The sequence below is a fragment of the Pseudophryne corroboree genome, chromosome 3 (genome assembly GCF_028390025.1).
Source record: "Pseudophryne corroboree isolate aPseCor3 chromosome 3, aPseCor3.hap2, whole genome shotgun sequence".
In the NCBI taxonomy this organism is placed as follows: domain Eukaryota; kingdom Metazoa; phylum Chordata; class Amphibia; order Anura; family Myobatrachidae; genus Pseudophryne; species Pseudophryne corroboree.
Window position 1 is genome coordinate 697,189,470 of NC_086446.1, and position 144,179 is coordinate 697,333,648.

The 144,179-nt window shown below is 46.4% G+C and overlaps 1 protein-coding gene and 1 non-coding gene across 2 annotated transcripts; both read left to right on the forward strand.

The window, feature by feature from the left end:
* The first annotated feature begins 20,967 nt into the window (after positions 1-20,967).
* Positions 20,968-118,487, forward strand: LOC135056627 (uncharacterized). The gene is made up of 10 exons (XM_063962033.1): positions 20,968-21,318; positions 74,149-74,224; positions 83,014-83,145; positions 83,246-83,369; positions 93,345-93,405; positions 94,276-94,322; positions 94,411-94,486; positions 95,056-95,142; positions 106,986-108,743; positions 117,100-118,487. The coding sequence occupies exons 1-10, from the start codon at positions 21,290-21,292 to the stop codon at positions 117,299-117,301; spliced, it is 2,592 nt and encodes an 863-aa protein (XP_063818103.1). The 5' UTR covers positions 20,968-21,289; the 3' UTR covers positions 117,302-118,487.
* Positions 102,991-103,176, forward strand: LOC134899787 (U2 spliceosomal RNA). The gene has a single exon (XR_010173389.1). It is a non-coding gene; the product is annotated as a U2 spliceosomal RNA (small nuclear RNA).
* Positions 118,488-144,179: the final 25,692 nt, after the last annotated feature.

The window sequence follows — 144,179 nt, forward strand, 5'->3', positions numbered from 1 at the left end:
AAATGTCCACAGTTCCTGGCTAGGACACTAATCCACATTTGCCCACAAGTTTAGTTGGTATAAGAGCATTTTACCAGACTTGCTTCCGGATATAAGTCCCCTAGGAGTCCCATGCAGATAGGGTCCAGATGGCAGATGGGGATAAGTCCGGGTCTGTGAAAAACTTGTGCCGGAATTTGATCCAGTGGATGCCAGTAAGTCCAAATAAAGCAAGGAGGTGGATATGGGTGCTGGTACTTGTGGTCCTACAGAGAAAAGCCCAACGTGTGTCGCTGGTCTAATGGGTGCCAGCTTCCTCAGGAGCATAAGTCCAGTGTCCAACTTATGGACTATATATACCCTTAGTGATTAGGGATTGATTAGAAACATCTGCTAGACTTGCTAACACTTAATAAAATCTGTTTCACAAATTTCATATTTCGTTACAACAGAAGGCAATCCTTAATGTAAAACATATTATACATATCTTTATTCAAAAAAACGAGTGTTATAAGTGTCATAAAAGCATAAAAATAAGATATAGAGTTTGTGTCATGTGATCGCAGCCGGTCACATGGCTTGTACTGGCCAATAGAACCAGTGCTGCTGAGTTCATATGATCCCGCCCTGGACCACATGACCCGCGACGGTCACGTGATCGCGCCGGCGCGTCATGCGGTTCACAAACCCGGAAGTGATCAGGCCGCTCCGTGGAGCGCAAGCATAGGAATCAGGAAGAGAGAGCTGCGTTCCAGAATCTATGGGACGCAGCGCTCGTTGCTGATTGGGAATGATATACAGCGCAATATCAATGGGAACATGATGTATAGAATGGGAGAATAAACCCCAGGATCATTAACTAGGAAATAGTCAATATTAAAACAGCATATATATATGGAAAGAGACTTCAGCCATATTAATACAGAGGTACTGGGAGACCACAGTCAGTAAAATGAAGCATCTGAGACTTCTAATCAGTCAGACCAAATACAGCATATATTATTATTGTCAACCATGCTTATAAAAGGATGGCATATACATTAGATTTGAAGCACATTTTATATTTCATTACATATCCAGCTATTCATCAAATATGCTCCAAAGAGCCACACATGTAGCATGATTACAGGTTGAGTATCCCTTATCCAAAATGCTTGGGACCAGAGGTATTTTGGATATCGGATTTTTCCGTATTTTGGAATAATTGCATACCATAATGAGATATCATGGTGATGGGACCCAGGTCTAAGCACAGAATGCATTATGTATCATATACACCTTATACACACAGCTTGCAGGTAATTTTAGCCAATATTTTTAATAACTTTGTGCATTAAACAAAGTGTGTGTACATTCACACAGTTCATTTATGTTTCATGTACACCTTATACACACAGCCTAAAGGTCATTTAATACAATATTTTTAATAACTTTGTGTATTAAACAAACTTTGTGTACATTGAACCATCAGAAAACAAAAGTTTCACTATCTCTGTTCTACTCCAAACATTCCGTATTTCGGAATATTCCGTATTTCGGAATATTTGGATATGGGATACTCAACCTGTATCTAGAAGTTATAGATAGTTGGGATAAGGATAGGTAGATTGTTATTATATTATACTGTGTTGGAATTATTATAATTGTTATATTATATTCCAGAGATCTACTATTTTGTTTCTGGCCTACTTAGATTTATGCGTCAAAGTTAGAGAGATAGGAGCTGATTGTTAAGTTCCTAAATTCTTAAAAGGGACAACCAAAGAAGATAAAAACCCGAAAGGGAAAGAAGAAGAGAAGGAGGGGAGTGGAAGAATAAAGGTGAGGATGAGATCTAGATGTTACACAGAGCCCCCAATCCATATTATCGTATTGTGTTTAATTCAATTGTCTCGTTTAACCCATCTGGGTGCAGGGAACCGAATTTGAGTATCCAGTAAACTTCTCTACAGCAAAGCTTATTAAACCTGTCGCCCCCCCCCTCCCCCCCCTAGCTGTGGGGGCGACATGTTCCAGGCAGATTAGAGACAGGCTTTTCGGATCTCCCATGTGTACCTGCGAAAAATGTCTTGATACACTATGTTTTTCATATCTCCTAATAATATTCCTGCAGTGCTCCATTAATCTTACATGTATGGGTCTTGTGGTTCTCCCCACATAGTTAAGACCGCACCCGCAGGTTAGGAGATAGATTACATAGTTGGTATCACAGTTCAAAAATGTTTTCAATTGGTATTGTTCATTATTCCCAGGTATGGATAAAGAGCTAGTTTTTTTCGGCATATATGTGCACGTAGTGCATCTGGTTTTCCTACAATTAAAACATCCATTGGGTTTCGTTGACAGCCACTTACAGCCTGTAGATACCTCCTTTTTTTGCCCTATGGGATCCAGATAGGTGGGGGCCAGTATGGTTTTTAATGACCGATTCTTCTTAAAGACCACTGAGGGTTTGGAAGGAAGAATTTGGTTAAGAGTACGGTCCTGTCTTAGGACTCTATAGTTTTTAAGGATAATAGACCTAATCTCTTGGGCTGAGTTGTTATATTTACAGACTAATTTACTAACATCTAATTTATCCAGAGAGGAAAGAAGGGCACTTAAGAACCTTACACAGGATAGCACTCTTGTTATAAAGGAAGCTGATAAGGGTGGGGGCCTTGTGGTCATGAATAAAACTGATTATATCAGCGAGGCCAACCGACAACTGAGCGATAATATATTTTATCGCACTTTGGAGAAGAATCCCACCGAGACCTTCCTTAAAGAACTTAAAATCCTGTTGGATTCAGCCCTTCTATCGAGGGTCATATCCAGGGAGGAATATGGCTTCCTACTACCCTGTTTTCCTGTTTCTCCCACCTTTTATTTTTTACCCAAGATTCACAAGTCCCTCACCTCACCACCTGGGAGACCTATCATTTCGGGTATAGACTCTATCACTTCTAATCTTTCTTTTGATGTGGATTCTTTTCTTCAGTCACGAGTTTCAGCACTGAGGTCCCATCTTAGGGACACCACTGATTTTCTCAATAAAATTATTAACATACAATGGAAAGAAACGTATCACTTTCTAACACTTGATGTGCAAGCACTATACACACATATTCCTCACTCAGCAGGACTTGATGTCATCTGCAGGAAACTGTCCTCGGATGGGGTCCTCAGTGCTGAACACCAAATTTTTCTACTTCAGTCTATTTCCTTCATACTATCTCACAATTATTTTTTATTTTTGTCCACTTATTATCTACAGGTGATGGGAAAGGCCATGGGGACCAGGTTCGCCCCCAGTTACGCTAACCTCTACATGGGTGACCTTGAGGATTCACTTGTGTGGGGGAGCGGCTGGGAGGAGAACCTGGTCTTCTATGGCCGCTATATTGATGATCTTTTTATTATTTGGGAGGGGGATCTATCCAGCATTTCTTCTTTTGTTTCACATCTCAATAATAACACCTATAATTTATCTTTCACTTCCGCACACAGTAGGGAGAGCATAAACTTCCTGGATGTGACCCTTGAGATTGTAGACAATCAAATTGTCACTTCAAACTATACTAAATCAGTCAACACATTTTCATATCTACACTATGAGAGTGCTCATTTTGCTCCATGGAAACGCAATATTCCTAAGGGGCAGATGATGCGACTTAGACGTAATTGCTCCAATATTGATATTTTTCGAAGCAGGCTAAAGAACTCATGGACTCTTTAAGACAGAGGAAATACCCGGAAAAGCTCCTTCAACAGGCTTTTAGTGAAGTATATTCCATGGATAGGAACAAACTCCTTACCTCCAAAATTAAAGATAAAACTATTGGGGAATGCAAATATAAATAAAAATGAAAATAGCATGAAGGACGAAAGACAACTAGCCTTTGTCTGTAAATATAACAACTCAGCCCAAGAGATTAGGTCTATTATCCTTAAAAACTATAGAGTCCTAAGACAGGACCGTACTCTTACGGGGGGGGGGGGGGGGGGGGGACAGGTTTAATAAGCTTTGCTGTAGAGAAGTTTACTGGATACTCAAATTCGGTTCCCTGCACCCAGATGGGTTAAACGAGACAATTGAATTAAACACAATACAATAATATGGATTGGGGGCTCTGTGTAACATCTAGCTCTCATCCTCACCTTTATTCTTCCACTCCCCTCCTTCTCTTCTTCTTTCCCTTTCGGGTTTTTATCTTCTTTGGTTGTCCCTTTTAAGAATTTAGGAACTTAACAATCAGCTCCTATCTCTCTAACTTTGACGCATAAATCTAAGTAGGCTAGAAACAAAATAGTAGATCTCTGGAATATAATATAACAATTATAATAATTCCAACACAGTATAATATAATAACAATCTACCTATCCTTATCCCAACTATCTATAACTTCTAGATAATCATGCTACATGTGTGGCTCTTTGGAGCATATTTGATGAATAGCTGGATATGTAATGAAATATAAAATGTGCTTTATAAGCATGGTTGACAATAATAATATATGCTGTATTTGGTCTGACTGATTAGAAGTCTCAGATGCTTCAGTTTATTGACTGTGGTCTCCCAGTACCTCTGTATTAATATGGCTGAAGTCTCTTTCCATATATATATGCTGTTTTAATATTGACTATTTCCTAGTTAATGATCCTGGGGTTTATTCTCCCATTCTATACATCATGTTCCCATTGATATTGCGCTGTATATCATTCCCAATCAGCAACGAGCGCTGCGTCCCATAGATTCTGGAACGCAGCTCTCTCTTCCTGATTCCTATGCTTGCGCTCCACGGAGCGGCCTGATCACTTCCGGGTTTGTGAACCGCATGACGCGCCGACGCGATCACGTGACCGTCGCGGTTCATGTGGTCCAGGGCGGGATCATATGAACTCAGCAGCACTGGTTCTATTGGCCAGTACAAGCCATGTGACCGGCTGCGATCACATGACACAAACTCTATATCTTATTTTTATGCTTTTATGACACTTATAACACTCGTTTTTTTGAATAAAGATATGTATAATATGTTTTACATTAAGGATTGCCTTCTGTTGTAACGAAATATGAAATTTGTGAAACAGATTTTATTAAGTGTTAGCAAGTCTAGCAGATGTTTCTAATCAATCCCTAATCACTAAGGGTATATATAGTCCATAAGTTGGACACTGGACTTATGCTCCTGAGGAAGCTGGCACCCATTAGACCAGCGAAACGCGTTGGGCTTTTCTCTGTAGGACCACAAGTACCAGCACCCATATCCACCTCCTGGCTTTATTTGGACTTACTGGCATCCACTGGATCAAATTCCGGCACAAGTTTTTCACAGACCCAGACTTATCCCCATCTGCCATCTGGACCCTATCTGCATGGGACTCCTAGGGGACTTATATCCGGAAGCAAGTCTGGTAAAATGCTCTTATACCAACTAAACTTGTGGGCAACTGTGGATTAGTGTCCTAGCCAGGAACTGTGGACATTTTGTTCAAAAGGGTTTATCCTTGTGGTATTCTACAGAATTCATTTAATACATTCCATCAGTGTTGTTTTACCCTTGAGGGATAGATTATTTTCTTAGATGAATGTCTAATAAAATATATATTTTATATTTTTATTTATTGTGTTTTGAATCACAGCCGGCGCCAGTACTTCTTTTCTCCTTGCTTGTATCTATCATTGTGGGAACTGACCTTCCCTGTACAGCCTGCCGTTGACAGCGCACTCTATTTATTTAATTTTAATGCTCTTGTGAGACAAGGCCGCCAACTCTGACACCCGCCGTGCAGATGCCAAGGCTAATAACATAACCACCTTCCAGGTGAGAAATTTTAATTCCACCGTTTGAAGAGGTTCAAACCAGTGTGATTTAAGGAACTGTAACACCACGTTAAGGTCCCATGGTGCCACTGGTGGCACAAAAGGAGGATGGATGTGCAGCACTCCCTTTACGAAAGTTTGGACTTCTGGGAGAGAAACCAATTCCTTTTGAAAAAATATAGATAGGGCCGAAATCTGTACCTTAATGGAGCCTAATTTTAGGCCCATATCCACTCCCGTCTGTAGGAAGGGGAGAAAACGTCCCAGATGGAAATCTTCCGTAGAAGCATTCTTGGTTTCACACCAAGATACATACTTCCTCCAGATACGGTGATAATGCTTCGCCGTTACTTCCTTCCTAGCCTTTATCAGAGTAGGGATAACTTCCTCCGGAATACCCCTCTCTGCTAGGATTCGGTGTTCAACCGCCATGCCGTCAAACGCAACCGCGGTAAGTCTTGGAACATGCAAGGTCCCTGCTGTAACAGCTCTTCCCTGAGAGGAAGAGGCCACGGATCTTCTGTGAGCATTTCCTGAAGATCCGAATACCAGGCCCTTCGAGGCCAATCTGGAACCACGAGTATTGTTTGTATTCTGTTTCGTTTTATGATTCTCAACACTTTTGAGATGAGACGTAGGGGAGGAACACATAGACCGACTGAAACACCCATGGTGTCACTAGGGCGTCTACCGCTACTGCCTGAAGGTCCCTTGACCTGGCACAATACCTCCGAAGATTTTTGTTGAGGCGTGACGCCATCATGTCTATTTGAGGAAGTCCCCAAAGACTTGTTATCTCTGCAAAGACCTCTTGATGAAGCCCCACTCTCCTGGATGGAGATCGTGTCTGCTGAGGAAGTCTGCTTCCCAGTTGTCCACTCCCGGTATGAAGACTGCTGACAGAACACTTGCGTAATTTTCTGCCCAGCGCAGAATTCTGGTGGCTTCCGCCATTGCCACTCTGCTCCTTGTCCCGCCTTGGCGGTTTACATGAGCCACTGCTGTGACGTTGTCTGATTGAATCAGAACCGATAGGTCGCAAAGAAGATACTCCGCTTGTCGTAGGCCGTTGTATATGGCCCTCAATTGCAGTACGTTGATGTGTAGACAAGCCTCCTGGCTTGACCATATCCCCTGGAAATTTCTTCCTTTTGTGACTGCTCCCCATCCTTGGAGGCTCGCGTCCGTGGTCACCAGAACCCAGTCTTGAATGCCGAACCTGCGACCCTCTAGAAGGTGAGCACTCTGCAGCCACCACAGGAGAGACACCCTGGCCCTGGGGGACAGGGTTATCTTTTGATGAAGGTGTAGATGGGACCCCGACCATTTGTCGAGAAGGTCCCACTGAAACGTCCTCGTATGGAACCTGCCGAAGGGGATGGCCTCGTAGGCTGCCACCATTTTTCCCAGAACTCGAGTGCATTGATGAACAGACACTCTTTTTGGTTTTAGCAGGTCCCTGACCGTGTTCTGGATGTCCTGGGCTTTTTCTATTGGTAGAAAAACCCTCTTCAGTTCCGTGTCCAGAATCATGCCTAGGAATGATAGTCGAGTCGTTGGAAGCAACTGAGACTTTGGCAGATTGAGAATCCAACCGTGTTGATGTAACACTCTCAGGGAGAGTGACACGCTTTTCAGCAATTGATCCCTTGATCTCGCCTTTATCAGGAGATCGTCCAAGTACGGGATAATTGTGACACCCTGCTTGCGCAGGAGCACCATCATTTCCGCCATTACCTTGGTGAAAATCCTTGGAAAGCCCAAACGGCAACGTCTGAAACTGGTAATGACAGGATGAAGAGGAAATATGGGTAGGCATCCTTCACGTCCAGCGACACCATAAAATCCCCTGCTTCCAGACTGGATATCACAGTCCGGAGTGATTCCATCTTGAACTTGAACTTTTTCAAGTATAGGTTTAGGGATTTTAGATTCAAAATTGGTCTGACCGAACCATCCGGCTTCGGGACCACAAACAGTGTTGAATAGTACCCTTTTCCCCGTTGGCCTAGGGGAACCTTGACAATCACTTGCTGTTGACACAGCTTTTGAATTGCATCTAATACCACTACCCTCTCCGGGGAAGAGGTTGGCAAGGCCGACTTGAGAAATCGGCGAGGGGGCACCTCTTCGAACTCCAGTTTGTAACCTTGGGATACAATTTCCAACGCCCAAGGATCCACGCCTGATAGGACCCAGACCTGGCTGAAGAGTCGAAGACGTGCCCCCACCGGTGCGGACTCCCTCCGTGGAGCCCCAGAGTCATGCGGTGGATTTAGCAGAAGCTGGGGAGGACTTCTGCTCCTGGGAACTAGCCGAAGCAGGTGTTCTCTTACCTCTACCCTTACCTCTGGCGAGGAAAGAGAAGCCCCGACCTCTTCTGGACTTATGCAACCGAAAGGACTGCATCTGATATTGTGGGGTTTTCTTTTGCTGTGGGGGAACAAAAGGCAAAAATGTAGATTTACCCTCGGTAGCTGTGGAAACCAGGTCCGCAAGACCATCCCCAAACAAAACTTCACCCTTGTAAGGTAAAACCTCTATATGCTTTTTTGAGTCGGCATCACCCGACCATTGGCGGGTCCACAGAGCTCGTCTTGCCGAAACTGCCATGGCATTGGATCTGGAACCAAGCAGCCCCACGTCTCTTTTAGCGTCTCTCATATACAAGACTGCGTCCTTAATGTGACCTAAAGTCAGGACAATGGTATCCTTGTCCAGGGTATCCATGTCAGCCAACAAGATATCTGTCCATGCTGCAACAGCGCTACAAACCCATGCCGATGCTATTGCCGGTCTGAGTAAAGCCCCCGTATATGCATAAATAGACTTTAAGGTAGTCTCCTGTCTACGATCCGCAGGATCCTTAAGGGCCGCGGTGTCTGGAGACGGTAGCGCCACCTTCTTGGACAGACGCGTTAATGCCTTCTCCACCCTGGGCGAGGATTCCCAACGTACCCTGTCCTTTGCTGGGAAAGGATACGCCATTAGGATCCTCTTGGGAATCTGCAGTTTTTTGTCTGGAGTTTTCCAAGCTTTTTCAAATAATTCGTTCAGTTCATGAGATGGAGGAAACGTTACTTCAGGTTTCTTCCCCTTAAACATGTGTACCCTCGTGTCAGGAACAGAGGGGTCATCTGTGATATGCAAAACATCTTTTATTGCCATAATCATATAATGAATACTTTTGGCCACCTTAGGGTGCAACCTTGCCTCATCATAGTCGACACTGGAGTCAGAATCCGTGTCGGTATCAGTGTCTACTATTTGTGATAAGGGACGCTTTTGAGACCCTCACGGGCCCTGTGACCCAGTCAAAATCCGCGGATGGACTCCCTGCTGTTTCCTTGGACTCAGCTTTGTCCATTCTCTTATGTAATAAGGTCACATTAGCATTTAAAATATTCCACATATCATACCAATCATGAGTCGGCGTTGCTGACGGAGACACCACAATCATCTGCTCCACCTCCTCCTTGGATGATCCTTCCGCTTCAGACATGTCGACACACGCGTACCGACACCCGTACACACACACAAGGATATATCTATAAGGGGACAGTTCCCCAACAAGGCCCTTTGGAGAGACAGAGAGAGAGTATGCCAGCACACACCCAGCGCCAACTGACACTGGAAACAAGTCCCAGATATAGCGCTTTTATATATATGTCAATCGTGTAATACACTCACTGCGCCAAAATGTGCCCCCCCCCCCCTCTTTTTTAGCCCTGTATCACCGTTCTGCAGGGGAGAGTCCGGGGAGCCAGCTTCTCTTCAGCACACTGTGGAGAAAATGGTGCTGGTTAGTGCTGTGCGACCAAGCTCCGCCCCCTCTAGTGGCGGGCTTCGGTCCCGCTCAAATTCACAATTAATGGCAGGGGATGAACATATCCACTGACTTCACAGCCCATATGTGTAATAACATGCCAAAACCGAAGTATATATTGCTGCCTAGGGCGCCCCCCCTGCGCCCTGCACCCATCAGTGCCTGTCCGTGTGTGTAACGTGTGGGAGCAATGGCGCGCTTACCTCAGGGAAGATCTGAAGTCTTCTGCCGCCTTAGAAATCTTCTTTCTTCTTATACTCACCCGGCTTCTATCTTCCGGCTCTGCGAGGAGGACGGCGGCGCGGCTCTGAGACGAACGGCAGGGGGAGACCTGCGTTACGATCCCTCTGGAGCTAATGGTGCCCAGTAGCCTAAGAAGCAGAGCCTATCATCTAAGTAGGTCTGCTTCTCTCTCCTCAGTCCCACGATGCAGGGAGCCTGTTGTCAGCAGTGCTCCCTGAAAATAAAAAAACTAACAAAATTCTTTTATCAGAGAAACTCAGTAGAGCTCCCCTGTAGTGCACCCATTCTCCTCTGGGCACAGAATCTAACTGAGGTCTGGAGGAGGGGCATAGAGGGAGGAGCCAGTGCACACCCATACTAAAAGTTCTTGTGAGTGCCCATATCTCCTGTGGAGGCCGTCTATACGCCATGGACCTTACGGAGTCCCCAGGATCCTCTAGGACATAAGAGAAAATAAATTAAGAGGGAAGTCCAGAAACAGAGCATTTTGTACCTAGTGGTGCGGGTCATGTTGGAGGGTATGATCATACTTACCTACTCTCCCGCATCCTGCGGGAGGCTCCCTGATCATGGTACATTACCCCGCTGCCCCGGAAAGCTAATTTAAAACCCCGGATTCCCCTGCCCCGCCGCAATGCTGTCTCACCTTATTGCGCAGTGCACGGTAGCCTGGATCTTGCTTTAGTCTCTAGATGCAGCTACTGCCGCCGGCCACCAGGGGGAGAGCAAGTTATAGAGAGGCGTTTATTATAGTACTCCTGTAATGTGATCGGGACCCCCCTGCAGTGAGGACTGCTATTACCATCTCCTCCATATGTCCCTGATCTCTGTTGCTCCTCAGGGGCTGTGGCAGATGCTTTGAATTTGCATCAGGTAGAGCTGATTATTTTTCTTATCAGTTATGTGTGTACTATGTCCGGCACTATATGGGTATAGTGGAGGGGGGGCGGGGGGGGGAGGTATGCTGGCCTTGCTGGTTTGTGCTGGAAAACTGTGGGTTTGGGAGTGGGGGTTGGGGGTTATGCTGGGCACTTATGAGTATGAGGGAGTGTATGCTGGACACTGTGGGATATGGGGGGTGTAGATACTGTATGTGTGTGGGAGGTATGCTGGACACTGTGTGGGCATTGGGGGCGAATGCTGGGCACTGTAGGTATGGGGTGATGTATGTTGGGCACTGTGTCGGTATTGAGTGGTATATGATTCGGCACTGTGGTTTTGAGGGGTGCATGCCGGGCACTGTGTGGGTATGGGGGATACTGTGTGGGTATGGGGAATGCAAGCTGGGTACTGTGTGGGTATGAGGGGTGCATTTTGTGCACTGTATGGCTAAGGGGCATATTTCCTTACCCTCCCGCATTCTGCGGGAGACTCCCGTTTCAGTGTTAATTAAAACCCCCAGATTCCCCTGCCCTTTTGGGAATCCAAACTGCCCATGCATGAATTTGGATGCGACAGGGGGTGAGGCCTGGACGAAATGATGTCACGACACGTGATGTTGCTATACTTAATAATACAGGGTTGTGGGTAGTGGTGTCTGCCTTGCCTAGCAAACTCCGGAGTCTGAGCTTGTGAGCGCCTTTCATCTTACGTTAGATTCAGCAACAGCATCTTCTCCCCCAAACACAAGGTGGCCAATACCTTAATAAACGTACTGTAAGTAGTAGGTTCTGGTACTTGGGAGCATTTACTTGTTTTGTATATGTGTTTCACACACTCTACTAGAACATGCAGCTAATAGTGGAAATATATGCACCTATTTCATATCCCCCTACCACCTTCTGACTCTCAGAGCACTCTCCCTGTGTTATATTTCTCCCCTACTCTCTGCTACATCTTATACCAAATTCCTCACCTCACTTCACATTCCTCAAATCCAGTACAAACCTGGTAAATCCAGGAGGTGAGTATCTCTACCCTAATCCTCACCATAGTACCCTAACCTAAACCTCACCCTAAACATTCATCTTAATACTAGTGATGAGCGGGTTCGGTTTCCGAGAAACCGAACCCCCCCGAACTTCACCCTTTTTAGACGGGTCCGAGCCATACTCGGATTCTCCCGTATGGCTCGGTTAACCCGAGCGCGCCAAAACGTCATCATTCCGCTGTCAGATTCTCGCGAGATTCGGATTCTATATAAGCAGCCGCGCGTCGCCGCCATTTTCACACGTGCATTGAGATTGATAGGGAGAGGACGTGGCTGGCGTCCTCTCCGTTTATATAGTTACACAGTTGATCTGATTGCTTAGCTTATTGTGGGGAGGATTGGGGAGCAGCTGTTAGGAGGAGTACAGTGCAGAGTTTTGCTAATAGTGACCACCAGTTTTTTATCCGTTCTCTGCCTGAAAAAAACGCTCCATACCATATCTGTGCTCAGTGTGCTGCATGATATATCTGTGCTGAGTGCTCACACTGCTTAATTGTGGGGACTGGGGAGCAGCTATAGCAGGAGTACAGTGCACAGTTTTGCTGACAGTGACCACCAGTATACGTTTGTCTGCCTGAAAAACACTCCTGTGGTGTCTTTTTTTTTTATACTATAAACGCAGTCTGCTGACAGTGTCCACCAGGTCCATTATACTGTATATAGCAGTACGGTAGGCCACTGCTGTACCTACCTCTGTGTCGTCACTCGTCGTCCATAAGTATACTAAGTATCCATCCATCTACATTGTATACCTGTGGTGTCTTTTTTTTTATACTATAAACGCAGTCTGCTGACAGTGTCCACCAGGTCCATTATACTGTATATAGCAGTACGGTAGGCCACTGCTGTACCTACCTCTGTGTCTTCACTCGTCGTCCATAAGTATACTAAGTATCCATCCATCTACATTGTATACCTGTGGTGTCTTTTTTTTTATACTATAAACGCAGTCTGCTGACAGTGTCCACCAGGTCCATTATACTGTATATAGCAGTACGGTAGGCCACTGCTGTACCTACCTCGGTGTCGTCACTCGTCGTCCATAAGTATACTATTCCTCCATCTACATTGTATACCTGTGGTGTCTTTTTTTCTTTATACTATAAACGCAGTCTGCTGACAGTGTCCACCAGGTCCATTATACTGTATATAGCAGTACGGTAGGCCACTGCTGTACCTACCTCTGTGTCGTCACTCGTCGTCCATAAGTATACTAAGTATCCATCCATCTACATTGTATACCTGTGGTGTCTTTTTTTTATACTATAAACGCAGTCTGCTGACAGTGTCCACCAGGTCCATTATACTGTATATAGCAGTACGGTAGGCCACTGCTGTACCTACCTCTGTGTCGTCACTCGTCGTCCATAAGTATACTAAGTATCCATCCATCTACATTGTATACCTGTGGTGTCTTTTTTTCTTTATACTATAAATGCAGTCTGCTGACAGTGTCCACCAGGTCCATTATACTGTATATAGCAGTACGGTAGGCCACTGCTGTACCTACCTCTGTGTCGTCACTCGTCGTCCATAAGTATACTAAGTATCCATCCATCTACATTGTATACCTGTGGTGTCTTTTTTTCTTTATACTATAAACGCAGTCTGCTGACAGTGTCCACCAGGTCCATTATACTGTATATAGCAGTACGGTAGGCCACTGCTGTACCTACCTACCTCTGTGTTGTGACTCGTCGTCCATAAGTATATTAAGTATCCATCCATCTACATTGTATACCTGTGGTGTCTTTTTTTTTTATACTATAAACGCAGTCTGCTGACAGTGTCCACCAGGTCCATTATACTGTATATAGCAGTACGGTAGGCCACTGCTGTACCTACCTCTGTGTCGTCACTCGTCGTCCATAAGTATACTAAGTATCCATCCATCTACATTGTATACCTGTGGTGTCTTTTTTTTTAATACTATAAACGCAGTCTGCTGACATGTCCACCAGGTCCATTATACTGTATATAGCAGTACGGTAGGCCACTGCTGTACCTACCTCTGTGTCGTCACTCGTCGTCCATAAGTATACTAAGTATCCATCCATCTACATTGTATACCTGTGGTGTCTTTTTTTTTATACTATAAACGCAGTCTGCTGACAGTGTCCACCAGGTCCATTATACTGTATATAGCAGTACGGTAGGCCACTGCTGTACCTACCTCTGTGTCGTCACTTGTCGTCCATAAGTATACTATCCATCCATCTACATTGTATACCTGTGGTGTCTTTTTTTCTTTATACTATAAATGCAGTCTGCTGACAGTGTCCACCAGATCCATTATACTGTATATAGCAGTACGGTAGGCCACTGCTGTACCTACCTCTGTGTCGTCACTTGTCGTCCATAAGTATACTAAGTATCCATCCATCTACATTGTATACCTGTGGTGTCTTTTTTTTTATACTATAAACGCAGTCTGCTGACAGTGTTCACCAGGTCCATTATACTGTATATAGCAGTACGGTAGGCCACTGCTGTACCTACCTTTGTGTCGTCACTCGTCGTCCATAAGTATACTATCCATCCATCTACATTGTATACCTGTGGTGTCTTTTTTTCTTTATACTATAAACGCAGTCTGCTGACAGTGTCCACCAGGTCCATTATACTGTATATAGCAGTACGGTAGACCACTGCTGTACCTACGTCTGTGTCGTCACTCGTCGTCCATAAGTATACTATCCATCCATCTACATTGTATACCTGTGGTGCCTTTTTTTCTTTATACTAGTAGTACTAGTTTAGCAGTCTGCTGACAGTGTCCACCAGGTCCATTATACTGTATATAGCAGTACGGTAGGCCACTGCTGTACCTACCTCTGTGTCGTCACTCGTCGTCCATAAGTATACTATCCATCCATCTACATTGTATACCTGTGGTGGCTTTTTATCTTTATACTAGTTTAGCAGTTTGCTGACAGTGTCCACCAGGTCCATTTATTATACTGTATATAGCAGTACGGTAGGCCACTGCTGTACCTACCTCTGTGTCGTCACTCGTCGTCCATAAGTATACTATCCATCCATCTACATTGTATACCTGTGGTGGCTTTTTTTCTTTATACTAGTAGTACTAGTTTAGCAGTCTGCTGACAGTGTCCACCAGGTCCATTATACTGTATATAGCAGTACGGTAGGCCACTGCTGTACCTACCTCTGTGTCGTCACTCGTCGTCCATAAGTATACTATCCATCCATCTACATTGTATACCTGTGGTGCCTTTTAGTTGTGCGCATTAAAATATGGAGAACAAAAATGTGGAGGTTAAAAAAATAGGGAAAGATCAAGATCCACTTCCACCTCGTGCTGAAGCTGCTGCCACTAGTCATGGCCGAGACGATGAAATGCCATCAACGTCGTCTGCCAAGGCCGATGCCCAATGTCATAGTACAGAGCATGTAAAATCCAAAACACAAAAGATCAGTAAAATGACCCAAAAATCAAAATTAAAAGCGTCTGAGGAGATGCGTAAACTTGCCAATATGCCATTTACGACACGGAGTGGCAAGGAACGGCTGAGGCCCTGGCCTATGTTCATGGCTAGTGGTTTAGCTTCACATGAGGATGGAAGCACTCATCCTCTCGCTAGAAAAAAGAAAAGACTTAAGCTGGCAAAAGCACAGCAAAGAACTGTGCGTTCTTCGAAATCACAAATCCCCAAGGAGAGTCCAATTGTGTCGGTTGCGATGCCTGACCTTCCCAACACCGGACGGGAAGAGCTTGCGCCTTCCACCATTTGCACGCCCCCTGCAAGTGCTGGAAGGAGCACCCGCAGTCCAGTTCCTGATAGTCAAATTGAAGATGTCAGTGTTGAAGTACACCAGGATGAGGATATGGGTGTTGCTGGCGCTGGGGAGGAAATTGACAAGGAGGATTCTGATGGTGAGGTGGTTTGTTTAAGTCAGGCACCCGGGGAGACGCCTGTTGTCCGTGGGAGGAATATGGCCATTGACATGCCTGGTCAAAATACAAAAAAAATCAGCTCTTCGGTGTGGAAGTATTTCAACACAAATGCGGACAACAGGTGCCAAGCCATGTGTTGCCTTTGTCAAGCTGTAATAAGTAGGGGTAAGGACGTTAACCACCTCGGAACATCCTCACTTATACGTCACCTGCAGCGCATTCATCATAAGTCAGTGACAAGTTCAAAAACTTTGGGTGACAGCGGAAGCAGTCCACTGACCAGTAAATCCCTTCCTCTTGTAACCAAGCTCCTGCAAACCACACCACCAACTCCCTCAGTGTCAATTTCCTCCTTACCCAGGAAAGCCAATAGTCCTGCAGGCCATGTCACTGGCAAGTCTGACGAGTCCTCTCCTGCCTGGGATTCCTCCGATGCATCCTTGAGTGTAACGCCTACTGCTGCTGGCGCTGCTGTTGTTGCTGCTGGGAGTCGATCGTCATCCCAGAGGGGAAGTCGGAAGACCACTTGTACTACTTCCAGTAAGCAATTGACTGTACAACAGTCCTTTGCGAGGAAGATGAAATATCACAGCAGTCATCCTGCTGCAAAGTGGATAACTGAGGCCTTGGCAGCCTGGGCGGTGAGAAACGTGGTTCCGGTATCCATCGTTAATTCAGAGCCAACTATAGACTTGATTGAGGTACTGTGTCCCCGGTACCAAATACCATCTAGGTTCCATTTCTCTAGGCAGGCGATACCGAAAATGTACACAGACCTCAGAAAAAGACTCACCAGTGTCCTAAAAAATGCAGTTGTACCCAATGTCCACTTAACCACGGACATGTGGACAAGTGGAGCAGGGCAGACTCAGGACTATATGACTGTGACAGCCCACTGGGTAGATGTATTGCCTCCCGCTGCAAGAACAGCAGCGGCGGCACCAGTAGCAGCATCTCGCAAACGCCAACTCGTTCCTAGGCAGGCTACGCTTTGTATCACCGCTTTCCAGAATACGCACACAGCTGAAAACCTCTTACGGCAACTGAGGAAGATCATCGCAGAATGGCTTACCCCAATTGGACTCTCCTGGGGATTTGTGGCATCGGACAACGCCAGCAATATTGTGCGTGCATTACATCTGGGCAAATTCCAGCACGTCCCATGTTTTGCACATACCTTGAATTTGGTTGTGCAGAATTATTTAAAAAACGACAGGGGCGTGCAAGAGATGCTGTCGGTGGCCCGAAGAATTGCGGGCCACTTTCGGCATTCAGGCACCGCGTACAGAAGACTGGAGCACCACCAAAAATACCTGAACCTGCCCTGCCATCATCTGAAGCAAGAGGTGGTAACGAGGTGGAATTCAACCCTCTATATGCTTCAGAGGATGGAGGAGCAGCAAAAGGCCATTCAAGCCTATACATCTGGCCACGATATAGGCAAAGGAGGTGGAATGCACCTGTCTCAAGCGCAGTGGAGAATGATTTCAACGTTGTGCAATGTTCTGCAACCCTTTGAACTTGCCACACGTGAAGTCAGTTCAGACACTGCCAGCCTGAGTCAGGTCATTCCCCTCATCAGGCTTTTGCAGAAGAAGCTGGAGACATTGAAGGAGGAGCTAAAACAGAGCGATTCCGCTAGGCATGTGGGACTTGTGGATGGAGCCCTTCATTCGCTTAACCAGGATTCACGGGTGGTCAATCTGTTGAAATTAGAGCACTACATTTTGGCCACGTGCTCGATCCTAGATTTAAAACCTACGTTGTATCTCTCTTTCCGGCAGACACAAGTCTACAGGGGTTCAAAGACCTGCTGGTGAGAAAATTGTCAAGTCAAGCGGAACGTGACCCGTCAACAGCTCCTCCTTCACATTCTCCTGCAACTGGGGGTGCGAGGAAAAGGCTAAGAATTCCGAGCCCACCCGCTGGCGGTGATGCAGGGCAGTCTGGAGCGAGTGCTGACATCTGGTCCGGACTGAAGGACCTGCCTACGATTACTGACATGTCGTCTACTGTCACTGCATATGATTCTCTCACCATTGAAAGAATGGTGGAGGATTATATGAGTGACCGCATCCAAGTAGGCACGTCAGAAGATCCGTACGTATACTGGCAGGAAAAAGAGGCAATTTGGAGGCCCTTGCAGAAACTGGCTTTATTCTACCTAATTTGCCCTCCCTCCAGGGTGTACTGCGAAAGAGTGTTTAGTGCCGCCGCTCACCTTGTCAGCAATCGGCGTACGAGGTTACTTCCAGAAAATGTGGAGAAGATGATGTTCATTAAAATGAATTATAATCAATTCCTCCGTGGAGACATTCACCAGCAGCAATTGCCTCCAGAAAGTACACGGGGACCTGAGATGGTGGATTCCAGTGGGGACGAATTAATAATCTGTGAGGAGGGGGATGTACACAGTGAAAGGGGTGATGAATCGGACGATGAGGAGGAGGTGGACATCTTGCCTCTGTAGAGCCAGTTTGTGCAAGGAGAGATTGATTGCTTCTTTTTTGGTGGGGGCCCAAACCAACCAGTCATTTCAGTCACAGTCGTGTGGCAGACCCTGTCACTGAAATGATGGGTTCGTTAAAGTGTGCATGTCCTGTTTATACAACATAAGGGTGGGTGGGAGGGCCCAAGGACAATTCCATCTTGCACCTCTTTTTTCTTTCATTTTTCTTTGCATAATGTGCTGTTTGGGGAGTATTTCTTTGAAGGGCCATCCTGCGTGACACTGCAGTGCCACTCCTAGATGGGCCAGGTGTTTGTGTCGGCCACTAGGGTCGCTTAGCTTAGTCACACAGCTACCTCATTGCGCCTCTTTTTTTCTTTGCGTCATGTGCTGTTTGGGGAGTATTTTTTTGAAGGGCCATCCTGCGTGACACTGCAGTGCCACTCCTAGATGGGCCAGATGTTTGTGTCGGCCACTTGGGTCGCTTATCTTAGTCACACAGCTACCTCATTGCGCCTCTTTTTTTCTTTGCATCATGTGCTTTTTGGGGACTAGTTTTTTGAAGTACCATCCTGCGTGACACTGCAGTGCCACTCCTAGATGGGCCAGGTGTTTGTGTCGGCCACTAGGGTCGCTTAGCTTAGTCACACAGCTACCTCATTGCGCCTCTTTTTTTCTTTGCGTCATGTGCTGTTTGGGGAGTATTTTTTTGAAGGGCCATCCTGCGTGACACTGCAGTGCCACTCCTAGATGGGCCAGATGTTTGTGTCGGCCACTTCGGTCGCTTATCTTAGTCACACAGCTACCTCATTGCGCCTCTTTTTTTCTTTGCATCATGTGCTGTTTGGGGACAATTTTTTTGAAGGGCCATCCTGTCTGACACTGCAGTGCCACTCCTAGATGGGCCAGGTGTTTGTGTCGGTCACTTGGGTCGCTTAGCTTAGCCATCCAACGACCTCGGTGCAAATTTTAGGACTAAAAATAATATTGTGAGATGTGAGGTGTTCAGAATAGACTGAAAATGAGTGGAAATTATGGTTATTGAGGTTAATAATACTATGGGATCAAAATGACCCCCAAATTCTATGATTTAAGCTGTTTTTTAGGGTTTTTTGAAAAAAACACCCGAATCCAAAAAACACCCGAATCCGACAAAAAAATTTCGGTGAGGTTTTGCCAAAACGCGTCCGAACCCAAAACACGGCCGCGGAACCGAACCCAAAACCAAAACACAAAACCCGAAAAATTTCCGGTGCACATCACTACTTAATACCCACAAAGTCCTAACCCGCAAACCTCTCTCTAACCATAATGCCTACACGTAATATTTAACCCAAACCGCTAGACCAACCTTAAAATCCTATCCCTAATATCCTAACCCAATCCCCTAAACTAACCTTAATACTTTAGACCCCTAACCCTAATACCCTAACGCTAAAGGGCAGACTAGATGGACTATATGGTTCTTATATTTATGGAATGTATGAAGATTTGAATGGATATACAGTATGGAGGTATGTATGGCTTCCTAGAGATCTAATTGCTCTCTGGGGCCCTATGGAGGGACAGTTGAGCGTGATGTGCACAGTGTTTCTTTTCCCTTAGTGTGGGTACACACTAGGCGTTGTGATCGGTGAGCGACATCGCCTAGTGTTTCCCCTCCCGGGCCTCCTCACGACGGGCATACACACTGTGCGATATCACTAATGATATCGCACAGTGATAATATGCCACAACCAGCTGGAGCATGCAGCTTTGGACGATGAGTCCAAATTGAGCTGCATGCACGGATCGCTCATCTTCGGCTGCATACCCTTTACTGTGCACATTAAATATTTACTAATTTGCTAATATTACATGGAAAAAAAAAAATTGCATGTAACTAAATCACACCTGCTAAGGACATATATGCAGCAAAAATATAAAAATAATCTTAACCTACATGTTGGACATCTACACCAATGTGTAATTTATTCTATCATGGCATACTAACTAATTGAGCAATGGCATTACGAAATTATAAAAACCACGTATTAAAATATCCGATCCAATCTGTCTCTATAATTATGCGGTTGCTAATGTAATTTATTGCCAATAGATCTATCAAGTGGCAGCAGCCATGTCTACATCTTAGTACTATAGTTTTCACCTGCCACTGCAGTACAACCTTGAGTGGCAATAGATACGCCCTTGGGTGGAGTTAGACTCATCCCTTTGGGCAGAGCATGAACCCCCCTCCCCCCCACCTTCCTCAATGGAGCGCCGCGCAACTCTTCTAACTTCCTATATTCTCCCTGAAACTAATTTTCAAAAGTAGTTAAGTATGGGTATGATACCTGCCCACATGACCTCTCCAAAGGGAGAGAATCCTCTGCTCCTGGATTTCCCTCTTAATTTATGCTTGCCATCACCTGTGGTGAAACACCTTTCTTATCCAATAACCTGTTCAACACAGGTGCCAGCAATCATAAATTAAAAGTCCAGCAGAGCATTGTGTCCCTCCTGGAGAGAGTCATGTTGGGAAGTATGTGCAAACCATACTCAAAACAGAGGCGATTTGAAAACCGTGAACAAAGCTGCTAAACCCACTGTCACAACTCACATTATTGATCAATAACAACAACCTCTTACGGGTGTCGGGATTCCGGCGCCGGTATACTGTGCGCCGGGATCCCGACATTCGGCATACTGAAGACCACCCCCTCCTCTTAAAACCCAACAGCTAAGGTAAGTTACATACTTTACGTTGCGGTTTACGCCAAGTGCGTAAGAGTTTACGTACGAAAACAGCCCCTACATCCGGGCATGCGCAACAGACGCTGCTCTGCGGCTATCACGTGATCGGAAGGCCTAGAATTCTCCCCCTTCCATCTTTGAGCAGCTGCATTAGGCCGCGTCTCCTCGCTGCTCCGGTGGCTGTACGTCGTGTCCTGCGGTCCCCGTCAGGTCTCCCGTAGCCCACACCCGTCACCCGAGTCTGTTTCTTGCCCTTAGAAGTTCAGGCCGCCATTTGTCATTCGGCATCCAGTACCTACGCAGCCGTTCTCCGCTGCCTTTGCCAGGACTTTACACCCGTCGCCGAATTTCGCATCTGATTTCAGCTCGCGTTGAGGTGGAAGCCCCCTCGGCCCTTTACCATGGTGAAGAAGAACAGCATCCCCGAGAGGTGAGTATGGCCAGACCGCCGTGTTACACATTGATCTGCCCAGCTGTCCCGGCATTGTGGCACCCTGCTCCATGTTGCGAGCAGGCGCAATGAGACCCTCTTGCTTTACACTGACTCCCAATTGTTGTGGAACTACAAGTTCCAGCATGACCTGAAGGCTGTCTTAGCACGCAGCTGCTTGTGGCTCCACAAAACTGGTGTAGGGTGCAATGTGGGGTGGCTGGTAGAACCAGGCCACCCCCAGGTAGGTATCTCACTCACTGTATAGCCAGGTAAGTATGGCCATATGCTGTGTGCACACCACAAATCACCGGAAATCTAATATATAATTCATATATGATCTCCACACGATGGCTTTCCTTTCAAAAAGCATATCCAATAAGCCCCATCGCTCGGCCTGATTGCTTTGGAACTGCGGCAGATCCATGTGTAACCAATGTGGATGGCGTCATATGTAAGGATTAGAATCTGCTACAGTGCTTCCCTTGTGAGGTGAGCTAGGTGTAAGTGTATTCAGACCCTTGCATCCTAGTGATACCTCAGTTGGAACCAGGCGTGAAACCCGCTGTATGTTGTTGACTGTTGATAAGTCTGATGAAGGTATGTAATTCGTTTATGGAAAATGGCCTGCAAGGTAAGTTCTATGTGACGGGTATCTCCACCAAGCATCGTAGTTTTCCAGCCCTCGTGTTACTGTGGCCTATAGATGGAATTTTTGTACGCATGCTAGATCCCATTACGCCGTGACAGTGTTTTAGTTAAATTATTCGAAACCAGCTCAGTGATTGCTTTGGCAGTAGGTATACTGTAGTAAGGCTTGTCATTTTAAACATTACATTTCATGGAAGCATGCTGGCAGTCCAGTTGGTTTATTTCCGGACCAGTGTTTTGGCATCTGGTTCGGTTGCCGTGATTCCTTTAGAAGTGGCCGGTTAATATGGACATTTATTGTCCATAAAGTGTTGCTGTTCATTTTCTGCCTTGCCGTGTTGTATTTTCTGGAATGGCTGGAAATCGCCTGATGAATATTCCCGTGAATCTGAATAATAGTTTTTCTTTAAGCAGCTAATTCTTGATGAATTACAAAGCTGTTCTGTGTTTCAACCTCATATTTCTAGTCTTTTCCAGAGAACAATGGTCCCACCAAGCTCTCCAAACAATTGTAGCTTATCTCATGGTAGGCTACATACTGTAGATTTAGTTGTACTATATAAACCATTCCAAGTGAAGCTGGAAAGCTTTGGGACTATTTATTTACGCTGTAATTTGTAGGTCAGGTACTGTATGCCACTTTCACATATGTGACCTGGGAATTTGCTGGGTCTAGCACGCTCACAAATTCCCAGGTCTCTTTTCTGTGATCCTGGTCGGGAGCAGGGTTGCAGACCTGGAACTTAGTCCCGGGTCGTTTGCATTCAGGTCTACCCAAATCCCGCGTTGATGCGCAGAAACGCAGGATTTTGAAGGTAGTGTGAAAGGGGTAAAGGTGAGTGTCACTATAACCAGCAATGACTTTCGGGCAGCACCCTTAGGTGTTTAAGGTGAATTATACCCCTTTTACACTCGCAGGCTTTGGTCATTCCCGGGAATGTGTCCCGGTATATTTCTCGGGAATGACCCTTTCACGTATTGCCGGGTCAGTGATGTCACCGCTAACTCTTCCGGAGGCGGTGCTTGGAGATAATCTTCTCCAAGCACCGCCGCCTCCTATGCAGAGAACAGGTGCCGGGTCGCCTTGACCTAGTATACCCATTCACACTGCACAGCTTCCCGGGACGGTCCCGAATTCAACCCAGGTCGAGACCTGGGTTGAAATCCCAGGATGCTCGTCCCGGGAAATTGTCCCTGCACCCTTTTACACTGACAAAAATCCCGGGATGATGCGCGTTCACGTGCAAAATCCCGGGATAAAATTGTCAGTGTAAAAGGGGTATTAGAGTCCTCTTTGGTTTCTTACCCTTGTGATTCTGAATATCCTGGCCCTATATAGTGCATGGTTGTTAACAGAAAATTGCAATATTTCCTATTAGTAGTGCTCATGCTGTTCATGGGGAAAGGTCTGGAAATGTTTTACTTGTCAGCCATGCACTGCAATAATTGGCCTGCTTTTTTAAGTTTATGTAGGAGCTGCTGATTAAAGAGAGAAGTGTAGTTACTGAAGCAACATTATATACATTACTACAATTTGATTCTAATCAAAGGAAGTTTGTGTGTACAGAGGTTGCAATAGAAGCTTGGTGAATTGAGATGAAACGTGTGCATGTTAAATAACATTGTTGCACTTTGAATTTGCTGTAGAACACATGAATGATTCCTCCATAACAGTTTTTGTACAGTATTGCTCTACTGGGAAATGCCTGATAGCGCTCATAAGTCTGCTGTGGGGATGCAGTGAAAATGTTGACGGTCGGGAACTCTGCGTTCAGGATACCGTTGCCGAAATCCCGCCAGCTAGGATACCGGTGCACCAGGGCTAGTCCCACTCATGGGTGTCCACGACACCCATAGAGTGGGAATAGATCCTGTGGCAAGCCCATAAGGGGATCCTTAGTGCTCACCCCCGCTGTCAGCATTCTGGCGGGCCGGATGCTGCTGCAGGGATATTGACAGCTGGCATCCCGTCCCCCCGGTATTGCATATGTAATTCCTGCTATGACTGCCATTAAAATCGCCAGTTGTAGTCTTGGCTTTCCCCTTGTGAGCTAATGGCCACCAAGCTGGGTATATAATTGCAACAGTTGATGCCTTTGTTACTGCGCCGTTACAGTTTGCCGATGCAAGAACTACCGTCTTGAATATCTGTAATAAAGCAATGTGATTACTCGCTATGGTGGTACGTACTTGCACACGTTATAGCAGATTTGTATGTTGGTTAAAAGTTGTGTTATGAGTTGTACTCGTGTTGGGATGTTTTGTGTTCATTGGCTTCTGTGCTTTCAGCCACAGAACACTTTTTTTTTCTTTTTTCTTTTTTTTAAATGACTGAAGTGACAAATAGTGTCACTTTTTACATGTGTGCGTTGAGAATAACAAAGAGGGGAATTTAATTGTTTCGGGTGCCCAATCTCTCTTGTAAAGTGACTGGAGAAAGCAGGGTGCAATTCAATTGTTTTTGGGGTTTTTTTTGGCGCTGAACGCACCCAGAAAGGTTGGGTTTAGCCACGTAACGTGACTAAACCCAACCAAACTAATGGGCACAACGCCAAAAGTCCTGTTTTCTGCTCAAACGGGTTACTTTTCGTGCATTTCAGTTTGCACTCCCCGGATGTCTGTGCTGAAATTCCGGCGCAGGCAGCCATTGCGCCAAATGGGGCGACAAGTGAATAGCTAAGTAGGGTGCCATCTGCTGCCTGCCGGCGGAAGAAACATTTGATTTCTGCCCAAAGTGCTCAATGTTTGGGCAAACATTTATTTCCTATGGAAATAGATGTTTAATTGTGAAGATGGAAAACTGCCTTGAAATAGTTATCCCTGGCATCACATGCTTGCCATGTTATAGCTGTTTCTATGTTTATCAGCTAGTAAAAGTTTGTCATACGATAGCAAACAGGTCATTAAAATATTGACCATGATAGAGGCTAGAGTGGACTCAGTGGGTGTAATTCAATTGTTTTCGGCGCAGGCAGCCAGTAGATGTTGCCCAACCGAGCTATGCAATTGTTTCTCCGTTTGGGTGCAATCAGCTGCCGGCAGTTGCATTTCAGCGATCTACCCCCCGTTTGTGGCAAGCTGAAATGAGTGAAAAGTTCTGTGCGCCCAAACAAGACTATGCATTTATGCAGTTTAGTCGGATTTAACTGCTTTACACAGCTAAACCCGGCGCTTATGGGTGCAATAAGAAATATTAGGGCTTGTGTTTAATTGGCTGCAATGTGACGGGCTTCTCCACTGGTGTGCGCACATCACTATATCATACACTATCCAAACATCGATACATTTTCTGCACACAGCTGTGTGGTACGTGAGAAAAAATAGGATTTTAATACCTACCGGTAAATCCTTTTCTCCTAGTCCGTAGAGGATGCTGGGGACTCCAAAAGGACCATGGGGTATAGACGGATCCGCAGGAGACATGGGCACACTAAAAAGACTTTTACTGGGTGTGAACTGGCTCCTCCCTCTATGCCCCTCCCCCAGACCTCAGTTATAGGAACTGTGCCCAGGAGAGACGGACATTTCGAAGAAAGGATTTTTGTTAAACTAAGGGCGAGAAACATACCAGCCCACACCACAAATCACCGTACAACTGGAGCAGCAGGAAACCAGATAACAGTATGAACTAACAGCAACAAGCTGAAACAACTGATACACAGATCCTTGTGTAACCGAAAATAACCAGTATCAATACAACTGCAAGGAACAGTCCGCACTGGGATGGGCGCCCAGCATCCTCTACGGACTAGGAGAAAAGGATTTACTGGTAGGTATTAAAATCCTATTTTCTCTTACGTCCTAGAGGATGCTGGGGACTCCAAAAGGACCATGGGGTCTATACCAAAGCTCCAGACCAGGTGGGAGAGTGCGGACGACTCTGCAGCACAGATTGAGCAAACATAAGGTCCTCATCAGCCAGGGTATCAAACTTGTAGAATCTAGCAAAAGTGTTTGAACCCGACCATGTAGCTGCTCGGCAAAGTTGAAGCGCTGAGATCCCTTGGGCAGCCGCCCAAGATGAGCCCACCTTCCTGGTAGAATGGGCCTTTACTGACTTCGGCAACGGTAGCCCAGCCGAAGAATGAGCGTGCTGAATCGTATTACAAATCCAGCGTGCAATAGTCTGCCTAGAAGCAGGATTTCCAATCCTGTTGGAAGCATACGGGACAAACAGAGCCTCTGTTTCTCTATCGTCCTAAGTGGATGCTGGGGTTCCTGAAAGGACCATGGGGAATAGCGGCTCCGCAGGAGACAGGGCACAAAAAAGTAAAGCTTTACTAGGTCAGGTGGTGTGCACTGGCTCCTCCCCCTATGACCCTCCTCCAGACTCCAGTTAGATTTTGTGCCCGAACGAGAAGGGTGCAATCTAGGTGGCTCTCCTAAAGAGCTGCTTAGAGAAAGTTTAGTTTAGGTTTTTTTTTTTTTCTTTACAGTGAGTCCTGCTGGCAACAGGATCACTGCAACGTGGGACTTAGGGGGAAAGTAGTAAACTCACCTGCATGCAGAGTGGATTTGCTGCTTGGCTACTGGACACCATTAGCTCCAGAGGGATCGAACACAGGCCCAGCCGTGGAGTCCGGTCCCGGAGCCGCGCCGCCGACCCCCTTGCAGATGCTGAAGCGTGAAGAGGTCCGGAAACCGGCGGCTGAAGACTCCTCAGTCTTCATAAGGTAGCGCACAGCACTGCAGCTGTGCGCCATTTTCCTCTCAGCACACTTCACTGGGCAGTCACTGAGGGTGCAGAGCGCTGGGGGGGGGCGCTCTGAGAGGCAAATATAAACCTTATACAAGGCTAAAAATACCTCACATATAGCCCATAGGGGCTATATGGAGATATTTAACCCCTGCCTGACTGGAAAAATAGCGGGAGAAGAACCCGCCGAAAAAGGGGCGGGGCCTATCTCCTCAGCACACGGCGCCATTTTCTGTCACAGCTCCGCTGGTCAGAACGGCTCCCAGGTCTCTCCCCTGCACTGCACTACAGAAACAGGGTAAAACAGAGAGGGGGGGCACATTAATGGCTATATATATATATATTAAAGCAGCTATAAGGGAGCACTTAATATAAGGATATCCCTTGTATATATAGCGCTTTGTGGTGTGTGCTGGCAGACTCTCCCTCTGTCTCCCCAAAAGGGCTAGTGGGTCCTGTCTTCATTAGAGCATTCCCTGTGAGTTTGCGGTGTGTGTCGGTACGTGGTGTCGACATGTATGAGGACGATATTGGTGTGGAGGCGGAGCAATTGCCAAATATGCAGATGTCACCCCCCAGGGGGTCGACACCAGAATGGATGCCTTTATTTGTGGAATTACGTGATGGTTTATCTTCCCTTAAACAGTCAGTTGAGGACATGAGGCGGCCGGACAATCAATTAATGCCTGTCCAGGCGCCTCAAACACCGTCAGGGGCTGTAAAACGCCCTTTGCCTCAGTCGGTCGACACAGACCCAGACACGGGCACTGATTCCAGTGACGACGGTAGAAATTCAAACGTATTTTCCAGTAGGGCCACACGTTATATGATTTTGGCAATGAAGGAGACGTTACATTTAGCTGATACTACAGATACCGTAAAACAGGGTATTATGTATGGTGTGAAAAAACTACAAACAGTTTTTCCTGAATCAGAAGAATTAAATGACGTGTGTGATGAAGCGTGGGTTGCTCCCGATAAAAAGTTGATAATTTCAAAAAAGTTATTGGCATTATACCCTTTCCCGCCAGAGGTTAGGGCGCGCTGGGAAACACCCCCTAAGGTGGACAAGGCGCTCACACGCTTATCCAAACAAGTGGCGTTACCCTCTCCTGAGACGGCCGCACTTAAGGATCCATCAGATAGAAAGATGGAAGTTATTCAAAAGAATATATACACACATGCAGGTGTTATACTACGACCAGCTATAGCAACTGCCTGGATGTGCAGTGCTGGAGTAGTTTGGTCAGAATCCCTGATTGAAAATATTGATACCCTAGATAGGGACAATGTTTTACTGTCGTTAGAACAAATAAAGGATGCATTTATCTATATGCGCGATGCACAGAGGGATATTTGCACACTGGCATCTCGGGTGAGTGCTATGTCCATTTCAGCCAGAAGAGCCTTATGGACACGACAGTGGACAGGCGATGCGGATTCAAAACGTCACATGGAGGTTTTGCCGTATAAAGGGGAGGAGTTATTTGGAGTTGGTCTATCAGACTTGGTGGCCACGGCTACTGCCGGGAAATCCACTTTTTTACCTCAAGTCACTCCCCAACAGAGAAAGGCACCGACCTTTCAACCGCAGCCTTTTCGCTCCTACAAAAATAAGAGAGCAAAGGGCTTGTCGTACCTGCCACGAGGCAGAGGAAGAGGGAAGAGACACCAACAGGCAGCTCCTTCCCAGGAACAGAAGCCCTCCCCGGCTCCTGCAAAAACCTCAGCATGACGCTGGGGCCTCTCAAGCGGACTCGGGGACAGTGGGGGGCCGTCTCAAAAATTACAGCGCGCAGTGGGCTCACTCGCAGGTAGACCCCTGGATCCTGCAGATAATATCTCAGGGGTACAGGTTGGAATTAGAGACGGATCCTCCTCATCGTTTCCTGAAGTCTGCCTTACCAACCGTCTCTTCCGAAAGGGAGAGGGTGTTGGAAGCCATTCACAAGCTGTACGCTCAGCAGGTGATAGTCAAAGTACCCCTATTACAACAAGGAAAGGGGTATTATTCCACTCTATTTGTGGTACCGAAGCCGGATGGCTCGGTAAGGCCTATTCTAAATCTGAAGTCCTTGAACCTCTACATAAAAAAGTTCAAGTTCAAGATGGAGTCACTCAGAGCAGTGATAGCGAACCTGGAAGAAGGGGACTTTATGGTATCCTTGGACATCAAGGATGCGTATCTACACGTTCCGATTTACCCCGCACACCAGGGGTACCTCAGGTTCATTGTTCAAAACTGTCACTATCAGTTTCAGACGCTGCCGTTCGGATTGTCCACGGCGCCTCGGGTCTTTACCAAGGTAATGGCCGAGATGATGATTCTTCTTCGAAGAAAAGGCGTATTAGTTATCCCATACTTGGACGATCTCCTAATAAGGGCAAGGTCCAGAGAACAGCTGGAGACAGCTTTAGCACTATCTCAAGAGGTGCTAAGACAACACGGGTGGATTCTGAATATTCCAAAATCCCATTTAATCCCGACAACTCGTCTGCTGTTCCTAGGAATGATTCTGGACACGGTTCAGAAAAAGGTTTTCCTTCCAGAGGAAAAAGCCAAGGAGTTATCCGATCTGGTCAGGAACCTCCTAAAACCAGGAAAAGTGTCAGTACATCAATGCACAAGAGTCCTGGGAAAAATGGTGGCTTCTTACGAAGCAATTCCATTCGGCAGATTCCATGCAAGAATATTCCAAAGGGATCTGTTGGACAAATGGTCAGGGTCGCATCTGCAGATGCACCTGCGAATAACCCTGTCACCAAAGACAAGGGTGTCACTTCTGTGGTGGTTGCAGAAGGCTCACCTATTAGAAGGCCGCAGATTCGGCATTCAGGATTGGATCCTGGTGACCACGGACGCCAGCCTGAGAGGCTGGGGAGCAGTCACACAAGGAAGAAACTTCCAGGGAGTATGGACGAGTCTGGAAAAGTCTCTTCACATAAACATTCTGGAACTAAGAGCAATCTACAATGCTCTAAGCCAGGCGGAACTTCTCCTGCAAGGAAAGCCGGTGTTGATTCAGTCGGACAACATCACGGCGGTCGCCCATGTAAACAGGCAGGGCGGCACAAGAAGCAGGAGTGCAATGGCAGAAGCTGCCAAGATTCTTCGCTGGGCGGAGAATCACGTGATAGCACTGTCAGCAGTGTTCATCCCGGGCGTGGACAACTGGGAAGCAGACTTCCTCAGCAGACACGATCTTCATCCGGGAGAGTGGGGTCTACATCCAGAAGTCTTCAACATGTTAATAGACCGTTGGGAAAGACCAATTGTAGACATGATGGCGTCTCGCCTCAACAAGAAACTGGACAAATATTGCGCCAGGTCAAGAGATCCACAGGCAATAGCTGTGGACGCACTGGTAACTCCTTGGGTGTACCAGTCAGTGTATGTGTTTCCTCCTCTGCCGCTCATACCAAAGGTATTGAAGATCATACGGCAAAGAAGAGTAAGAACAATACTAGTGGTTCCGGATTGGCCGAGAAGGACTTGGTATCCGGAACTTCAAGAGATGCTCACGGACGAACCGTGGCCTCTACCTCTGAGAAGGGACCTGCTACAGCAGGGTCCCTGTCTTTTTCAAGACTTACCGCGGCTGCGTTTGACGGCATGGCGGTTGAACGCCAGATCCTAAAAGGGAAAGGCATTCCAGAAGAAGTCATTCCTACCTTGATTAAGGCACGGAAGGAAGTCACCGTGAAACATTATCACCGCATTTGGCGAAAATATGTAGCGTGGTGCGAGGATCGGAGGGTTCCGACGGAGGAATTCCAACTGGGTCGTTTCCTACATTTCCTGCAATCGGGATTATCTATGGGTCTCAAATTGGGATCCATTAAGGTTCAAATTTCGGCCCTGTCAATATTCTTCCAAAAAGAATTGGCCTCTGTCCCTGAGGTCCAGACTTTTGTCAAGGGAGTACTGCATATACAGCCTCCTGTGGTGCCTCCGGTGGCACCGTGGGATCTAAATGTAGTTTTAGATTTCCTCAAATCCCATTGGTTTGAACCATTGAAAAAGGTGGATTTGAAATATCTCACATTGAAAGTGACTATGTTACTAGCCCTGGCCTCTGCCAGGAGAGTATCTGAATTGGCGGCTTTATCTTATAAAAGTCCTTATCTAATCTTCCATTCGGATAGGGCAGAACTGCGGACTCGTCCGCATTTTCTCCCTAAAGTGGTATCAGCATTTCATCTGAACCAACCTATTGTGGTGCCTGCGGCCACTAGCGACTTGGAGGACTCCAAGTTGTTGGACGTTGTCAGAGCCTTAAAAATATACATTGCAAGGACGGCTGGAGTCAGAAAATCTGACTCGCTGTTTATATTGTATGCACCCAACAAGTTGGGCGCACCTGCTTCTAAGCAGTCGATTGCTCGTTGGATTTGTAACACAATTCAACTTGCACATTCTGTGGCAGGCCTGCCACAGCCTAAAACTGTAAAAGCCCACTCCACAAGGAAGGTGGGCTCATCTTGGGCGGCTGCCCGAGGGGTCTCGGCATTACAACTCTGCCGAGCAGCTACGTGGTCGGGGGAGAACACGTTTGTAAAATTTTACAAATTTGATACCCTGGCAAAGGAGGACCTGGAGTTCTCTCATTCGGTGCTGCAGAGTCATCCGCACTCTCCCGCCCGTTTGGGAGCTTTGGTATAATCCCCATGGTCCTTTCAGGAACCCCAGCATCCACTTAGGACGATAGAGAAAATAAGAATTTACTTACCGATAATTCTATTTCTCGGAGTCCGTAGTGGATGCTGGGCGCCCATCCCAAGTGCGGATTATCTGCAATACTTGTACATAGTTATTGTTAACTAATTCGGGTTATTGTTAAGGAGCCATCTTTAAGAGGCCCTTTCTGTTGTCATACTGTTAACTGGGTTTAGATCACAAGTTGTACGGTGTGATTGGTGTGGCTGGTATGAGTCTTACCCGGGATTCAAAATGCCTCCCTTATTGTGTATGCTCGTCCGGGCACAGTACCTAACTGGAGTCTGGAGGAGGGTCATAGGGGGAGGAGCCAGTGCACACCACCTGACCTAGTAAAGCTTTACTTTTTTGTGCCCTGTCTCCTGCGGAGCCGCTATTCCCCATGGTCCTTTCAGGAACCCCAGCATCCACTACGGACTCCGAGAAATAGAATTATCGGTAAGTAAATTCTTATTTTTTCTAGTAAGAGCGGTTCTGGCGACATAAATTTTCAAAGCTCTTACAACATCAAGAGATTTTGGGACTGCCACAGCATCCGTAGCCACAGGTACCACAATAGGTTGATTTATGTGAAACGAAGAAACCACCTTCGGCAGAAATTGTTGACAAGTCCTCAATTCCGCTCTATCCACATGAAAAATCAAATATGGACTCTTGTGAGACAAAGCCGCCAACTCGGACACTCGTCTGGCAGACGCCAAAGCCAAAAGCATGACCACTTTCCAAGTGAGAAACTTCAACTTAACCTTACGCAAAGGTTCAAACCAGTGAGACATAAGAAACTACAAAACCACTTCAAGATCCCACGGATGGCACAAATGGAGGATGGATATGCAGCACTCCCTTCACGAAAGTCTGAACCTCAGGAAGGACGGCCAATTCTTTTTGAAAGAAGATAGATAAAGCCGAAATCTGCACTTTGATGGAACCCAATTTCAGGCCTGCATCCACGCCTGCCTGTAAAAAATGGAGGAAACGACCCAAGTGAAACTCCTCAGCAGAGCTGCTTTGGTTTCACACCATGACACATACCTTCTCCAAATACGGTGATAATGTTTCGCCATGACCTCCTTCCTAGCCTTAAGGAGAGTAGGGATGACCTCCCCGGGAATACCCTTCCGAGCTAGGATCTGGCGTTCAACTTCCACGCCGTCAAACGCAGCCGCGGTAAGTCCAGGAACACGCAGGGCCCCTGCAGTAACAGGTCCTCTCTTAGAGGAAGCGGCCAGGGATCTTCCACTAGTAATTCCTGAAGATCCGGATACCAGGCTCTCCGAGGCCAATCTGGAGCGACGAGTATAGCTTGAACCCTTGTTCGTCTTATGATCCCCAACACCCTTGGAATGAGAGAAAGCGGAGGGAACACATACACCGACTGAAACACCCACGGAGTCACCAGGGAGTCCACCGCACAGGCTTGGGGGTCCCTCGACCTGGAACAATACTTTGGAAGCTTCTTGTTGAAGCGAGACGCCATCATGTCTATCAGAGGAATTCCCCAATGGGTCTGGGACTCAGGATCGACAGCAAAAAGGTCGACGCCAATTGGTCGACACACCTTAGGTCGACATGGACAAAAGGTCGACAGGAACAGGGTCGACATGAGTTTTTGTTTTTTGGTGTCGTTTTCTTCGTAGAGTGACCAGTAACCTCAATTAGAGCACAGTGTTCGCTCGCCATGCTTCGGGCATGGTGCCTTCGCTCCGCTACCGCTTCGCTCGGCACAGATTACCGTTCCAATCGTAGTCCACGTGGATCGTAAAGTATGAAAAGGTTCCAAAAAAGAAAAAAATCGTGAAACTCATGTCGACCTTGTTCCTGTCGACCTTTTGTCCATGTCGACCCAAGGTTTGTCGACCTTTTTGCTGTCGATCTGGAGTCCGGATACCTCCCCAACGCCTTGTCACTTCTGCAAATACCTCTTGATGAAGAGCCCACTCTCCTAGATGGAGATCGTGTCTGCTGAGGAAGTCTGCTTCCCAGTTGTCCACGCCCGGGAGGAAGACTGCTGACAGAGCGCTCACGTGCTGTTCCGCCCGGCGGAGAATTCTTGTGGCTTCCGCCATTGCCGCCCTGCTCCTTGTTCCGCCTTGGCGATTTACGTACGCCACCGCTGTTTTCCGACTGGATCAGGACAGGGAAACCCTGAAGAAGGTTTTTCGCTTGCAGGAGGCCGTTGTAAATGGCTCTTAACTCGAGAACATTTAAGTGGAGACAAGATTCCTGGCTTGACCATTTTCCCTGGAAACTTCTTCCTTGCGTGACTGCGCCCCAGCCTCGGAGACTTGCATCTGTGGTCAGCAGGACCCAGTCCTGGATTCCGTATCAGCGTCCCTCTAGAAGGTGAGAGCCTTGCAGCCACCACAGGGGAGAAATCCTGGCCCTGGAAGATAAACTTATTTTCCGGTGCAGGTGAGACCCGGACCGTTTGTTCAGCAAATCCCACTGAAACACCCGAGCATGAAACCTGCCAAACGGAATGGCTTCCTAAGCCGCAACCATCTTCCCTAGCACTCTAGTGCATTGATGAATCGACACTCTTGCTGGTCTCAGAAGCTCCTTGACCATGGTCTGTATTTCCAGAGCCTTTTCTCCGGAAGAAACACTCTGTAGCTCCGTGTCTAGGGAAGGGCAGCCGAGTTGTCGGGATCAACTGAGACTTTGGCAAATTTAGAATCCAACTGTGATGTCGCAGCACCGACAGGGAGAGTTCCACGTTTCTTAGCAACCGTTCTCTTGATCTCGCCTTTATCGGGAGATCATCCAAGTACGGGATAATTGTGACCCCTTGCTTGCGTAGTAGTACCATAATTTCCGCCATAACCTTGGTGAAAACCCTCGGGGCCGTAGAAAGCCCAAACGGCAACGTCTGACATTGGTAATGACAATCCTGTACCGCAAATCTCAGGAAGGCCTGATGAGGAGGATATATCGGGACGTATAAGTAGGCATCCTCTATGTCGACTGACGCCCTTAAATCCCTCCCCCCCCCCCCCCTCCCTTCTAAGCTGGAGATCGCAGCTCGAAGAGATTCCATCTTGAACTTGAAAGTTTTCAAGTATGGATTGAAGGATTTTAGGTTCAGAATCGGTCTGACCGAGCCGTCCGGCTTCGGCACAACAAAGAGGCTCTAATAGAACCCTTCCCCCCCCCCCCCTGTTGGGACGGGGGAACTGGCACAACGACCCTCTGTTGACACAGCTTTTGTATCGCAGCATTCACTACTACTCTTTCTGGAAGAGAAACTGGAAGGGCCGACTTGAAAAAGCGGCGCGGGAGGGGGGGGCATCTCCTGAAACTCCAGTTTGTACCCTTGGGACACTGTCTAAAACCCAAGGATCCAGGGCCGATTGAAACCAGACCTGACTGAAGAATCGGAGACAGCCCCCCACCGGCACGGACTACCGCAGGGGAGCCCCAGCGTCATGCGGGGGAGGACTTTTGGTCCTGGGCGCCTGACACCGCAGGGGACCTCTTTTCCCTTCCTCTACCCTTTGAAGCGAGGAAGGATGAACCCCTACCTCTTTTGTATTTATTAGGCCGAAAGGACTGCATCTGCTGATGGGGCACCTTTTTCTGTTGTGGACTGCATCTGCTGATGGGGCACCTTTTTCTGTTGTGTGGGAACATAAGGAAGAAAAGATGACTTACCCGCAGTAGCGGTAGACACCAGGTCAGCAAGGCCGTCACCAAACAAGACACTACCTTTAAAGGGGAGAGCTTCCATATTTTTCTTGGAGTCGGCATCAGCATTCCATTGAGTCCACAGCGCCCTCCTGGCCGAGACCGCCATGGCATTGGCTCTTGATCCCAAGTGGCCAACATCCCTCGCCGCATCCTTTAGGTAATCTGCAGCGTCCTTGATATAACCAGGAGTCAAAAGAATGTTTTTCTTATCAAGGGTATCCATATCAGAAGCCAAATTATCAGCCCATTTAGCAATAGCACTACTCGCCAATACCGACGCCACAGCAGGTCTGAGCAATGCACCAGTATTAACGAAAAGTGCCTTCAATGTCGTCTCCAGCTTGCGATCTGCTGGATCCTTGAGAGCAGCTGTGTCAGGAGACTGCAGCGCCACCTTCTTGGACAAACTGGATAGAGCCTTGTCGACATTGGGAGACAACTCCCATTTCTCCCTGTCATCAGAGGGGAAAGGATATGCCATAAATATTCTCTTGGGAATCTGCCACCTCTTGTCCGGCGACTCCCAAGCCATTTCATGAGAGGGGGGAAACTGCACCTCAGGCTTTTTCCCTTTAAATAAGCAAAACCTTGTGTCTGGAACAGCAGGTTCGTCAGAAATATGTAAAACATCTTTAATTATCCACAATCATGTACTGAATACTCCTAACTACCCTTGGGTGTAAAGTAGCCTCATTGAAATCGACATCGGAATCAGAGTCCGTGTCGGCATAAAATATCTGGGTAAATTTATCTGGGTAAATTAACGTTTCTGTGACCCCGAGGGGGTCTGTACCTGAGACAAAGCGTCCTCCATGGATTTCCTCCATGTTTGCGTCTGAGAATCAGATTTATCCAGCCTCTTAGACAACAAAGCCACATTTGCATTCAGTGTACTTAACATATTCATCCAATCAGCAGTCGGCAGTGCCGACAGTCATTCCCAAATCCTTTTTCTGCGCCCCCAGTAACTTCCTCCGGGGAGGAACCCTCAGACATGTCGACACGTAGTACCGACACACCCACACTGGGCAAAACAAGGGGACAGACCCACAGGGAAGCCTGCAGAGAGAAACACGGAGTATGCCAGCTCACACCCCAGCGCCCATATACTACAAAGCAATAATATATGAGATTAGCGCTGCCATATAACCATAAAAAGCACCAAATTACATGTGCCCCCACCGTTTTGCTCCCTTGTTACTTGGAAGGAGCTTGGAGGTCCGGGCCAGCATCTCTGCAGCGGCTGTGGAGAGAGAAAATGGCGCTGGTGAGCTGTGCGGCTAAGCCCCGCCCCTTCCCGGTGCGCTGTAGTCCTGCTCAAATTTAAGATTTATATACTGGCGGGGGTATTGTGTACGGGGCCCGGGCACCGAATATGCCTTCTGCCAGGTAATATGACCCTCAGTAACTGCTGCCCTGCGCTTAACAGTTACTGAAGTCTTCTGCCGTCTGATGTCTTCTGTTCTAATACTCACCCGGCTTCTTTCTTCTGGCTTCTGTGAGGGGGGTGACGGCGCGGCTCCGGGAACAAGCAGATAGGCGAACCAAGTGATCGAACCCTATGGAGCTAATGGTGTCCAGTAGCTTAAGAAGCAGAGCCCTTAACTAAGAAGAAGTAGGTCTGACTTCTCTCTCCTCAGTCCCACGATGCAGGGAGCCTGTAGCCAGCAGGTCTCCCTGAAAATAAAAAAAAAGCCTAACATAAGTCTTTTCCAGAGAAACTCAGGAGAGCTCCCCTAGTGTGTGTCCAGTCACTCCTGGGCACAGAGTCTAACTGGGGTCTGGGGGAGGGGCATAGAGGGAGAAGCCAGTTCACACCCAGTAAAAGTCTTTTTAGTGTGCCCATGTCTCCTGCGGATCTGTCTATACCCCACGGTCCTTTTGGAGTCCCCAGCATCCTCTAGGACGTAAGAGAAATGGTTGATGTTTGCAGAGTGCTGTCATTAAACAGTGCATTGTTGCTATCGCCGCTATTTGAATTGGCCCTCGAGGTGCTGATATTCCAAGCCCACATTAGGACGTTACTGCAGAATTTAGAGGTGAAGATTTTCTTTATAGCAACCTGGCGATCTCTGTGCCACATTGATTATAGTCTGCAATTATGCAGAAGCTGGTGCTTATAACCTATATACAAACCATTACTGCTTGAGTATGAGTAACTTTGGAAAAGTAATTTTCCTACTGTCACGATTTGCTACTCATGTTTCCGTTTATCCATAATATTGCTGGGATAAGCCTAGTTGCCCAATGCTTTCTCAACAAAGACTAGAAGACTAGTACAAAGTTAAAAGTTGGGACAGTTAACTCGTGAACTGTTATAGCCATGCATTGGTTTCCACATGCAGGGCATATGAGATGACTAAGTGTTACCAAATCTTTGTTCTGATGCACCACTACTGCTGTGTAGCATGTTGTGAATTATGGGCACTAATATGTGGAACAGTATTATATGTAATTTCTCTAAACGTCCTAGTGGATGCTGGGGACTCCGTCAGGACCATGGGGATTAGCGGCTCCGCAGGAGACAGGGCACAAAAATAAAGCTTTAGGATCAGGTGGTGTGCACTAGCTCCTCCCCCTATGACCCTCCTCCAAGCCTCAGTTAGGTTTTTGTGCCCGTCCGAGCAGGGTGCAATCTAGGTGGCTCTCTTAAGGAGCTGCTTAGAAAAAGTTTTAGGTTTTTTTATTTTTCAGTGAGTCCTGCTGGCAACAGGCTCACTGCATCGAGGGACTTAGGGGAGAGAAGTTCAACTCACCTGCGTGCAGGATGGATTGGCTTCTTAGGCTACTGGACACCATTAGCTCCAGAGGGAGTCGGAACACAGGTCTCACCCTGGGGTTCGACCCCCCTTGCAGATGCTGAAGATTGAAGGTCCAGAAACCGGCGGCAGAAGGCTCTTCAGTCTTCATGAAGGTAGCGCACAGCACTGCAGCTGTGCGCCATTGTTGTCACACACTTCACACCATTAGGTCACGGAGGGTGCAGGGCGCTGCTGGGGGCGCCCTGGGCAGCAATGTATAATACTTTTTATGGCTAAAAAATACATCACATATAGCCCTTGAGGCTATATGGATGTATTTAACCCCTGCCAGATATCTCAAACTCCGGGAGAAAAGCCCGCCGGAATAGGGGGCGGGGCTTATTCTCCTCAGCACACAGCGCCATTTTCCTGCTCAGCTCCGCTGTGAGGAAGGCTCCCAGGACTCTCCCCTGCACTGCACTACAGAAACAGGGTAAAACAGAGAGGGGGTGCACTTTTTTTGGCGATATTTTATATATTTAAGCTGCTATAAGGATACAACACTTATATAAGGTTGTTCCCATATATATTATAGCGCTTGGGTGTGTGCTGGCAAACTCTCCCTCTGTCTCCCCAAAGGGCTAGTGGGGTCCTGTCTTCAATAGAGCATTCCCTGTGTGTCTGCTGTGTGTCGGTACGTGTGTGTCGACATGTATGAGGACGATGTTGGTGTGGAGGCAGAGCAATTGCCGATAATGGTGATGTCACCCCCCAGGGAGTCGACACCGGAATGGATGGCTTTGTTTATGGAATTACGTGATAATGTCAGCACATTACAAAAATCAGTTGACGACATGAGACGGCCGGAAAACCAGTTGGTACCTGCCCAGGCGTCTCAGACACCGTCAGGGGCTGTAAAACGCCCTTTACCTCAGTCGGTCGACACAGACCCAGACACGGAATCTAGTGTCGACGGTGAAGAAACAAACGTATTTTCAAGTAGGGCCACACGTTATATGATCACGGCAATGAAGGAGGCTTTGCATATCTCTGATACTGCAAGTACCACAAAAAGGGGTATTATGTGGGGGGTGAAAAAACTACCTGTAGTTTTTCCTGAATCAGAGGAATTGAATGATGTATGTGATGAAGCGTGGGTTAACCCAGATAGAAAAGTGCTAATTTCAAAAAAGTTATTGGCATTATACCCTTTCCCGCCAGAGGTTAGGGCGCGCTGGGAAACACCCCCTAAGGTGGATAAGGCGCTCACACGCTTATCAAAACAAGTGGCGTTACCGTCTCCTGATACGGCCGCCCTCAAGGATCCAGCTGATAGGAGGCTGGAAACTACCCTAAAAAGTATATACACACATACTGGTGTTATACTGCGACCAGCCATCGCCTCAGCCTGGATGTGCAGTGCTGGGGTGATCTGGTCGGATTCCCTGACTGAAAATATTGATACCCTGGATAGGGACAGTATTTTACAGACTTTAGAGCAATTAAAGGATGCTTTTCTTTATATGCGAGATGCTCAGAGGGATATTTGCACTCTGGCATCGAGAGTAAGTGCGATGTCCATATCTGCCAGAAGAAGTTTATGGACACGACAGTGGTCAGGTGATGCGGATTCCAAACGGCATATGGAAGTATTGCCGTATAAAGGGGAGGAATTATTTGGCGTCGGTCTATCGGATCTGGTGGCCACGGCAACGGCCGGGAAATCCACCTTTTTACCTCAGACCCCCTCCCAACAGAAAAAGACACCGTCTTTTCAGCCGCAGTCCTTTCGGTCCTATAAGAACAAGCGGGCAAAAGGACAGTCATATCTGCCCCGAGGCAGAGGAAAGGGTAAGAGAGGGCAGCAAGCAGCTCCTTCCCAGGAACAGAAGCCCTCCGCGGGTTCTGCAAAGCCCTCAGCATGACGCTGGGGCTTTACAAGCGGACTCAGAAACGGTGGGGGGTCGACTCAAGAATTTCAGCGCGCAGTGGGCTTGCTCACAGGTGGACCCCTGGATCCTGCAGATAATATCTCAGGGTTACAGGTTGGAATTCGAGAAGTCTCCCCCTCGCCGGTTCCTAAAGTCTGCTCTGCCAACGTCTCCCTCAGACAGGGCGACGGTATTGGAAGCCATTCACAAGCTGTATTCTCAGCAGGTGATAGTCAAGGTACCCCTCCTACAACAGGGAAAGGGGTATTATTCCACACTATTTGTGGTACCGAAGCCGGACGGCTCGGTAAGACCTATTCTAAATCTGAAATCTTTGAACCTGTACATACAAAAATTCAAGTTCAAGATGGAGTCACTCAGAGCAGTGATAGCGAATCTGGAAGAAGGGGACTTTATGGTGTCCCTGGACATCAAGGATGCTTACCTGCATGTCCCAATTTTCCCTTCACATCAAGGGTACCTCAGGTTCGTGGTGCAAAACTGTCATTATCAGTTTCAGACGCTGCCGTTTGGATTGTCCACGGCACCTCGGGTCTTTACCAAGGTAATGGCCGAAATGATGTTTCTTCTACGAAGAAAAGGCGTATTAATTATCCCTTACTTGGACGATCTCCTGATAAGGGCAAGGTCCAGAGAACAGCTGGAGGACGGAGTAGCACTAACCCAAGTAGTGCTGCAACAACACGGGTGGATTCTGAATTTCCCAAAATCTCAGTTGACCCCGACAACACGTCTGCTGTTCCTGGGAATGATTCTGGGCACGGTTCAGAAAAAGGTGTTTCTTCCGGAGGAGAAAGCCAGGGAGTTATCCGAACTTGTCAGGAACCTCCTAAAACCAGGAAAAGTGTCTGTGCATCAATGCACAAGAGTCCTGGGAAAGATGGTGGCTTCTTACGAAGCAATCCCATTCGGCAGATTCCACGCAAGAACTTTTCAGTGGGATCTGCTGGACAAATGGTCCGGATCGCATCTGCAGATGCATCAGCGGATAACCTTATCGCCACGGACAAGGGTGTCTCTTCTGTGGTGGTTACAGAGTGCTCATCTGTTACAAGGCCGCAGATTCGGCATACAGGACTGGGTCCTGGTGACCACGGATGCCAGTCTGAGAGGCTGGGGAGCGGTCACACAGGGAAGAAACTTCCAGGGAGTATGGTCAAGCCTGGAGATGTCTCTTCACATAAATATACTGGAGCTAAGAGCGATTTACAATGCTCTAAGCCTGGCAAAACCCCTGCTTCAGGGTCGGCCGGTGTTGATCCAGTCGGCCAACATCACGGCAGTCGCCCACGTAAACAGACAGGGCGGCACAAGAAGCAGGAGAGCAATGGCAGAAGCTGCAAGGATTCTTCGCTGGGCGGAAGATCATGTGATAGCACTGTCAGCAGTGTTCATTCCGGGAGTGGACAACTGGGAAGCAGACTTCCTCAGCAGACACGATCTACACCCGGGAGAGTGGGGACTTCATCCAGAAGTCTTCCACATGATTGTGAACCGTTGGGAAAAACCAAAGGTGGATATGATGGCGTCTCGCCTCAACAAAAAACTGGACAGGTATTGCGCCAGGTCAAGAGACCCTCAGGCAATAGCTGTGGACGCTCTGGTAACACCGTGGGTGTTCCAGTCAGTGTATGTGTTTCCTCCTCTGCCTCTCATACCCAAAGTACTGAGAATTATACGGCAAAGGGGAGTAAGAACGATACTCGTGGCTCCGGATTGGCCAAGAAGAACTTGGTACCCGGAACTTCAGGAGATGCTCACGGAAAATCCGTGGCCTCTACCTCTAAGACGGGACCTGATTCAGCAGGGACCGTGTCTATTCCAAGACTTACCGCGGCTGCGTTTGACGGCGTGGCGGTTGAACGCCGAATTCTAAAGGAAAAAGGCATTCCGGAAGAGGTCATCCCTACACTGGTTAAAGCCAGGAAGGAGGTGACTGCACAACATTATCACCGCATTTGGAGAAAATATGTTGCGTGGTGCGAGGCCAGGAAGGCCCCCACGGAGGAATTTCAATTGGGTCGATTCCTACATTTCCTGCAAACAGGATTGTCTATGGGCCTCAAGTTGGGGTCCATTAAGGTTCAAATTTCGGCCCTGTCGATTTTCTTCCAGAAAGAATTGGCTTCAGTTCCTGAAGTCCAGACTTTTGTAAAAGGAGTACTACATATACAGCCCCCGATTGTGCCCCCAGTGGCTCCGTGGGACCTTAATGTAGTTTTGGATTTTCTCAAATCCCATTGGTTTGAGCCACTCAAATCGGCGGATTTGAAATATCTTACATGGAAAGTAACCATGCTACTGGCCCTGGCTTCAGCCAGGAGAGTGTCAGAATTGGCGGCTTTATCGTATAAAAGCCCATATCTGATTTTCCATTCGGACAGGGCAGAACTGCGGACGCGTCCTCATTTTCTGCCTAAGGTGGTGTCAGCGTTTCACCTGAACCAGCCTATTGTGGTGCCTGCGGCTACTAGCGATTTGGAGGATTCCAAGTTGCTGGACGTTGTCAGGGCATTGAAAATATATATTTCAAGGACGGCTGGAGTCAGAAAATCTGACTCGCTGTTTATACTGTATGCACCCAACAAGCTGGGTGCTCCTGCTTCTAAGCAGACGATTGCTCGTTGGATTTGTAGCACAATTCAACTTGCACATTCTGTGGCAGGCCTGCCACAGCCTAAATCTGTCAAGGCCCATTCCACAAGGAAGGTGGGCTCATCCTGGGCGGCTGCCCGAGGGGTCTCGGCATTACAACTCTGCCGAGCAGCTACGTGGTCGGGGGAGAACACGTTTGTAAAATTCTACAAATTTGATACCCTGGCTAAAGAGGACCTGGAGTTCTCTCATTCGGTGCTGCAGAGTCATCCGCACTCTCCCGCCCGTTTGGGAGCTTTGGTATAATCCCCATGGTCCTGACGGAGTCCCCAGCATCCACTAGGACGTCAGAGAAAATAAGATTTTACTTACCGATAAATCTATTTCTCGTAGTCCGTAGTGGATGCTGGGCGCCCATCCCAAGTGCGGATTGTCTGCAATACTTGTACATAGTTATTGTTACAAAAAAATCGGGTTGTTCTTGTTGTGAGCCGTCTGTTCAGAGGCTCCTACGTTGTCATACTGTTAACTGGGTTCAGATCACAAGTTGTACGGTGTGATTGGTGTGGCTGGTATGAGTCTTACCCGGGATTCAAAATCCTTCCTTATTGTGTACGCTCGTCCGGGCACAGTATCCTAACTGAGGCTTGGAGGAGGGTCATAGGGGGAGGAGCCAGTGCACACCACCTGATCCTAAAGCTTTATTTTTGTGCCCTGTCTCCTGCGGAGCCGCTAATCCCCATGGTCCTGACGGAGTCCCCAGCATCCACTACGGACTACGAGAAATAGATTTATCGGTAAGTAAAATCTTATTATTTTCATTTGACACCACAAATGCCCCTATGCCATCAGACCGCCCCACATGCCCCTACAGGTCCTCCCAATGTGCAATTAGAACACAACTTGTGCTCCAGTATTGCCCATGAGACAACACATGTCCCTTTAGTGCCCCACAAAATAACTGGACATACCTGTTTGTAGCCCAGAAGCAGAGAGAGAGAACTGCTGGCCAAAAGGGAGGAGACATGCAGACTGCAGGGACAGAGGGGTGTGGTATTGAAAGTCGACAGTAACTAGGTCGACAATGTCTAGGTCGACAGGGTCTTTAGGTCGACATGTTCTAGATCGACAGGTCAAAAGGTCGACATGAGTTTTTAATGTTTTTTTTTGGTGTAGTTTTCTTCGTAGAGTAACCGGGAACCCCAATTAGTGCACCGCGTCCCCTCACATGGCTCGCTTCGCTCGCCATGCTTCGGGCATGGTGCCTTCGCTCCGCTCGGCACAGATTACCGTTCCAATCGTAGTCCACGTGGACCGTTACGTATGAAAAGGTTCAAAAAAAAGAAAAATATTGTGAAAAACTCATGTCGACCTAAAGACCCTGTCGACCTAGACACCCTGTCGACCTAGTTACTGTCGACCAATAGTGGTCGACCTAGACATTGTCGACCTAGTTACTGTCGACTTTCAGTCCGGATCCCGGGACAGAGGGGCAGCAATGAGATCAGCAGGGTTATGCTGAGGCATCTGGGTTTTTGCTGCAGTCAGGTGTTTACAGAGTACCTGCTCAACTCAGACTTCGGGGCTCTTTGTCCAGTCCCCTGTGCGTTGTGTTATTGGTTTGGTGTCGAGGCATGGAGGAGGCGGGTGATGGCCGCACTCTGCTTAGGGGGAGTGTTCATACTGATGATCCAATCAACATGGAGCTCCCAAAAAAGGCAGGATGCATTTTCCAACTGCTAAATGGGTACGCTGTGGCACCTTGCTTACCTTTTTCAGGCGGTGAGTAGGACTTTCCAGCTTAGCAGGGGTGAGATTCCCCTGTTAATGTAGAGAGTGTATGCAGAGACTACCATTCAACTGCTGCCACTTAAATGTAGGGTCTTCTGTGGGTCAAATCACAAATTTGAAGCTGCTCTCTTCCCACATTGCAGTTCATAAAACTGCTTGGCCTGCAGGTTTGCCGATAGAACAGTACAGATCTAGCATGTGAGACAATCTGTCCTTCTGGCGCTGCGGAGAGACTAGGTAGTAGGGATGCAGCACAGAAACCCCTGATCATACATAGGTTATATGGTGAAGTATTTTTTTGCCTCCACTGATTTGGAGTATTTCAATGTCTCAATCTACAGAAACCAAGTTGCCTGAGGAAAAAGTAACATGAAAGTAAAATGTAAATAATGGACATTCCAAAGTGGTTTCTGGGACAGGAGTCAATCCCTAATGTCTCGTGCTACTTGCTGTTTGTTGCCCATCACACACATTTATTCACTGCGCTTTCTTATTATTAGTAATAAAAAAAAAAAACATTTCCTCAAGCATAAAGCACTTGAATATTTAGAAACACCCACAGTTTTGTGCAATTTGCTTAACTTTTGCCTAAAGCTTATGACTTCTCAGGCTTTCTCTTATGGTACACTAAACGTGCAAGAATAACACGTGTAAAACACTCCGGACCATTCCACGCCCTGTGTGTTCATCAAGTTTGCAGCTTAATTTAAAGGGACTGTTAAGTTATTAGGCTGGTTTTACCTGTAAAATAATTGTCGTTTTAATTTAACAGCGAACTCGCCAAAAATATGTCTGTTCCTTAAACTCTGAAGCTGTTGCATAACCTCCCAGCTCTGCTGCTCTTGTGTAAAAATGCTTGCCCTCTTTGGGATAAAGTAAAAAGGCCAGAAATGTTCACACTTGTTATTATTCTACTGCCCATATGTCCTTTAAGCCGCATTGATTACAATTAGTGCATCATTGTTCTGACTAAGTCTGAATCCGCCCCTGCAATATTCTCAGTCAAATATCAATGTATGTATTACCTCCTGCAGTGACCAGCATATTATGCATCTCAAGACGTTAAGGTTTTAAGAATAAGAACATAATTCTAATTTCATTCATTGTTTTGTTAAGTCTACTTAAACTTTCTTTGGTAGTCCCAAAAAGTCAGCAAATGGACCTGTACAAACAGTTTCTAATGAACATTCATTTTATTTTGACCAAAGATCTGTGGCATTCATTAGTTTTAATACTTTGTAAAATAGAATAGGGTCTGTCAAGGCTCTCATCTGTGCGTTAAGGACTTTTGAAAACAATATTTCAGTGCATTGTTAAAGCTTCAATCCTATGCAGTTTGTTTTAATTTAAACATAAATCACTGTAGCATTTTATGAAGGAGAATTGAACTTACCGGGTCTTCCTTGGTAAATTTTGTTTAGTCTATGACTTGTTCTTCAGTGTCACTGGTTACCATGGGTACGATTCAATTCAGTGGTCGTTGAATAGGGCCGGGAATTAGCTTCTGACACTATTTAATGCAGCACCATGTGACACTTAACGGCGGGACTTCTTCTCGCACCCGCGGTGGGTGCGAGTACAAATCCGACAAAAGTGCCGGCGCTATGGTGATTTCTGCCCTTAGCATGGCAAAAACAGCGCTGCGCTGGGCACTTAAGTCGGAGAATGCCCCCTGTTCTCCGATTTATCACTGTGCTGTATTGAATAGCATCGGGAGTGAATTCCCGACGCTATTCAACTATCACTGAAATGACAATCACATTCATATGGCTTAAGTTGTGAACTGAGGGGCTTTAGAATGCACCTCTGAGCTCTTTGTGGTAAAATTATTTCAGTGTTCACCTCTGCTCTCACATGACATGGTGGGAAATTCAATTCTGTATGAGATCAGTGCCCAGAGCTATTCAATTGCCTATGTTGTTAACCTGTGACTATCGAGTTTCTGCTCGTTAATCCTGAATTATGGCAGAAATCTGGGCTAGTCGTGGCCTTACTTGCGGTAACCGTATCGCACCTGACATTTGATTCGGAAAATGCAGTAAATGTTCCTGCTGATTCAAGTGCCGTCTGTGATGTGAGCAATTGAATAGCTCTGAATTGAATTCCTCCCATTGTGAGAGCTTGGAGGCTGTATAACGTGCAGCCATAATTTGCAACCAACCAAGAGATTTGAAAAATGAGTCCTGTTTCACAACTATCTTACAAGTCCTTATTAGATACATGTGGCGGGAATTCAATTGAATGCAAGACTATTAAGCTCTGGGGTGTGTCCGAAGCTATCGTATTCCATTGCCCATGCTGTAGATCTGCAACTAGTGGATTTTTCCTGACCCCACTCCTGAAGTGCAAGCTGAAATCCAACTTAACTAGTGACTTTGGGTTAGTTACTGTGCTACCGCATAAGCGGATATCATAACACCCAGGACTTAAGTTGGAATATGCAGTTTACTGCCACTAAGAGCCTAATTCAAGGTTGATTGCAATGCTAGAAGATTCTCAAACGACCCGGCGTTCCCAGAGGGGCCGCAAAGATGTATGAAGACCGATATGTAAATTTACTTTTTGAAGTTAATACCCCTTTCACACCGCACAAATAACCCGGTATCGACACGGCATATTGCCGTGTCGACACGGGTCAGTGTGCGATGTGAAAGCACTTTCCAAGAATTAGCGGGTCGTCTGACCCGATAATTCAACCCGGTATAAAAGAAGGATTATATCCTGGTTGAATACCGGGTCAGGTGCAGTGTGAATGGGAGCCGCGTCGATGCGACACGGTTCCCATTCACAGCATAGGGAGAGGCGGCGCAGGAGATGAGCTCATCTCCCAGCGCCGCCTCCGCCCCTGCTGCTGCTGTGCCCCCCTGCTGCTATGGCAACCGACCCGGTATATTGCCGGGTCGGAAAGCCAGCAAAGGAGCGCAAATGCCGGATCCCACCCGGTAAGGACACGTTTCTTTTACCGGGTGGGATCCGGCATTTGCGATCTGAATGCGGTTTAAGACACCCTATGGAATTGCTGCTTTAAAGGTCTATACTTTTAACCCTCATTATTTAACACCCATGTGTTTGTTTCCTAAAATATAATGGCCTTGTTGGTGCTACAATGTTAGTGATGGAAACCTCTTGCCAGGATGGAACCACCAACATAGGAAATTACCCTGGAAAAGGGATGTGATAACTATGTAGCATGCTGCACAATAAATATCAGTATAAACGGCAAAAAATGGAATGCCACAAACTTGTAATATAAATTATTTCTTTTTTTTCCCCTATCCTTTGACTAGAACGTGAATTGCACTCCTAACAGAAAACAAGTCATTAGTTGGTGTTTTTTGTTCCAGTTATGTTTATGAAGAATCAATCCACAAATACATTCAGTAGGGTTGTACTAAGAAGATATTCACACCTAAACAACCTGTCTGGTGATTTCACATTTGCTTGATACATAGGGGCAAATGTATTAAGCCTGGAGAAGACATAAAGAAGTGATAAGTGCAAGGTGATAACCCACCAGCCAATCAGCTCCAATATGTAAATTGACAGTTAGGAGCTGATTGGCTGGTGGGTTATCATCTTGCGCTGATCACCACTTAAGCATGGAGAAGGCATAAAGAACTGATAAGTGCAAGGTGATAACTCACCAGCCAATCAGCTCCTAACTGTCATCACCTTGCACTTATCACCGCTTTGTCGCTTCTTTATGCCTTCTCCATGCTTAATACACCTGCCCCGCAGTGCAGTATCTAACCCATTCACCAGGGAGGCAGCTCCTAATATAGGGCCTAATTCAGTTTCGATCGCAAAACGTGATCCAACTGCAAAAATTACAAAAAAGATGCGGGCGCATGCGCAGCCTTGCGCATGCGCACGCATTTTGTGCAGGAGTGGGTGCAGAAAATGCGATCGCCTCTGCCTGTCAATTAGGCAGAGTTGGGGGGACGGCAACGCTCCATTTCCTAGATGGAGCGTTGTGGGGGTGCAGTCATAGAAACGGGTGTGATCGCGGTGGCTGTGACGTCACGCAGCCGTTGCGATCAGAAACATGGCGGCGGGCCTCCAGCGGTCGTAGCTAAGCTGCGCCGACAGGAGGCAACCTTAATTTCTGCTGTCATTTTTTTCTTTTTTAAACTTTATGAAGCAATTTTCTCTGACGTCCTAGTGGATGCTGGGAACTCCGTAAGGACCATGGGGAATAGCGGGCTCCGCAGGAGACTGGGCACTCTAAAGAAAGATTAGGTACTATATGGTGTGCACTGGCTCCTCCCTCTATGCCCCTCCTCCAGACCTCAGTTAGAATCTGTGCCCGGCCAGAGCTGGGTGCTCCTAGTGGGCTCTCCTGAGCTTACTAGAAAAAGTATTTATTAGGTTTTTTATTTTCAGTGAGCTTCTGCTGGCAACAGATTCACTGCTACGTGGGACTAAGGGGAGAGAAGCAAACCTACCTGCTTGCAGCTAGCTTGTGCTTCTTAGGCTACTGGACACCATTAGCTCCAGAGGGTTCGAACACAGGCACCTGTCCTCGATCGTCCGTTCCCGGAGCTGCGCCGCCGTCCCACTTGCAGAGCCAGAAGAACAGAAGCTGGAAGACGACGAAATCGGCGGCTGAAGACTCCTGTCTTCATTAAGGTAGCGCACAGCACCGCAGCTGTGCGCCATTGCTCCCAGCACACTTACACACTCCGGTCACTGTAGGGTGCAGGGCGCTGGGGGGGCTCCCTGGGCTGCAATTGAGGTACCTTTGGCACAAAAACATACATATATACAGTCTAGCACTGTATATATGTAAAAAACCCCGCCATTTTTTTACATGAAATGCGGGACAGAAGCCCGCCACTGAGGGGGTGGGGCCTTCTTCCTCAGCACACCAGCGCCATTTTCCCTTCACAGCACCGCTGGAAGCAGCTCCCCAGGCTCTCCCCTGCAGTATCCAGGTACAAGATGGGTTAAAAAGAGAGGGGGGGGGGCACATAAATTTAGGCGCAAATCAATACAAAAAAAGCAGCTATTGGGTAAATCGCTTATTAGCAGTGAAAATCCCTGTGTTATAGCGCTGTGGTGTGTGCTGGCATACTCTCTCTCTGTCTCCCCAAAGGACTTTTGTGGGGTCCTGTCCTCAGTCTGAGCATTCCCTGTGTGTGTGCGGTGTGTCGGTACGGCTGTGTCGACATGTTTGATGAGGAAGGTTACGTGGAGGTGGAGCAAGGGCAGATAAGTGTGGTATCGCCCCCGTCGGGGCCGACACCTGATTGGATGGATATGTGGAAGGTCTTAAATGACAATGTAAACTCCTTACATAAAATGTTTGATGACGCTGCAGCCTTGGGACAGCCGGGGTCTCAGCCCGCGCGTCTCAGAAGCCGCCAGGGGCTCATAAACGCCCTCTATCTCAGATGGTTGACACAGATGCCGACACGGAGTCCGACTCCAGTATCGACGATGATGAGGCACATTTACAGTCTAAAATGACTAAGGCCACCCGATACATGATTATTGCAATGAAAGATGTATTACACATTTCTGAGAGTAACTCGGTTAATACCAAGAGGGTTTATATGTTTGGGGAGAAAAAGCAGCCAGTGACGTTTCCCCCATCTGATGAATTAAATGAATTGTGTGAAGCGTGGAGTTCCCTTGATAAGAAATTAGTGATTTCTAAGAGGTTACTGATGGCGTTCCCTTTCCCGCCAACGGACAGGTTACGTTGGGAAACATCCCCTAGGGTGGACAAGGCGCTGACACGCTTATCTAAAAAGGTGGCCCTGCCGTCTCAGGATACGGCCGCCTTAAAGGAGCCTGCGGATAGAAAGCAGGAAGCTATTCTGAAGTCAGTGTATACACTGGTACTCTACTGAGACCTATTGCTTCAGCCTGGATGTGTAGTGCTGTAGCAGCGTGGACAGATACTCTGTTAGACGACATAGATTCCCTCGACAGAGATACGGTTTTGCTAACCCTGGGCCGTATCAAAGACGTCGTCTTATATATGCGAGATGCTCAGAGGGACATTTGCCTGCTGGGCTCTAGGATTAATGCTATGTCCATTTCTGCCAGGAGGGTCTTATGGACTCTGCAATGGACAGGAGATGCTGATTCTAAAAAACACATGGAAGTTTTGCCTTATAAGGGTGAGGAATTGTTTGGGGACGGTCTGTCGGACCTCGTGTCTACAGCGACAGCTGGAAAGTCCACTTTCTTGCCTCAGGTTTCCTCACAGCCTAAGAAAGCACCGTATTATCAAATGCAGTCCTTTCGTTCCCAAAAAGGCAAGAGGGTCAGGGGTGCATCCTTTCTTGCCAGAGGCAGGGGTAGAGGTAAGAAGCTGCACCATGCAGCAAGTTCCCAGGAACAAAAGTCCTCCCCTGCTTCCACTAAGTCCACCGCATGACGTTGGGGCTCCACAGGCGGAGCCAGGTGCGGTGGGGGCGCGTCTCCGAAACTTCAGCAGCCAGTGGATTCGTTCACAGGTGGATCTCTGGGCTATACAAATTGTATCTCAGGGATACAAGCTGGAATACAAAGCGACTCCCCCCCCGCCGTTACCTCAAATCAGCCTTGCCAGCTTCCCCCATGGAAAGGGAGGTAGTGCTGGCGGCAATTCTCAAGCTTTACCTCCAGCAAGTGATTGTCAGGGTCCCCCTCCTTCAACAGGGAAGGGGTTACTATTCCACAATGTTTGTGGTACCGAAACCGGACGGTTCGGTGAGACCCATTCCGAATCTAAAGTCCTTGAACATGTATATAAAGAAATTCAAGTTCAAAATGGAATCGCTCAGAGCGGTTATTGCAAGCCTGGAAGAGGGGGATTTTATGGTGTCGCTGGACATCAATGATGCTTACTTGCATGTCCCCATTTACCCACCTCACCAGGAGTACCTCAGATTTGTGGTACAGGACTGTCATTACCAGTTCCAGACGTTGCCGTTTGGCCTGTCCACGGCACCGAGAATATTTACCAAGGTAATGGCCAAAATGATGATACTCCTTCGGCAGAAGGGAGTTATAATTATCCCGTACTTGGACGATCTCCTCATAAAGGCGAGGTCCAGGGAGCAGTTGTTGATCAGCGTAACTCTCTCTCAGGAAGTGTTACTTCAGCACGGCTGGATTCTGAATGTTCCAAAGTCGCAGCTGATTCCTACGACGCGTCTGCTTTTCCTGGGCATGATTCTGGACACAGAACAGAAGAAGGTGTTTCTCCCGGTGGAGAAGGCCCAGGAATTGGCATCTCTGGTCAGGGACCTCCTGAAACCAAAACAGGTATCTGTGCATCACTGCACGCGAGTCCTGGGAAAGATGGTGGCTTCATACGAAGCCATTCCCTTCGGCAGGTTCCATGCAAGGATCTTTCAGTGGGATCTGTTGGACAAGTGGTCCGGATCGCATCTTCAGATGCATCGGCTGAACACCCTGTCCCCAAGGGCCAGGGTGTCTCTTCTGTGGTGGCTGCAGAGTGCTCACCTTCTCGAGGGCCGCAGGTTCGGCATACAGGACTGGGTCCTGGTGACCACGGATGCAAGCCTCCGAGGGTGGGGGGCAGTCACTCAGGGAAGAAACTTCCAAGGGCTGTGGTCAAGTCTGGAGACTTCTCTACACATAAATATACTGGAATTAAGGGCCATTTACAACGCCCTGAGTCAAGCAGAGCCCCTGCTTCAAAACCGGCCAGTGCTGACTCAGTCAGACAACATCACGGCAGTCGCCCATGTAAACCGCCAGGGCGGCACAAGAAGCAGGATGGCAATGGCGGAAGCCACATAGATTCTGCGATGGGCGGAGAATCACGTGCAAGCACTGTCCGCAGTGTTCATTCCGGGAGTGGACAACTGGGAAGCAGACTTCCTCAGCAGACACGACCTCCACCCGGGAGAGTGGGGACTTCATCCAGAAGTCTTCCAACTGATTGCAAACCGATGGGAACTACCACATGTGGACATGATGGCGTCCCGCCTCAACAAAAAGCTAAAAAGATATTGCGCCAGGTCAAGGGACCCTCAGGCGATGGCTGTGGACGCCCTAGTGACACCGTGGGCGTACCAGTCGGTATATGTGTTTCCTCCTCTTCCTCTCATACCAAAAGTACTGAGAATAGTAAGAAAGAGAGGAATAAGAACAATACTCATTGTTCCGGACTGGCCAAGAAGGCCTTGGTACCCGGAACTGCAAGAAATGCGCACAGAGGACCCATGGCCTCTGCCTCTCAGACAGGACCTGCTGCAACAAGGGCCCTGTCTGTTCCAAGACTTGCTGCGTTTGACGGCATGGCGGTTGAACGCCGGATCCTAGCGGAAAAAGGGATTCCGGATGAAGTTATTCCTACGCTGATAAAGGCTAGGAAAGACGTGACAGCAAAGCATTATCACCGTATATGGCGGAAGTATGTTGCTTGGTGTGAGGCCAGGAAGGCCCCTACAGAGGAATTCCAACTGGGTCGTTTCCTGCACTTCCTACGGTCAGGGGTGACTATGGGCCTAAAATTGGGGTCCATAAGGGTCCAGATTTCGGCCCTATCCATTTTCTTTCAAAAAGAACTGGCTTCACTGCCTGAGGTTGACATTTGTTAAGGGAGTGCTGCATATTCAGCCCCCTTTTGTGCCACCAGTGGCACCCTGGGATCTTAACGTTGTGTTGGATTTCCTGAAATCCCACTGGTTTGAGCCACTTAGGACCGTGGAACTAAAGTATCTCACGTGGAAAGTGGTCATGCTGTTGGCCTTGGCATCGGCTAGGCGTGTGTCAGAATTGGCGGCTTTGTCATGTAAAAGCCCATATCTGATCTTCCATATGGACAGGGCGGAATTGAGGACTCGTCCCCAATTTCTCCCAAAGGTGGTGTCATCGTTTCATTTGAACCAACCTATTGTGGTGCCTGCGGCTACTCGGGACTTGGAGGACTCCAAGTTGCTTGACGTAGTCAGGGCTTTGAAAATATATGTTTCCAGAACGGCTGGAGTCAGGAAGACTGACTCGCTGTTTATCTTGCATGCACCCAACAAGCTGGGTGCTCCTGCTTTAAAGCAAACTATTGCTCGCTGGATCTGTAGCACGATTCAGCAGGCTCATTCTGCGGCTGGATTGCCGCATTCAAAATCGGTGAAGGCCCATTCCACAAGGAAGGTGGGCTCTTCTTGGGCGGCTGCCCGAGGGGTCTCGGCTTTACAGCTTTGCCGAGCGGCTACTTGGTCGGGTTCAAACACATTTGCAAAGTTCTACAAGTTTGATACCCTGGCTGAGGAGGACCTTGTGTTTGCTCATTCGGTGCTGCAGAGTTATCCGCACTCTCCTGCCCGTTTGGGAGCTTTGGTATAATCCCCATGGTCCTTACGGAGTTCCCAGCATCCACTAGGACGTCAGAGAAAATAAGAATTTACTCACCGGTAATTCTATTTCTCGTAGTCCGTAGTGGATGCTGGGCGCCTGTCCCAAGTGCGGACTTTCTGCAATATGCGTATATAGTTATTGCTTAACTAAGGGTTATTGTTATGAGCCATCCGTTGAGTGAGGCTCAGTTGTTGTTCATACTGTTAACTGGGTAAGGTTATCACAAGTTGTACGGTGTGATTGGTGTGGCTGGTATGAGTCTTACCCTGGATTCAAAATTTCCTTTCCTTGTAATGTCAGCTCTTCCGGGCACAATTTCCCTAACTGAGGTCTGGAGGAGGGGCATAGAGGGAGGAGCTAGTGCACACCAGATAGTACCTAATCTTTCTTTAGAGTTCCCAGTCTCCTGCGGAGCCCGCTATTCCCCATGGTCCATACGGAGTTCCCAGCATCCACTACGGACTACGAGAAATAGAATTACCGGTGAGTAAATTCTTATTTTTTTTTTCCAGCAAAATAAGTGCTTAAATTAAATTTGGGGTAGATAAAAAAAAAATATATATATATTTTTTTTAAAGTGGAAACAGACCGATTTACTACCATCTGTAAGTCCAAAAACACTTGTCCCACTCACAAAGCACCCCAATATACCTGTGCCATTCTTTGTACCCCAATTTCCATCATCTCGCATCTTTTCACCCCAAAAATGAAATGTCATTATTGGCCAACTAAAAACTTCTAAGTGCCTAATTAGTCATTCAGGGGTTCAGAGCCAAATCCCAGTTTTATTTATTTTTACATGAAATAGGGATTTTCAAGTTTATCATCTGCTCAGAGTTGGTGAATTGAAATTTGTGGTAAAATTACTGCCTGTCCATTTTCACGGATAATTAAGTAGGTGCTTTTGCAAATTTGCGGTAATTTCATGGTGTTATCACCAATTACTATATCGCCAATCCCCAAACAAGCTACCCTATTTATATTATAGCCGCTAAAAACAGGAGGTGGTGAGAACCGATTTGCGGTTTTCCCACGGATACACCTCTTTACTAGCATTTAAAGATGGTGAGCTCTGACTTAATTTTGTAGTACAGGGCACTCGCCATTGGGAGGGGGCAAATCGAATAACATGTGTTCATAGGTGATACTGCACCTTTAAGTGCTTGGGTGGGAAGACTGCAAGCTTCAGAACTACACAAAAATCAATATTGAAATACAAAAGTCGTTGTACAATACACTATATTGCAAAAACACTTTAACAGGAGTGTATAACAAATTTTTGAGTCTTGGAACTTGTTGCTGGGACAACCTTTTAAGTACCACACCCACCATATTTTACTATATTTCAAATGTAGAGTTATCTAGAGCAGAGGTTTTCAACTCCACTTCTCCGGTATCCCAGTAGGTCATGTTCTGTGGATTCCTTTAGTCATGCATAATAATAAGTTTGTTTTATATAGTGCACTTTCTGCAATAGGACTCAAGGCACTTAACATAATACATTACATAGGTGAGTTCATCTGTTTTGCTGGGTCAGAAATGATCCCGGGTTGGTTTCGGGATACCAACGGTCGGGATCTCTGCAGTAAGCATGCCGACGCCGGGATCCCGTCCGTCAGAATACCGGCAAGGGGGCAAGCGCAATGCAGACCCACGCGGGCTCGCTGTGCTCGCCACTCTATGGGTGTCATGGATACCCACGAGTGTGAATAGCCCTCTGCGGCATTCTGGTGGCCGGGATCGTGACTACATCCCATTATCCCACCTGCTTCCACAGACAGAAATCCTAAAACCATGACCATAATAATAAATAAAGCTTATGCAGACCTAACCTTGCCACACGTTTGAAATAAAAATGTTTGGAGGTGTGAGTATATATTTGTAAACTGGACATTTGCTTCCACTGGTGTTGAACGCGCCTGTAAGTGATGAGGCTATTCTAGTAAGTCTATGATCATAGTTATTAGAAGAGAACATCTGGTGTTTCTAGTGCGAGCAGCTTGCTTTTCCGTGAAGGTGAGCTCTATCCTTATTGCGTGTGTAAAATGCTTACTTCCTATGGGTGATTTTCTGCTAGTAATGTAACATGGTCCCACACTCTGAGGGCCTAATTCAGACCTGAGCGCTAGGGTGCGTTTTTTTGCAACCCTGCAATCAGGTAGTCGCCACCTACAGGGGGAGGGGAAAATCACTGCAGGTGTGCGATCGCATGTGCAGGAGGGCTGCATAAACACAAGTTTGTACAGTCTGTGCACAGACCAGGACTTACTCTTCCAGTGTGACGATCGGGGCCGGAGCTGATGTTTAAACGCCTGGTCCCTCCTGCGTTTTTCCGGACACTCCTCTAAAACGGTCAGTTGTCACCTTGCGATCTCCCGTGTGATCGCTTTTCTCGCATCATCCCGTTGCATACACATGCGCAGCTCAGACCTGATCGCAGGCTGTATGAAAACGCAGCTTGGCAATCAGGTCTGAATTAGGCAGAGTCTTTAGGAGTTGTATTACATAAAGAGCTAATGTGTTTGGCTAGCTCCGTCCGTCCGTCCGTTCGTTCATTCATGTGCAATTTGTAGCTGAGGGAGAAAATGACAAGACTGCAGAGGACTTCTAAAGTTTCAACCCCACATAGAAGAAATATTTTTTTATTTTACTTGATTTGCCGCTTAACGCACATGTCACTTGGTTAACCTAAAGATCAGATCACCATCTCCTTTTAAAAATACCTGTCTGAAATGGCTGCAACAAATGAATACTGCTACACAGGCATCACATCTCTGTTAGCACAGGGGTAGACGAGCGGCAGCGCTCCAACTGTGAATTATATACGCCAGCCAGACCTGTCACAGATTTGCTGCGAGAGGTAGTTGGGCTTTTTCACACTGGCTGGCAAAATCCCGGACGGCTTTTTGCCGCTGCCGAGTTCATAGAAATTTTATTTATTACGTTTCTTATATAGCGCAGCATATTCTGTTGTGCTTTACAATTAGAACAACAATAATAGAACTAACTGGGCAAAGACAGACATACTGTAGAGGTAGGATGAAAACTCGTGTTCTTTCACTCGGCCCGGTCACCGTGTTCCAGCCAGGGATATCCATGACGGCTGCTGTGACTGCTGCAGTGACTGTGCCCAGATCCTTGAACTCTGCACAAAACCGTTTCATGTGAAAGGATCTGAATCGCCAGCAAAAAGCTGCCTGTGTGAAATAGCCCGTAGAGGTGGTCAGTCTGTGGCATTCCAGGTGCTCTGGAATGCCCTGTCTCTTAGCATTCATTTGCATCAAGAAGAAAAAAAAATACAAGAAATTCATATAGCTTCCCACAGTGTTTATGTAACATAATTAAAACAAATTCATGAAATTGTGTTAAGGTTTAATAGCTTATAAATATAACTTTTCTATTGTCTATATAAATCTATAAACCTCTTCCTTGATTTCTTATGTAAACAGTATAATCAAGTGGTTTAATTGAAAACTACATCCTTTGCCTTTTTAGAATGATCTAATAATGAAGTACAAAGTTCAATTATGCTTTATGGAAATCAACTGTTTAAAATTATGCAAATAAAATGATACTGTAATTGAGGATTTTGGTTTTGTGTTTTTTAACCTGCACGCTGTGATACTCATTGAATGGTAAGCCAAACTTATCATCCTTTTTTAAATTTTCTATTGTAAGCTACCTGTCTGGCCCAGGGCTTTGCTGAGAAGCCTTGCAGGGGAAACGGTGAAGCAGCAATGGACTGGGGCAATTTGCAGGTGATTGTGCAAATAAACCTGCAGTGTATGGGGTTCACAGATCGCAGATTCAGACCAAATGCCCCAGTTGATTGACCAACTGATTTTTCCTGTAGAGCTTTTTGGTGATGCCTCCACCTGCATAGTGGTGAGTGGGGCAAGGTTATGATAGGCGCTTTGAAGTAAACTTAAAAAATGTGCAGGAGGCTAAAGACACACAGGTAGATGTGGTGGTAGTAGGCAGTAGCAAAGAAGGTCATGTTTGTGAGATCATAGAAGCTGAGGATGGGAGAAGTAAACACGGAGTAAGAATGTGGAGTAGAGTGACTGGAGAAGATGTTAGGTTTTTATGGAGGTTTTGGGGCTTTTTAGGCTGATGGTGAGTCTAAAGGGGGGTACACATGGAGAGATCCGTGCTTAAAATCTAAGCAATCTGACTAGAAGAGCAGAGGGTTTGTGGCGTGAGCAGAAGGAAGAGAGTCTGGAGGCTTTGCAGATGAGGTGGAACTGTTTGAATTGGATTTTGTAGGGTAGTCGGTGTAGGGATTGTTGGAGGCAAAAGCATTACAGTGAAAGCGGAGTATTAGTCTAGTTGTGACACTGACAATGCTTTTTAGTTACGTTCAGGAAAGTGATATGCAGGCCTGCGAGGAGATTGCAGTAGTTGAGATGGGATAATTGAGAAGAGTTTTGGTAGAACAAGGTTATGGGTGAGGAAGGGTCTAAATAGATTACATGAAATGACTAGTGCTATATAACTTTATTTTCAATTTCATCTATATATCGGAGTGTACTCTGTATGTTCCCATATATTTAGTCTATCTACATATATTCAAAGGTATAGTCAAACAACAAAACAGAAAGGAGGACTCTGGTTTTGGCATATTCAGATGTAATGGGAATGATAAGCAGAAAAATTGTTTGTTTTTTTTTGAAAGATGTAAAATTAATCAAATAATATCAAAGCCTAATAACTTGGATTGTTAATGTTTGGAAGCATTAAAACATGTTTCAAAGTATTTCTATAATAAGCATGATTTATTTATTTATTTTTTCTTTCATTAAAACGTTCAAGCAAAATACCCTCAAGATTTAAACAAAAATTATTTTTTTGTACTGGTTTTTTTTTCCAACCTTGGCTATGTGCAACTTCACTCTTTTTAGAAAGTTTGATACATTTTACTCCTACATTTACCGTATATACTCTAGTATAAATCGACCCAAATATAAGCCGAGGCACCTAATTCTACCCCAAAAACCTGGGAAAACTTATTGACTCGAGTATAAGCCTAGGGTGGGAAATGCAGCTCTAGCCGTACACAGCCCTCAGTGCCTGATATGCCCTCATACTGCCAGATATGCCCCACAGTGCCTGATGTGCCACATATGCCCCTCATGCTGCCACATATGCCCCTCATGCTGCCACATATGTCCCCCCAGTGCCTGTTACTTACCCCTCCGTCGATCCCGCGCTGTCTTCTGAAGGAGGGACACGGAGCGCACAGCGCGCGCCTCTCCTGTATCCCTCCTGCATCTCCGGCGGCCGCGGCGGGTCTATTAAAGGAAGTGCCGGTTCGTGATCAGAGGTCACGAACGGGTACTTCCTTTAATAGACCCGCCACTGCTGCCGCCGGAGATGCAGGAGGGACACAGGAGAGGTGCGCTCTGTGTCCCTCCTTCACACTGCTCTGCCTGTCACACTGCACTGCCACTGACTCGAATATAAGCCGAGGTGGCTTTTTCAGCACAAAAAAAAATGCTGAAAAAGTCGGCTTATACTCGAGTATATACGGTACTTTTAATCAATTACAATTTCATTAGTACAGGGGTGCTTAACATGCATCCCTCCAGCTGTTGTGGAACCACATATCCCAGCATGCCCTGTCAGTTTTATAGCACTCCCTAATGGTAAAACTGTCAGGGCATGCTGAGATGTATAGTTCCACAACAGCTCACATTCTGTGTCCCATCCCTATCCGATTGTTGATAACACATCCATTTGTAATCCCATAAATGGAAACCTCAGTCCTGCCTGTTCATACAAGTAGAGGTTTGTCCATGTGTAAAATAAATAAATATATATATATATATATATATATATATAATATCCCAATAAAGATGACAGCGGCACTCAGGGTTTTGTAAATGTGCAAAAAGTTGTATTCAAAACATGAATAAATAAGCCTATTTTTTGAATACAACTTTTTGCACATTTACAAAACCCTGAGTGCCGCTGTCATCTTTATTGGGATATTGCACATTGTTACCAGGAGGCACCAGGGTCACGAGTGTCCATCAGGAGGAGTGCCGGTCCACATCTGCTATATATCTATATATATCTATATATATATATATATATATATATATATATATATATATATATATATTCTAAAAAAAAAAAAAAAAAATATTACTATGACCCCACCAGGGCCTTAATGATAATGGAGGACCAGCACACCAGAATAATGCAATGAAGTAGTCAACCTATTTAATAAATAGCAATGGCACTCGTAGTTATATAAGCAGCCTTCACATAGCATTTACAATCCATGAATACTTATCAGCTGTGAACAACGGGGCATCAGGATCAACCACCCATTTTCAATGTGAGTCCAGTGATCGTTTCTGTTTGCTTCCACCTTGCAATATGCGACCACTTTGGGTGACTGTATTAACACGCACCCGAAGAGATATGGAGCCCGTCCCTGTAATGTGCTGTGAGGTCTGCCGGGGCTTCTGCGCATGCGAGGTCCTGCTGACCGCAAATGCACAGGAGCCTTTCTGTGGGAACCCTCTGCCAGCTAAAATTGTGGTGTATAGCCCATAGGCTACAGCGAGCTGCAGGGGCAATCGCAGGAATTTGGTAAAATCGGCAGTATGGCATTCCCCATAGAAACTTATTGGGGCTGCGGAAATGGATGTATCGCAGCAGGTATTGGAGATATCTGCTGCAGTCTCTCTCTCGTATTCAGGGAATACAGTACTTAATATTTTCGGTTGACCGCTGAAAATGCGTGTTTTCGGGGATTAAGCTTCAAATATGCAATGATTAATGGGCCCCTTTATTTCTCTAACGTCCTAGTGGATGCTGGGGACTCCGAAAGGACCATGGGGAATAGCGGCTCCGCAGGAGACTGGGCACAAAAGTAAAAAGCTTTAGGACTACCTGGTGTGCACTGGCTCCTCCCCCTATGACCCTCCTCCAAGCCTCAGTTAGATTTTTGTGCCCGAACGAGACGGGTGCAGGCTAAGGGGCTCTCCTGAGCTGCTTAGTGTAAAAGTTTAAAGTAGGTTTTTTATTTTCAGTGAGACCTGCTGGCAACAGGCTCACTGCACCGAGGGACTAAGGGGAGAAGAAGCGAACTCACCTGCGTGCAGAGTGGATTGGGCTTCTTAGGCTACTGGACATTAGCGCCAGAGGGACGATCACAGGCCCAGCCATGGATGGGTCCCAGAGCCGCGCCGCCGGCCCCCTTACAGAGCCAGAAGACTGAAGAGGTCCGGAAAATCGGCGGCAGAAGACGTCCTGTCTTCAATAAGGTAGTGCACAGCACCGCAGCTGTGCGCCATTGCTCTCAGCACACTTCACACTCCGGTCACTGAGGGTGCAGGGCGCTGGGGGGGCGCCCTGAGACGCAATAAAACACCTTTTTTGGCAAAAAATACATCACATATAGCTCCTGGGCTATATGGATGCATTTAACCCCTGCCAATTTTTCCATAAAAAAGCGGGAGAAAGGCCGCCGAGAAGGGGGCGGAGCCTATCTCCTCAGCACACTGGCGCCATTTTTTCCTCACAGCTCCGTTGGAGGAAGGCTCCCTGACTCTCCCCTGCAGTCCTGCACTACAGAAACAGGGTAAAACAAGAGAGGGGGGGCACTAAATTGGCATATAAATATATACAGCAGCTATATTAGGGAAAAAAACTTATATAAGGTTATCCCTGTATATATATATATATATAGCGCTCTGGTGTGTGCTGGCAAACTCTCCCTCTGTCTCCCCAAAGGGCTAGTGGGGTCCTGTCCTCTATCAGAGCATTCCCTGTGTGTGTGCTGTGTGTCGGTACGTTGTGTCGACATGTATGAGGAGGAAAATGGTGTGGAGGCGGAGCAATTGCCTGTGTTAGTGATGTCACCCCCTAGGGAGTCGACACCTGACTGGATGGTCTTATGGAAAGAATTACGTGATAGTGTCGGCACTTTACAAAAGACTGTTGACGACATGAGACAGCCGGCAAATCGGTTAATACCTGTACAGGCGTCTCAAACACCGTCAGGGGCTATAAAACGCCCGTTACCTCAGGTCGATACAGACACTGACACTGACTCCAGTGTCGACGGTGAGGAAACAAACGTATTTTCCAGTAGGGCCACACGTTACATGATCACGGCAATGAAGGAGGTTTTGAACATTTCTGATACTACAAGTACCACAAAAAAGGGTATTATGTGGGGTGTGAAAAAACTACCCGTAGTTTTTCCTGAATCAGATGAATTAAATGAGGTGTGTGATGAAGCGTGGGTTTCCCCCGATAAAAAACTGCTAATTTCTAAAAAATTATTGGCATTATACCCTTTCCCGCCAGAGGTTAGGGCGCGTTGGGAAACACCCCCTAGAGTGGATAAGGCGCTCACACGCTTATCAAAACAAGTGGCGTTACCGTCTCCTGATACGGCCGCCCTCAAGGAACCAGCTGATAGGAAGCTGGAAAATATCCTAAAAAGTATATACACACATACTGGTATTATACTGCGACCAGCAATCGCCTCAGCCTGGATGTGCAGTGCTGGGGTGGCTTGGTCGGATTCCCTGACTGAAAATATTGATACCCTGGACAGGGACAATATATTATTGACTATAGAGCATTTAAAGGATGCATTTCTATATATGCGTGATGCACAGAGGGATATTTGCACTCTGGCATCAAGAGTAAGTGCGATGTCCATTTCTGCCAGAAGAGGGTTATGGACGCGACAGTGGTCAGGTGATGCGGATTCCAAACGGCATATGGAAGTATTGCCGTATAAAGGGGAGGGGTTATTTGGGGTCGGTCTATCGGACCTGGTGGCCACGGCAACGGCTTGGAAATCCACCTTTTTACCCCAAGTCACCTCACAGCAGAAAAAGATACCGTCTTTTCAGGCTCAGTCCTTTCGTCCCCATAAGGGCAAGCGGGCAAAAGGCCACTCATATCTGCCCCGGGGCAGAGGAAGGGGAAAAAGACTGCAGCAGACAGCCTCTTCCCACGAACAGAAGCCCTCCCCCGCTTCTGCCAAGTCCTCAGCATGACGCTGGGGCCTTACAAGCGGACTCAGGCACGGTGGGGGCCCGTCTCAAGAATTTCAGCGCGCAGTGGGCTCACTCGCAAGTGGACCCCTGGATCCTGCAGGTAGTATCTCAGGGGTACAAATTGGAATTCGAGACGTCTCCCCCTCGCCGGTTCCTGAAGTCTGCTTTACCAACGTCTCCCCCCGACAGGGAGGCGGTATTGGAAGCCATTCACAAGCTGTATTCCCAGCAAGTGATAATCAAGGTACCCCTCCTACAACAGGGAAAGGGGTATTATTCCACGCTGTTTGTGGTACCGAAGCCGGACGGCTCGGTGAGACCCATTTTAAATCTGAAATCCTTGAACACTTACATAAAAAGGTTCAAGTTCAAGATGGAGTCACTCAGAGCAGTGATAGCGAACCTGGAAGAAGGGGACTATATGGTGTCTCTGGACATCAAGGATGCTTACCTCCATGTCCCAATATGCCCTTCTCACCAAGGGTACCTCAGGTTTGTGGTACAGAACTGTCACTATCAGTTTCAGACGCTGCCGTTTGGATTGTCCACGGCACCCCGGGTCTTTACCAAGGTAATGGCCGAAATGATGATTCTTCTTCGAAGAAAAGGCGTCTTAATTATCCCTTACTTGGACGATCTCCTGATAAGGGCAAGGTCCAGAGAACAGTTAGAGGTGGGAGTAGCACTATCTCAAGTAGTACTACGACAGCACGGATGGATTCTAAATATTCCAAAATCGCAGCTGATTCCGACGACACGTCTGCTGTTCCTAGGAATGATTCTGGACACAGTACAGAAAAAGGTGTTTCTCCCGGAAGAGAAAGCCAGGGAGTTATCCGACCTAGTCAGGAACCTCCTAAGACCAGGCCAAGTGTCAGTACATCAATGCACAAGGGTCCTGGGAAAGATGGTGGCTTCTTACGAAGCGATTCCAGTCGGCAGATTCCACGCAAGAACTTTTCAGTGGGATCTGCTGGACAAATGGTCCGGATCGCATCTTCAAATGCATCAGCGGATAACCCTGTCTCCAAGGACAAGGGTGTCTCTCCTGTGGTGGTTACAGAGTGCTCATCTCCTAGAGGGCCGCAGAGTCGGCATTCAGGATTGGGTCCTGGTGACCACGGATGCCAGCCTGAGAGGCTGGGGAGCAGTCACACAGGGAAGAAATTTCCAGGGCTTGTGGTCAAGCATGGAAACGTCACTTCACATAAATATCCTGGAACTAAGGGCCATTTACAATGCCCTAAGTCAGGCAAGACCTCTGCTTCAGGGTCAGCCAGTGTTGATCCAGTCGGACAACATCACGGCAGTCGCCCACGTAAACAGACAGGGCGTCACAAGAAGCAGGAGGGCAATGACGGAAGTGGCAAGGATTCTTCGCTGGGCGGAAAATCATGTGATAGCACTGTCAGCAGTGTTCATTCCGGGAGTGGACAACTGGGAAGCAGACTTCCTCAGCAGACACGATCTTCACCCGGGGGAGTGGGGACTTCACCCAGAAGTCTTCCTGTGACATGGATTTATTTTGTATGCCATTTAGCAACATGCTTTTGTCAGTAAAATTTAATTATCCAACACTGCCCTCCAGTGGTTTAAAGTGTTTTTCACTTTGCTGTCAGCACATTTACTCTTATTACTAAAATAGTCAGGCTCCCTTTTGTCAGGTTAATGTTTCATACACCTAAACCTTCCTTGACAAATGCTGTCTAGAGTTGTGAAAACCGCATCAAAATCTGTCCAGTGGTTCTCGAGATTAGCCCAAACAGACTTTATTTTATACTATATAGTGGTTTGACCGGCACCTGCACATTGGGTTTTAAGATTGTGCGATTTTATTATATACTGTATGGGGTTGATTCAATTGACAGTTGAATAGCGCCGGGAGTTAGCTCCTGGCGCTATTCAATACAGCGTCAAGTGTCACTCAATTGTCCGGAATTCTTCTCTCACCCCCGGAGGATGAGTGAAGAAATCCTACAAGAATGCTGCCGCGAGGCTGATTCTGTTGGGAATCAGCATTGCAGCGGGGAGTTAAGTTGGAGATTGCCCGTTCTCCCGACAATTTAACCTGTTAAATCCAGGAGAACGGGCCTTCGCCGACTCAATTTGAGCTGAATTGAATAGAGCCGGGAGCTAATTCCCAGCGCTATTCAACTGTCTGTGAATTGAATTGACCCCTATGTGTATATTTATTTATATTTATTTTTTTATTTTGTGTACACCTTTTCCCTGCAATCTGCCAGGATGGAGGTAACAACTACACCAGTAGCATGATGACTACCTAATTCCATATTCTACACATGTATGTGAAGTTAGTTCAGATTGTGCAGTGTTCTATATGAATTTCTTTTAGAATTTTTATTGGCCTTTATCTAATGTATAGCAAGTGAAGACCTGACCGGAGTAACTACACATACACAATGTGGGTCATTTTAGTGATTTTTGTGCTTAATTTAAAACACCTGTATTTTATATTTATGTCACAGTAGATCTAGAAAGTCTTATGTGCAGCGATTACCTTCAGTGACTTGGAGCACCAGATTCACGGCAACTTCTTACCGCTGGGATCAGAAGAAGAGTTGTTGTGTTTTTTTTTTTTTTTTGTTTCTGTTTATATAATGTGAATGTAACCATTATATTTTTGCACTTGTGTCCTTGGACTTGTCAGTGTTTGTTTTGTCAATGTCATGCAAAAATGGAACTAAATACAATATGTTTACACTAAAGGCCCTTTTGTAAATGGGCTTCTGTTTAGCACAGTGTTTGTTCTGGCCTGGTCAACCAGTTTATTTGAGAGATTAACAAACCGTTCCATTTTACTTCTTGTAGGCTGCCTTTATAATGACTACTCATGTACTTTTGGTGGGCAAAATCACCTGCAATTAATGTCCGTTTTAAATAAAACCGAAAAATAATAGAACTGCCTTTTACATAGTGTGTAATAAAGGGTAGCGGCCTAATCCTGGTCATTGCTTGAGTCATAACACTTTAATGCTAACTGCATGCGAATATCCTGCATTGTTCCAAGCCCTTGCCATGTTATAACCCCCCCAAAATTAAACTGATTAGGAAGTATTTGTGTAGAACTCATTGTATATTTGTGATTCTACAGAAATGCAACACTTAATATGGAAACCATTTAATCCGTGTGTTGCCAAATCCTGCTATGGGGATTGCATTTGCGTCTAATGTAACTGTGTGTACATATGTTTTGGGTTGGTTATTTTTTTTTTCTACACTACACTTAGTTTCCCATCTCCAGTCCTCACCCTGAGTAGTGCATGTTTTACATATCTCCTAGTTGGTGCACGTGTGTTTATTACGGGCTGATGCATTTTAAAAGATCCACATGAGATGCTAACGATATCCTTAGTCACTATCCCGACGCACAGAATGCCTACAGTGTCGTCCTAACAGTCAAAATCCTGACTGATCCCCGTAAATATTTTAACCTTAGTCCACCCCTACCGCAGCATAACTCTAGCCCTCACCCCAGCCTTAACTTAACCCCAGTTTTTACCGTTGTGAGCCTGTCAGGTTGGTGACTGCCCGAGCTGATTTATTTCAGTTGTAATACGGAGACTTTTAAAACATGCGTTGTTACTAGTACGTAAGGAATGGGGTTGGAAATCATTGTCTTATGGTATATTTTAAATCTATATACTAAGAAGTTATTGTGTTGACTCTGATGCTGTATAAAGGTATATCTATACTGTTGAACCAAAACATTCTGACCACTCCCATAAGAAGCGATGAACTATGCTATAACAATCGTCCATGTCAAGGTTAGGGATTATAATAGAATATAAAATGAAATCAGATACTCTTAATTAATGTGTCAAATGCAGCAAGATATGGGCAGGTGTAAAAACCTGCGGGACTTTGATAAGGGCCAAATCTTTATTGCAAGATGGCTGGATCAGCGCATTTCTGAAACGACATGACTTGTGAGGTGTTCAAGGTCATCTGTGATGAGTTCCTACTGACAGTAATGTGAGGAGGGAAGAAATTAAAAATGCAGACAAGACTCTTTGATGTGAGGGATCAACAAAAGCTATACCATCCAGTAACAACCAACAGAAGGGCTACAGAGGTGCAAATCAAACTTTTTAATGATTGAGAGGAGTATTGTGACGACAACCCAGTGCGTGGAACACTTGTGTCTGCAGCCAGTTTGACTATGCTAACCATTGTCTACTGCTTAAAGCATCTACAATGGACATGTGACTGTCTGAACTGGTTCTTGGAAGAAAGTTGCTTGGGCTGATCGATACTTTTTTTTTTTTATCTATTCATGTGTTATTTTGACACGTTTTCACTTTCCTAAACATTATTGCAGACGAGTGTGCATCCTAATGGCCATGTCATTCTTTAATGGAAGTGGGCTCTACCGGCAGTATAATGCTCCGGGCCACACTGCACAGATTGTTCGAAAATTATTTGGGGAACAGGTCGCTCTGACCTCCAAATTTACCACATGTCAATATAATTGATCTTTTGGGATATGATTATCTGTGGCGGCTCAACCTGGCAGGACTTAAAAGATCTGGTAATATTATTGTACCAGATATCACAGGACACCTTCAGTAGCCTTGTAGAGTCCACGCACAAGCATATATGAGCTGTTTTGGTGGCACTGAGAAGAGCCAAGTCCTATTGGATATGAAGAGAGCAACACAATTTGAACTTTTATTTTGGTAGTTTGGTCAGTGGTGAAGTGTTGGTGCTAGCCAGTAAAGCAAGATTAAACATTCATTGTTTTTACTTACAACAATTAGACCAAAGCGAACCCTCATCATGACCAGGGTCGCGGACCTGGCATACAACCTGGGTCGACACTTTCACACTGACAAACGACCCATGTTTACTGTATTTCCAAAGTTCAGTGTGAAGGGGGGGTATTGGGTTTGGCTAATATTCTAAATAGAAACCCTACAAAATATGTATTTAATAGTGTATGTGAAATATTAAATGGCTATATATACTAAAAAGATCTGCAGTTCACCCAATTAAAAAGCACTTATGGTTTTCTGGCATATGAATGCGGCACCTGGCTTGTATGCTGCAAGTACAACATCCAACAAATGATGGAATCAATTTGAATGGGAAGTTCTGTTGCCTGGCTATGCTCTTACCGGCTACTCGTGGTAGTGCTGACATCCAAGTTTTTCCATGCCCCTCTTTAGTCACTTCCAGCCTACTGCCACTTTAGAATCCACCAGCCCCTGTAATTTATACTTCTAGTACTCACGGCGCAGGAGTCATGGGTTCAATTCCAACCAGGTCCCTATGTGTGTGGCGTGTACATGTTCTCCCATTGCTTGTGTGGGTTTCCTCCAGGTGCCCCGGTTCCTCCCATTGGGGGTAATTTAGACCTGATTGCTCGCTAGGGGATTTTTGCACTGCTACGAGCAGATCGTCTTACTCAGCCGCTGCGATCACTTCAGCCTGTCAGGGGCCGGCATTGACGTCAGACACCTGCCCTGTAAACGCTTGGACACGCCTGCGTTTTTCCAGACACTCCCAGAAAACAGTCAGTTGACACCCACAAATGCCTTCTTCCTGTCAATCTCCTTGCGATCGGCTGTGCGAACAGATTCTTCGTACAATCCATCGCTTTGTACTTGTACGATGTGCCTGCGCATACTCATGCGCAGTTCTGACCTGTTTGCAGCGCAGTGAAAAAAACCTAGTATGTGATCAGGTCTGAATGACCCCCATAGTCCAAAAACACACCCGTAGGTTAATTGGATTCTAATGGTGTGTACACACAGGGTGAGATATTTTCTTACAATTTTGACTATATAGTCAAAATCGTAAGAAAAGTTAGTGCAGATCGCAAGGTGAAAGTCACCTTGCAATCCCGATTCGATGCCGATGCGCGGTCCCGCGGGGTCGGCATCGCAAGCCTAGATAGACTGTGCAGGCAAGTCAATTTTGACTATCTCTATAGAAGATAGTCAAAATTGACACTTTAGCCAAAATCGCACATAGTCAGTATCGCAAGCACAGTCATTATATGCTTGCGATGCCGACCTAGCCCCTGTCACATAGTGAGAATCGTGCTTAGCCCGAATCTCACCGTGTGTATGCACCTTGACAAAGATTTGTGTCCTTGGCATAGGGAATATAGACTGGAAACTCAGCTGAGAGCAGGCACTTGTGAATAATGACGTTTTACCTGTAAAGTGCTAATATGTGTTCACTATATAAATGTTAATAAATACTTCTTCATATAATTATTGCTCCATTGAGACTTATTTCTGTCCTTCTCCATCCACTGAGTTGTGTATAGAGATCACAAAAAAAGAAAGTAAATGTTGCATGTGGGCATAAAATGTGGCAGGCTTTCTGCCAGCTTGCATTTAGGGCATCATATTCCCTGATCACCATTTCATCCATCTAAAAATAATATTTTGCACACTCCCAAATAGTAATTTTAATGATGCATACCCATTGTACAAGACAACATGGCTGTATTACACGTTAAGTAACTTGAATGTGTGCTCATATTTTGACTAGTTCATGCAGTTGTGCAGTCATGTACGATGCATGTCTATTGTAGATACTGTATTGGGACAGGAATGGCAATTCGGTCATTTATAAAACCACCTCCGTGCCCATAATCATGCTAATAAAATCACTAGGATCATTATTGGTCATGGTGGTGAATGTAGTCAGGAATGTGACTGCTGTTTGCCCGTGACGTTTGAATCGGTCCAGTGACAAATAGATGGATCAGTATGTTGTGGCTTGGAGCTTAAGCAATAGTTTAAATGTGTGGCATGCTTAATACATACAGGATTTATGGTCCTGACTCCTAATGTAAATGTCCCAATCTTGCCCGGATTCCCAGATTTTTGTACATGGTCCTATGGGATTGTGGGCCTCACTATCATTTGCAAATGTGAGAACGTATGCACTGAGTGATTTTTAGCAGACTGCGTGTACGCGAAGTGATTGACAGGAAGTGACGGCTTGTGGGAGGCAACATGGCATTTGTGGGGAGTGGTTGGGGAAAATGCAGTCGTGTCATGGCTGTTTTCGGGGCATGCGTCTGATGTCAGCTGCGATGAAAAACATGGTGTCCGGTGTGACTGCAATTGCGTTATTTTGAGAAGGCATGTCGATGGTGAATGATTTCTGTGTATGCTTTCTTATAGCACGAGTGTAATTGAGAGTGTTTAAATAGAGCAAACAGGTTGTTACAATTCAAACAATGGGTTTTTTTTAAATGAAGACTCTATGGGGGGTATTCAATTACCCTGTGAGTAATTGGTGACAAAAATCCCCGCAGCACAGGGAAAGGCTATTCAATTGAATAGCTTTTTCCTGTGCCGAAAAATCTGTATTCACATGCATTGTTTTTTTCCCTGCGCTTCCAGATTTTGTTACCTTGGGTTTTTTTTTTTTTTTTATTAATTCTTTATTTTTCATTTTGCAAATTTAAACAGTTTCCATATAGTGCAGTACATATGTCCAAAAAATAAAACGTAGACATTAGTCTCATAGCATGGTGATTGTAGTTACAAGGATGACAACAAAGAGAAAGAAGAAAAAAGAGGTTAACAGACATATATATGTCATCCTACGCTATATATCATGCAACAGAAGACATAATATCTGGAATAAAGAGCGCTTCGTAACAGTATCACTCATTAACATGGTAGCCATATGATATTTGAGGTAGCAAACAGCTGGAAACAATTAACAATTAAAAGGGGGTGGACAAGGGGAAGAAAGGGAAAAAGGGGGAGGGGGGTGGAATAGGTCACATACGTAAATCATTCAGAAACCAGAGAGGAGGCATCAGCAAGTTCCATCCTCAGTGTGTATTCAGGGGTGCGTAATCAGCATAGGTCTTAGTGGTCTTGAACTCTATCCAGCGAAGCCAAGTGGCTAAATAATCGGATACCTTGGGTTTTTTATGCGGAGGTTCAGACCGACACTGGGGACTTGCACGCTGGGTAAACCCTGCTAATTGGATAGGTCCAGCGCTGCAGTTAGCAGTGAATTCCCCCCTATGAGGCTGTTTCAGAGTTGGGAGTAAAGCAAAAATGACGAGCAGCTTTGCACCTGGACAAGCCATGTTGCAATGCAAGGGGTGCAAAACCAGGTTTAAAAACAAAAAACGCTTTCTTGGGTTTTAAAAAAAAAAAAAAAAAATTTCCGTTAATGTTTTAATAAAAACTAATGAATCATGTATTAGACACCATGATTGACCATGTTTTATTGCTTTCTAACATGAATAATGTTATTAGGCTTTGATTTTATTTATTATACATCTCAAAAAAACACATCAAATTTTTACAGCTTATTCCTATTACATCTGAATACATGTAGATAGACTAAACCTGTTAATACATACAAAGTACACTCAGATTGAAACTAAGAACAAGTTAATGTTAAGCATTAGTCTTATTACTTATAATTAAGAAAATCTGAATAGTAGTATAAAAATGGTAAAAGTAATTTACACACACTAAGCACTTGCACTGGGCATGCCACTGGCATTAAACAGTTTTAATAAAAACACTAGTTTTTTTAGTATAACAGGCTTTAAAAAAAATAGTCACGACTCTATACCAGTTCTCACAGCATAATAATGGGATTTGGTTTAGACGAGCCAACCCTACTCTAAGATTTATAATGTTAGTTGTGGTTTTATCCTGTGGTAAGGGATTGTTGTGGAAGAAGTTTCATGCTAGGCAGATTTAGCAGCTTTCTTATCTGGTTCACCTCCCCTATATCTTTTGTGTGTGTGATTTACTGCATTGGTTCAGCTTATTCAAATGAACACTACAAGCAACAAGAATGTTGAATAATACCAGGAGATTCTCTTATAATAGGTAAATAATAATGTTCAGTCGATATACCTGTGAACAATCTAATTGACAGACATTGCGTCGACCATGCGGCACCACATGTGCTGATGGCATATCTGGCTGTGTGTATGGATGATCCGCCAACTGCCCCGTACACTGGCTGCAGGGAGTGATGTCACAGCAGGGCAGGTAAATTGAAATGCCTGCCTAGTTGTGACGCATGGCCCAACATATCGAGCTGCCAATTGGTAAATGTGTATTTTTACCTCATCATCTGCTCTGTCATCGTGATGACGGGTAAGGCACCCAGCCTAAATCTCTCTGCACATCTTACATCTGGCCCACCTGCAGTGCAATATGGTTTTGTCCAGGTTCAAAACTGTTTCTGTTATGTTTCTTTGCTCCCATCTCTGGATCAGCTCTATGTATTTCTGCATGAACTACATTTTAAAGGGACATTGACTGACATCCATCCAAGTCAAAAAAAAATCAGGGCATGTGCAAATCCAGTCATGTCACAAGCACTAGCCAACTGCTCGTGATTGGCTGTTTGCAGCAAGTCCGCCGCTGATGCTTATTGATTAACATTTATTTATATAAAATCACCATATTCCTTTGAACTTTGTCTTTTGGAGCAGAACAGTAAAAGATATGAGACCGGGTAATAGGTGAGAGATCCCTACTCATAAGCTTACAATCTGACCTCCTCATTTCTCTGACATGTTATGCTTTTTGGGGATGCCTCAGAGGAGCACGTAATGCTGATTCGGACACAGATGCCTGATGGTCTTAGTACTGCGTGTGCACTGTGATGCTCTTGTGACAAAGTTTGCAGACAGGATTAAGACGAAGATTGATTCACAGACAGCAGCCATTTGGAGGAGTCAACGGGCAGTGGCGACAAAACTGCAGGCGTGTATCTGTCGGCATTCACCGGTTCCGGCGTCTTACTTTAGATGGCCATTCTGAGAAACCTGACGCTTGCCCAGAAGTCCGATGTGCAAATGATGTTGGTTTTTCCTGTGCAAGAGGCAGAACTGAGACACTGTGTGTGTGTGTGTGTGTGTGTGTGTGTGTGTGTGTTCCACATATATTTGCACGGGCAGTGCGAAAAATGATGCAGCAGAGACTGGAATTCAGTGCACTTCAGAATCTGGCTCTTTGTATCCAGCACCCCCCAAATGCTGAAAAGGACTTGGTACTGCTGTAGTAGAGAGCCTGTTGACATGTTATGTTTAATACATTCCTACCTATACTTTTCTCCTCTCTGAAGGAAGAGGCAGCTGAGCTTTGATGGGGGAGAAACCAGGTGCCCTTAGTCATTAGTCCTCATTATCCTAAAACTGCATCATATTGACCGAGCCTCCTCACCATGGACACTTCATACTGCCCACAGTGGGCAGGAGAGCCACCCACTCTTCCAGGAGTTTGGTTGATTCCCCCAAATTTCAGTAGTCTCCCAGACGTTTACAGGAGTGTAGTTAAATATGGCCTCAGTGCTGTACATCTCCTAAAGGGAAGCAAATAGTTAATAAAAGTACAGTTGTATGAATATACAGCATAAACCAGATTCTTATGTTGCCGATGTAAAGCAGATGTTTAAAACTCTGCATATAAGTATAATACCCCTTTCACACTGCCAAAAATAACGTGAATGCCCAGTTACCTGGGTTTTTGTGCATTGTGAAAGAGGCCTAAGGAAATATCCCGATTCAAGCAACCTGGCATTTCAACCAGTGTTTAAAGCAGGGTTAATCACTGGTCGGATCCGGGGTGCCAGGTCAATGTGACCCGTTACCTGCTTACACTATAGGAGCAGGCCTCACTTGGAGATCATCTGATCTCCAATCGACCCCTGTATGTGAAGCGGTAACATCATTGTTACGGCAATATGCTGTGTCGGGGCCTCCAGTCTGATAGGGGTCTCAAGTGGGTCACACAAAGGAAGGACACGTGTAGAAGTCCAGGTTGCGTTCTGCTATAGTGATGTGAAAGAGTTATAAGTAGATAGTCCAAAAAAGTATCTCTGAATCATCCACACCCGGTAAGGTAAGCGAGTTCCACTCTTTATGGCTTTGAGCCCATACATCATCATCAACAACCTATCTGCTAAATTCTGCATTTTGCTTATGATTGTGCCTGATGATTGTCAAAGCCCAACATTCTGGATATCCTCCATTAATCGATTCCAAACCAGAAATGATCGGAATCGGCAAGTGGGGGATTTCTAAGAGGTGGATTTTGCCAATAGTCATAGACACATGGATCTGGAATTGGCAAATTGAATGCGGGAGATTTGGCCAATTGATGGATACATATTAATTGAAGAATTCTGGGCCAGGGGAATAAACATTTAATGAAAGCGCCTCGCTCGTGTCAGCACATGCAAATGTGCAGATAAATAATAATCTTTGTACAGAATATCCAGACATCTTACTGAACCTTTGCAGAATAAGTAAGCCGGAATCAAAAGTGGAATATACTTCCTTTTTATCCAGCTGCTTCAGACACACCGCATATCAGCTACAGTTTTTGTTTTTAGTTGCATCTATTTCACTGTTAGCTTGTATTTGCAGTACCTTGGTTATTACTCATGCATATTCAGTAGACGTAAACCTCAAAATCTATAAACATAGACTTTTTCCAAACATGAATAAACCCAAAGGTATAAGGGTTTTGCTTCTGAAGAATGGTGACCTGGAGCCATAATGTGCTTTTTATTTTCAGAAATGTCCTAATAATTTTCATTAGGTTTTTGTGATTCTACTTCGCAGCTGAAAATTAAGGTTTGAAGTACTAAATGCACACAATTTTTATATCTACAGATGGCGCTCTTTGAGGTCAGTTGGACTGCGGGTCCCCGGCTCTCGGTTTATTGCCTTTAAAGTGCCGTTGAAAGGGGTAAGATTGAGAAAAAGTTAACTTTTTGTTAATGGGAGGGTTGAAATTGTGGGATGCTCCCACAATATGTACTTTTTCCTTTTTTTTTTTTTTTTTTTTTTTTTTTTTTTTTGGTGTAAACTTTGATTCATGCAACTAGATCAGGCATTCCCAAGGTCTGTTCTCAGGGCACACTAACAGTGCAGGATTTAGGGATATCCAGGCTTCGGGAGGCATTCAATATGCCCGCTGTCGGGATCCCGGCGTACAGCATACAGGCGCCGGGATCCCGACAGTCGGCATACCGACAACTATTATGGTGTCCACGACCCCCCTGGAGGGAGAATAACCGCTGCCGGCATTCCGGCGCTCGGGATCCCGGCTACGGTATGCTGGGCACCGGGATCCCGAGCGTCGGTATAACGTAGTACACCCCCAGCCTTCAGCACAGCTGGTTAAATCAAAATAACTGATATACTAATTAAATAAACTGTGCGCAACCGTGATTAGCACTAAAACCTGAACGGTTACTATGGGGTATATTCAATTAGGGTCTGATCCATTCCGACATGCATTTGTTGGAATGGATCCGACAACACCTATTCAAATCTCATCTCAATTCGACTTTTTTAAGGAGAGGGGGGGGGGGGGCCAGCGGAGACGGCCGCGGGCAGACGGAGGAGAGCAGCGCTACAGTAGCGCTGCAGGAGGATGTCACACAGCCGCCCGACCTCACGGCAGTGTCCACCCAGCTCCAGCAAGCGTGATCTCACTTGCTGGAGCCGGGTGGACGCTGCCGTGAGCGGCGCGGCTGTGTGGCATCCTGCTGCAGCGCTGTGCTGTAGCGCTGATCTCCCCTATATGCCCGCGGCTGTCCCCCGTCTCCCTGTGGCTCCCCCCCCCCCTCTCCTCCTCTGTGTCCCACATCTCAGTCCGAAATTTTTATATGTCGGACTGAGATGGTCGGAAATCCTGTCGAAGTACGTGAATCGGCAGCTATACCGCCGATTCATGTACTATTCGACAAGTCGAATTCCACGACTTGTCGAATAAAAACTGCTGGGACTGAATAGGTCGAATCACGATTCGACCTTTAAAAAGTCGAAAACTGTTTTTTCAACCCTAATTGAATATACCCCTATGCCTTTATACCGAGGTTGGGCATGCCTGAACTAAAGAAAAAGGAAGGAATCAGTGACATTTTGGAAATGCGTTAAATTAGCATCTGAACACAAATCCAGAGTGCGGAAACTACTATACATCTTGTGTAAACTTGTAACTGTAGGTGATGACGAGAACCAGTATCTTTTTCCATAGTATAAAAAGCATTGTATCCCTGTATGTCTGTGTCAGCATATGCACAAATATGTAAAGTTGGCTCTGAGTCGGACTCAAAGTGACTGTAGTTGTAGGCATCCGTGGCAAATTTACTGCAGTATGTTAATGTACAATTCCATTAAGTCAATGTGGAGGTCTCTGCTCCTGCAAGCAGAAAAGCTGTGCCACCCATTGATTTTATGACCATGTCAATATTTTTATGTTGACCTGAATGTCAACAATATGACTGGTGACATCATACCGCACCTTAAACTCTGGAGCCACCACGGCTGATAACAGAATTAATGATGGTGTTAAGAGTTTTGTGTAGGTATCGCATAAGCACACAATGGCAATATGTTCAAGGTGCCTGTTTATCAATTTGTATTTTAGTTTCTCTGACGTCCTAGTGGATGCTGGGACTTCCGTAAGGACCATGGGGAATAGCGGCTCCGCAGGAGACTGGGCACAAAAAGTAAAAGCTTTAGACTAGCTGGTGTGCACAGGCTCCTCCCCCTATGACCCTCCTCCAAGCCTCAGTTAGATTTTTGTGCCCGAACGAGAAGGGTGCAAGCTAGGTGGCTCTCCTGAGCTGCTTAGAAGTAAAAGTTTAAATAGGTTTTTTATTTTCAGTGAGTCCTGCTGGCAACAGGCTCACTGCATCGTGGGACTAAGGGGAGAAGAAGCGAACTCACCTGCGTGCAGAGTGGATTGGGCTTCTTGGCTACTGGACATTAGCTCCAGAGGGACGATCACAGGTTCAGCCTGGATGGGTCCCGGAGCCGCGCCGCCGGCCCCCTTACAGAGCCAGAAGAGCGAAGAGGTCCGGAGAAATCGGCGGCAGAAGACGTTCCTGTCTTCAGATAAGGTAGCGCACAGCACTGCAGCTGTGCGCCATTGCTCTCAGCACACTTCACACTCCGGTCACTGAGGGTGCAGGGCGCTGGGGGGGAGCGCCCTGAGACGCAATAAAACATGTTTAAACCTTATATGGCTAAAGAAATACATCACATATAGCTCCTGGGCTATATGGATGCATTTCACCCCTGCCAGTTTTCCTAAAAAAAGCGGGAGAAAAGGCCGCCGTGAAGGGGGCGGAGCCTATCTCCTCAGCACACAAGCGCCATTTTCCCTCACAGTTCCGCTGGAAGGAAGGCTCCCAGACTCTCCCCTGCAGTCCTGCTACAGAATCAGGGTAAAACAAGAGAGGGGGGGCACTATTGGCAGCTAATATAAAACAGCAGCTATAAAGGGAGTAACACTTACATAAGGTTATCCCTGTATATATATAGCGCTCTGGTGTGTGCTGGCAAACTCTCCCTCTGTCTCCCCAAAGGGCTCGTGGGGTCCTGTCCTCTTTCAGAGCATTCCCTGTGTGTGTGCTGGGTGTCGGTACGATTGTGTCGACATGTATGAGGAGGAAAATGATGTGGAAGCAGAGCAATTGCCTGTGTTAGTGATGTCACCCCCTAGGGAGTCGACACCTGACTGGATGGTCGTGTTTAAAGAATTACGTGAGTGTCAGCACTTTGCAAAAAACTGTTGACGACATGAGACAGCCGGCAAATCAATTAGTGCCTGTTCAGGCGTCTCAGACACCGTCGGGGGCGCTAAAACGCCCGTTACCTCAGATGGTCGACACAGACCCAGACACGGATACTGAATCCAGTGTCGACGGTGAGGAGACAAACGTAATGTCCAGTAGGGCCACACGTTACATGATCACGGCAATGAAGGAGGCATTGAATATTTCTGACACTACAAGTACCACAAAAAAGGGTATTATGTGGGGTGTGAAAAAACTACCAGTAGTTTTTCCTGAATCAGATGAATTAAATGAGGTGTGTGATAAAGCGTGGTTTTCCCCCGATAAAAAACTGCTGATTTCTAATAAATTATTGGCACTATACCCTTTCCCGCCAGAGGTTAGGGCACGTTGGGAAACACCCCCTAGGGTAGATAAGGCGCTCACACGCTTATCAAAACAAGTGGCGTTACCGTCTCCCGATACGGCCGCCCTTAAGGAACCAGCTGATAGAAGGCTGGAAAATATCCTAAAAGGTATATACACACATACTGGTGTTATACTGCGACCAGCAATCGCCTCAGCCTGGATGTGCAGTGCTGGAGTGGCTTGGTCGGATTCCCTGACTGAAAATATTGATACCCTTGATAGGGACAGTATATTATTAACTATAGAGCATTTAAAGGATGCATTACTATATATGCGAGATGCACAGAGGGATATTTGCACCCTGGCATCTAGAGTGAGTGCGATGTCCATTTCTGCCAGAAGAGCGTTATGGACGCGACAGTGGTCAGGTGATGCGGATTCCAAACGACATATGGAAGTATTGCCGTATAAAGGGGAGGAGTTATTTGGGGTCGGTCTATCGGACCTGGTGGCCACAGCAACGGCTGGAAAATCCACCTTTTTACCCCAGGTCACCTCTCAGCAGAAAAAGACACCGTCTTTTCAAACTCAGTCCTTTCGTTCCCATAAGGGCAAGCGGGCAAAAGGCCACTCATTTCTGCCCCGGGGCAGAGGAAGGGGAAAAAGACTGCACCAGGCAGCCTCTTCCCAGGAGCAGAAGCCCTCCCCCGCTTCTGCCAAGTCTTCAGCATGACGCTGGGGCCTTACAAGCGGACTCGGGCACGGTGGGGGGCCGTCTCAAGAATTTCAGCGCGCAGTGGGCTCACTCGCAAGTGGACCCCTGGATCCTGCAGGTAGTATCACAGGGGTACAAATTGGAATTCGAGACGTCTCCCCCTCGCCGGTTCCTGAAGTCTGCTCTACCAACGTCTCCCTCCGACAGGGAGGCGGTAGTGGAAGCTATTCACAAGCTGTATTCCCAGCAGGTGATAATCAAGGTACCCCTCTTACAACAGGGAAAGGGGTATTATTCCACGCTATTTGTGGTACCGAAGCCGGACGGCTCGGTGAGACCAATTTTAAATCTAAAATCCTTGAACACTTACATAAAAAGGTTCAAATTCAAGATGGAGTCACTCAGAGCAGTGATAGCGAACCTGGAAGAAGGGGACTATATGGTGTCTCTGGACATCAAAGATGCTTATCTCCATGTCCCAATCTACCCTTCTCACCAAGGGTACCTCAGGTTTGTGGTACAAAACTGTCATTAGTTTCAGACGCTGCCGTTTGGATTGTCCACGGCACCACAGGTCTTTACCAAGGTAATGGCCGAAATGATGATTCTTCTTAGAAGAAAAGGCGTCTTAATTATCCCTTACTTGGATGATCTCCTGATAAGGGCAAGGTCCAGGGAACAGTTAGAGGTCGGAGTAGCACTATCTCAGGTAGTGCTACGTCAGCATGGGTGGATCCTAAATATCCCAAAATCACAGCTGATTCCAACAACACGTCTGCTGTTCCTGGGGATGATTCTGGACACAGTCCAGAAAAAGGTGTTTCTCCCGGAGGAGAAGGCCAGGGAGTTATCCGAGCTAGTCAGGAAACTCCTAAAACCAGGCCAAGTGTCAGTGCATCAATGCACGAGAGTCCTGGGAAAAATGGTGGCTTCTTACGAAGCGATTCCATTCGGAAGATTCCATGCAAGAACTTTTCAGTGGGATCTGCTGGACAAATGGTCCGGATCGCATCTTCAGATGCGTCAGCGGATAACCCTATCTCCAAGGACAAGGGTGTCTCTCCTGTGGTGGTTACAGAGTGCTCATCTTCTAGAGGGCCGCAGATTCGGCATTCAGGATTGGATGCTGGTGACCACCGATGCCAGCCTGAGAGGCTGGGGAGCAGTCACACAGGGATGAAATTTCCAGGGCTTGTGGTCAAGCATGGAAACGTCTCTTCACATAAATATCCTGGAACTAAGGGCCATTTACAATGCCCTAAGTCAAGCAAGGCCTCTGCTTCAGGGTCAGTCGGTATTGATTCAATCGGACAACATCACGGCAGTCGCCCACGTCAACAGACAGGGCGGCACAAGAAGCAGGAGGGCAATGGCAGAAGCTGCAAGGATTCTTCGCTGGGCGGAAAATCATGTGGTGGCACTGTCAGCAGTGTTCATTCCGGGAGTGGACAACTGGGAAGCAGACTTCCTCAGCAGACACGACCTCCACCCGGGGGAGTGGGGACTTCACCCAGAAGTCTTTCAAGTGATTGTAAACCGTTGGGAAAAACCAAAGGTGGACATGATGGCGTCCCGTCTCAACAAAAAACTGGACAGATATTGCGCCAGGTCAAGGGACCCTCAGGCAATAGCGGTGGACGCTCTGGTAACACCGTGGGTGTACCAGTCGGTGTATGTGTTCCCTCCTCTGCCTCTCATTCCAAAAGTACTGAGAATCATAAGAAGGAGAGGAGTGAAGACTATACTCGTGGCTCCGGATTGGCCAAGAAGAACTTGGTACCCGGAACTGCAAGAGATGCTCACGGAGGACCCGTGGCCTCTACCTCTAAGAAAGGACCTGCTCCAGCAGGGACCTTGTCTGTTCCAAGACTTACCGCGGCTGCGTTTGACGGCATGGCGGTTGAACGCCGGATCCTGATGGAAAGAGGCATTCCAGATGAAGTCATCCCTACCCTGATCAAAGCCAGGAAGGATGTAACTGCGAAACATTATCACCGCATTTGGCGAAAATATGTTTCCTGGTGTGAGGCTAAGAAGGCCCCCACAGAGGAATTTCAACTGGGTCGTTTCCTGCATTTCCTGCAAGCAGGACTGTCTATGGGCCTAAAATTAGGATCCATTAAGGTTCAAATTTCGGCCCTGTCGATCTTCTTCCAGAAAGAACTGGCTTCATTGCCTGAAGTTCAGACGTTTGTCAAGGGGGTACTGCATATACAACCTCCTTTTGTGCCACCAGTGGCACCTTGGGATCTCAATGTAGTTTTAGGGTTCCTAAAATCACATTGGTTTGAACCACTCACCACTGTGGAATTAAAATATCTCACATGGAAGGTGGTCATGCTGTTAGCTCTGGCGTCAGCCAGGCGTGTCTCAGAAATGGCGGCTTTGTCATATAAAAGCCCTTACCTAATTTTTCATTCAGACAGGGCAGAATTGAGGACTCGTCCTCAATTTCTCCCTAAGGTGGTTTCAGCGTTTCACATGAACCAACCTATTGTGGTGCCTGCGGCTACTAGGGACTTGGAGGACTCCAAGTTGTTGGACGTAGTCAGGGCCCTGAAAATATGTTTCCAGGACAGCTGGAGTCAGAAAATCTGACTCGCTGTTTATCCTGTATGCACCCAACAAGCTGGGTGCTCCTGCTTCTAAGCAGACGATTGCTCGTTGGATTTGTAGTACAATTCAGCTTGCACATTCTGTGGCAGGACTGCCACAGCCAAAATCTGTTAAAGCCCATTCCACAAGAAAGGTGGGCTCATCTTGGGCGGCTGCCCGAGGGGTCTCGGCCTTACAACTTTGCCGAGCAGCTACTTGGTCAGGGGCAAACATGTTTGCAAAATTTTACAAATTCGATACCCTGGCTGAGGAGGACCTGAAGTTCTCTCATTCGGTGCTGCAGAGTCATCCGCACTCTCCCGCCCGTTTGGGAGCTTTGGTATAATCCCCATGGTCCTTACGGAAGTCCCAGCATCCACTAGGACGTCAGAGAAAATAAGAATTTACTTACCGATAATTCTATTTCTCATAGTCCGTAGTGGATGCTGGGCGCCCATCCCAAGTGCGGATTGTCTGCAATACTTGTATATAGTTATTGTTACAAAAATCGGGTTGTTTATTGTTGTGAGCCATCTTTTCAGAGGCTCCTACGTTTATCATACTGTTAACTGGGTTCAGATCACAGGTTGTACAGTGTGATTGGTGTGGCTGGTATGAGTCTTACCCGGGATTCAAAATCCTTCCTTATTATGTACGCTCGTCCGGGCACAGTATCCTAACTGAGGCTTGGAGGAGGGTCATAGGGGGAGGAGCCAGTGCACACCAGCTAGTCTAAAGCTTTTACTTTTTGTGCCCAGTCTCCTGCGGAGCCGCTATTCCCCATGGTCCTTACGGAAGTCCCAGCATCCACTACGGACTATGAGAAATAGAATTATCGGTAAGTAAATTCTTATTTTTAGTAAACCTTTAAATGTACTTACAATACCCTGATGTGGGCTATAGACTTGTTTTAAAATTACAAAGTTTGTCCCAGAACTGCGCTTACAGGTTACAATGACAGCCCGTGTTCCCACAAATAAGCCTTCACCACGACTTTACCTATACACCATGAAAATACCAAAGTGAGAACTCGTGGCGCTACCGTAACCACAAACACATTCAGAAAAGGATGGTCTAATATTCACAGAGACCAAGATGAAATCCACTTACATAGATTTGAAACTGGATTCTAGAACAATAAAAGAAATAAACATAATAGTGTAATAAGGAATGATAAAAATCAAAAGCGTGCTTTTATTGGTTCCACTCCCATAGATGAGGTTAATCTGTGCATATCAACCTCATAAGAGGTATATCCAGGAATCACCCACAAGGTACTGAAGACTTAAAAAGATGAATATAGTGCAATACAGCCTTAAAAGGAACAGAATTTAATAAAAAATATGCACTCACAATTTAAAAAACATAAAAGGCATATATCACCAATCAGATGGTGTGTCAATTGGTATCCTGCCGCTATGTCGACCCGAAATCCCTCTGCATCCAAAAGAAAATCCCAATTGTCAGAGACGTTTGGTGTGGAGCCGATTAACCGAGTATTAAGAGCGCAAGAATTCCAAATAGAAAATTGCTTAAACGCGTTTTCGGTCCTAAGACCTTCCTCAGAAGCATGCTTTCTGTTCCTTTTAAGGCTGTATTGCACTATATTCATCTTTTTAAGTCTTCAGTACCTTGTGGGCGATTCCTGGATATTCCTCTCATGACGATGTTGCGTATAGATTAATCTCAACCATTACCCTGCTGGTGACGCCTGGATATACTCTTATGAGGTTGATATGCACAGATTAACCTCATCTATGTGAGTGGAACCAATAAAAGCACGCTTTTGATTTTTATCATTCCTTATTACACTATTGTGTTTATTTCTTTTATTGTTCTAGAATCCAGTTTCAAATCTATGTAAGTGGATTTCATCTTGGTCTCTGTGAATATTAGACCATCCTTTTCTGAATGTGTTTGTGGTTACGGTAGCGCCACGAGTTCTCACTTTGGCTATAGACTTGTGTTCTTAATACTATAATTGTAGGGGCTCAATCAAATTAACTCGCCCCCGCTCACGATGGGGGTGAATTGGTGCTGCATCAACATGTGATCACCAGCAATGGAACTCACGGCCCTATTTCGACACAGATTCGCAGATTTTCGTATGCAGCTCTAAGTGGTTGTGAATAAAAATCCATGAATTCAGCGGTACTGTAAGTGCGGCACATATTCACACATGCGAGTAGGTCACGGCCTATCGGATTGAGCCCTCGGTATCCTCTATCTTTGTCATTTTAAAATATTTGTAAAACAGTGACCTGCTAATAAGATTCATCTTCCTTCCAGGCCACAAACCAGCGGGTAACACAGAACCAAAAGTTTACCCCTAAAGATTTAGTGACCGCAATTCGCACGCAGAATGAAGAGCTTGGATTAATTATAGACCTGACGAACACTGAACGCTACTACACCACTAAGGTAAAGACAAGTGACTGAAACGCCGTGGATGATGACAGTTAATTTACTGGCACCATTTTTTATTGTTTTTTTTTTTTTATTTTATTTTTTTTGTGTTAAGGATCTACCTAAAACTATCCTGTATGTGAAGCTGCACACTGCGGGGCTCAAAATACCTGATGATGCCACAATTCACCAGTTCAAGAGGGTTGTGAGACGTTTTCTGGCTGCCAATGGCGATAATGGTAAAGATACCTATACATGTGCTAATATTGTAGCTGCTACTATGGAAATCTTTTTGGAAATCCAACTGCTTGGGAATATTAAAGAGCCCTACACACTGGTCGATAACAGTGAAAGATATGAACGATCTCGTTCATATCTTTCAGTGTGTAGGCACCAGCGATGAACGATGCGTGGCCCCGCGCTCGTTCATCGCTGGTGCTGGCTCGTTTAAATATGCAGGCCAATATGGACAATAACGTCCATATCCGCATGCATTGCTATGGAGCCGGTGACAGGGGGAGTGAAGAAACTTCACTCTCCCCATCACCACCCAACTACCCCCTTCCCCCTCCTCCCCACCGCCAGGTCACCTGTCTGCTGTATCAGTGGTTGGGCAGCTCGGCAGCGGGTCGCCGAGTCTGTAGGGCACTTTACTCGTGTCTCAAAGTCTTGTTCGTCTCTTGTAACATTTTGATGCAGGTTTCACATTCCTTAAAAAAAAAAAAAAAAACCATACTTCTCTTCTGTCTCCATGGCTTTGTGATTAGTGGATATTATATTTAGTAGCTATACATATCCCATTTTTAGCTGCAGCTCAACATCAGTTTGTTTGGGAGGGTTTTGTTGGGGGGGGGGGGGGGGGCTCACGGATTGCTGTGAGTTTCTGAGGAGGTTTGTGAGACCATCAGTAATCAGTGCAGAATGTTTGATGTGGGGGGGCTAGACTGCACACCCAATTCCAAGCATAATGAGAGGTACTGACATGCTGAGACTTGTAGTTCTACACAGAAGGAAAATTGCAGGCACGCACCCTTGGCACCAAGCACTGCTAATAACCATACAGGGGTGTATTCAATACCTGTCGGAAACTGCCATCTTGTCGGAAAGACTGCAGTTTCCGACAGGTTTAGGTCATAAGGGGTTCCAACCTGTTCAATGTGGCCTCGTTTTTTCCGACAAGTCTGGAAATCCGACTTGTCAGAAAGCTGTCTGAATGTACGTGGATCGGCGGAATAGCCACCGATCCGCGTGTTTCTGTCGGAAAGGGGAACAAATTCGACAGGTTTTGATCCCGTTTCCGACAATGTCAATCCGACTTTGTAAAAAGTCGGATTAACATTGCCGCCGCCTCCTCCATCCACCCTGCCGAGCTGATGATCTCGCGCTCCGGGGTGAGGGGAGCGGTGCCGGGGAGCAGCAGCTGCAGCGGCCAAATACGATGGTCGGATTTGGCCACTCTTTGAATAGGGGTTGTCTGATCCATTCCGACAAATGCATGTCGGAATGGATCAGACTCTTATTGACTATACCCCATAGACCGTATATGGGTCCACCCACCACGTTCAGAGGTGACCTCATCATCAGGTGGGTCCCTAATGCTAAGAGACAAGTCCAGGGCACAGTGCCCAAACACCCCCACACACACACCCCTTCCACAAGTAAGCACAGGCCAAATGCCCCAAGCCGCCACAATAGTGAGAGGTTAAAGCGTGTTAGTAAGAAGCATAAGCGATATGTTAAAAGGGTTAGATGGGTGAGAGGTATTGTTAATAGGTGTTACATATATAGTAAAATAATAAGGTGCTGAATTAAATATTACAATGTGATGCCCCACGGCAGCCAGGCCACATCAACCCTGGGGGGTCCCATGCCCGAAACTCATCCCTAAAACTGACACATTGTATACATTTATTCAGGACTTGACATCATAGTGCCTTTCCCATTATGCAGTCTGCAAGTGCAAGAAACACTAATGTTTAATGTGCATTATGTAACCTGGAAATGTTGTTTTGCCTATGATTGTGATTTGGGGATCCTACAGAGTTCTTGCAATGTCAGTACATCATGCCGTGGGGAAAGGGGTAAAGTAGTTGTAAGTAGAGACCACGTCAAGGGCTGTGGTACTGACGGGCTGAGTTTATCATAAATCATAGAAAGATTAAGAGGCCTATTTATCACCATACGCATCATGCGGATGTGAGGTGATAATATCGCCACTAGAATCACCAATAATCACACTGTGATAATTGATTACATCACAGGGATGTATAAATTATCGCATGCAGGGACAGAGCTTGCGCGCAAGCTCTATCCCTGCGGTGACACTCCGCAGCATAATTGGGTTATTTTTAGGGAATATACCCCGGTGTCCTGCTGCGCATGCGCCGCTATCGCAGCCGCCAGATCAACACCCCCACACGCCACGGACCTGCCCCTGCAGGTGAATACACTTACCACTCCAGGGAGCCGCTCCACACGGCTCCAGCCGGGCGCCAGACCCCGTGGGAGAGGTGAATATATTAAACTCTCAAGTTTAAATAAATATGGCCATGATGGCTGCTACTTGATGCCACCTAGCTGAAATTTTTTTCCGGGGAGAACACTGTATATAATATGTGTGGGTGTGTGTATGTATGTATATGTGTGTGTGTGTGTATATGTATGTATATATGTATGTATCCATCCATCCATCCATCTGTATGTAGAATATATATATATATATATATATATATATATATATACATACGTACATACGTGTGTGTGTGTGTATGTATATGTATATATATATATATATAAAAAATGTGTGTATGCAAATACTGTCCAGAGATGGCACCCCGTACACAATGAAACAAAAACCAAATAGGTTAAGCAACATTTCAGCGCTTTTGGCAAGCATAAAGAACAAGTGACAACTTACCAGAATATAGAGACAGACATACCCGCCACCATTGCAAGAGTCAATTCCTGTTTCCGGTCACTATCACGTTCGACCACAGGAGAGGACGTCCCCCACATATATATATAACTAAAGAACAAATGTAGTTCAGTGTTAAAACAGACACAGTAGCGAATAATTTTAAAGTGTAACATTAAATTGCATACACTGTAACAAGACTAAGATCTCAGCAGAGTTTCATATGGCTCAGTGTTACAATTTTTTTTAGAAAAACTAGCGCATATAGATGAAAAAAAAAATCCAGATAGCGCATAGAAACTCCACACAGGATGAAAATATTTAAGTAGCTGAACACAGGTAATTGGAATTTAGATGGATGTAGAATAAATTCACTAAGCTAATCCACTACAGGAAAGGCTGCAAATATGTTTAAATATGAAGACATTCTGGATAATTTTTCATAACATTTTTTTTAATAAAAAACCACTTAACCCTAATGTCTCATTTCTCTGACGTCCTAGTGGATGCTGGGAACTCCGTAAGGACCATGGGGAATAGACGGGTTCCGCAGGAGACTGGGCACTCTAAAAGAAAGATTAGGTACTATCTGGTGTGCACTGGCTCCTCCCACTATGACCCTCCTCCAGACCTCAGTTAGATTTCTGTGCCCGGCCGAGCTGGATGCACACTAGGGGCTCTCCTGAGCTCCTAGAAAGAAAGTTTATTTTAGGTTTTTTATTTTACAGTGAGATCTGCTGGCAACAGACTCACTGCAGCGAGGGACTAAGGGGAGAAGAAGCGAACCTACCTGCTTGCAGCTAGCTTGGGCTTCTTAGGCTACTGGACACCATTAGCTCCAGAGGGATCGACCGCAGGACCCGTCCTTGGTGTTCGTTCCCGGAGCCGCGCCGCCGTCCCCCTTACAGAGCCAGAAGCAAGAAGAGGTCCGGAAAATCGGCGGCAGAAGACTTCGGTCTTCACCAAGGTAGCGCACAGCACTGCAGCTGTGCGCCATTGCTCCTCATGCACACTTCACACTCCGGTCACTGAGGGTGCAGGGCGCTGGGGGGGGCGCCCTGAGGGCAATATATGACACCTTGGCTGGCAAATCTACATCATATATAGTCCTAGAGGCTATATAGATGTAAAATTACCCCTGCCAGTATTCCAGAAAAAGCGGGAGAAAGTCAGTTGAAAAAGGGGCGGGGCTTCTCCCTCAGCACACTGGCGCCATTTTCTCTTCACAGTGCAGCTGGAAGACAGCTCCTCCGGCTCTCCCCTGTAGTTTTCAGGCTCAAAGGGTTAAAAAGAGAGGGGGGGCACAAAATTTAGGCGCAATATTGTATATACAAGCAGCTATTGGGAAAAATTCACTCAATATAGTGTTAATCCCAAAATTATATAGCGCTCTGGTGTGTGCTGGCATACTCTCTCTCTGTCTCCCCAAAGGGCTGTGTGGGGTCCTGTCCTCAGTCAGAGCATTCCCTGTGTGTGTGTGCGGTGTGTCGGTAGGGCTGTGTCGACACGTTTGATGAGGAGGCTTATGTGATGGCAGAGCAGATGCCGATAAATGTGATGTCGCCCCCTGTGGGGCCGACACCAGAGTGGATGGATAGGTGGAAGGTATAAACCGACAGTGTCAACTCCTTACATAAAAGGCTGGAAGACGTAACAGCTATGGGACAGCCGGCTTCTCAGCCCGCGCCTGCCCAGGCGTCTCAAAGGCCATCAGGGGCTCAAAAACGCCCGCTCCCTCAGATGGCAGACACAGATGTCGACACGGAGTCTGACTCCAGTGTCGGCGAGGTTGAGACATATACACAATCCACTAGGAACATCCGTTACATGATCCCGGCAATAAAAAATGTGTTACACATTTCTGACATTAACCCAAGTACCACTAAAAAAGGGTTTTATGTTTGGGGGAGAAAAAGCAGGCAGTGTTTTGTTCCCCCATCAAATGAGTGAATGAAGTGTGAAAAAGCGTGGGTTCCCCCGATAAGAAACTGGTAGTTTCTAAAAAGTTACTGATGGCGTACCCTTTCCCGCCAGAGGATAAGTTACGCTGGGAGATATCCCCTAGGGTGGATAAGGCGCTCACACGTTTGTCAAAAAAGGTGGCACTGCTGTCTTAGGATACGGCCACTTTGAAGGTACCTGCTGATAAAAAGCAGGAGGCTATCCTGAAGTCTGTATTTACACACTCAGGTACTAGACTGAGACCTGCAGATAGTGCTGCTGCAGCGTGGTCTGTAACCCTGTCAAACAGGGATACTATTTTGCCAACATAAGACGTCGTCTTATATATGAGGGATGCACAGAGGGATATTTTGCCGGCTGGCATCCAGAATTAATGCAATGTCCATTCTGTCAGGAGGGTATTAGAGACCCGACACTGGACAGGTGATGCTGAATTTAAAAGGCACATAGAGCCTTATAAGGGTGAGGAATTGTTTGGGGATGGTCTCTGGGACCTCGTATCCACAGCAACAGCTGGGAAGAAAAAATTTTACCTCAGGTTTCCTCACAGCCTAAGAAAGCACTGTATTATCAGGTACAGTCCCTTCGGCTTCAGAAAAGCAAGCGGGTCAAAGGCGCTTCCTTTCTGCACAGAGACGAGGGAAGAGGGAAAAAGCTGCACCAGTCAGCCAGTTCCCAGAATCAAAATTCTTCCCCCGCTTCCTCTGAGTCCACTGCATGACGCGGGGGCTCCACAGGCGTAGCCAGGTACGGTGGGGGGCCGCCTCAAAAATTTCAGCGATCAGTGGGATCGCTCACAGGTTGATCCCTGGATCCTTCAAGTAGTATCTCAGGGGTACAAGTTGGCATTCGAGGCGTCCCCCCCCCCCCCCCCCCCCCCCGCCGTTTCCTCAAATCTGCCTTGCCAACAACTCCCTCAGGCAGGGAGGCTGTGCTAGAGGGAATTCACAAGCTGTATTCCCAGCAGGTGATAGTCAAGGTGCCCCTACTTCAACAAGGACGGGGTTACTATTCCACACTGTTTGTGGTACCGAAACCGGACGGTTCGGTGAGACCCATTTTAAATTTGAAATCCTTGAACACATACATAAAAAAATTCAAGTTCAAGATGGAATCGCTCAGGGCGGTTATTGCAAGCCTGGAGGAGGGGGATTACATGGTATCCCTGGACATCAAGGATGCTTGCCTACATGTCCCCATTTACCATCCTCACCATGAGTACTATAGATTTGTGGTACAGGATTGCCATTACCAATTCCAAACACTGCCGTTTGGACTGTCCACGGCACCGAGGGTCTTTACCAAGGTAATGGCAGAAATGATGATACTCCTTCGAAAAAAGGGAGTTTTAATTATCCCGTACTTGGACGATCTCCTTATAAAGGCGAGGTCCAAGGAGCAGTTGTTGGTCGGAGTAGCACTATCTCGGGAAGTGCAACAACAGCACGGATGGATTCTATACATTCCAAAGTCACAGCTGGTTCCTACCACACGCCTACTGTTCCTGGGGATGGTTCTGGACACAGAACAGAAAAAAGTATTTCTCCCGCAGGAGAAAGCCAAGGAGCTGTCATCTCTAGTCAGAGACCTCCTGAAACCAAAACAGGTATCGGTGCATCACTGCACACGAGTCCTGGGAAAAATGGTAGCTTCTTACGAAGCAAAATTCCATTCGGCAGGTTCCATGCAAGAACCTTTCAGTGGGACCTCTTGGACAAGAGGTCGGGATCGCATCTTCAGATGCATCGGCTGATAACCCTGTCTCCAAGGACCAGGGTATCTCTACTGTGGTGGCTGCAGAGTGCTCATCTTCAAGAGGGCCGCAGATTCGGCATACAGGACTGGGTCCTGGTAACCACGGATGCCAGCCTTCGAGGCTGGGGGGCAGTCACACAGGGAAGAAATTTCCAAGGACTTTGGTCAAGTCAGGAGTCGTCCCTACACATAAATATTCTGGAACTGAGGGCCATTTACAATGCCCTAAGTCTGGCAAGGCCTCTGCTTCAAAACCAGCCGGTACTGATCCAATCAGACAACATCACGGCAGTCGCCCATGTAAACCGACAGGGCGGCACAAGAAGCAAGATGGCGATGGCAGAAGCCACAAGGATTCTCCGATGGGCGGAAAATCACGTCTTAGCACTGTCAGCAGTGTTCATTCCGGGAGTGGACAACTGGGAAGCAGACTTCCTCAGCAGACACGACCTACACCCGGGAGAGTGGGGACTTCATCCAGAAGTCTTCCAACTGTTGGTAAACCGTTGGGAAAGGCCACAGGTGGACATGATGGCGTCCCGCCTAAACAAAAAACTAGATATTGCGCCAGGTCAAGGGACCCTCAGGCAATAGCTGTGGACGCTCTAGTGACACCGTGGGTGTACCAGTCGGTTTATGTATTCCCTCCTCTGCCTCTCATACCAAAGGTACTGAGAATAATAAGAAAACGAGGAGTAAGAACGATACTCGTGGTTCCGGATGGGCCAAGAAGAGCTTGGTACCCAGAACTTCAAGAAATTATATCAGAGGACCCATGGCCTCTACCGCTCAGACAGGATCTGCTACAGCAGGGGCCCTGTCTGTTCCAAGACTTACCGTGGCTGCGTTTGACGGCATGGCGGTTGAATTCCGGATCCTAAAGGAAAAGGGCATTCCGGAAGAAGTCATTCCTACGCTGATAAAAGCCAGGAACGAAGTAACCGCAAACCATTATCACCGTATTTGGCGAAAATATGTTGCGTGGTGTGAGGCCAGGAAGGCCCCAACAGAGGAATTTCAGATGGGTCGTTTTCTGCACTTCCTACAGTCAGGGGTGACTTTGGGCCTAAAATTGGGTTCCATTAAGGTCCAGATTTCGGCTCTGTCGATTTTCTTCCAGAAAGAACTGGCTTCACTGCCTGGAGTTCAGACATTTGTAAAGGGAGTGCTACATATTCATCCCCCTTTTGTGCCTCCTGTGGCACCTTGGGATCTCAACGTGGTGTTGAGTTTCTTAAAATCACATAGGTTTGAGCCACTTAAAACTGTGGATTTGAAATATCTCACGTGGAAAGTGGTCATGTTATTGGCCTTGGCTTCGGCCAGGCGTGTGTCAGAATTGGCGGCTTTGTCATGTAAAAGCCCTTATCTGATTTTCCATATGGATAGGGCAGAATTGAGGACTCGTCCCCAGTTTCTCCCTAAGGTGGTATCAGCTTTTCACTTGAACCAACCTATTGTAGTGCCTGCGGCTACTAGGGACTTGGAAGATTCCAAGTTACTGGACGTAGTCAGGGCCTTAAAAATTTATATTTCCAGGACGGCTGGAGTCAGGAAAACTGACTCGCTTTTTATCCTGTAGGCACCCAACAAAATAGGTGCTCCTGCTTCTAAGCAGACTATTGCTCGCTGAATTTGTAGCACAATTCAGCTGGAGCATTCTGCGGCTGGATTGCCGCATCCTAAATCAGTAAAAGCCCATTCCACGAGGAAAGTGGGCTCATCTTGGGCAGCTGCCCGAGGGGTCTCGGCTTTACAATTTTGCCGAGCTGCAACTTGGTCAGGGGCAAACACGTTTGCTAAATTCTACAAAATTGATACCCTGGCTGAGGAGGACCTTGAGTTCTCTCATTCGGTGCTGCAGAGTCATCCGCACTCTCCCGCCCGTTTGGGAGCTTTGGTATAATCCCCATGGTCCTTACGGAGTTCCCAGCATCCACTAGGACGTCAGAGAAAATAAGATTTTACTCACCGGTAAATCTATTTCTCGTAGTCCGTAGTGGATGCTGGGCGCCCATCCCAAGTGCGGATTGTCTGCAATACTTGTATGTAGTTATTGCCTAACTAAGGGTTACTGTTGAGCCATCTGTTGAGAGGCTCAGTTATATTTCAAACTGTTAACTGGGTGTAGTATCACGAGTTATACGGTGTGATTGGTGTGGCTGGTATGAGTCTTACCCGGGATTCAAAATCCTTCCTTACTGTGTCAGCTCTTCCGGGCACAGTATCCTAACTGAGGTCTGGAGGAGGGTCATAGTGGGAGGAGCCAGTGCACACCAGATAGTACCTAATCTTTCTTTTAGAGTGCCCAGTCTCCTGCGGAACCCGTCTATTCCCCATGGTCCTTACGGAGTTCCCAGCATCCACTACGGACTACGAGAAATAGATTTACCGGTGAGTAAAATCTTATTTTAACCCATGTGGGGCCAATGTATCTAGACGCTCAATCCAACGAGACTCCAATTGTAGTAATAATTTGGATCTATTTTCTCCACGTGCAAGTGGAGGCACATGATATATTATACGATACCTAAGTGAAGATAGATTGTTTTGGTTGAGCAAAGTGTCTAGCTACAGGTTGATCACTAGATCCAGAAGCTAGAGCCAACTGAATCGCATAACGGTGTTGTGCCATTCTGGTCTTAAATTGGCAATCCGTTTTCCAATGTACATTTTGGCGCAAGAGCAGATGATAGAATAAACAACACAAGTGGTGGTACAGGTCAGGAAATTACATTATATTTAATTCCTGAAAATGGATGGAAAATTATGTTCCAGTTTCTAAATAGCTACAGGTGGTACAATTAGGGCATTTAAAACACCACTTTCTCTTAGTACCCAAATGTTTGTTTTTAACCTTACCCATGCCAGTGATGTCATTACGCACTAAATAATCTTTAAGGTTTTGCTACGTTGATAGCATGCCATAAAATAAGAATTATGCAGCAGGGTCAAATCTTTGTCCATGCTAACAATCGGCCACAATTTCTTGGCTTCACTATTGGTACGACTGCTCGTGGTTAAACCTGTTTACCCAGATATGTTTGTATTGGTTTTGTTCTTTTTTTCTGTAAACATTTAATTGTTGCTGGGGAATGGCTAAAGCTTCTTTTTTTTTAGTTTCTCCAACACCTCCACTGAATAACCTCTAGCCAAAAACTTAAAATACGTCTTGTCAATCTCAACAATGCCATCCTCCCTATAACTATTCAATCTGAGAGCCCTCAGAAATTGTGAGTATGGGAGGGCATCCTTAAGGGGTTTAGAATGTGTACTTGTTGCTAATAAAAAGTTATTCCGATCCGTACTTCTTCCCTGTAATGCGGCGCGTTGAGACCGCAGCGCTAACAATAGTGATTGGCTGCTGTGCGAGTCTCCGGGAGAGCCACTGCCAATGGGAGGACAGCAGCTTAGCTGCTTCCAGGAGGAGAAGCATTACCCGCCCCTCCCCCACTCTCGGTACCTCCGGGCCCCAGGAGTGCCGACATTATCTATCTATCTATCTATCTATCTATCTATCTATCTATACATGTGCTTTTGTAAAAATTGAGTAATCAAACATGAAAATATCTTTTCACTGCAGATAAACTGATTGGCGTCCATTGTACAACTGGGATTAACAGGACAGGATATCTTATATGCAGGTAAATAATTATTAATTTTAGTATATATATATATATATATATAACTGGTAAATTGGAATGAAGGATAAAGCGACCAATGGTGTAAAACAATAAGGTACTATGCCCAATTGGTAAAAAATAAATATACTATTTATTAAACAATTATGCACAGTTAAAAAATGGGGCAATAAATAGAAACACAAATGATCTAAAGTACTTAAAATCGAAATTAAAATGCTATTAAAAGATAATTCCTTATCTGGGTATGTGGTCAGTATAGGTGTACCAACGCGTTTCGTCACTTAGACTTCATCATGATGAAGTCTAAGTGACGAAACGCGTTGGTACACCTATACTGACCACATACCCAGATAAGGAATTATCTTTTAATAGCATTTGTGTTTGTATTTCTTGTCCCATTTTTTAACTGTGCATAATTGTTTAATAAATAGTATATTTATTTTTTACCAATTGGGCATAGTACCTTATTGTTTTACACCATTGGTCGCTTTATCCTTCATTCCAATTTACCAGTAATTTTATTTCAGAGAAAGTACCATCTCTGTTTTTATTTTGAGGGAGTCAGCTGACGCCCCTTATCTTGGGGAGTGTTGTCATGTATTTTATATTATAACCTATACAGCATTTCTGTTACGTTGTCCCTTTTACTCGTGGCGCAATATTATTCCCTGTTTTGCTATACAGTATATATATATATATATATATATATATATATATATATATATATATATACTAGCGGCAGTATACTGAACTGTGATTTGAAATTGAGATATGTTGGTCTCAGTAGTTTTTTCAGCTATTTTTCAGCTATTTATTTATTATCCACCATTGGAATACAAAAAATACTTTGTTTTTGTTTTTTCTGTTTAGATTCCTAATTGACGTTGAAGGATGGAACCCCCTGCAGGCAATAACTGGTACTTGTGATAAAACAATATATATTTTTTCAGTAATTGTAAAAAAAAAAAAAAGGATGACCGTAAAATAACATGTATTTTGTTTAAGCTTTTGCACAGGCTCGAGGCCACGCAATAGAGGGAGCAGTATACTCTGAAGATCTCATAAAAGGGCCCCAACGAAGGTACTGACATTGATTATGTGTGTTACAGCAGATATGAAGGTTAAGAAAGTCTGAACCGACACGTTGCCAGTAGGAAGGGAGATGAGTGGTGTTGTCAGTGATTGCCCAGTGGGTTGTTAGCCATGTTATAACAGATCCAGCATTAATGACTCTGTAGTTGGACTCTACTTTGTATGAATTTGTCCGCCCAGCTGAGACATCATACATGCCAGTATATCTGCATTGACTGCTGCAGGGCCGAAGCAGTATGACTGAAAACGACGTAATTCAAAGACCTATCAGGTGTACATACCTGCTGATCCGCTTGCGATAGATCGTTTGTCTATATGATGAGCGATATATCAACCAGTGCTTAGTCCTCTCTATTGACAAACTTTTAAGGTGATCCAGTCTGGAGTGGTATATTGCTGCCACAGTTTAAACTGGTGCCCTCTGTTATAAACTATGTTAGACTCCCTGCAGTAAGCTTAGTCGTAATAATAGTTCATTGACTTACAGACGTGTCCTCATACATCCAACGTTACTACGTTTAGAAATTGGTATTAATTTTGTTTTCATTTCTTTACTAGCAATGTTGGTATAGATCTCCCTCCAACTGCTGAAGAACGAATGGCTCCTGATAATGGGCTCTTTAATCCTCAGGATGATTTTGCAAGGTAAGGTCTCATGGCCATTGGCATGGAAGGAGCTATCCACCAACAGTTCCTTAAATAACTTGAGATCCCAGCCCCTCCACCCCTTCCCCTGATACACTGATGGTAGAGACATGTGAACATCTTGAGCTACATGTAATAGCCTGCAAGTTGACAGAGAAATTTGTGTGACCCTGCCGGTTTTTTATTATTATTTTTTTTAAAGCAGCAATCATTTACAAGGCAAAATCAACCTAGTTTTGCCTTGCAAATGATTGTGCGAGTATGCCTGTTTTTTTTCTAAAGCGGCAATGTCCTGCACCTCCGGCAACTCGCAGCCTATTACATTTAGCCCTTTTTGTTTTTAAGTAGACTTTTACTGTACTAAAAAGAGGGGCAGTAGGGGATTAACGTGTTCATAATTGTTGTCTTACAAATGATGCACTGACAGGAGTTGCAAATATATATTTGACATACAAAGGGGGATATCCAATTACCCGCGATACATTGCCACGGGTAATGATATCGCCCGGGGGCTTTCCTATTAGCCCCGATAAGCCGGCACGAGCTGCGGCTTATTAGGATTTTTGTGTTACTGCACCAGGTGCTGGCTCTTGACAGCTCCCGGTGCAGACAAGGTAGCGCTGCACCCCCGGCTCCCCGGTCACATGACCACTCATCATGTGACCACAACCGGGAGTTGGGGAAGAGGGGGGATTGCGGGTAACGGCGCTGCTCTGGCTTCCCCGCTGGGGGTCACAGCGCTGAGTGTCGGCTCCCAGGCACCCTCACTGCAGTCACAGCCTGCTGCTCTGGCAGCGGGTATGGGACACTTGACGGATTACCGAGGCATATCAGGATTTCTCGATCATCCATCTGGGGATTGCTGCACACTTACACTTGGGTTAGAGTGTGTGAGTATGGCGTTTGGCACAATCTATGAAAATAACTAACTCCTCCCCCTCTAACCCCTCCCATCAACCCTCTGTTCACAGGAAGTACTCCTCAGTTTTAATTTTGTGATTTGGAGTGAAGGCACACTTTTACTCCTAGCTTATATTTAAAATGTTTTCTCGTTTGGTGTTTAGTCCCTAATGTTGGCGACAAACACATCCAGAGTGAGAATAGTTAGGATAGAAGAGCTTCTGTGAGCTCTATTTCTCACTCTGCGCTGCCTCTGGGGAGCCTTCCGACTCACAGAATTCAAGGAGGCACCGAGTCAGGTAGGAACAGCCACAGCCTACTGTGGTAGTGCTGGGCTGTGACCCTTCTCATACTAGCATATGACAGTCCCTCAGAGTAAGTCCCCCATGCTGTGTGTCTGCTGGCTGTATGTCTCCTGTGCCCTGGCTGGGTCACTGTAAAGGCTGTATGATGGCTGAGGGGTGGCTGCGCTGACTCCTGGGGCCAGCGAACACTGAGGGCAGTATTATAAAGTGCCTCAGGTCCCGGGAAGGAGCCATTTTGTGCAGATTCTTGCTGCATACTAAGTCCCTCTCTCTGTATTTCTTCAGCCATGAGGCTGTGGCTCAGCACACTAGTGCAAGAGTCCAATATGTATAGAGAACTAAGTTATAGCCCAACTCCGGACAGAAACATTGTTGTTATCTTTATTGTAGGGAGTTGCTGGGCGTTTTAGCGCCCTCTAACCAGTCTAAACTGCCTCACCCGATTAGGCCCTGCCCCCAGCAGCACTGCAGGAAGCTACTGATCACATGTCAGCAGCTCAGGATGAGGGGGATGGGGGAGCACTCTTATTCTTTGCACTAAGATAGTGGGACTATTGCTGTGATCAGTAACAAGCCCACTGGCTGGTAACTTTACAAGTGATCTGCCTATAGTATATTAAACACAATAGCAAGTATTCTGGGACTATTGCAGGTTTCTGTACTTAGCCCAGCAACTATGCCAAATATACACATGATTTCTCTAACGTCCTAGTGGATGCTGGGGACTCCGTAAGGACCATGGGGAATAGACGGGCTCGGGCTCTGCAGGAGACAGGGCACTTTAAGAAAGAATTTGGATACTGGTATGCTCTGGCTCCTCCCTCTATGTCCCTCCTCCAGACCTCAGTTTGAATCTGTGCCCGGACGAGCTGGGTGCTACTTAGTGAGCTCTCCTGAGCTTGCTATAAGAAAATATTTTGTTAGGATTTTTTATTTTCAGAGAGATCTGCTGGCAACAGACTCTCTGCAGCGTGGGACTGAGGGGAGAGAAGCAGCCCTACTCACTGAAGATAGGTCCTGCTTCTTAGGCTACTGGACACCATTAGCTCCAGAGGGATCGTACACAGGATCTCACCCTTTGTCGTCCGATCCCGGAGCCGCGCCGCCGTCCCCCTCGCAGAGCCGGAAGACAGAAGCCGGGTGAAAGAAGCAAGAAGACGTCAAAATCGGCGGCAGAAGACTCCAGTCTTCAAATTGAGGTAGCGCACAGCACTGCAGCTGTGCGCCATTGCTCCCACACTAAACCCACATACTCCGGTCGCTGTAGGGTGCAGGGCGCAGGGGGGGGGCGCCCTGGGCAGCAATTAGGACCTCTTGGTAAAAAGTGGGCATATATACAGTTGGGCACTGTATATATGCATGAGCCCCCACCATAATTTTACACAGAAACGCGGGACAGAACCCTGCCGCTGAGGGGGCGGGGCTTCTTCCTCAGCACTCACCAGCGCCATTTTCTCTCCACAGCTCCGCTGAGAGGAAGCTCCCCAGGCTCTCCCCTGCAGATTCACGGTAGAAGAGGGTAAAAAGAGGGGGGGGGGCACATAAATTAGGCGCAAAAACATATACAGCAGCTACTGGGTTAACACTAAGTTACTGTGTGATTCCTGGGACATATAGCGCTGGGGTGTGTGCTGGCATACTCTCTCTCTGTCTCTCCAAAAGGCCTTGTGGGGGAACTGTCTTCAAAAAGAGCATCCCCTGTGTGTGTGTGTGTGTGTGTGTGTGTGTGTGTGTGTGTGTGTGTGTGTGTGTGTCGGTACGCTTGTGTCGACATGTTTGACGAGGAAGGCTATGTGGAAGCAGAGAGGGAGCAAATGAATGTGGGGACGGCGCCGACACCTGATTGGATGGATATGTGGAAGGTTTTAAATGATAATGTTAATTCCTTACATAAAAGGTTGGATAAAGCTGAAACCTTAGGACAGTCGGGGTCGCAGCCCATGCCTGATCCTATGTCGCAGAGGCCGTCAGGGTCTCAGAAGTGCCCACTATCCCAAATTGTTGACACAGATATCGACACGGATTCTGACTCCAGTGTCGATTGCGATGATGCAAAGTTACAGCCTAAATTGGCTAAAGCCATCCGTTATATGATTATAGCAATAAAGGATGTGTTGCACATCACAGAGGAAACCCCAGTCCCTGACAAGAGGGTTCATATGTATGGGGGGGAAAAGGCAGGTGGTGACCTTTCCCCCTTCACATGAGCTAAATGAGTTATGTGAAAAGGCTTGGGAATCTCCAGATAAAAAACTGCAGATTTCCAAACGGATGCTTATGGCGTATCCTTTCCCGCCAACGGACAGGTTACGCTGGGAATCCTTCCCTAGGGTGGACAAAGCTCTAACACGCTTATCCAAGAGGGTAGCCCTGCCGTCACAGGATATGGCCACCCTAAAAGATGCTGCGGATAGAAAGCAAGAGGGTACCCTGAAGTCCATTTATACACATTCAGGTACCTTACTAAGGCCGGCAATTGCGTCGGCCTGGGTGTGTAGTGCTGTAGCAGCATGGACGGATACCTTATCTGAGGAACTTGATACCTTGGACAAGGATACTATATAAATGACCCTGGGGCATATAAAAGACGCTGTCCTATATATGAGAGATGCTCAAAGAGACATTAGCCTTCTGGGCTCTAGAATAAATGCTATGTCGATTTCTGCCAGAAGGGTCCTGTGGACTCGGCAATGGACAGGCGATGCCGACTCAAAGGCACATGGAGGTTTTACCTTACAAGGGTGAGGAGTTGTTTGGGGAGGGTCTCTCGGACCTGGTCTCCACAGCTACTGCTGGAAAGTCAAATTTTTTGCCATATATTCCCTCACAACCTAAGAAAGCACCGTATTACCAAATGCAGTCCTTTCGATCACAAAAAAGCAAGACAGTCCGAGGTGCTTCCTTTCTTGCCAGAGGCAGGGGCAGAGGAAAGAAGCTGCACAACACAGCTAGTTCCCAGGAACAGAAGTCCTCCCCGGCTTCTACTAAATCCACCGCATGACGCTGGGGCTCCACAGGCGGAGCTAGGCCCGATGGGGGCGCGTCTCCGAAATTTCAGCCACAAGTGGGTTCACTCCCAGGTGGATCCCTGGGAAATAGAGATTGTGTCTCAGGGATACAAGCTGGAATTCGAAGAGATGCCCCCTCACCGATACCTCAAATCGGCCCTGCCAGCTTCCCTCTTAGAGAGGGAAATAGTGTTAGCTGCAATTCACAAATTGTATCTTCAGCAGGTGGTGGTCAAGGTTCCCCTCCTTCAACAAGGAAAGGGTTATTATTCGACCATGTTTGTGGTACCGAAACCGGACGGTTCGGTCAGACCCATATTGAATTTAAAATCCCTGAACATATACCTGAAAAGGTTCAAGTTCAAGATGGAATCGCTCAGAGCGGTCATCGCAAGCCTGGAAGGGGGGGATTTTATGGTGTCTCAGGACATAAAGGATGCATACCTTCATGTTCCCATTTATCCACCTCATCAGGCGTACCTCAGATTTGTGGTACAGGATTGTCATTACCAATTCCAGACGTTGCCGTTTGGTCTCTCCACGGCACCGAGAATATTTACCAAGGTAATGGCGGAAATGATGGTGCTCCTGCGAAAGGGGTCACAATTATCCCATACTTGGACGATCTCCTCATAAAGGCGAGGTCCAGAGAGCAGTTGCTGATCAGCGTAGCACGCTCTCGGGAAGTGTTACAACAGCACGGCTGGATTCTAAATATTCCAAAATTGCAGTTGATTCCTATGACTCGTCTGCCCTTCCTGGGCATGATTCTGGACACAGACCAGAAGAGGGTTTATCTCCCGATGGAGAAAGCTCAGGAACTCATGACACTGGTCAGAGACCTATTAAAACCAAAACAGGTGTCGGTGCATCACTGCACGCGAGTCCTGGGAAAGATGATGGCATCATACGAGGCCATTCCCTTCGGCAGGATGCATGCGAGGACTTTTCCATGGGATCTGTTGGACAAGTGGTCCGGATCACATCTACAGATGCATCGGCTGATCACCCTATCCCCCAGGGCCAGGGTGTCTCTCCTGTGGTGGCTGCAGAGTGCTCACCTTCTCGAGGGCCGCAGATTCGGCATTCAGGACTGGGTCCTGGTGACCACGAATGCAAGCCTCCGAGGGTGGGGGCAGTCACACAGGGAAGAAATTTCCAAGGTCTGTGGTCAAGTCAGGAGACTTGCCTTCACATCAATATCCTGGAACTAAGGGCCATATACAACGCCCTAAGTCAAGCGGAGACCCTGCTTCGCGACTAATCGGTGCTGATTCAGTCAGACAACATCACCGCAGTGGCTCATGTAAACCGCCAAGGCGGCACAAGGAGCAGGGTGGCGATGGCGGAGGCCACCAGAATTCTTCGCTGGGCGGAGAATCACGTAAGAGCACTGTCAGCAGTGTTCATTCCGGGAGTGGACAACTGGGAAGCAGACTTCCTCAGCAGGCACGACCTCCACCCGGGAGAGTGGGGACTTCATCAAGAAGTCTTTGCGCAGATTGCAAGTCGGTGGGAACTGCCACAGGTGGACATGATGGCATCCCGCCTCAACAAAAAGCTACAGAGGTATTGCGCCAGGTCAAGAGACCCTCAGGCGATAGCTGTAGACGCACTAGTGACACCGTGGGTGTTCCAGTCGGTTTATGTATTTCCTCCTCTTCCTCTCATACCCAAGGTGCTGAGAATCGTAAGAAAAAGAGGAGTGAGAACAATACTCATTGTTCCGGATTGGCCAAGAAGGACTTGGTATCCAGAGCTGCAAGAAATGCTCACAGAGGACCCATGGCCTCTGCCTCTAAGACAGGACTTGTTGCAACAGGGGCCCTGTCTGTTCCAAGACTTACCGCGGCTGCGTTTGACGGCATGGCGTTTGAACGCCGGATCCTAGCAGAAAAAGGCATTCCGGATGAGGTTATTCCTACGCTGATAAAGGCTAGGAAGGACGTGACGGCTAAACATTATCACCGTATATGGCGAAAATATGTTGCTTGGTGTGAGGCCAGGAATGCCCCTACGGAGGAATTCCAGCTGGGCCGTTTCCTTCACTTCCTACAGTCGGGAGTGACTTTGGGCCTAAAATTGGGTTCCATTAAGGTCCAGATTTCGGCCCTATCCATTTTCTTTCAAAAAGAACTGGCTTCTCTACCTGAAGTTCAGACGTTTGTAAAGGGAGTGCTGCATATTCAGCCCCCTTTTGTGCCTCCAGTGGCACCTTGGGATCTTAACCTTGAGTTTCCTGAAGTCACACTGGTTTGAGCCACTTAAAACCGTGGAGTTAAAAATTTTCACTTGGAAGGTGGTCATGCTATTAGCCTTGGCTTCAGCTAGGCGTGTGTCAGAATTAGCGGCTTTGTCACATAAAAGCCCCTATCTGGTTTTCCATATGGACAGGGCAGAATTGCGGACCCGTCCACAATTTCTGCCAAAAGTGGTGTAATTTTTTCAGATGAACCAACCTATTGTGGTGCCTGTGGCTACTCGTGACTTGGAGGATTCCGAGTTACTAGATGTGGTCAGGGCTTTGAAGGTTTATGTAGCCAGAACGGCTGGAGTCAAGAAAACTGAGTCGCTGTTTATCCTGTATGCATCCAACAAGCTGGGTGCTCCTGCTTCAAACCAAACTATTGCTCGCTGGATCTGTAACACGATTCAGCAGACTCATTCTGCGGCTGGATTGCCGCTACCAAAATCAGAAAAAGCCCACTCCACAAGGAAGGTGGGCTCTTCTTGGGCGGCTGCCCGAGGGGTCTCGGCATTTCAGCTTTGCCGAGCAGCTACTTGGTCAGGTTCTAACACTTTTGCAAAGTTTTACAAGTTTGATACCCTGGCTGAGGAGGACCTTGTGTTTGCTCATTCGGTGCTGCAGAGTAATCCGCACTCTCCCGCCCGTTTGGGAGCTTTGGTATAATCCCCATGGTCCTTACGGAGTCCCCAGCATCCACTAGGACGTTAGAGAAAATAAGATTTTACTTACCGGTAAATCTATTTCTCGTAGTCCGTAGTGGATGCTGGGCGCCCGTCCCAAGTGCGGACTTCTTCTGCAATACTTGGATATAGTTATTGCTTAAATAAGGGTTATGTTATGGTTGCATCAGGGTTGATCTGATGCTCCGTTGTTGTTCATACTGTTAACTGGGTAAGTTTATCAGAAGTTATACGGTGTGACTGGTATGAGTCTTGCCCTGGATTCCAAAATCCTTTCCTTGTAATGTCAGCTCTTCCGGGCACAGTTTCTCTAACTGAGGTCTGGAGGAGGGACATAGAGGGAGGAGCCAGAGCACACCAGTATCCAAATTCTTTCTTAAAGTGCCCTGTCTCCTGCGGAGCCCGTCTATTCCCCATGGTCCTTACGGAGTCCCCAGCATCCACTACGGACTACGAGAAATAGATTTACCGGTAAGTAAAATCTTATTATTTGCTAGTTAGAATATCCTACCTGTGTTGTCATGCACAAACAACGCCCTCTTCTAACAAATTATGGGCACTACAGTAAATATAGTGGCTATTACTGTGTTCAGCATTTAGTCCACCAAATTGGTGGTAAAGCTTTATTCAATAGCTGGTATAGTGGGACTTTTACTGCCTGTATTACATAGCCCACCAACGGCAACCAATATGCAAGTGATATTTGCTTATTATCTCATCCTTTTAGCAAAGTTCAGGTGTAATATCTGTTTTTATCAGTTTAATATCTGGTATACTCCCTATTTAGGGACCATATACTACATGAATTTTTAGTAAGACAGAAGAGGAGCTTGCTCTGTCCACTTTATACATTAACCTGGTATCGTAGTGCGTTCAGGACCAGTACACACATACTGCTATTGTCAGAGTCTGCCTTTGCTTGCACTATGACAAGGGACTGGCACTCTGTTTACTACTTAGCCCACAAACCTTGGTAAAATGTTAATGGCCGAGTTAATGTAAAATACTCTGTGGTCAATACTTTCACCTAAAGCAGTGATTGTTGGTAGTCTGTTTTCCTTTTGTTATTTCTATGCCAAGACACAAGACAGACTATTTTATTTTATTTTTTTTCTTGTGCACTATGTACCTATAAATTGCCACAATGGCTGCACAGAACTAAACGCTCCTTACGCAGCTTATACTGTGCAGTGAGCCAGGTCATTGACAGACACTATAGCTCAGTTACTTCAAAGGACAATCATTTGTCCTAGTTGTTATGGTCACTTCTAAGGCAGGTCTTAAGGTGGGTACACACTGGCCGATATATCGTCCTTACTCTTGAACGGCTGATATAACACGCGTCCGTCGGCAGTGTGTACGGCCGATACGTCTGCGAACTCCGTCGTTCAGACATATTGCGTCTGCCCCGCTGCACAGCCGACGGCCAATATATCTACCGATATATTGGCGCGTTGCTGTGCCGCCCGTACACATGCTGCGGTGATTGACAGCTGAACTGGGCGGGCGTGTGTACACGTCCGCCCAGTTCATGATGTCAGTCCCCGATGGATCGGGCAGTGTGTATGCTCAACACACTGCCCGATCCGTCCATAGATATATCTGCCGATCAATTGATGGATATACCGAATTATATCATGAGCATATATTCTGAATCTTGGGGAACACGTACCAAGCAGAATTCTTTGTTACCCCTATTATTTGCGTTTCATCCAAGAGACAGGCTCTACTCCTTGCAGTCTGTTCGCTATCTAACGCAGGAGTATTCATTCCAATCCCTTTCCCATCAACAGGGTCTTGGGGTTTTTACTGTTACTTTCCTATCACTGCCATATTTGGTCGATTGTTACAAAAAGAGCTCCGTCTCATGCACCTTTTGTCATACACATCTACAGAGGACCTTGGTTCCGGATTTCTTACTTCGTGGAGGATGGTGTTCAGGGGTCGTCTTTTCGACCCCAGGTATCTCGTCTTTTGGCTGATTGTAGGATTTCCAGACCAGAATACACTCTTTTCTGCAGTTTCCTCAGGGGTCAGTGATCAATGGAATACACTTCCTCTGCAAGATAGAGGCAACTTTACAGGTGGCTCCATTCTCCCAGTCTCATGCCTGGATTCTTCAATATCAAATTATATGATATTAATCCCAGGCAGAATTGAGTTTACATAAACAACAGTTCAGTCTGTCACTTCAAATACGACAATATCTTCGTTGGTGTCTACACAATTCGAATCTGACCCATAGGACTCCATTTTCTGTCTTGACATGGAAGGTCATAACCACAGTCACTAGTCTCAGACGTTACGGTTTTGGGTTTCAACTCTGGTTTTCAAAAACATTGAGTTCCGCAGTGGAGATGTCACTTCCATCTCCGGGCAATCCACAACGCCTTGGCTACAGCTCAAGGCTTTCTACAAGTGCTCGCTTTGGTAGCACATATACTAAAATAACAAAATAATAAAAATTGGAACGATACAGAGAAGATTAGCATGGTTTTGCAGCCCGGATCCAGTCGAATGTCGAAACAGCAGTGGCCTATGTGAACATGTACAGTGGCACTTGCAGCTGGAGAGCAGTCGGAATGGTATCTCACACATGCAGAGGGCGGAGCTTTGGGTTCCGGAAATATCGGCCGTCTCCAGTTCCAGAATGGACAACTGGGAAGCGGACTTCCCGGGTTGTCAGGCTTTTCTTCCCTGAAGAATGTGAAATAATCCAACAGGTTTTTCTGATTTTTATATACCTGTGTGAAAAGCCGATATCGACCTCAGGGCTTCTCGTCTCTGCAAAAATGACTTCCTTGGTACGATGATCGCTCCGGGGATCCTCTTGTGGCAATCATGGACGCCGTGTTAGCGCCTTGTCACTTTCATCTGGCATATTTGTTTCTGCCTCTGGCAAGATCCAGTGAGTGCTTCAACGCATTTGACCAGTGGCTCTTTAAGGCTAACGAAATCGCTCCGGATTTGCCTGTCGACACTGCTCTGCAATGCTTCAGATCAGGGTGGCCAAGGCTCCTTATAGTGTACCTCTTCGGCCAGATCTTCACTTTCAAACTTTGTGTTATCACCGGGATTTGTCTAGTCTGATGGTGACGTCGTGATTGTGGAGAACAGCGTCGTCAGAGTACTAAGTTTACCTCAGTCAGTAGCCCTGACTGTGTTTCAGGCTCGCAACCCAATCACAGTGCCCAGTAAAATTTTTCATCTTTTGGTGCGAATATAAAGGCCTCTCAGCTGAAGTTCTTAGTCTTTTTCGCCTCTTGTCCTTTCTGCAGAACAGTGTCAGATGGACTTTGTCTTCTTATCTTCAGATACAGGGTTCTGCTCTAAAATTTATTTTCCAGAGATGGTTACCAACATTCTTACGGATGTTCTGTGTTTCCTTCACAGCTTTTTGCATATACAGTTTCCCTGTGTAGCTCCTGTGTCTCCTTTCCAGCCTCTGGACTCTGTTGGGTGGTCGTTCCTTCCTCTTACGGTGGTTTTGTTTTCTTTTGCCCATTGCCTCAGCTCGGCGTGTTACTGAGTTGGCAGTCCTTTGCTGCAGTCCCCCTTTGTTGGTTTTTCTATTATGATAGAGTGGTTTTACATACAAAACTCAATTTTTCAACACAGGAGCTGTGGCTCAGCGCACTAATGCTAGAGACCAGTGTATATTGAGACCTGGGTTTAAGACAAACCTTGAACTGAAACATTTGAAGTTCGCTGTACGGACACGTTGTTAGTTCTTAGTGGTGCATCCCAGTGAGGTTGACTGGTCTCTAAGAACACCGAGGCTCGTTGGGTCACATCAGCTACCCATCAGCCTTATGTGTCCTCTGCTGTTCCTGTTCCTGACCCTCTGCGGCATTGTGCGACTCAGGCCGTTGTGGCCTTCTGGGCTGTTCGCGGAGGTGCCACTATTGTGCAGCTGTGTAGAGCGGCAACCTTCAGAGGATTCTATTGTTTCCATACTTTTGGTATGGGGGGATGCCTTTTTTGGGCGTTTGTACTTGGGGGCGGATTTCACGCCTGTCTGCTCCCCCTCTTTGGCTTGCTTTGGGATATCACCCAAGTGTAAGTGCGCAGCGTCCCCCAGATGGATGATAGAGAAATTTAGATTTTTCTAATTTACCGTAAAATCTCTTTCTCTGAGTCCATCTGGGGGACGCTGCAATCCCTTCCCTTTTGTCTGGTTATTGATTGTTGGTTTTGTTTTCTCTTTCTCGGCTTTATTAAACTTTCACTGAGGAGTACTTCCTGTGAACAGAGGGTTGATGGGAGGGGTTAGAGGGGGAGGGGTTAGTTCTTTTCATAGCTTGTGCCAAACTACATACTCACACACTCTAACCCAAGTGTAAGTGTGCAGCGTCCCCCAGATGGACTCAGAGATTTTACGGTAAGTAAACAAGGCTTTTCGGGTCCTCGGCAGCGAAAAAACACGCAGGTTTCTCTGAACTTGGATGTTTTCGCACAAATAACTTTTTTATGGGTGTTCTAATTGAATACCCTGTTTAAAAAAAAAAAAAAATATTGGTGAAAAATCCTGAGCAACTCCCGTTTTTCGCTCTTGATGTTCATCGCAGGTAATGGGATACCGCCCAAAATGTATTTCTACAAATATTCAGCCTACATTGCTGCTGTGTTACTAAATCATGATTTTCATTATAATTTATGAAATATTAATGTGCTTGTTTATACATTTGTTTGTTTCTTTTAGGGATAATGGACTCCGAGACCGACGACTCCGATCTCTTCTTGAGCTAATACCGGGAGATGAGTTTGGAGATTTTGATGCCCGAGAGCCAAGGCCATTACCACTGATGAGAGCTAGGTCTGGTGACTACCCTGAAGATATTAGGGATTTTTTCAATGCAAGGCCTGAATTTAGAGATGGATGGCTTCCACAAAGAGAGATGATGGATGATCGTGATCTTTACATGCAATTTGAACATCGCAATAGATATTTTGCAGATGGTTTGCCTGAGCATCTGGTTTCTGAAAGATTACGAAGGCAAGCTGATTTTAATGTAGGTGGCAAATTTAATCCTGAGCTAGAAAACAGGCAAGATTTTCTTGGTACTGGACCTAGACCACTCATGGAAATTGGGGATAATTATAAACTTAGAGAGATGCAAGAGATGGATTTTGCTGATAGGGTAAGAGGTCGTTCGAGCTTTCATCCTCGTGAGTTTCCTCAAGAAATGCAATATGAAGATCCGTCCGCTCATCCTTTACCACCATTTGCACGTGGTAAAATGAACAATGCTGAGTTTGAAATGTCGGCAGAACACAGAATGATGGCTGCAAACAGCGATATAGTCTTTCGAGAAAGATTGCGCCAGCAGGAGATTCGTAGAATGGATAATGAAGACCCTAGATTTGATCCCAGAGAGAGAAATCTAATGTCTGGTTCATTCCGTGGACCTATTAATGAAAGGATGCATCCAAGAGATGTAAGGGCAATGGAAGGTCCTACCATTGAAACAAGAAATGCACAACTTATGGATGAACCGTCAAATGAAATGATGCACCCAAGAGATATACGAGCTATGGAAGGTCCTATGAACAACAGAATGCATCCTAGAGATGCACGTCTCATGGAAGGTCCCATGAATGAAAGGATGAATCAAAGAGTTGAACCGTTCATAGAGGGTCCTATGGCTAATCGGATGAATCAAAGAGATGGACTAGTTATAGAAGATCCTGGGAATGAAAGACTTGCCCAAAGAGATCCCAGAGCTATTAAAAGTTTGATGAATGAAAGGATTTATCCTCGAGATCTGCAGGCCATGGAAGGGCCAATGAATGAAAGGATGCACCCACGAGATGGGGGCTCCATGGCAGGGACAATGAATGAAAGGATGCAGCAAAGAAATGCGCAGTTTATGGAAGGCCCAATTAATGACCAAATGAATCCTAGGAATGCTCGAGAAATGGAAGGTCCAATGAATGAAAGGATGCACCAGAGAGTTGCACAGCTCATGGAGCTTCCCTTGAATGAAAGGATGAACCCAAGAGAAGGACGACCTATGGAAGGTCCTATGAATCAAAGGATGCCTCTAATGGATGCACGAGCCATGAATCACCCCATGAATGATAGGCTTCCCCTAAGGGACGCTCGAACCATGGAGGGACCCATGAGTGAACGAATGCACCCAAGAGATGCACGATTCATGGAGGGTACTATGAATGAACGAATGCACCCAAGGGCTGCACTAGCCATGGAGGGTTCCATGAACGATCGAATGAACCAAAGGGACGCAATAGCCATGGAAGGTGCCATGAAGGAACGGATGCACCCACGAGATATTCGAACCTTAGGGGGTCCCATGAATGAATTGATGCACCCAAGAGATGCACAAGCTATGGAGGATCCAATAAATGAGCGAGTGCACCCGCATGGTCCTGAATTTCCAATGAACAAGCAAAGAACTATGGATGGCCCAATGCATGGTGACTTTGTGAATGACACAAGGTAACTTTTTAATTAAGAATCCATAATTATGTCAAGTAAAAGTATTGTAATATGGTCTATATAGGATGTTTACAGGGCCCTAGAAGTAAAGAAAAGTTTGGAAATAAAATATGTATCTGAGATTTATACTTTTCATTTGTTGGAAACAAGTGTTGGTAAACTCCAATAAGCTTGGATGCCAAAGTGACAGCTATTTCAGATTGATGTCTTTGCTTTCATTATTACAAATTTCTAAACTGCTACATTGCCTCCTTATTTTTTTCAGTATGTGAAAGCTCCTATTGCAGATTTCTAGCTTGTGAAGCCTGTTACTTCACCACTTATGTCAGATGTGACAATTTACCGTACACAGCAACTTCATTAAGGGGGGTATTCAGTTAAACCCTATGGATAATTGCAGGCTAAAATCCCTGTTCAGTTAAATAGCCTTTTTCCTGTGCATAAAAATCGTGATTCAGACGCAGAAACCCACTGCATAAACTGCGTGATCAATGGTGTTTTCCCATGCGCACGAACCCAATATTGCTGCTTTTACTTCTATAATGTACATTACATTTTACGCTGACTTTACCTAGCAGCTAATGGAGCTCCATGGTTTAGTCGGACTTCGGGGATTCACACGCGGAACAATCCCCGCTAATTGGATTCCCTCAATGCGCCACGGGGCTAATTGAATGCCCCCTTATGTTATGTGTAAATGTATTGAACATCCTCTATTTGAAAATAAATCACAAAAAAGAATAAAAGGAGCAAATTGTGCCTAATTTCTTAGAACAGATGAACAAATGAATAAGGACAAAAGTAAATTACATTTCTGAGGCATAGATTTCAGAGGTGTGGGAACTTATCGTATTCCCATATATTAATATACAAGAACAAGTACGCAAATGCATTATGGATACAAACACATTATCGGAAGAGAGAGGGTGTGATAGAGGACATGTAGTGCCCCCTACCCACCACACCTTCATACCCTGAACTACTGAGTTTTTTTTTTTCCTGTAGTGCAGGGTACTCTCCATCCCTCTTGATTTCAATGCAACCGAAACAGTGCATGATGTTCCCTACTCTGTGCTTAAGCTCAGGTGTTTTTATTGCTGAGTGGCACAGAGGTGCTTGTAATGCTGTGATTTTGTAAGGATATGTGAAAAACATGCACTGCTAGTTTTCCTGGAGGGTTCCAGTTGGGTAACCCTGTTCAAGTGAGTCTGTATGTGATGTTAGGGCTACGAGTCGTATTCTGGATTCATTTTATTGACTCTGGGTGAGCACATCACACATAGAGCAGCCGTTTCTTATTGGGAGGATGAATAGATTGTCTGCTCAGACAAATTTACCCCTTGAAATATCATTTTATGTTGCTATATGTGCATTTATAGAGGATGATCTTATTGGTACTGGTAGTTACAGGACAGGGGATAATGAAGAGGAGTATCAGGACTATAGATCTACACTAAAAAGGTCTACAGTCAATAGGTCTACCACTAATGGTAGACATGCATTAGGTCGACGGGGTCACAAGGTCAACATGTAAAAGATAGACAGTTCAGCAGGTTGACAGGGTTAAAAAGTCGACAGGGTCAGAAGGGCGACATGACAGTGGCCGACACAGATATGGTGGACACAAGTTTTTTGGGGTTTTTTTCAACTTTTTCATACTTTTCCATCCACCTGGACTACAATTGGATCTAGTAACCTGTGCTGAGCGCAGCGAGGCACCTTGCCAGTAGCATGGCGAGCAAAGCGAGCCATGCGCGGGTACGCAGTGCAGTAATGGGACTTGTTTATGGCAGAAAAGTGACAAAACAGCCCCGAAAAAAAAGTGTCGACCTTTTGACCCTGTCGACCATTTCTACTGTCTACCTATTTTATGTCGACCTTTTGGCCCTGTCGACCTGATGCATATATACCACAGGTTCTCAAACTCTGTCCTCAGGACCCCACACAGTGCATGTTTTGCAGGTCTCCTCACAGAATCACAAGTAAAATAATTAGCTCCACCTGTTGACCTTTTAAAATGTGTCAGTGAGTAATTAATACACCTGTGCACCTGCTGGGTTACCTGCAAAACATGCACTGTGTGGGGTCCTGAGGACCGAGTTGAGAACCACTGATATGTACCATTAGTGGTAGACCTATTGACTGTAGACCTTTTTAGTGTAGATTTAATAACCCACACCCATGAAGAGCTCTCTTGCAGCAGGTGTATTAGTGGTTATTTATACGATAAACTGGTAACTGGTTTTGTTATTTTTCTAAAAGGAACTCTAAATGAGGTTGGTTGAATAACGAGATCCTGTTTCAGAGTCGCACACAGCTCTGTACATGGCCACATTCAGAATGCGGGTAATGTTGTAATTGAATGCAAATGCGACTATATGCACATCTTCCACAAGTATGCATCGCGCCACGCTACTTTTCTTTAACGTCCTAGTGGATGCTGGGGACTCCGTAAGGACCATGGGAATAGACGGGCTCCGCAGGAGACTGGGCACTCTAAAGAAAGATTCAGTACTATCTGGTGTGCATTGGCTCCTCTCTCTATGCCCCTCCTCCAGACCTCAGTTAGAATCTGTGCCCGGCCAGAGCTGGGTGCTCCTAGTGGGCTCTCCTGAGCTTGCTAGAAAATAAAGTATTTTGTCAGGTTTTTTATTTTCAGAGAGCTCCTGCTGGCAACAGACTCTCTGCTACGTGGGACTGAGGGGAGAGAAGCAAACCTACTCACTGCAGCTAAGTTGCGCTTCTTAGGCTACTGGACACCATTAGCTCCAGAGGGATCGAACATAGGTACCTAACCTTGATCGTCCGTTCCCGGAGCCGCGCCGCCGTCCCCCTCGCAGAGCCAGAAGTACAGAAGCAGCAGAAGCAAGAAGACATCGAAATCGGCGGCAGAAGACTCCTGTCTTCACTTAAGGTAGCGCACAGCACTGCAGCTGTGCGCCATTGCTTCCGCAGCACACCCACACACTCCGGTCACTGTAGGGTGCAGGGCGCAGGGGGGGGCGCCCTGGGCAGCAATTAAGATACCTGATGGCAAAAGTATACATATATACAGTCAGGCACTGTATATATGTGCGAGCCCCCGCCATTTTTACACATGAGAAGCGGGACAGAAGCCCGCCGCTGAGGGGGCGGGGCCTTCTTCCTCAGCACACCAGCGCCATTTTCTCTTCACATATCCGCTGGAAGGACGCTCCCCAAGCTCTCCCCTGCAGTATACAGGTGCAATAGAGGGTAAAAAAGAGAGGGGGGGCACATAAATTTAGGCGCAGAGATATATATATATATATATATATATAAACAGCAGCTACTGGGTAAACACTAAGGTACAGTGTAATCCCTGGGTTATATAGCGTTGGGGTGTGTGCTGGCATACTCTCTCTCTGTCTCCCCAAAAGTCTTTGTGGGGTCCTGTCCTCAGTCAGAGCGTTCCCTGTATGTGTGCGGTGTGTCGGTACGCCTGTGTCGACATGTTTGATGAGGAAGGATACGTGGAGGCAGAACAAGTGCAAATAGATGTGGTGTCGCCCCCGACGGGGCCGACACCTGATTGGATGGATATGTGGAAGGTGTTAAATGATAATGTAAGCTCCTTACATAACAGATTGGATAAAGCTGTAGCCTTGGGACAGTCGGGGTCTCAACCCATGCCTGCTCCCACAGCGCAGAGGCCGTCAGGGTCTCAAAAGCGCCCAATATCCCAGTTAGTTGACACAGACGTCGACACGGAATCTGATTCCAGTGTCGATGACGATGATGCAAAGTTGCAGCCTAAAATGACTAAAGCCATCCGCTACATGATTGTGGCAATGAAGGATGTGTTACACATTTCTGAGGAAAATCCTGTCCCTGACAAGAGGATTTATATGTATGGGGAGAAAAAGCAAGAAGTGGCTTTTCCCCCGTCACATGAATTGAATGAATTATGTGAAAAAGCGTGGGATTCCCCTGATAGGAAGGTAGTAATTTCCAAGAGATTGCTGATGGCGTATCCTTTCCCGCCAACGGACAGGTTACGATGGGAATCCTCCCCCAGGGTAGACAAGGCGTTGACACGCTTATCTAAGAAGGTGGCCCTGCCGTCTCAGGATACGGCCGCCCTAAAGGATCCTGCGGATAGAAAGCAGGAAGCTATCCTGAAGTCTGTTTACACACATTCTGGTACACTGCTGAGGCCAGCAATTGCTTCGGCCTGGATGTGTAGTGCGGTAGCAGCATGGACGGATACTCTGTCTGAGGAGTTAGATACCCTGGACAGGAACTCTGTTCTAATGACCCTGGCACATATCAAGGACGCGGTCCTATATATGCGGGATGCCCAGAGGGACATTTGCCTGCTGGGCTCTAGAGTAAACGCAATGTCCATTTCTGCCAGAAGGGTCTTATGGACTCGGCAATGGACAGGGGATACCGACTCTAAAAAAACACATGGAGGTTTTACCTTATAAGGGTGAGGAATTGTTTGGGGACGGTCTCTCAGACCTAGTTTCCACAGCTACGGCTGGGAAGTCAAATTTCTTGCCTTATGTCCCGCCACAGCCTGAGAAAGCACCGTATTACCAAATGCAGTCCTTTCGTTCGCAAAAGAGCAAGAAAGTCAGAGGTGCATCCTTTCTTGCCAGAGGCAGGGGTAGAGGAAAGAGGCTGCACCACACAGCTAGTTCCCAGGAACAAAAGTCCTCCCCAGCTTCCACTAAATCCACCGCATGACGCTGGGGCTCCACAGGCGGAGCCAGGAGCCGTGGGGGCGCGTCTCCGACATTTCAGCCACCAGTGGGTTCGCTCACAGGTGGATCCTTCGGCTATACAAGTTGTGTCTCAGGGATACAAACTGGAATTCGAGGTGACGCCCCCTCACCGTTACCTAAAATCGGCCTTGCCAGCTTCCCCCATGGAAAGGGAGGTAGTGCTGGCAGCAATTCACAAGTTATACCTCCAGCAGGTGGTTGTAAAGGTTCCTCTCCTTCAACAGGGAAGGGGTTACTATTCCACTATGTTTGTAGTACCGACACCGGACGGTTCGGTCAGACCCATCTTGAATTTAAAATCCCTGAACATTTATCTGAAGAAATTCAAGTTCAAAATGGATTCGCTCAGAGCGGTCATTGCAAGCCTGGAAGAGGGGGATTTTATGGTGTCTCTGGACATCAAGGATGCTTACTTGCATGTCCCCATTTATCCACCTCATTAGGAGTACCTCAGATTTGTGGTACAGGACTGTCATTACCAATTCCAGACGTTGCCGTTTGGGCTCTCCACGGCACCGATAATATTTACCAAGGTAATGGCAGAAATGATGGTGCTCCTGAGAAAGCAAGGAGTCACAATTATCCCATACTTGGACGATCTCCTCATAAAGGCGAGGTCCAGAGAGCAGTTGCTGATCAGCGTAGCACACTCTCAGGAAGTGTTGCAACAGCACGGCTGGATTCTGAATATCCCAAAATCGCAGCTGATTCCTACGACGCGTCTGCCCTTTCTGGGCATGATTCTGGACACAGACCAGAAGAAGGTGTTTCTCCCGGCGGAGAAGGCTCAGGAGCTCGTGACTCTAGTCAGAGACCTCTTAAAACCGAAACAGGTGTCTGTGCATCACTGCACGCGAGTCCTGGGAAAGATGGTGGCATCATACGAAGCCATTCCCTTCGGCAGGTTCCATGCGAGGATCTTTCAGTGGGATCTGTTGGACAAGTGGTCCGGATCGCATCTTCAGATGCATCGGCTGATCACCCTGTCCCCCAGGGCCAGGGTGTCTCTTCTGTGGTGGCTGCAGAGTGCTCACCTTCTCGAGGGCCGCAGGTTCGGCATACAGGACTGGGTCCTGGTGACCACGGATGTGAGCCTCCGAGGATGGGGGGCAGTCACTCAGGGAAGAAACTTCCAAGGGTTGTGGTCAAGTCAGGAGGCTTGTCTGCACATAAATATCCTGGAACTAAGGGCCATATACAACGCCCTGAGTCAAGCGGAGCCTCGGCTTCGTAACCAACCGGTGCTGATTCAGTCAGACAACATCACCGCAGTGGCTCATGTAAACCGCCAGGGCGGCACAAGAAGCAGAGTGGCGATGGCGGAAGCCACCAGGATTCTTCGTTGGGCGGAGAATCACGTGCAAGCAGTGTCAGCAGTGTTCATTCCGGGAGTGGACAACTGGGAAGCAGACTTCCTCAGCAGGCACGACCTCCACCCGGGAGAGTGGGGACTTCATCAAGAAGTCTTCACGCAGATTGCGGTGGAACTGCCACAGGTGGACATGATGGCGTCCCGCCTCAACGAAAAGCTAAAAAGGTATTGCGCCAGGTCAAGGGACCCTCAGGCGATAGCTGTGGACGCACTGGTAACACCGTGGGTGTTCCAGTCGGTCTATGTGTTTCCTCCTCTTCTTCTCATACCCAAGGTACTGAGAATCGTAAGGAAAATAAGAGTGAAAACAATACTCATTGTTCCGGACTGGCCAAGAAGGACTTGGTACCCGGAACTGCAAGAAATGCTCACAGAGGAACCATGGCCTCTGCCTCTCAGACAGGACCTGTTGCAACAGGGACCCTGTCTGTTCCAAGACTTACCGCGGCTGCGTTTGACGGCATGGCGGTTGAACGCCGAATCCTAGCAGAAAAGGGCATTCCGGATGAAGTTATTCCTACGCTGATAAAGGCTAGGAAGGACGTGACAGCAAAGCATTATCACCGTATATGGCGAAAATATGTTGCTTGGTGTGAGGCCAGGAAGGCCCCTACAGAGGAATTCCAGCTGGGTCGATTCCTGCACTTCCTACAGTCAGGTGTGACACTGGGCCTAAAATTAGGGTCCATAAAGGTCCAGATTTCGTCCCTATCCATCTTCTTTCAAAAAGAACTGGCTTCACTGCCTGAGGTTCAGACGTTTGTTAAGGGAGTGCTGCATATTCAGCCCCCTTTTGTGCCACCAGTGGCACCTTGGGATCTTAACGTGGTGTTGGATTTCCTGAAATCCCACTGGTTTGAGCCACTTAAGACCGTGGAACTAAAGTATCTCACGTGGAAAGTGGTCATGCTGTTGGCTTTAGCTTCAGCTAGGCGTGTGTCAGAATTGGCGGCTTTGTCATGTAAAAGCCCCTATCTGGTTTTCCATATGGACAGGGCAGAATTGCGGACTCGTCCGCAGTTTCTGCCAAAGGCGGTGTCATCTTTTCATTTGAACCAATCTATTGTGGTGCCTGTGGCTACTCGTGACTTGGAGGACTCCAAGTTGCTGAACGTAGTCCGGGCTTTGAAGATTTATGTAACCAGAACGGCTGGAGTCAGGAAGACTGACTCGCTGTTTATCCTGTATGCATCCAACAAGCTGGGTGCTCCTGCTTCAAAGCAAACTATTGCTCGCTGGATCTGTAACACGATTCAGCAGGCTCATTCTGCGGCGGGATTGCCGAAGCTGAAATCAGTGAAAGCCCATTCCACAAGGAAAGTGGGCTCTTCTTGGGCGGCTGCCTGAGGGGTCTCGGCATTACAGCTTTGCCGAGCTGCTACTTAATCGGGTTCAAACACTTTTGCTAAATTCTACAGGTTTGATACCCTGGCTGAGGAGGACCTTGAGTTTGCCCATTCGGTGCTGCAGAGTCATCCGCACTCTCCCGCCCGTTTGGGAGCTTTGGTATAATCCCCATGTTATGTATGTATGTCCTTACGGAGTCCCCAGCATCCACTAGGACGTTAGAGAAAATAAGAATTTACTCACCGGTAATTCTATTTCTCGTAGTCCGTAGTGGATGCTGGGCGCCCGTCCCAAGTGCGGACTTTCTGCAATACGTGTATATAGTTATTGCTTAACAAAGGGTTATGGTTATGTAGCATCGGTTGAGTGATGCTCAGTTGTTGTTCATACTGTTAACTGGGTACGTTTATCACAAGTTGTACATTGTGATTGGTGTGGCTAGTATGAGTCTTACCCTGGATTCCAAAATCCTTTCCTTGTAATGTCAGCTCTTCCGGGCACAGTTTCCTTAACTGAGGTCTGGAGGAGGGGCATAGAGGGAGGAGCCAGTGCACACCAGATAGTACTGAATCTTTCTTTATAGTGCCCAGTCTCCTGCGGATCCCGTCTATTCCCATGGTCCTTACGGAGTCCCCAGCATCCACTACGGACTACGAGAAATAGAATTACCGGTGAGTAAATTCTAATTATTTCCACTCACAGACGCAGCTGCCATTACTAGTATCTGTACTTACACTTACCTTGTGCTGGGTGCAAGAGATCCATCTGAAATAGGCTTAAACATGGCAAGTTGTTACATAGGGTGTAAATAAAAGTTTCTTACATGCTACGTTGTGCAAGTTGATGGCCTTGTGTGATACAGTAATTAAAAAAAGTCTTCTCCTTACAGACCATTTGAAGGAAGAAAAGTGAATCCTTCTGAAGTACCGGTGAGGGGAGGCAACCGGTTTGCTCCATATCCCTCCCTTATGCAGCCCATGCAGCCTCCAGAGCTGCTTAGGGGGCCCCCGAGACTCGACAACAGAGACCCTCGCGATATGTTGCCTCAACAGCAAGGCTTTGGTTTCCCGCCAAGAAACAGATTCAATTGAACCCGCCACTCCACTATTTTGTTTGTTTTTACCCTTTATGTTCAGTCACTGAAATACCAAATAATGGTAGTTGTGAGCCTTATTGTACACCTGTTGTTTTTTTTGTTTTGTTTTTTCAAATGTATCACGTGCCATAGGCCTTGTTACATGTGACATTATTATCCTTTTTATCCCTTTAACAAAGGAGCCATTTTTATGGGCATTATATAGCTACATTACAAGTTGAACCAGCAAGAGTATTGTCTAATAAAAAAACAAAATTTTGCTGACGGCCTACACACAGCGGAAGCATTCATTTTGCCGACTCGACCATTTGGAATGAGTTGCATCACTGAGGCAAGAAGATGGTGTTCTCATAAATATACAGATATGTCCTCATACATTATTGCTGCAGTCACACCAAACAGCTCCTCTCAGTGCGTCATGTACGGTGCGACTCTGCTAGCGCTGGGCGTCCATTACAGCAAAATGCCCCTTAGTTGTAATGCAATGCGACTAGGACGCACTACGAGACTGTGCTGATGCACCACTTGTATAATCTGTATGTTACTCTGTATACAAAGCGCTATGATGCAGTGGCCGTGGCTTTTTTCCACGCCAAGTTCCGTTGCGCTTTGTACACAGCAATGCAAGTGTTGCGTATCAAACAGTACATTCTCCTGGTGCATCCCAGTCACATCACATTGCATCTAACACGCATTTATTGGGGCAAAAAAAGGTACTAGCAGAGTCGTTTGGGACCTGGTGGCTCACTTGCGCCAGGTGTCCCGTGCTGCATAGTGTATGCAGATGTATGAGGACGAGGATGTAGATGTAGGAGGATCAGCCTGCATATTGTTTGGTTCCATGTTGTGTGGTCAATAGTTACTTTAACAAGCACATATAGATTTTGCCACTTTTGAAGATTGAATATACCCCAGTTATAACTGGCTGTGTAGTCCATTTTACTTTCTATTGTTTACTGAATTCTTGTAATCCTAAAATAGAGTTTTACATGTACAGTATATACATGTCTATTTCCCATTTATCTCCGATATGAGAGGAACTGATATTTTAACTATAATTTCCCTTCCGGAATTGATGTTTTGGTGGACTGGAGACTAGTTGACAAAGTGAAAAAGACTCTAATGCATTTTCACTGTATCGTTGTACATTCTCAAATAAACTTTTCCTGTGTTGTGTTTAACATATGCTTAGTTTAATTTTATTTTATACCAGATTTACTGGGGGGGGCAGATATAACATGTGCAAAGAGTTACATTTGGGTGGGGTGTGTTCAAACTGGAATCTAAGTTGCAGTGTAAAAATAAAGCAGCGAGTATTTACCCTGCACAGAAACTATATTACCCACCCAAATCTATCTGCCCCCCCTGCAGTGCACATGGTTTTGCCCAATTGCTGACAAACTTGCTGCTACGATCAGGTCTGAATTAGGCCTATAGTGCAGATGCTCACAGCACAATATGGTTTTGCTCATTGGTGCATTTTTAAGTACATTCTTTAATGCGCAGAGGTGCATTACAGCATCTCCACTGTAGAAAATGGTGTGACTTTGCACCAGCTCGGACCTGGCTGAGATTGGTTGTCATACTATACTTTTACGGAGATGCATTGTGCAGCTTCTACTTACAGTTTGTTGGAGAAACACGTTTCACACTTTGCCCAGCCTCTCTTGAGTAGTTTAAGTTAAATTGGTCAGTTTTCTTGACTGATTCTAAAAGGGTTGGAGGTTGCACTATTGATTTCATGTTTCTGCATTTGCAAAAAGTGCCTCTACAGTTGTTGTTTTTTGTTGTTGTTTTTTTACACGTCCCAACATATTTAGAAATACTTTATTGTTTAGACAGCTAGTGGTCGGCTTTCCCCATCCTTCTGCATAAAATACCAGCATACTAGGACGTAGTTATTTAGTTCCACTCTCCTCACTATTTGGGTTCCTTTTTAACTGCTGGAGACAAATAAAATTCCTTTGTAAATTTATACCCCTTTCACATCACCGCAAATACCCTAGTAATCGCTGGGTTAACCTGGGTCGCAGCTCAGTGTGAAAAGGTTACGCCTGGTTCAGTTACCAGGGAATCCAACCCGTGTTGGTCCTGGAAGGACCCATGTTACAGGGTAAACCCTACGGAGAGCTGGCACACTGGCGATTGGTGATGTCATCTCAAAGTGCCAGCAATATCTCGGGTCCAGTCTGTGTAAACGGGTTTCAAGCTACTGTGACACTGCTTGAAATATGTGTTCAGTGACCTGGGCTAGATCTAGGATTGTGTGGTGAAAGGTGTATAAGCCTTATGGTACTGTAGTTATACCTGGGTTTTATATGTGTGGTAGTACATGTTTTCATAGACCCTAGCATGCAATGATATCATAAAGAAAGAGATGTACAGATGGGTTCACGGTTATCTTGGCTAGCTTGCTGCGCCTAGGCACAACATGGTTTATTAACATAAACCCTTCATCTATTGTTCTCAGCAGCAATACAATCCAGAGAACAATACAGCAGGGGATTAAGTAATTACAGCAGGGGATTAACTCCGACTGCCCAGTCTCACTTAATCCTATTAAAGGTCAAGCTAAACATGGACCCATCTGTAATCAAAGTTTCTAAAGATTGGAGAAGTTGACTATACCAACCAATCAGCTTCTAGCGAACATTTAGTATATTCTATAAAATTATAGGTAGAACTTGATTGGCTGCTATGGCCAACTTCTATGCTCTTTAGAACCTTAATACCTTTCCCCCGTGTGTATAATCAATCATCTGCTGAGTATACAAGGTCTGCTGAGGTGGTGACAATAAGGTAATATAGTTAACATTAGTCAGGTACAGACCTGAATTAAGGGCAGATGCTAACAAAATGGGTCACAGGCTAAGGCCAGGACAGACGGTAAAGGGCAGAATTCAAAGTGGGTAACACAGAAGCATAATAGTAACTCTGCAGTAGTGTACCGAAGATGGGAGCATCAAAACAAGCCGGGTCAGTAACGAGCAGGGCAGAAGAACAAGCCGGACATATAAATGCTATAACTGCCAATGAATGAGCACAGCCTTATAAACCTACCCGAGACCACTGAAGGAATGCCTAGCTCCTTTTCACTACTGGAACTCTGTGAACAATGTCGATCTGAGATACAATAGTATAACTGAGGCTACAATTATATTTTCTCTTACGTCCTAGGGGATACTGGGAATCCATTTAGTACCATGGGATATAGACTGGTCCACTTGGAGCCATTGGCACTATAGAAGTTTGATAACGTGTGCTGGCTCCTCCCTCTATGCCCCTCCTACCAGACTCACTTTAGAAAATGTGCCAGACGGAATCGGTCTCATCTCTGGAAGCTCCTGAAGAGTTTTCTGCATTTATTTTCTCTTGTTTGTTATTTTCAGGCAGGACTGCATGGCACCAGCCTGCCTGCTTCGTGAGACTTAGTGTGGTTGGGCCCCCACCCCCTCCCGAAGGGTTAATGGTCACGTTTTCTTCTGACGGGACGCTAGCTCCTGAGGGAACTATTCGCAAGCTTCAAATGGGGTGGACTGAGTCTCCAGACTTAGTACACAGTATGTGTACCCAGACTGGCATTGCAGCTTAAAAGGGGGCTTACTCCATTTTATGCACTTAGACACATAATGCCAGTATAAAGAAGAGTGGGAAGATGTGTGCCATTAAAGGGGCGGGACTTCACTATGAGCGGATCCAGCAGCTCACAGGTGCCATTTTACCCTACTGCAGCTAACACAGACACTGACTGCAGTCCCTGCCTCCAGATTACCTTTATACTTGTGTACTAAATCCCTGATCTAGGTTCTTAGTCTGCAACCCGGCTAAGCTTGGCTTTAGCGATAAGGGCGCCATGTGCTGGTTCTAGCCTCTCTCTGTCTCTCAGGAAGGGCTCTTTGTGGGTTAATTGTGCTTTTAACCTTTTCCTGTGTGTGCTGTTACTACTGCAGTATGTCAGGCAAGGCACAGTGGTCCTCTTTTTCAGGGGGTTCACTTGTGTGTACTCAGTGTAGTATCCCTTCTCAGGCTAGTGGGACGGAGTCAGCATGGCTGGACTCCATTCAGGGGATGATTTCCACCATCTCTACTAAATTATCTCGTAATGAGAAGGAGACACAATACTTAAGACAGTCTATGGCTGAGTTTATGCAAAAGGATTCAGTACTCAAACCAGCGTCTCAGTCCTCTACCATTTGTCCGCAAAAACGTACTATGGCCCATATCCTGCATTCTTTCTTACTGTTGGCAACCTCCATTACCAATTTCGGGCGTTACCTTTTGGCTTGACCACGGCCCCGCAATTCTTCACCAAGGTCATGTCGGTAATGACGGCTGTACTCCGCCGTCAAAGGGTCAGGATCCTCCCGTATCTGGATGACCTGTTGATTCTGGTGAATTCCCCAGAAATTCTCCTATGCCATCTGGATCTGATGCATAGTTTCTGCAAGCCCACAGGTGGCTCATCAACTGGAATAAATCTTCCCTGGTCCCTGCGCAGAGCATGGTGCACCTTGGGGTGTTGTTAGACACTCACAATCAGCGGTTGTTCTTGTCTCAGGAGAATGTCCTGAAACTTCAGGACAGGATTTGATGCTTCATATCTCGTCCGCAAGTGTTGATACATTCGGTGATGCAAGTGCTAGGTCTCATGGTGTCGACTTTCGACATGGTGGAGTACGCTCAATTCCATTCCTGCCCTCTACAGAAATTGATTCTTGCCAAGTGGGACGGCCTGCCTCACCGGATCAGGTCTCACATGATCGCCTTGTCTCCGGAGGTCCGTCTGTCACTGAGCTGGAGGCTTCAGGACCAACGATTTGAGCAGGGGTGGTCCCTTCTGGACATCCAACTGGTTCCTTCTGACAACGGATGCCAGTCTGAGAGGTTGGGGCGTGGTGTTGGAGCAACACTCCCTTCAGGGTCGGTGGACCAAGGAGGAGTCTCTCCTCCCGATAAACATTCTGGAACTGCGGGCGGTGTTCAATGCTCTGAACTTGGCAAAGCATTTAATACAGAACAGACTTGTTCAAGTACAGTCGGACAACGCCACCACGGTGGCGTATATAAATCATCAAGGCGGCACTCAAAGCCGCATGGCAATGAGGGAAGTATCCAGAATTCTTCAGTGAGCAGAACGCCATCTGCCAGCCATATCGGCAGTGTTCATCCTGGGAGTCCTAAATTGGGAAGCGGATTTCCTCAGTCATCAGGACGTACACACCGGAGAGGAGAGCCTCCATCCAGAAGTATTTCAACTCATAGAGGACAAATGGGGCCTCCCAGATGTGGACCTGATGGCGTCTCGACACAATCACAAGGTTCCGGTCTTTAGAGCAAGGACAAGGGATCCTCAAGCAGCGTTCGTGGACGCTCTGGCAATTCCATGGAACTTTCGGCTGCCGTTTGTGTTCCCTCTGGTGTAACTCCTGCCCAGAGTAATAAGGAAGTTCAAGCAAGAAGGAGGAATCCTACTTCTGATCGCTCCAGCGTGGCCCAGACGGCATTGGTTCTCAGACCTTCAGGGTCTGTTGTTGGTGCGTCCTCTTCTGCTTCAACAACGACCAGACCTCCTCGTTCAGGTCCCTTGTGTTTACCAGGATTTGGCCCGTCTGGCTTTGACGGCGTGGCTCTTGAATCTTCCGTACTAAGGGCCAAGGGTTTTTCTGAGGCGGTCATTCAGACAATGTTGAAGGCCCGTAAGCCGGCTTCTGCTCGAATTTACCATAGTGTCTGGAATTCTTACTTTGCTTGGTGCGCATCTAATAATCATGACGCTTACAAGTTTAGTACGGCCAAACTTTTGTCATTTTTACAACAAGGCCTGTACTTGGGCCTTCGTATTGCCTCCATCAAGGTTCATATTTCTGCCTTGTTGATTTGGTTTCAGAGAAAAATTGCCACTCTGCCTGATGTTCATACATTCACTCAGGGTGTGTTACGGATTCAACCTCCTTACATCCCGCCTGTGGCCTCTTGGGATCTGTCAGAGGTCCTGGAGGCTTTACAAGAGTCTCTGTTTGAGCCTCTTGAATCTGCAGGCCTTAAGTGGCTTTCCCTTAAGGTATTGTTTCTATTGGCTATTGCCTCTGCTAGACGGGTGTCTGATTTGGGTGCCTTGTCTTGTAGGTCCCCCTATCTGATTTTTTTCACCGTGACCGGGCAGTTCTTAGAACACGTCCCAGGTACCTCCCTAAGGTGGTGTCTTCTTTCCACCTTAATCGGGAGATTGTGGTTCCGGTCTTTGGAAGACAATCCAGGAGAGACAAAGAGCGGTCTTTGGATGTGGTTCGGGCTCTCTGTATCTATGTAAAGAGGACAGCTACCATCGGGAAGTCTGATTCTCTCTTTGTTCTGTTTGGTTTTCACAAACGTGGCTGGCCTGTTAACAAGCAGACCTTGGCCAGATGGATTAGAATGGTGATTGCACATTCTTATGTACAGGCTGGCTTACCAGCTCCTGCTACCATCAAAGCCCATTCTACTCAGTCTGTTGGACCTTCTTGGGCGGCCCGCTGTGGTGCGACCCTTGAACAATTGTGCAAGGCGGCTACGTGGTCCTCAGTGAACATGCCTGTGAGGAAACCACGCTTCACTGGGACGGTGGTTACCCTCTGTGGGATTCAATTCACTCGGGCAGATCAGAATATATAAAAAATAAGTCTTTATTATGACAGCACAACACCATAAAATAGTCACATGTTACAGGGTAATTGGTAGCACATATCCTCCAGCAGCCTCTTGCAGTCAGCATCCATAAGTAGCAATAGAAGTAATCTGTATCCTTACCACTACCTCTTGCTAGACAGTCCTGTGTCCCCCAGCCTGGGGTACTGGCTCACACTGACCCTGTCTTGGTAGGGTTTCCTCTGGTGGCACAACGATGCCCAGCTCAGAGTGTTTCCTGCTGATGTCTGATTCACAGGATCCACCACAATAGACTCCCTTCCATTGAGACCTGCTCTCCTTATATACCTGACTGGCAGATCCCCTCTGGTGCCAAACAGTCTACTCAGGAGGTTGGGTCAGGATATCCCAAGGCTATTTCAGCCAGTATCCTGCTGTGGAGACCCATTGTACATCCTCTGGGAGTTCTAACCTAATTACCTCCCAGATGACCTGATGACCTAGATAAATAACTTGGGCTGGCAGCTAGCTATCTTACCAGTCACTCAGTCATTGTTCTGATTACATTACCAGCAACACCTATTACACCTCACACAATGGACTCACATATGTGATACAAATGGTAATGAACTAGCACAGCTGCCTGGCTCTCCTCCTGTCACACATTATGACCTGTCCTGCTATAGTCACACAGTATGGCAATTGTCTTTATATCTCCAATACATACCATATTGCAGGTAATAGCAAGACACTAAATACCTAATTACATGAAATAACACATGATACACCTATGCTCTGGTGTATATACCTAGACTGGGCCAAGGATTAAAAAGTACATTATACTGTGAGAAACGAGTGATGAATATAAAGGTTTCTCAGTCCAAGTCCATCTCGTTTCGTTACAATGCCTTCGATACTTCTGCCTCCCAGGATGCTTCGTTTGGACGCTGGGTTCTTGTGCCCGCTACAGTGCGTCCCCTCCCATGAGGAACTGCTTTAGGACATCCCCGATGTTATTCCCTGTGGAACTCAGTGTACCCCGCTGCAAAAAATGAGATTTATGGTAAGAACTTACCGTTGTTAAATCTCTCTGTGAGGTACACTGGGTTCCACAGGGCGCCCGCCCTGACGCACTTAGCTTCTTTGGGTTTGTATGGCATTAGCCACTGACACCTTCTCCTGTCATGAGAATGTGGTGTATGTGGCTACTAACGGTTGCCGTCTATTTTTGCCTGCTACTGCATTGGGCTGGTTAACAAAACTGAGCTCCTGTGCACGGAGGCGGGGTTATAGAAGAGGCAGCACTATGCATTCTGGGAACAGTCAAAGCTTTTAGCCTGTTGGTGCCTCAGATCAAGATCCTACTCTACACCCCAATGTTATTCCCTGTGGAACCCAGTGTACCTTGCAGAAAGAGATTTAACAACGGTAAGTTCTTACCATAAATCTCGTTTTAATGTGAAGAAAAAATCCTCAGCCACTTTTCCTGTGTCAATGGAACAAAATACCCTGTTTGAAGAACCGTGGGTTAATCAAGATAAGAAATTTAAAATTCCTAGGCGGTTATTGTCCTCTTTTCCTTTTATTCCTGAGGATAGGAAAAAATGGGAAAATCCACCGAGTGGATGCGTCAGTCGCCAGGCTGTCACGTAAAATAGTATTACCTGTTCCTGGTGCAGCCTCCCTAAAGGAGGCAGCTGATCGGAAGATTGAGACTACACTCAAATCTTTGTATACAGCTGCTGGGGTGACCCAGAGACCCACTATAGCATGTGGGTGGAATATGCGAGCCATTGCTAAATGGTCTGGTAATTTAATTGAGGGGTTAGACACCTTTCCTCAAGAGGAAATTGTTTTACTCCTGCAATACATACAAGACCCTGCAAACTTTATGGTGGAAGCCATTAAGGAGATAGGTTTGCTTAATGCACGCACCACAGCTATAGCAGTGTCAGCACGCAGGGGATTATGGCTACATAAAAAAAAGGTGTGGAAGGCCTGCCTTTCACAGGCGAGGCCTTATTTGGCGATGAACTTGACAAGTGGATTTCACGAGCTACGGCGGGTAAATCCACTGATCTGCCTTCTGCAGCTCTGCCAGCCGTCCTTTCAGACTGCAAAGTTTCGGAGCAAGGCCAGAGGTTCTCTACCGCCATCAGAGGTGCTAGAAGTAAACTACGCAAACCAGCAGCTGCTGGTTAACAAGAACAGAGCTCCGGCACTGCCTCCTCAAAGCATTCCGCATGACGGTGGACCACAATGCCTGGGAGACAGGCAGGTGCGAGCCTGGCTAAAATTCTTCAGTCACACCTGGTCAAGATGTTGCCAGGATCCCCGAGTCATAGACCTTATATCCCAGGGCTATAGGCTGGAGTTGCAGGATCTCCCACCTCACAGATTCTTCAAATCAGGCTTACCAGTTTCACAAGAAGCAAGAATAACCTTACAAGATGCCATTCAAAAACTGTTACAGACCCAGGTCATGGTTCCAGTTCCTCATCTACAAAACAAGGGTTACTGTTCCAGTTTGATTGTAGTACCGAAACCAGACTGTTTGGTAAGACCGATTCTGAACCTCAAGTCATTGAACCCATACTTGCGTGTGTTCAAGTTCAAGATGGAGTCTCTGAGAGCAGTGATCTCGGGTCTGGAAGAGTGTCTCTGTATATCAAGGATGCGTACCTTCACATTCTGATCTGTCTGCCTCATCAGGCTCATCTACGGTTTGCGCAGCAGGACTGTCACTACTAGTTCCAGGTCCTGCCATTTGGTTCTCCACGGCACCGAGGGTGTTCACCAAAGTGATGGCAGAGATGATGATGATACTCCGCAAACAAGGAGTGAACATAATTCCTTACCTGGACGATCTTCTGATAAAGGCTGTGTCCAGGGAGCAGTTGTTGGAGAACATTGGTCTCACAACTAGATTACTCCTGGATCATGGGTGGATTCTGAACCTACCAAAATCTCAACTAGAACCTACGCAGAAGCTTAATTTCCTAGGAATGATACTGGACACAGAGTCTCAGAGAGTGTTCTTACCCTTTGAAAAGGCAATGATAATCCGCCTCCTGGGGAAAATGGTGACTTCTTACAAAGCAATTCAGTACGGAAGGTTTCATGCGAGGACCTTCCAGCTGGAACTGTTGGACAAATGGTCCGGATCGAATCTTCACATGCATCAGAGGATTCGTCTGTTTCCAAAAACTAGAATCTCCCTCGTGGTGGCTACAAACTTCTCATCTAATGAGTCAAAGGTTCGGGATTCAGAATTGGATTCTTCTAACCACAGACGCAAGCCTCAGTGTTTGGGGTGCAGTCACCCAGTGGGTGTAGTTTCAAGGAAGATGGTCAAGCCAGGAAGTTGTCCTTCCAATAAACATCCTGGAACTCAGTGCTATCTACAACGCCCTTCTGCAGGCATCATCTCTTCTTCAGAATTGGGCCATTCAAGTTCAGTCGGACAATGTGACGGCGGAGACGTACATAAACAGACAGAGCGGAACGAAAAGCAGAGCCACGATGACAGAGGTGTCAAAAATTCTCCTGTGGGTGGAAAAACATGCCGTGGCATTGTCGGCAATCTTCATTCCGAGAGTAGACAACTGGGAAGCAGATTTCCTCAGCAGACATGACCTGCACGCGGGGGAATGGGGCCTCCACCTGGAGGTGTTCCAGTGGCTGACACATCGGTGGGGTTATCCACAAACATGATGGCCTCTCGACTCAACAAGAAGCTCAAGCGGTATTGTTCCAGATCGAGGGACCCACAAGCTGTAGCGGTCGATGCCCTGACAACTCCATGGGTCTACCGGCTGGTGTACTCAGGCCCGGTGCTACCCGCTCAGCAAAGGGATGCAAAGCAGGTAGGCACCAGGGTGGAGAGGCGCTCTACCTGCCCTGCATCTCAGCTGCTGCACCTGCCGCATGTCCCCTGCTGCTGCTGCCGGCTGCTGTGCCTGTCACTGCATGACAGGCAGCGGCGCCGGCCGCTTGTAGCTTCCTCCTCTCTGTGAAACGGCTGTGTTCAGGGCGGGCTGCGGGTCCCGGAAAGGGGGCGGAGATGCACTATTTGGAGGGGTCGGAGCTACACGGGACCAGGCTGCAGTACAGGGGGAGCTTCAACAGTGGTTGCCTGTTAGACTTGGTAAGTGGAGGTTGAGAGAGAAATGTGTGTGTATATGGTGGGGGGGTGCGCGCACATTATAGATGCTACTACTGGGGGGCATTTATTATAAGAATGCTACTAGAGGGGGGCATTACTGATAAGGACGCTACTAGAGGGGGCCATTACGGATAAGGACGCTACTAGAGGGGGGCATTACGGATAAGGACGCTACTAGTGGGGGGTATTACGGATAAGGACGCTACTAGTGGGGGGCATTACGGATAAGGATGCTACTAGTGGGGGGCAATATGGATAAGGGCGCTACTACTGGCGAGCATTACGGATAAGGACGCTACTACTGGGGGGCATTATGTGAATGAGCAGCACTACTACGTGCGGTGTAATGTGAATGAGCAGCACTACTATGTGCAATGTAATGTGAATAAGATTGTGCTACTGTGTGCGTAAATTCAAATGGTACTATTGTGTGGCCACGCCCCTTCCTTGCAAGACTACACACCTTTTCCTGACACACGCCGAAGGTGCGCGCTGACCCTTTGTGAAGTATGGGAGGGCGCCGAACACCCTTGCCCGGTCTCTGGGTGTGCTTGTTTCCTCCCATTCCTTTTGATCCCAAGAATTCTCAAAAGAATAAAAGGGGAAAGAGTTCAAGCATTTCTCATTGCTCCAGACTGGCCGCGAAGGACCTGGTATGCGGATCTTCTCGAGATGCTAATCGAAGATCCGTGGCCTCTGCCTCTTCGAGAGGATCTTCTGCAACAGGGCCCGTTCGTTTATCAAGACTTACCACAACTACGTTTGACGGCATGGAAGTTGAGCGGCTGATTCTAGCCAGGAGAGGAATTCCTGACAAGGTCATCCCGACTGATCCAAGCCAGGAAAGGTGTAACGTCAAAACATTACCATTGTATCTGGAAGAAATATGGGGGTCATTCCGAGTTTTTCGCTCGTTATTTTTTTTCGCTACGGAGCGATTAGTCGCAAACTGCGCATGCGCAATGTTCGCAGTGCGCCTGCGCCAAGTAAATTAGCACAAAAGTTTGGTATTTTACTCACGGCCTAACTAGGATTTTTCAATGTTCTGGTGATCGGAGTGTGATTGACAGGAAGTGGGTGTTTCTGGGCGGATACTTGCCGTTTTATGGGAGTGTGCGGAAAAACGCTGGCGTTTCTGGGAAAAACGCGGGAGTGTCTGAAGAAACGGGGGAGTGTCTGGGCGAACGCTGGGTGTGTTTGTGACGTCAAACCAGGAACGAAACTGACAACTGATCGCAGTGTAGGAGTAAGTCTGGAGCTACTCAGAAACTGCTAAGAAATTTCTAATCGCAATTCTGCTAATCTTTCGTTCGCAATTCTGCTAAGCTAAGATACACTCCCAGAGGGCGGCGGCTTAGCATGTGCAATGCTGCTAAAAGCAGCTAGCGAGCGAACAACTCGGAATGAGGGCCTATGGGGGTCATTCCGAGTTGTTCGCTCGTTATTTTTTTCTTGCAACAGAGCGATTAGTCGCTAATGCGCATGCGCAATGTCCGCAGTGCGACTGTGCCAAGTAAATTTGCTATGCAGTTAGGTATTTTACTCAAGGCATTACGAGGTTTTTTCTTCGTTCTGGTGATCGTAATGTGATTGACAGGAAGTGGGTGTTTCTGGGCGGAAACTGTCCGTTTTATGGGAGTATGTGAAAAAACGCTACCGTTTCTGGGAAAAACGCGGGAGTGGCTGGAGAAACGGAGGAGTGTCTGGGCGAACGCTGGGTGTGTTTGTGACGTCAAACCAGGAACGACCAGCACTGAACTGATCGCACTGGAAGAGTAAGTCTCGAGCTACTCAGAAACTGCACAGAGAAGTCTTTTCGCAATATTGCGAATCTTTCGTTCGCAATTTTGATAAGCTAAGATTCACTCCCATTAGGCGGCGGCTTAGCGTGTGCAAAGCTGCTAAAAGCAGCTTGTGAGCGAACAACTCGGAATGAGGGCCTATGTCTCTTGGTGTGGGAGCAAACAATATTCTACGATGGAATTTCATCTGGGTCGTTTACTGCTTTTTCTGCAGTCGGGAGTTGATGTGGGCCTTATGTCTATGCTCCATAATAGTTCAGATTTTGACCTTGTCTTTTTTTCTTTCAGAAACAATTAGCTTCTCTCCCTGAGTGTCACAGACCTGGGAAGAGAGAGTTGGGTACTCAGGGATTCTTCCGATGGTTAGGAAGAGGAACCGTAGCTGGGTCGAAATAGAGACGGACGTATGTAGGTCTTCCTCATGCAGCTTTATAAGTAACTAATGCTTGAGAATGATGCCAAAGAACACTGAATGAAGTAATGAATGATTACTTGTGGACGATGCTGAAGAATACTAAATGAAGAAATGAGTGATGACTTGCGAACGATGCTGAAGAACACTGAATGCTGGAAACACTGGAACACAAAGAGCTGAGAGCACACTGTAGCGCTGGAAGCACTGGAACAGAGAGCTGGGAAACACTCCACCATGAACTGCAACATGAGCCTGGGGGTAGCTTGTACAGCGACGATACTCAGGTACTCGGGCTTTGCCCGGCATCTCCTTTTAAACTTCCCGCACAGTTCCTACTGGCCGCTGCGGTCACGTGATGGCTGACACTCCTCACTGGTCTGCTCCCGACGTGACCGCCGGGAACAATGGCGGCGCCCACGGACCGAGCAGCAGGGACACCCTCGCTGCCCGACCGCTGAGTCCAGCGACCCCCAGACACGGCCTGGCGATGGAGCACATAGCGGAGGGGTAAGCGCCGCCGCTGCCCTTCCGTGACAGTACCCCCTCTTCTAAGAGTGGCCACTGGACACTTTCCTGGCTTCGTTGGATGCTTGGAATGAGAGATTCGAACTAGTCATGGAGCAGAGACGTATCATTCAGCCAACTTCTCTCCTCAGGTCCATAACCATTCCATTCCACCAGGTATTGTAGATTCGTACGATAGTAACGAGAATCGAGAATAGCCTTGACCTCAAATTCTGTTCCAGCTTCGGTCTCCACCGGAGTAGGTCTAGGTGATTCTGACTGGAAGCGATTTAAAATGAGAGGTCGGAGGAGAGAAACATGGAAAGAGTTCAGTATTCGAAAGTGAGATGGCAACTTCAATTTACAGACAGCAGGATTTAGGACTTGCAGAACTGGGTAAGGTCCGATGAATCTTGGAGCAAATTTCATGGTGGGTACCTTTAGACGAAGGTTGCGGGTAGAAAGCCATACCCTGTCGCCAACCTTGTATTGAGGAGCTGCCCGCTGCCTTTTGTCCACGAAGCATTTATATCTGATGGAGATTATCTTGAGGTTAGCATGAGCCTTATTCCAGATGTGACTGAAGTGCTGTAGCATGGAGGTTACGGCAGGAACATTCTTTGAAGGAAAATGCGGTGATTCTGGAACACGCGGATAGAATCCATAATTGATGTAGAATGGAGTCTTGCCAGTGGAAGTATGGTACTGATGATTATGGACAAATTCTGCCAAGGGCAATAACTCCACCCAGTCGTCCTGTGACGGAGAGAGATAAATGCGAAGGAAGTCTCTAGGTCGTGATTGACTTTCGGTTTGTGGGTGGTAAGCAGAAGAAAACTTGAGTCTAATTTGTAGCGCAGAACAGAGCTCTCCAGAATCTTGCGGTGAATTGCACTACTCGGTCAGAGTCCACCTCCTGTGGTAATCCATGTAACCGAAAATGTTCTCGGATGAACAATTGAGTCAATTTGGGAGCCGTAGGTAGACCTGTCAAGGGAACGAAATGTGCCATTTTCGAGAAACGATCAACGATCACTCAGATGATATATCCCTTGGAAAGAGGTAAATCAGTGATGCAGTCCATAGAGATATGGGTCCAGGGCCTTCTAGAAATGGACAAAGGATGGAGTAACCCGGCTGGAGGTAGGCGAGGAATTTTATGTATGATACATTGTGAGCACAAGCTGACGAAATCCTGTATATCTTTCCTCATGGTGGGCCACCAATAAGTCCTTTGCAGGAATTCAAACATTTTTTGTACTCCTGGGTGACCGGAGAACTTGGAGATATGAGCCCACTTCAACAATTTTGTCCGGCGCTCAACCGGAACGGACGACCTTCCTGGAGGAGGACCTAGGGAGGTGGGAGCTGCGGAGGTGGAGACTGGACTGAGAATTAAACTCTTTTCAACTGAACTTTCTTCATCGGAGGCAGTCAGGGAGCCTCCGACATCTTTTGCATTGAGAGTCCTGGCCCGATACTTAATGACATATGAAAACCGAGTGAAAAAGAGTGCCCACCTAGCTTGACAGGGATTAAGACATTGTGCGGTCTTAATGTACATCAAATTCTTGTGATCAGTTTAGATGGTAATAGGATGTTTAGCACCCTCCAATAAATATCTCCACTCCTCCAAGGCAGATTTTATGGCCAAAAGTTTCTGGTCCACATCTGCGTATTCCTGATAGGCTTCCGGAAGAAGTTCTTTGTCAGATTTGGAGGACACTCGAATCTGGTAAACGGGCGTGAGCCAACTTGTATGGCAGTAGGAGCTCCAGGATAAGATTTGTGAGGACGCCCAATCAATGTGGGGGTTGTGGATCTTGAGCCAGGGTAAGCCGTGGACAAGGTCATGAGTCATCTACGGAATCACCAGAAACTCCAGAAGTTCAAGATGTAGAGCTCCGACCTGCAGCTTGATTGGCTCAATGCGACTGGAAATGAGTCCATTGGAAATTTGGGTACCATTAATAGCGGTCAGCATAATGGGCCAGTCGATGGATTTCAGCTAAAGACCCATTTCCTGGGCGCAAGAGGCAGAGATAAAATTTCCAGTGGCCCTGGAATCCAACATGCCGTAGAGACTATTGGGTCTGAACGTTCCCACAACGGAGATACCCAATTTAATGCTGAACCCTCGAGCAGGGAAATGATGTACGCTACTTTGGATCGATCCATAGGTAAGTTATGTGAAGCAGTTTGAAGTGCACCTCGCACTGGTTCAAGAACTCGTAGCAATATTTTGAATCTCTATTATATCGGGATGGAGTAGGAAGCTGGAGACGAGACCTAACCGCTGCCGAAGGCTGAGCACTACTGGAAACTACTACTGAAGTGGAAACTGGAGCGGGGCCCGGAACCACCAAGGCCAGATGACCAGACAACTCCTGGAGATACTGCATCACCTGACCATTTGCCGCCTCCTGACTCTGTACACGAGAAGCCAGACTTTGTATGGCTCTTGCTTCTGTGTTCTGATCCTCCGAGTCTATTTGGCCAGAGTATTCTGTCACAGACCTGGAACGAGAGTTGGGTACTCAGGGATTCTACCGATGGTCAGGAAGAGGAACCGTAGCTGGGTCGAAATAGAGATGGGCGTATGTAGGTTTTCCTCATGCAGCTTTATAAGTAACTAATGCTTGAGAACGATGCCAAAGAACACTGAATGAAGTAATGAATGATGACTTGTGGATGATGCTGAAGAATACTGAATGAAGAAATGAGTGATGACTTGCGAATGATGCTGAAGAACACTGAATGCTGGAAACACTGGAACACAAAGAGCTGAGAGCACACTGAATGAAGAAATGAATGATGACTTGTGAACGATGCTGAAGCACACTGAGTGAAGAAATGAGTGACTCGTGAACGATGCTGAAGAACACTGAGTGAAGAAATGAGTGATAACTTGTGAACAATGCTGAAGAACACGGAATGCTGGAAACACTGGAACACAGAGCTGAGAGCACACTGTAGCACTGGGAGCACACTGTAACGTGGGGAGCACACTAACGCTGGAAGCACTGGAACACAGACAGCTGGGAAACACTCCACCATGAACTGCAGTGTGAGCCTGGGGGTAGCTTGTGCAGCGACGATACTCAGGCGCCGGGGCTTTGCCCGGCATCTCCTTTTAAACTTCCCGCACAGTTCCTATTGGCCGCTGCGGTCACGTGATGGCCGACACTCTTCACTGGCCTGCTCCCGACATGTGACCGCCGGGAACAATGGTGGCGCCCACGGACCGAGCAGCAGGGACACCCTCACTGCCTGACCGCCGAGTCCAGCGGCCCGGCGATAGAGCACATAGCGGAGGAGTAAGCACGGCGTGACACTGAGGTTCAGAAAGGTGTTCTTCATATCCAACCTCCCTTTGTGCCTCCCACGGCACCTTGGGATCTCAATTTGGTTCTGCAATTTCTCCAATCGGACTGGTTTGAACCGTTACAGGAGGTAGACGTAAAGTATCTTACGTGGAAGACCGTCACGCTGTTGGCTTTGGCAAAGCGCGTGTCGGATCTGGGGGCGTTGTCTCACAAGAGCCACTACTTGATTTGTCCATGAGGACAGAACTGAACTCAGGACTCGTCAGCAATTCCTTCCTAAGGTGGTGTCAGCGTTTCACATCAACCTGCCAATTGTGGTTTCGGTTGTTACTGATGCCTCTGCTACTTCAAAGTCTTTGGACATTGTAAGGGCTTTGAAGGTATATGTGAAGCGAACTTCTTGTCACGGGAAATCGGACTCGCTGTTCGTTCTTTATGATGCCAATAGCATTGGATGTCCTGCTTCAAAGCAGTCAATTGCATGCTGGATAAGACTCACTATCCAGCATGCTTATTCCACGGCAGGCTTGCCAATTCTGAAATCTATACAGGCCCACTCTATTAGGTCAGTGGGCTCCACTTGGGCAGCTGCCTCGGCATTACAGCTCTGCCGAGCAGCTACTTGGTCGGGTTCGAACATGTTTGCCAAGCTTTACAAGTTCGATACCTTGGCTTCTGAAGACCTTCAGTTTGGTCAATCTGTTCTGCAGGAACCTCAGCACTCTCCCAACCGGTTTGGGAGCATTGGTACTTTCCCATGGTACGAAATGGATTCCCAGTATCCCCTAGGACGTAAGAGAAAATAGGATTTTAATTACCTACCGGTAAATCCTTTTCTCGTAGTCCGTAGGGGATACTGGGCGCCCGCCTGGTGCTTCTTTCTTCCTGCACGGTTACTTGTTTAAGTACTGTTGTTTGGTTCAGCTGTTGCTGTCCCTTTTTTCGAGTTTGGTTAGCATAGCTTTCCTCTTGTTCTGGTTGTGCTGGTTCGAAATCTCACCACTTTCCTTATCTATTTCCTTCTCTCAAAGTATGTCCGTCTCCTCGGGCACAGTATTCTAGGAGCCAGCACACGTTATTAAATTTCTATAGTGCCCATGGCTCCAAGTGCACCTGTCTATACCCCATGGTACTAAATGTATTCCCAGTATCCCCTACAGACTACGAGAAAAGGATTTACCAGTAGGTAATCAAAATCCTATTTATACCAGAGTTTAGCATCACTACGAACACCACCTAAACCCCAATCTATCCTGCTTCATTCTCTCCAGTAGTCTCTGCACTCATCTCAACACCTCACCAAGGACCTGTGTGCAACGCACTCCATGAACCCCTTATAGACACACCTTTTGATAATCATGATCTCTAAATGTATTTGAGAGGTTCATTGCTGTCCGTGATCCAGTCACTGGCTACAAAACTCTTCCAGATAAATATGAATAAATAAGATTGAAATAATAAACCAGCGCTTACTGTTGTATTACCTTTGCATAGAAACACTTAATAAATAATTGAAAAAAGATGAGATCGCTATATGCAAAGAAGTCCTACTTATGTAAAGAACATTATAAATAGCGTCATAAATTCACATGTGATAAAAGCATATATAACAATATATGCCATAAAAATAATAATATAGGGGCAGATGTATCAAGCCGTAAGGGTAAATTTACTAAGAATTGTGTTTGGTCAAGTTGCTATTCTTGGGAGAGTTTATCCTTTTATCCAATCTTGTAGATTTATTAAAGTCAAACACGGGAGTTTTTAATTGATTTGAATTTCCAAACACGGGCTTTCATGCAAATATGATCAAATACACCAGGCCTGGCCAACCTGTGGCTCTCCAGATGTTGTGAAACTACACATCCCAGCATGCCCTGTCACAGTTTTAGCCTTCCCTAATAGCAAAACTGTAGCAAAGCATGATGGGACTTGTAGTTTTACAACAGCTGGAGAGCCACAGGTTTGCCAGGCCTGAAATACACCATCGATCTAACTCTCAAGTACTTTCCACAGAAAACAACGCATCACAGAAATTTAAATAATCGTGTTTTTAAATACCGCGCAAACTTGGACCAAAATACACTTTAGAAATAGATGTCTCCCTGACCGGCGTGTTTTAAGAATCCTGCACGGATCCGTGTGATCTGCACACAAGCATAACCAGCAGCGGGCTCTACTAGCGGGGGGAGGGTAATGCCACAGTCAGGGGACACTGGTCACCTCGGCCAAAGCAATAGCCTCCATAAAGCAGACCCCCCAAAAAGGGGTCTCCCATCTCAAGTCTACCCCAGGCCTGGGCTAAAGCACGGGCCTACCACCCACACCCCTTGCCGGTGGGAGTGAGGTTGATAGCTTTCGATTAAAGATTTAAAATAATGTTGACTTTTACAGGATGACTGCAGGTGCCAGCCAGTAAATTTGGGTATTTAGGTTCCTGGAGAATGTAGAGATGTATATTGATATGATGTTAGCGTCCCTTTAAGGATCCAAATCCATTGGTGGGCTTGAGTGTGCGCACATAATTAATATGGTGTCTGATGGCAATAGAACCTCAGTGAAACTGTTTCCAAAGCTGTGGCATAAAAGGTAGGCCAATATGATCATATCATACAATAAGAGGCATCATCAACATTCACAAGTGAAATGTATGCCTCCAGTTAACGCCCATATCGTACTGAAGTCTGAGCTCTGACATGGAAACTATTGAACGATGAGGTATGTAGCACATTTGTTAATGTGTTCTATTCAGTGTACTTCATTCCCATTGTTAATTGGTTTTAATCTTAATCTTGGCAGGGAGGGTGCTGAATTATATTTTGTGCTTAACAATGATCAGCAGGTGGCGTTGTAAAACCAGGTTTATGCTTCAAGATTAAACAGGTGGCGGAAGAATGACATAAAATATGAAGTGTGGCTATTAAATAATGAGACTGTACCTGTAAGAAAATAAATCACTTTGCGTGAGTTAAGAGGGAGTAGGGGAACACTGACCTTGGACTATCCCAAAGTGGTTTAGCAAGTTTCACTCCTCTTGCACAGATAGTTTTCTTTTGAAGAAGTTATGTTTCTTACGTGCGTAGTAAAAATGCTTAGTTTAAAAATAGAGCAACGTGTTAACTTAAATTTTTTTGTTAAATTGAACAAAACATAAAAACAGAAACAGAATTTGACAGCAGATAAGAACCGCTTGGCCCATCTAATCCGCTCCTTTTTTTTTTTTTACCATATTTTTATCTCAAATCTTATTTGATCCTTATTTCTTTGTAAGGATATCCTTATGTCTATCCCATGCATGTTTATATTGCTTTACTGCAGTGATTTTCAACCTTTTTTTTTTTTACTCGCGGCACACCGAACAATATTTTAAAATTGCCAAGGCACACCATCCGTTCCCCACAGAAAAAAACCTAAACACACATCGGCCCTCACAGTAATAAAAAATCCACACATACATTGACCTACACAGAAAAAACAATCACATTGCTGCCCACATAAATCATGTTGCTCCTTACGTAAATCCTATTGCTCCCCACATGAATTATTCACATTGTTCGGCCCATAAATCCTATTACTCCCCACAGGAGAAATAACATAACAAATATTAGCCCCTACCGGTCAGTTGACCTCCTCCCTGTCCCTCAGTGGCGGGGGTTGTTCATAGTGGATTGCTGCGAATATTGGGCAGCGGGCGGTCGGGCAGGTGTGGATGTGGGTGGCCAAGGAAAGCTGTGGATGCAGACGGGTGGGCTGGCTGGGTGGTGAGATGCGGCGGTCGTGATCTATGATATCACACCGCCACGTCATTAAGGCACAGGTCACAGCCGGAGCATGAATGATCCTCTAAGAAGAGCCCGGGCCAACAGTTCACTCTGAAGGTGCAGGAAGCTGCTCTGGCTCCGCGGGACACATTGCAACGTGTCGCGGCACACTAGTGTGCCACGGCACACTGGTTGAAAAAGCCTGCTCTACTGTCTTCGCCTCTACCACCTCTGATGGGAGGCTATTCCACTTGTCCACTACCCTTTCTGTGAAGTAATGTTTCCTCAAATTTCCCCTGAACCTCCGCCAATCCAGTCTCAGTGCATGTCCTCGTGTCCTATTGCTTCTTTTCATTTGGAGAATGTTTCCCTCCTGGACTTTGTTAAAACCCTTGATATATTTAAAAGTTTCTATCATGTCCCCCCTTTCCCTTCTCTGCTCCAAACTATACATATTGAGATTTCTTAGTCTTTCTGGGTATGTTTTGTGATGTAGGCCATGCACCATTTTAGTTGCCCTTCTTTGTACAGTCTCTAATGTATTAATATCTTTTTGAAGATATGGCCTCCAGAATTGAACACAGTATTCTAGTTGAGGCCGTACCAATGACCTATACAGTGGCATTATTACTTCTTTCTGCTCAGTGGCGTAAGTTTATCCCAGTTGCCCGGAGGCAAGAAAAATATTGGTGCCCCCCCCCCCATATATCATCCGTGAGCCAATAAGATACCGTTTTGAGATCCGAGTAACACCAATTAAAACCGAACCCACTCATCTCTAATTCTAACTATATAAAGCTACTACAAAACCGTTGAAACTAGGCAGATCTATGTAGGGGTCCAGCCACACACTACATAGATCTGCCCAGTCACTCACAATGCTGATTATTTCTCTGACAATTAATTTGCAAGTGTCATATCCAGGATTAGAACCCACAACCTTTTACACTGGTAGCATGCACCTTACTGATGGAGATATCTGCTCTTGCATAGGAAGTATGAGAATTCTAACTATATGAAGTTACGTGTAATTGTCAGAGAAATAACTTCATATAGTTAGAATTCTCATGTTTCCTTTATAGGAGCAAATAGCTTCATCAGTAAGGTGTCTGCTTCCAGTGTATCTATAATAAAGAGGGTGTTATTTGTAAGGTGTAGTGACTAGTGGGGAAGTCGACTATGGAAGAGATACCGGCTGCTGTCAATTAACTTAATTGATTAATGTCGCTGAACACACGGAACAGGAGGAAAGGTGTCCCCCTTCAAAGCAGGAGCCCGGCAGCAGCTGACTCCGTTGCCTCCCAGAGTTCTGCCTCTGTTTCTGCTGCTGTTTCCTCTCCCAATGCAGCCAAGCATCTGATTAGCCTTCCTCATTGCTTTGTTACATTGCTTACCTGCATTTAAGTCACCTGAAATAGTGACTCCTAGATCTTTCCGTATGCTAACCGAGGCTTGTGGGGCAAATTGTATGTCACGTGTTCGTATGTTTGAGTGGTACAAAAGATTTAGTGATGGATGTGAGGATGTCAGAGATGATGAATTTCCTGGAAGGCCCTGCACATCAAAAAACCAATGAAAATGTAGAAAAAAATTGTTCAAATTGAGCATCTACTCAGCATGCGATTGATAGCAGAAATGGTAAACATTGACAAAGAAGTTTTGCATCAAGATGTGAACATGACAAAAATTTGTGCTAAGATGTTTCTTGGCGCACATGCAGCGGGTGAACAGAGGCAGTGCGCATGCGTATGGCATCTATTCACTGTACAGGGAGAGTCTGAGGGCAGCTTAGCAACTTGGAGAGTGCTGGGCATGTCTGCTACAGTGACGAGAATGGGCGTTCCACTAGGCTCCACCCCTTTTCGGACGCACACCTTTGGTGCACACTGAGGTCCCGACTTTTTCCTTCTGCAAAGTTGGAAGGTATATAAATGTATTCTTTTTCAATAATTTGCTACTATATTCCGAGTGTATTATAACAACACCTTTACTGTACCAAAAGTCGATAAATCTATTTATAATCTTTGTTTGTAGACTTTCAAGCAAAAACAACAGGCATAACTAGAGCGTTGTACAGCTTAGTGCCAAAAGCATTATTAACCATTGGAATAAGTAGAAACAATAGTTTGCTGGCAACGGAAGCATTCAAAATAAACATTTGCATATTAGATAGAGAAAAGACAGAAAAAAATAGAAATGAAGAAAAAGGGCGTTAAGAGGAAGGGACAGAAGGTAAGACTATAAGGGGGGATATGAAGGAAAATCCAGGCCACACAGGATGCAAGTCAATTAGCTGAGCATGCATACAGTGACAGATTCTGGAGGAATTACAAGAGCTGCGACAAGCCAAAACAACAACGACAGCAACCCATGGAGCTCAAACTGCAGGCCCTGTTAACAGGTAGAAAGAATAATACCCCTTTTCCACTAGCTGTTTTTACCCGTGTTTTTGCACGGGGGCGCGCATCGACACGGGTTTTTAGTAGGTGGAAACGGGTCAACACGGGTTGAGTGACCCGGGAATCCTACCCGGCTATTTACCTGGGTAGAACACGGTAATGACACGGATAACGGTGCAGTGGAAACGGTCATTACACGTGTTTTCAGACCCGAGTAGCGCTCTGAGACGCTGATTGGTGCTTCTGGGGCACTGGAAGATGATGTCATCCCTGGGAGACACGCTGGGCACATGCAGGCACCGCAGCAGCAAACAAATGCGGATGCACATCTATTGCAGCAGCTACAACACTACGCTGGGCACATGCAGGCATTGAGGCAGCAAACAAAATACTCTGAAGTCACGCTGGGTACATACAGATATTTTTATTGCAGCAGCTTCCAAACAAACAGACAATATACAGCAGCAGAAGCACCAGCACAGCAACATGGCTAGCCATACCTGGTCAGACACAGAGATCAAAGAGCTGCTTAATATTCGGGGAGAGGAAGAAATAAGAAGGCAGGTGACTGGAACAGTTAAGGATGCTATCGTCTACAAGAACATATCCCTTATGCTGGCAGAAAGAGGTATCCAAAAAACCCAGCAACCAGTCGTTAACAAATTGAAGGCACTACGCAGACAATTCACCAAAGTACACGACCATAACCGCAAGAAAAGTGGTGCTGGGCGCAGTGCCGTTTTATCAGCAGTGTAGGCCCCTGGGCACAGCAGTGCGCTGGGCCCCCTACCCATCCTCCAGCGGTAGGGGTGGGGGGTGCTATTAGCGGCAGCTTTGATGTCCCTTGGGCGGTAGGGGTGTCCTATCTTCCGCTCAGCATGTAGGACCTGGAGCAGTAATTTCTGCTAATTACTCCTTCACTGCACAGATGGGGCTAAACTGTAGAAGGGGGCATTGAGCTGAATGAAGGGGCCCTGGTACATGACTTCCAGGGTGGTAGGGGTTGTTTAATACGTAGGGGAGGGGTGGATAGTGAAGTGGGCTTAATATTTATCATTTTGCGGTGGGAGGGCAGCTTGCTTGACTGCAGATATCTCAAGTTTCTGAAAATATATTTCTTAGCTTTGAATGGGATAAAAACCTAGAGAGGCCCACCTTTCAGGAGGACTTGGGAATTGGGGATCAGAGTTCAGGAGCCAGAGCAATACACCAACGAAAATCTAAAACTGCATATCAGGCGTGTGGAGCTGGAGCAAGGACCAGTTGCTGGAAGACTGATATCTCTGGTTCTGGGCATAGTAGAGACAAGCTGCCAGTGTCCACCAAAAGGGGAGAGTCCCAGCTTTTGGAGTATACCCTCAGAAAAACTCTAAGTCAGACAGAACCCCAGATATCTGACTGGGAAGAGCAATTAACAGGCTTGGATGGGGACCACTGCTTTCAAGTCGGATATCTCTGGTTCCCCAGGGCCGATTTTCAAAAATCTGGTACCCCTGGAAAGAGGGGACCCTCAGCTATCAAGCTAGGGCCCTTATACTCCTGGGGCCCTTGGGCAAGAGCCCATTGAGCCCATACGAAAAGACAGCCCTGGCTGGGCGTATGGAATGGGCATATTATGACCTATTCTATAGTGTCTTCGGCAAAACTGCGATAACAAATCCCATAGCACTATCGTCATCCAGCTCTGCCAGTCGCCAGATGTCAGTCGACGAGGACTGTGACGAAACACAGCACAGCCTTCCCAGCTCCACAATGCAGCCCATCATCCACGCTGCTTATATCGGACAGCAGTTTCGAAGACTCGACCGTCAATGATGATTCCATCAGTGCCACTATTGAGGACGTAACACAGTTTCAGGCAGAGACGTCGCAACCCCTCAAGACCACGACTTTGCGCTCAAATAGTAAGTATTACCATTACAAATACAGTTGCAGCAGTCCCTATACAAAATCTATGTAAAGGCATGGTAATGTTGCAGAGTATAGCTAGTGTGCAGGTGGGAGAAGGCCACAAACATGTATATGCTACCACTGCTATTTGTTAATAGAATTATGGTAATGTTGCAGAGTATAGCTAGTGTGCAGGAGGGAGAAGGCCACAAACATGTATATGCTACCACTGCTATTTGTTAATAGAATCATGGTAATGTTGCAGAGTATAGCTAGTGTGCAGGTGGGAGAAGGCCACAAACATGTATATGCTACCACTGCTATTTGTTAATAGAATTATGGTAATGTTGCAGAGTATAGCTAGTGTGCAGGTGGGAGAAGGCCACAAACACGTATATGCTACCACTGCTATTTTTATATTGTTGCTTACATTCTGTTTCATCCCCTTCACAGTCTACAACGTTCCACAGCGGAAAAAGAAACTGAACAAAACAGAACAAACGGTCAGAGCAATGAAGTCCATTATCGTGGATCACCTGCGTGAGGCGGATAGTGAGCTCAATGCCCAGGAAGATGCACGGCTTGAGAGATTTCTTGTGTCAGCAAAAGAAATGCATCAAACTTTTATGAGGCAGTTAATGACCATGCATGATAGGCAGATGACATTTTTTGAACGCACGTTTGCACGTACCATAGGGAATACCACACAAGCACAACAGCAAGACACAGCCTACCCACAGCACCCATATGGTCCATACAACTATGAGCCTCCCTCAAATCCCCCAACACAAATCCCGCAATCCTCAGAATATCGGGTATATAGACAACTGCCTTAGAGCAGTGGGTGATAAAACAATGTTTGTGTTTTAAGGTTCTGTTTGCACTGTATCCTCAACCCTGATACCTACAAATGCAAACATTATTTTGATTTTACAGAGTGCCCTGTTGGCACTTTAAACTTTTATATTGTTACCTCAGAAAATGGGCAGTGGGATCCAGATATTGGGGCTACCTTTTATATTGTTACCTCAGAAAATGTGCGGCAGTGTGATCCAAATATTGGGGGTACCCCGATACCTGCCAAACCAAACATTAGTTTTTTTTTTTACAGAGTGCCCTGTTTGCACTTTACTCTTTTATACTGTTACCTCAGGGCAGGTGTCTTCACCATGTGGCCCTCTAGCTGTTGTGGAAATACATAGCAACACATGCTGGTACATGTTGTTCCACAACAGCTGGAGGGACACGTTGAAGACCCCTTGCGTTATGTGGAATTTTACAGTGTCATGTTTGCACTTAAATATTTTATATTGTTACCTCAGAAAATGTGTGCCAACTGTTTAAAAGAAAACATATAATAACATAACTTTTGAACCAAATTTTTATAACTGAAAAACAAAATAAACAAAAATTGTTTGCACACAAAAACTTGTCTGTCTACTCTACTGCAACATTGTTTGAAGATTAGCTGCAATGGTGGCCCTTATGCACTCGCTGGCAGAGTCATGCCCCTCCCCCACCAAGCCTGGTGCATCATGTACAGTGACCCCCGCCCCATGATCAGGTATATTCCACTCGGGGAGAAAGTTTTCCTTTTGAATCTCACATATGTTATGGAGAATGCAGCAGGCTGCTACTATATCTGGCATTATTTTCAAGTCCACATCATTCCTCTTCATGAGGCAGCGCCAGCGTCCTTTTAAACGCCCAAACGCATTCTCCACTGCCATACGGGCCGAACTTAGGGCATGGGTATATGATGTCTGTTCGGGGGATAAGTGAACATGCTGGGTGTAGCCCTTCATTAGCCAGCGCTGTAATGGGTATGCTGCATCACCAATGAGGTGGACCGGGATGTCCACACCATGTACTATCACCGATTTCTGTTAATAAAACATTAATATTATTACAGGGGTAAAACTTGACTATTGGTTTATGGGCGAACATTAGTTTACGTAGTAAATAATCTTACCTCTCGAGGGAAAAG

What these genes read in the sequence shown, in the direction of transcription:
- LOC135056627 (XM_063962033.1), top strand. Translation starts at nt 21,290, where the DNA reads ATGGTGAAGAAGAACAGCATCCCCGAGAG. An exon ending in TTAAAGTGCCGTTGAAAGGG is followed by an intron (nt 74,225 to 83,013) that starts GTAAGATTGAGA and finishes TCTTCCTTCCAG; the next exon opens with GCCACAAACCAGCGGGTAAC. An exon ending in ACAGGATATCTTATATGCAG is followed by an intron (nt 93,406 to 94,275) that starts GTAAATAATTAT and finishes TTTTCTGTTTAG; the next exon opens with ATTCCTAATTGACGTTGAAG.